The 115,326-nt window shown below is 48.0% G+C and overlaps 5 protein-coding genes across 7 annotated transcripts; 1 reads left to right on the forward strand and 4 right to left on the reverse strand.

Annotated features, from left to right (window-relative positions):
- Positions 1 to 7,878: 7,878 nt before the first annotated feature.
- Positions 7,879 to 13,783, reverse strand: WFDC2 (WAP four-disulfide core domain 2). Its single transcript, XM_026503613.3, has 4 exons — positions 13,671 to 13,783; positions 12,967 to 13,110; positions 10,766 to 10,918; positions 7,879 to 8,065 (listed from the first exon to the last, which is right to left on the reverse strand). Exons 1-3 carry the CDS (start codon positions 13,747 to 13,749, stop codon positions 10,767 to 10,769), a joined length of 375 nt encoding a protein of 124 aa, XP_026359398.1. The 5' UTR covers positions 13,750 to 13,783; the 3' UTR covers positions 7,879 to 8,065; position 10,766.
- Positions 13,784 to 43,002: 29,219 nt separating this feature from the next.
- LOC113258286 (U-actitoxin-Avd3m) lies at positions 43,003 to 45,745 on the forward strand. Its single transcript, XM_026502932.1, has 4 exons — positions 43,003 to 43,078; positions 44,742 to 44,957; positions 45,252 to 45,332; positions 45,735 to 45,745. Exons 1-4 carry the CDS (start codon positions 43,003 to 43,005, stop codon positions 45,743 to 45,745), a joined length of 384 nt encoding a protein of 127 aa, XP_026358717.1.
- A 2,816-nt stretch (positions 45,746 to 48,561) lies between these two features.
- Positions 48,562 to 57,397, reverse strand: PIGT (phosphatidylinositol glycan anchor biosynthesis class T). Its single transcript, XM_026503612.4, has 12 exons — positions 57,160 to 57,397; positions 56,474 to 56,651; positions 54,531 to 54,658; positions 54,145 to 54,245; positions 53,890 to 53,976; positions 53,286 to 53,373; positions 53,079 to 53,176; positions 52,823 to 52,988; positions 51,978 to 52,178; positions 50,123 to 50,288; positions 49,936 to 50,019; positions 48,562 to 49,231 (listed from the first exon to the last, which is right to left on the reverse strand). Exons 1-12 carry the CDS (start codon positions 57,344 to 57,346, stop codon positions 48,979 to 48,981), a joined length of 1,737 nt encoding a protein of 578 aa, XP_026359397.2. The 5' UTR covers positions 57,347 to 57,397; the 3' UTR covers positions 48,562 to 48,978.
- Positions 57,398 to 63,318: 5,921 nt separating this feature from the next.
- DBNDD2 (dysbindin domain containing 2) lies at positions 63,319 to 65,446 on the reverse strand. Its single transcript, XM_026503606.2, has 3 exons — positions 65,308 to 65,446; positions 64,979 to 65,116; positions 63,319 to 64,001 (listed from the first exon to the last, which is right to left on the reverse strand). Exons 1-3 carry the CDS (start codon positions 65,444 to 65,446, stop codon positions 63,796 to 63,798), a joined length of 483 nt encoding a protein of 160 aa, XP_026359391.1. The 3' UTR covers positions 63,319 to 63,795.
- On the reverse strand, positions 65,366 to 102,390 carry SYS1 (SYS1 golgi trafficking protein). Of its 3 annotated transcripts, none has more exons than XM_026503609.3 (3): positions 102,151 to 102,390; positions 100,477 to 100,544; positions 65,366 to 65,454 (listed from the first exon to the last, which is right to left on the reverse strand). In XM_026503609.3, exons 1-3 carry the CDS (start codon positions 102,310 to 102,312, stop codon positions 65,448 to 65,450), a joined length of 237 nt encoding a protein of 78 aa, XP_026359394.2. In that variant the 5' UTR covers positions 102,313 to 102,390; the 3' UTR covers positions 65,366 to 65,447. The 3 variants fall into 3 exon arrangements, with proteins under 3 accessions (XP_026359394.2, XP_026359395.2, XP_026359396.1); XM_026503610.4 differs by lacking the exon at positions 65,366 to 65,454 and adding an exon at positions 96,837 to 97,039; XM_026503611.4 differs by lacking the exon at positions 65,366 to 65,454 and adding an exon at positions 98,033 to 99,272.
- Between the last annotated feature and the right edge of the window lie 12,936 nt (positions 102,391 to 115,326).

The following is a 115,326-nucleotide window of genomic DNA, read 5'->3' on the forward strand; positions in this document are numbered from 1 at the left end:
CCTCTTGGGAGGACCTAGACTGACAGGGGAGGAAACACTGCACTTTTAGAAGGAAAACTAAGAGTCTGGTGAATTGTGATAAAAATGTGGAGAAACAATGCTGAAAAAGACAAGACCACTCACACCTGGGAATTCTCACAACAGTTCCCAAACCAGAGACTATAAAACTGAGAGCTGAGAGTAGACAGCCCAGGAAAAAGTTATGAAAGAACCCTCAAGAGTAAAAGCCCCCACCTGCTCCTGTAGGATCCTAATAGAAATGGCAGAAACAAGCAGGGATAACCATTTGTCCTGCTCAACTGGGAGAAAGACAGAGCAGGATGCAGAATACGACAGCTGGGAGCACGTCACCCCAAGCAATAAACTAAAACTAGCGACAAAGCATTAAATACTTCTAAGATTGGGAGATCAGGTTGGAGGAAAGACAGTTAGTGGAAGTCCTCGAGAAATCTCTTCCCTGCTTGAGCTATTCATAAAGGCACATACAAGGGCACCTTGCTCTTTTCTCTTTTTATGCGCAGGTGAGCACATGGCTACTGTGGAGAGATGTGAGTGGGATGGGATGACGTAGAGCAAGCAGAATCCCAAACTCTGTCCCAACAGGCAGGTAATCCCTACTGGGAGTAGGGTACTCCACTAACTACAAGGAGAAAACCCTGGCATAGAACCAAAAGTTGGAGGAGAGATCCCAAAAATGCCAAAAAGGTGACTCCCCACCCCCAGCCTGTTCCTGGGCTCAGGACAGTAGCTAGAACACAACACCCAACCCTCACACTGCAGAGATGGGAAGCCAGAAGGAGCTCAGTAAAGGACAGAATGAGAAGACCATTGTTTAGCAACCTTTCAATAATCACTGAATCTGGCAAGAATCACCAGTGGATGTTAAAACTAGTGAGTAAAATTTTGAGAAGCAAAAGGATTATTTACAGAGCTACAAAGCATCTTCCCATGGATACTTATTCCTTACAAGGGAGAGAATAGGAACTTTACAGTGGAGAGCCCTGGCAGATCCCACCTTAACTCAAGTAATCAAATTTAACATCATCACTCTTAACAGAACAGATCAACATCACGTGCCTCCTGATGACGCACCGCAAAGAACACCCTACCTCTTCGGTGGTATTACTGCCAAAAATGCACAGCATGGATCTAATCGTGAGGAAATATCAGATAAGCTTGATTGAGGGACATTCTGTAAAATAACTGGCCTGTGATGTTCCAAAATGTCAATGTCACAAAAGATTAAAAAAAAAGATCAAGGAATTTTTCTGGATTAAAGAAGATTAAAGACAATTGAATTCAACGCAGGATCCAGAATTTTCTTTTTCTATAAAGGGCATTATTGAAACAATTGGTGAGATCTGGATTAAGTTCTAGAGACAGACTTCATGGGTGCACAACTAAGCCACACCTGGCCCCGTACGCAGGAGGACCCTGCACCTGAGGTTAATGATCTCTGGCCACCGACTTGATATTCTCTGTAATTTTACTTTTGAATTTGTGCTTTGCAGGTGAAGACTGTTAGGAGATTATAGCATGCTGCGGGGACATGGGGCCTTGGCTCAAAAGCTGTCCCACCTCTTGCTACCTTCCCAGGATGGATTCTTAGCAGCCAACCCTCTACCTTTCACAGCTGGCACTCTGGCTCCGACCAGTGTCCCCCTTTCCACCTTCACCCCCTTGACCCTGCCACCCTATGGCTGGGGTGGCAATTGAGTCACATTAGTGGGGAGGCCCATGATCTGTCATGCCTTCACCTCTCCTGTGGGGGCCTGGGCATGGGTACAAGGGGGTGAGAGTTAAGTGTGCATACCCTGTGGCATTTTGGGGAAGGCTATGGCAGCCACCGTCTCTGTTTGGGGACAGGAGCACCATGGTGCATTCAGGAGACCGTTCAGCAGGGGCTAACCTCTCACCCACTCCAATCCAGGTACCCCGCACATCCAGCACAGAGACTGCAATCCCTTGGAGATCACCCATCCATGGGTTAGAGCAGGGGTAATGTAGAAAGAGAAACTGATTTCCCCACTCATGGCTGGAGCACGGAGCTTCAGTCCAGCAGCAGGTGGAACACTCGAGGATACACTGCCAAGTATCAGGGCAGGGGCCTTGGGCACCTCTGAGAGTCCTCACTGCTCCCATAAGTATCGTCATGCCAAGGGAGAGTGAAATTGAATAGTAGATTAAAAGCGCTATGACAAGTCTAGAGAGAAACTCTAGAAGAAAGGGAAAAGCATTCTATGTGAGGACCTTTAGTGGTACATTTTCTCCAGTTTTTAGAACAGGGGCCCCCACATTTTCATTCAGAGCCAGGCCCCATAAATTCCCCAGCCAGTCTTGTCTGTCGATTAGATAATAATATCATATGAATGTTAATTTCCTGAATTTGATTATTATGGTACTGTGGTTATCTAAGAGAATGCCTTTATTTTAGGAAATTGAAGTATTTCAGAACTCTGCAACTTACTCTTACGTGCTACAGAAAAACATACTATGTTGGGGGGTTGTGGAGGGAGTGAAAGAAATGAAAGAAAATGTGGTAAATCGTAGAAGCATGTGATGAATAAGCACAGAGTACGCAGGGAATCTCGGCACTATTCTTGCAACCGTAAGTCTGAAATTATGTCAAAAGTGAAAGCTGAAACCAGGAATAAAATAAAGCATAAAAAAGAAGACGGAAGTCAAGGAGAAATAACCCCAACCACATCAGAGCTACCAGGAGGGTGGGATATGGTGTCCCGTGAAACCACAGGCCAAAGTGACAGAAACAACAAGGCGACTGTGTTATTTCACAGGGAACGGGAATTCCCCAAGACAGCTGGAGAACTGTCCTGTGATCGCGTTATCCGCACCTCACTGACATATTAATATGTTGAGAGATTTATGCTATTTCAAAGCAGTTTTTTTAAAAGACTTTATTTATTTGAGAGAGAGAGAGAGCACAAGCAGGAGGGGGGGCAGGTGGAGAGGGAGGCGCAGACTCCCCACTGGGGTGGGGTGGGGGGCTCGATCAATCGCAGGCCCTGGAGATCATGACCTGAGCCGAAGGCAGAGGCTTAACCCACTGAGCTGCCCAGGAGCCCCCTCGAAGCAGTTTTGAGTTCTACATCAGAGATCATGAATAAGCCACTGTAGAGGGTTCTGTGCTCCAAATCACTCAGCCAACCCAGGCATCTACCCGTGAGCCCATGTGGATTGCTACCTGGAGCTTGGCTGAAATGGGTCCTGTGGGCACCCGGGCCAGGGGGAGCCCAGCCTACTGACTGGAACAGCAAGCCTCCCGTTCCTGAGCTGTTGTTTCAGACTGACGGCAGCTGCCTTCTATCGCCTCTTCCCCTGTGCCAAGATCCTGCCCATAACCCTAAAACTAACCCTCCCGCACCCATAAGAAACCACAGGCTTCAGATTGTCCCGTGAAAAATTTCCAGAGGGGCGTTTATAGCATGAGGGGCCAAGCACTGGGCACGGAGCAGCCCTGGGGGTCCCATCTTCGTGTGCAATGAGCTCACCCCAACAGGTCTGGTCTGGCTGGACCCTGGCTGCAGGGAGCATACAGAGACTTCTGAGTCTAGGACCTCCTGGCTCTGCAGGCAGGACCTACAGTGCTATGCTGCTCTGTGGCTGAGGGGGTCTCTGCGGCTCCCCCCAAGTACCTTTCACAGCTGAGCAAACCAGACCCTCACCGTCAGGCTGCGGCATCGAGTGGAAGGTTAGCGTTCGGTCAGCCGTCACTCTGTTCCTATGCTTTTCTCACCCTCTCACTTTTGCCATGACCCCGCGGTAGAATTACCAACTGGGGCAGGAGGTGGGGTATTTGTTGTGTTTGCAATATGATAGTTTCTTGAGTTAGTTTCCCAAAGATGCGTCCATGGGAAGGACCGGCAGCCCACACAGCTGGTACAGCTGAGCTGCGGTAGGATCGGGGCGTCATTCCGGGGTGGGGGGTAGGGGGGCTGGCCATGGGTACAAGGGAATGAGAGTTGCCACTAGATGAAAAAGCAAGAACAAAAACGCATTTTTTCCCTGCCCAGTGGCGGTAGTATAACGGCTCTCCTTGCTCCCACACCGCCCCCTAGAGTCTATTCTTAACATAACAACCGGAAGGATCTTTCAAACAAAAGTCCGAGTCTCCGCTCAAACTCCTCTCCTAGCTCCTAAATTCCCTGGAATAAAAGGTAAAGTCTTTGCAGTGACCACAGCGCCCTCCATCATCTGTGCCCACACCTCTCTGAGCTCATCTCCCCTTGTGCCCCTGACCCCTCATTTATTCCAACTACTTGAGCTCCCTGGATGTTCCTCAAATACCCAGGGCACTCTCTTTTTTTTTTTTCTTATAATAATTTTTTTTATTATATTATGTTAGTCACCATACAGTACATCCTTGGTTTTTGATATAAAGTTCAATGATTCATTAGTTGCATATAACACCCAGTGCCAGGGCACACTCTGACCTCAGGTCCTTAGCCCTGGAAGTTTCCTGGGCCTGGACAGCTCTTCCCATGGATTGTCACATGGCTCCTGTCCTCCTTCACTCAACACAGTACTTGAATGATGCTTAATGGATACCCTCTGTGAAATAAACACCCCCCACCTCTACCTCACCCCCTGGACTCCCTGGTCCTCTTACCCATCTTTATGTTACCACCTGCCATGGTATACATGTGTGGGTTCATTCATTTATTGACTGCTCCCCCACTACACACACACAGGCACACACACACATTCCATTTTGTTACCAAATCCCCACCACCTACAGCAGAACACATAGTAGGTGCTCAATAAATATTTACTGAGGGAGTGAATGGCTCTGTTTATGCTGTTCCTCAGGCAGGGCCACCTTCTACTGGTCTGTCTTTAGAACTTCCTTTTTAATGTAAATTCCTATTATCCCTTCAGCCCCGAACTTGCACTTTCCTGCAAAACAGAGACTTGTTTCCATGTGGGTGTTACCATACACAGCCCTCTGGACTGGAGACAGGGTGCAGAGGCATCAGCAAAGCCATCTGCTGTTGGAGATGGGACAGTAAGTGCGGGAAGACATCTGCCCTGGATTCTGGGGTAGTGGCAGGACTGGGGTGGGGGGCGCCGAGAGGTGCCACGAGGGTGAAACTCCCATCTGGAGCCAGCAGTCTCCCAGGATTGCTGGCCCCAGGAGCTGTCCTCCTAGCCCAAACTAAGCATTGCTGTGGCCTGGCTACAAGCACGTAGCCCGTCAAGACCTGGAAATGGGGAGGAAGGGACCAGTGCAGAGCAGCCCCTTCCTTCCTCTTCCCACTCCTCCACCAAAGATCCACAGAGTCCCCAACCTGCAGCGCCACTCGGCGACCAAAGTTGACCAAAGAAATGTCCTTGGCCAGGGTCTCCTCCAAACCCACACATTTTCTCACCTGACCCACTCCACCCCTCAACCCTCCTTTTCCAGATTCTTCCCTTTCATCACTGGGGCCCTCGGTAACCTCCACCCCTGATCCTCCCCACTTCATCTTCCCCAGGACGCCGCTGGGCCAGGGCCCCCTTGAAAAAGTCCCACCCCCTCTCAGGGTCCTGGTGGAGGGCCTGAGGGCCCATCTCCCTTGGACCCCTACTCAGGATGGTCCTGGGCAGCTTCTCATGCAGCAAAACCTCCACTACCATGTCTGCTATTCCACTACTGGCACTTTGTTTCTCGAGTTGAACTGGGAGTAGCAAATTCACCTGCTAGCCCTGATCGGTGGGTAGCTGGTAGCAGCTGCCTGGAGTGGTAGGGAGAGGAGCAGCATGAGTGCTAAAGGTTTGCGGAGTGGGTGATGGAGGAGGAATGATGGTGTCCATACAAAAGGCATACGCTGCCTGAGTTAGAGCTCTGCCCAGGGTTCTCTCCGAGTGCAAACCTGGGGCAGATGAGGAGAGAGTGGTGGGGGTGGCAGCCACACATTTGGTCCCTAGCAGCTCTACCGAGCCCATCAGCCCATCCCTGGATGCCTTTGCTGCTGCCTGCAAGGGCTAGGGGGACCCAAGCATGGGCAGGGACAGAAATCAGAAAAGGGAAAGCAGAGAAAGCTACACTTCCATCTGTCGCCAAGAGGCAGCCTTATGCACTGAACTCGGTCACTTGCTTCCAGGAGACTCATTCACCCTGCATCTTTGGGGGCGGCGGATGGAGAAGCCTTGGGGTCTGGCCTGGCTCGTGGCCTGGAGCAGGGACCCACAAAAGGATGAAAAAGATAAGCCCAGCCAAACACCAAGCCACCAAGGTTTTCTGTCTCCAGACCATCGCCCTCAAGCTGCCCTGATCGCTCACATCCCACGACGGGTGGAGCAGAGAAGGAGGGAGAAGCTGTCCTGGGGTGGGCAGAGGAGCATTGAGAGAAGGGGATAAAGAGAGAGGGGCATGCAGGAGGGCCAGAAAAAGAGGCGATGGGGGAACAGAGAGGGATGGAGGGATAGAAAGAGAACAAGGGGAAGAGAGAGACGAGAGAAAGGAATAACAGGGAAACCGGAGAAGAGGAAGAGAAAGAGCAAGAGAGGAGATGTGAGGACTGAGACCGAGCTAGGTCTCTGAAAGAACACACAAGAAACTGGTAGATTTGGTTTCACCCATAGAAAACAGCTAGGGGCTGGGGGGAGGGGGTCAAGCTTGAAGGACCCTTTCCATTGTCTTTTTTTTTTTTAACCTTTTGAATTTTGGTCCCTGTGAATTTTGTATTTTTTTTTTTTAACATTTTATTTATTTATGAGACAGAGAGACAGCCAGCGAGAGAGGGAACACAGCAGGGGCGTGGGAGAGGAAAAAGCAGGCTCATAGCGGAGAAGCCCGACTTGGGACTCGATCCCAGATCGCCAGGATCACGCCCTGAGCCAAAGGCAGACGCTTAACGACTGCGCTACCCTGGTGCCCCCGATTTTTGTATTTCTACAAAATAACGGTTTGATTTAAAAACCAACAACCAGGGGCCCCTGACTTTTGGTTTCGGCTCAGGTCATGATCTTGGGGGCCATGAGATGGAGCCCCCTGTCGGGCTCTGCACTCAGCAGGGAGTCTGCTTGGGATTCTCTTTCTCCCTCTGCCCCTACCCTACTCACTCTAAATAAATACACAAACAAACAAATAAATAAATAAAATCTTTTAAAAAATAAAGATATGGTGACTAACATAATATAATAAAAAAATCATTATAAAAAATAAAAAAATAAAAATAAATAAAAATAAATAAAAATAAAAAAAATAAAAAATAAAGATAAAACCCAACAACCAGGGGCACCTGGGTGGCTCAGTCAATTAAGCATCTGCCTCCAGCTCAAGTCATGATCTTGGGGTCCTGGGATAGAGCCCTGTGTCAGGCTCTCTGTTCAGTGGGGAGTCTGCTTTCCCTCTCCCTCGGCCCCTCCCCCCCAACTTGTGCTCTCTATCTCTCAAATAAATAAATAAAATCTTTAAAACAAAACAAAACAAAACCAACAACCAATCAAAGGACCCCAGCTTTGCCACTTTCTACCCATGTGGCTGCAAGCAAGTCACCTGGGAGACTCCTAGTCTAGAACTTGGACTGTCATCAGCCACACGAGGGTCGTTGTGGTTTGGGGAGATCTCACAAACAAATCTCCCAGCCCTGCGTCCCACACCCAGACGGGCGGCTGTTACCAAGCCCCTGGCAATGAATGGAAGGGACTTTGGAAGCATTCCATCCTGTCTCTGAGCCTGTTCTATCTTCCACCTCCCTCCTGCGGTTAGGATAACCCCCTACCTCCTGGGAAAAGGGCTACAACACAAGCTGAGCCCTAAATGTATGTTCATTGTTCCAGAGTTGATCCCGCCCTGGACTTCATGCCCGGATGACCTGATTGCCCCCCACGCCCCACCTCAACCCAGAGTCAGGGGAAGCAGGGACAGAATGAGTAAGAATGGAGGCCAGGCCCTGCACCCAGTGCTGGAAGCGGTCACTTTATTGGTTGGAAAGGGAAAAAGTGGTGCTCAGCTCTGGAGGGAGTGCAGAGGCCGGAAAGAGGGGAGGGTAGCTGGGCTGGAGCCAGGCAGGACCGGGCAGAAACTTCTACTCCCCCACTCCTTGGGCTGTGGTGGCTGGAGCTGGAGGAAGAAAATCATAACAATCCATCAAGGACAATATCCAAAATATGAGCCAAGAGGACCTGGAGCTTAAATTCTGGGCCAAAGCTCCCCCTACTCTCCCTTTCTGCTACGCACACACAGCAGAGCCTCGCCTTCCTGAGGCTTGGCGGCTCTGCCTGCACACCTCTGCAGGTCCCAGACTCACCTCTTCTGCGTCAGACCATCCTGGGACATACCTGGGCAAGCACGGCCCAACCGACCTCTGTAGCCTTCCTAAGGGACCATCGTCATTTGTCTCCCTACAAGGAGTCCCTCTACCACCAGGAAGTTCCACTGGGCCTCCTCCATTCCTTAAGGTTAAGCTGGGATTAGCTGGTCAAGGAGATCCTATTGATCCCATTTTATAAGCAAAATAACTGCAACTCAGGGAGGTAAAAGCTAGTCAAGTGTCAGAGCTGAATTCTGAACCTGGGTCTTCCTGGCCACGAAGGCCAGCCACGCCGCCGTGCCTCGGAGGCAAGGGATGGCTGGCATCGCTGGAGAGCTCTGGGCCCTCGGAGACCATGGTTCCTGCTCAGGCACTGAAAGGATCCCTCGAAATAGCAACCACAGGGCCTTGAGCACATCCTCCCCTCTCGGTGGTCTCGAGCTTCCCATCTGTGCTATACTCGGTCCCACCAGTGACCTGTCAGTCCCTGGGCTGAGGGCTTATCAAGCTAGCCCGCGATCAACAATAAGATTTCAACCAGAGGGCGCTTCCAGGTCCCTGCCCCCCCTGTACATCACCCCACTCCTGACCTTCTGGTCGTCCTTGAGGACGGGCCTAGGGTCATCCCTCTGCAAGGCCTGCTCTCTTCCCCCACCGCCCCACCCCCATCCCATGAGGGTTTTCCTCCTCTGCGCCCACGGCAGTCAGCCCTTCCCTCACTGCAGCCCTGAGGACAGGCACTGGGAGTGTCCGTCCCTCCGTCCGCCTCAGCCACGGGGCTGCAAACTCTGTGAGGAAGGGCTGTGGTCACCTTCTGTCCCAGCATCTGACACAGAGACCTTGGCACAGCCCTGGATCTCCCAATGGGCCAAACAAACACGTGCTTTGGGTCTTGTATTTCTTTTCTTACTCACACTTACTCTAGGACTTAGTGCTGGTTTATTTTTAGTTGTAAGTAGGGGAAGAGAGGCCCGTAATCCTTTCCTTGCAGGGCCAGAGCCACCAGAGGTGGCCAAACACGGCCCCAGCCGGCCACCGAGCAAGCACTCATCACACTTCGAATACGCATTTGATGCCTGCCATATGTGTCCTGAAAAGCCAAGCTTTTGGGGACACTAAAGATCAGTCTTCAGCCTCCCACTGGCCACGTGCAAAGAGCTTCCCACCTCCCCACCGCCTCCAGGTACTGTTCACTGTCCCCTCTCTCAGGACACAGCTGCTCGTCCAGCTGTGACTTTTGAAGTGTATGCTAAGGAGACAGAGCAAATCTTCTCTTTCCCTCACAGCCCAATTCATCAGCAAATCCTGTCCCATCTACCTTCACATATGTCCCAAACCCAGCCACTTAGCTCGCCTCGTCTGTCATCCCCCACCCTCTCCCAGGAGCCTCCCAGCTGGTCTCCTGCTTCTGCCACTGCCCCCCAACAGTCTGTTCTCCACCGAGCAGCCAGAGCAATCCTTTTCAAATCTAAGCCAGAGCATGTCCATTTCCACGGAGGCAACGTCTCCGGGTCAGGACCAAAGTCCTATAATTACCTATCAGGCCCCTAAGGAGCCGCTCCACTTACCCCTGACCTTCCTCTTCCTGGGCTCTCCCTGCTCCCTTCCCAGCCTCCTGGCTTTTCCTGAAACACCAGGGACCCTCCTGCTTTTGTACCTGTTGTCCCTCACCTGTAAACCCCCCCCCCCCCAGATATCCTCACGGCCCCCTCCCTCAAGTTCTGGCAAGTCTGTGTTCAAACGCTGCCTTCTGGGCAGGGCCTTCCCTGGTGTCCTTGTTTAAAAAAAAAAAAAAAAAGGCCACCCTCCTTCCTGCCCACCCTGCCCCACCCCCACCCCAGCACTCCCATCCCCCTTCTGCCTCCTTTTTCTCCAGGGCACTTTTCTCCTTTGAACAGTCTACAGACTATCCTTGCTTATGCATTTTTCTTTATGGTCCCTTAGCACGTAGACCCCATCAGAGAGACATTTTTGTCTGATTTGCTCACTCACAGACCACCCTCAGTACGCAGAGCAGAGCACGGCACATGCCAGACGCTCACCAGGGCCGTGTTGAGGGCATGAAGGCAAAGAAAGGGACTGAGAGTGAACAGAGATATGTTCGGCCAGGCCCTCCTTTTCTTTTTTTTTTTTTCTTTTTTCTTTCTTTTTATTTAATAATATTTTTTATTATATTATGTTAGTCACCATAGAGTACATCCCTAGTTTTTAATATAAAGTTCCATGATTCATTATTTGCGTACAACACCCAGTGCACCATGCGATATGTGCCCTCCTTACTACCCATCACCGGCCTATCCCAGTCCCCCACCCCCCTCCCCTCTGAAGCCCTCAGTCTGTAATGTCTACGGCCATACCACCCTGAACGCGCCCGATCTTGTCTGATCTCAGAAGCTAAGCAGGGTCGGGCCTTGTTAGTACTTGGATGGGAGGCCCTCCTTTTCAACCGCCTCTACAGCTAGACATCAGTGCGCTTCCCCCTCCCCCTCCCGCCCCCACCGCCCTCCTACCTCAGAAGACAGGAGTGACACAGGACACCTTCCCGCAACCATTGTAGCAGCATTTCAACAGGCCGGGACACTGGCTGTCCACCAGGCACTGGTCTTGGCAGAGGCCGAGCTGGGGGAAGTCAGTGCTCACCTTGGGGCAGGTACCCTGCTTTTCTGGGGAGAAAAAGGAGCAAGGGGAAGTGGGCAGAGAGGATGCCGGGAGATGAACACTTATCCACAACAGGATGTCCCCCTGCCCTCCCCCTGCGTCACAAACCGGACAGCTGCCTGCCGGCCTTGATCTCGGGGCGCCTAGGAAGACCGCCTGCAAACCCCTGCTCTTCCTGCTCCCTCCATCCTTGATGTTGGAACCACCCAACACCACGCTGCTGGCAGAAGTCAAACCAAGACCTGAGCCCGGTCTGTGACCGTCCATTTGTGTGTGCGCGCACACACACACACACACACACATACACACACCCTATGCTCCACTTCCTGGGTCAAGAAGGGAGCTGGGCTCAAGTCCCAGGAGCCCCAAGAGTAGGCCCAGCCAAAGGTCAAACACAGGCACAGACCTGGCTGATCAGCTGCACAGGACGGGAGCGGCTGACTTCCCAGCATAGAGAAACCCACCCCCTTGAAAAGGGCAGGGGGGGTCTGGATACTGGCTTCCCTAGGACAAAAGGGAACCAAAAACTGGTTCCTGACAAAACACGGCACTGTGCACAGGGGATCCACTCTCTACAGAGACATTTTCCGTGTGTTATTTCATTTAGCCCCCATGTCAGTCCCAAAATGTTTGGGATCATCATTCCCATTTTGATGATGAGAAAGCAGAGGCTCAGAGACGTAAAGCAACTTGCTGAGGGTCACACAGCTGGCAGATGGGCAGAACAAAGATTCTAGTTCAGGAGGCCATCTGGCCCCATCCCTCTTCCTGCCTCAGTCTGTCCATCTGAGACCAAAACAAAAACAAAGACAAACCAGCAAAGATTGCACCTAACAGTAGGCACGCCTTCTGTCCCCCTCCACTTTACTCATCTGTCTCTCTGTCTGCCCCTCTCTCTTTCATTCTCAAGCCTCATCTCTCCTTCGGATCCTCTTCTCTCTGCTCCAGATTAGAAGCCTCCAGACACAGCAGCTGCCCCTGATGGGCCAGTCCTCCATCTACCTCCCAGATCCTAAGTCTGAGATCTCTAATTACAAACCCTCCCAGCATTTTGGGAGAAATAACGGAGAGGGAAAACCACCAGGGCTGTATTCTGGCTAAAGACCAGTAATCACAACAGCTTGGTGCCGCAAGTCACATCCCTGCTTCTAGTCCTCAGTTTTTCCCTGTGGAAAATGAGAAGCTTGGGTTTCATGTCGTCTAAGGCCACTCCCTGCTCTGATGCGCGTCCCCATAGCCTGGGGGAGAGAGGGAGCTCCAGCAGGACCTTTCGTGGACCACCTGCGCTTTCGCATAGTTCTCTCTCTCAATCTTTCGAGTGGAAGAGATTGTTTTAAATACAGGAAGAGCGGAGGGGTGCTCAGAGAGGAGTCCTGATTCCTTCAAACCAGCCTTCAGAAGGGGCAAAAGTTGAACCCGCCCCCCCCCCCCCCCCCCGCTAGGACTCCTGCCGAACCACGGAGCGACGGTGTAACCTTGGGCAAGAGCTTCTCTGTCTGACGCTCACAACCACATCTTTAGGATGGGCTGGGCGCTCTCCTTAATGTGTAAAGTCTCTTTCCGTCCGGACAGAGGAATCCGGGGAGTCTTGCTAGGCCAGGCGCTCCAAGTCCTGCCCCCAGAGCTGGGGGAGGCCCCAGGGGAGGGACTCCGAGAGGGCTGAGCGCCTCAGGTCTCGGGACCCAGCCCTCTCGCCAGCCCCGGGCTTCCCCGCGGCTCCAACCGGCCGGGGAGGAAACTGTGAACCGGGTGCCTTGACCTCCGGGAACACCGTCCCAGCTGGTGCTTGCCCGGAAACCGTCACGCACCAGGGAATGGAATCCAGCCAGGGGTGGGGGACCTCCCCCCGCCCCCAACCCCCGGCTGATTTTCAGCGGCGCCTTTGTCTTCCCGGGGCCCCGCGAGGAAGCACACGACGGATCTGGTTCCATCCGCCTCGACTCTGCAGGGGTCCCTGGGGTGGGGGTGGGGGGGCTGTTCCCGGATCCCGGCGCTCCGCCCCCTCCAGCCCACAGCGCCCTTCCCCGCCCCGCCCGGGGCGCCCCGGGGTTACCGTTGGGCAGGTGGCACCTGGTGGCGCAGCCGGCCTGGCAGCACTTGAGGTTGCCGGCGCATTGGGCATCAGAGAGGCACTCCTGCGTACAGTTCAGATCCGCCTGCAGCTGGGGGCACACGCCGGGCTTCTTCGCGTCTTCACCTGCGAGGCGCACGGTCAGTCCCGCGCGGAGCCCTAGTCCCGTCGGACGCCCTCCTCCTGCTCCCAGGGCCGCGATCTCAAGCTCCAAGGAATTCTCAGTCTCTGGCCCTAGGCATCCCCTTTACGGCCTTCAGAGGGCCCCACCTCCAGGCCTGGGGGTCCTGACACCTGGAAGTACGGGGGTTACCTAACCCTCATCCTCAGAGTCCTCCATCTTTAGGGGACCCCCGCACAGCGGAACACCCAAGAGCTTCCGATGTCTAGGCAGAGGGTCCCCTCACCGGCCACTACGTCTCCACCTTTAGCACAGAGCCTCTGTCCCAAATTTCAGCCTTCAGTGGTCTCCCCCACCTCCAGCACATTGGACCCCACGCCCTAAGCTCCACGGGTCACCACCTTCAGGAACTAGGGAATCCTCCAATTTTAGTCTTCACGGGTCTCCCTACTTCCGCCCCAGGAATCCCCACTTCTTCAGCTCCCAGAGAGGCTACGTGCTCCTCGGCCGGGCCCTGTCCTGGCGCGGCCCCTCTGGGCGCCCGGGGTGTCCCCGCCCTGCTCACCTGGGACCCGGGGGAGGCCGAGCAGCAGCAGGCCGAGGAGGAGGGCGACGGCGAGAGGAGCCGGGCGGCAGGCGGGCATGGTGCTGCGGCGGGGCGGGGTGCGGGTGTGAGCCGCCGCCCGGATGCGGGGATTTAACCACGCGCGCGGGGGGCGTGGGGTAGGGGTGGGGCCGCGCCGCGGAGGGAGGGGGCTCAGCGGCCACTGCGGGCCGGCTGCCACCTCAGGCCATTTCACAATCCCCTGGGATCAGGTGTCACTCTTGGCCCCGGTGGGAACCAGGAACCTGAGCAGATTCCAGGCCTGGCGCAGCTCGACCAGCTGCAGCCGGACCCTTGTCCGCTCCTCCCCGCCCTCCTCCCCGCGGGGGCCTGAGTGCAGGGCTGCGGCGGCCAGGGCTGGGCCCAGGACTCCTGGGTCTCCCTGTAATGCCCGGGGAGGGAAGGACAGGGTCTACGGGGAGGCAAATAGAGCCTGGGGATTAAGTAGTTGGATTTGGGCCAGCCAGATCGGAGCGCAGATCCCTGTTGAAGGATCTGAGACGGAGGCCTAGTGTAGTGATACCGAGCGCATAGTAGGGGCTACAGAAAAAACAGTTGTTGTTAATAAATGTACCTGTCTGACGCAAGAAACACAGGCCCATGAAACTGAAAAGCCTATTAACAATCTCAAGCCATTTTGGATGCGTCCTTCTCTCTTCCTCTCTTTTTGTTTCTTGTCTTGTCTTTTCTTTTCTTCTTTATTGTTTTCCTCCTCTTTTCTACACCTACACTCTATCAGGGCTGCCTGTGTCCCAGGCTCTGTACTCTCGGGCTCATGGAGTCTCACAGATCTTCCCAGAACACTAGGAATAGAGAGTTACTATTATCATCCGCGGCATATGCCAGATGAACCAGACCTTCTAAAGGTTTAGACCCTTCCTCCAAAGTCCCATGTCAAGCTCTAGAGACAAGGTTTTGAACCCACTTCTCCTTCCTCCAAGCCCTTTTTTTCCTCCCCATTCCGTCATAAATATTCACTAGGTGCTTACTGTGTGACCCTTATAGAGCAAAGAATTGGGGTAGAGAAAGTAATTAAAGGAGCCGTGTGGCCCTGACTGTGGGGTGGGGTCTGGTGTGACTCCCATCTTCATTGTTTCTGAGCTGAGGAACCTTGAATGAATCACTTCTCCCTTCTGAGCTTCCCTTCTGCCATCCACAAAGATGATGGTAATATACGAATTCAGGGAGGACATGAATACACTGTTCCCACCGCGGAATAGCTGTGTACTCATCGAGGGCCAGGTCCGCGTGATTGACGCAGGAACTCCAGCCCCGACACGTAGCAGGTAGTAGGTCAATGGCTGTGAGTGCTTGCTGAATGGTGTCTCCTATCAGGAAGGAGCCTGATGAGTATATCCCGAAGCCTTAGAGTCCAGGCTGGCAAATGCCAGAACAGAGTTACCCAGGGTGCTAGACAAGACCCTTCCTGCTCCAACAATCTGAGATTCTGTAAGCCCCAGGAGGTGTTTGCTGCTGGAGGCTAGAGGGCATCTGAGGCACTGCCCATGGGGATGACAGGTGAGTAGGGCTTCGGTGACATGAGTGTATCACGCCACTGTCCCTACAGGTGACTCCTGGTAAAAGAGGCTAAGAATGCCTCCCCCAGGGGCATCTGGGTGGCTCAGTGGGCTAAGCAGCTGCCTTCGGCTCAGGTCATGATCTCAGGGTCCTGGGAGGGAGCCCCACATTGGGATCCCTGCTTAGTGGGGAGTCTGCTTCTTCCTCTCCCTCTGCCCCTCCCCCTTGCTCATGTTCTCTCTCTCTCTCTCAAATAAATAAATAAAATCTTAAAAAAAAAAAAAAAAAAGAATGCCTCCCCCAACTTCTCATGCCCATCCTGGGGAATAGAGGGGTACCATAGTTGGGAGGGGCGAGGGCTGTTTACTCGAGCTCAGAGAACAGTCAACAGCAATGAGGCGGGGGGGGGGGGGGGGGGTGGACAGCACTGGGCACACTCCTGAAACTCAGTGCAGGGCATACAGAGGACACTTTCATGAGCAGCAAGTTTTAGCCTTTGGACCCAATTGGCTGCGGGACATTCAGCCTTGGGCACAGCTTCCAGGACATACCCAACTCCCCCGGGCGGGAAACTGCCCAGCCACACCCCTCCCCAGCATTCCTGGGTTCCCCGCTGGTTGGCCCTCTCTTTTTGCAGGAATGCGGATCAGTCTGAGGCTAAGTGGATGGGGTGCCGCAGAAGATGGAGAGGTTTTCTCTGCCAATGTTTCACTTTTGTGATGCTAGGCTCTGTGCTAGGAACATTCGTGTATTTTCCCTTCTCCATAAAAAGTTAAATGGTCAGAGGCTTTAGAACCAAACACATTCAGGTCTAAGCCGGCGATTGGCTACTTCCTGGTGTTAAATAACAAAAGTTAAACTGAGTACAGTTTAAAGATCTAACTGGCTTTATTAATCGATTCGTGAATCAGGCAGCATCCCACCTAGCGGATAGAGGGGAGCTCCAAAGGGCTACAGAAAAGCCAAGATTTTTAAAGGTAGAGAAGGAGCAGAAAAAAGGAAATTATTAACAAAGAATCTATTGTTTTAGGCAAGTTCACCCTCCCCAGAGGAGCGGAAGGGGTCTATCAATAAATTTCCCAGCACTGAGCAGGGTATTCCCATGTTGACGAGTAAAACGTTACATTTCAAGGGGGTTGAAACTACATACGGTCAGGTTAGCTATTAAGTCTTGGTTTCCTGACTTGAGGCCTGAACCTAAGTGAAGCCATTTTGGGGCCTGTGGTTTTCTTTTTAACGATGACTCCCTTTTGATCAGACTCTCAGCTTAACTGAGAGATGTGCTCAAAATGTAAGATACTGGCATCACTCTCAGCTCTGGGCTGTAGTCCTCACTGCTCCCGTTGACCCTGGCGTGGTGTTCACAGGTCATGATGTTTTTGCTTAACTGCTGTGATATTCAGAGGTTATGACTTCAGGTTCGCATGCTTTAAATCGGTCATGTTCTTTGCTCCTTTTTTGACGTTTCCGTCTTAGGGAGATCTTTTGCATGGTGGTTAGTGGCTATGAACACACATTTAAAGCTTTTGAGAGACTAGAACACAGCAGGAAGATTATTATGATTATTATAAACAGGATAATTCCCAATATTTGGGCTGCGCTTCAAAGCCATGGTCCCCAAGACCCAAAACAATCAAAATTAAATAAGTCAGGACGCCTGGGTGGCTCAGTTGGTTAAGCATCTGCCTTCGGCTCAGGTCATGATCTCAGGGTCCTGGGATGGAGCCCCACATCAGGCTCCCTGCTCAGCAGGGAGTCTGCTTCTTCCTCTCCCTCTGTCCCTCTCCCTGCTCATTCTCTCTCTCTCTCTCTCTCTCAAATAAACAAATAAAATCTTAAAATATATTAAATGAGTAAAAAAAAAAAAAGACCCCACTGAAAGAATCGCTCTTTTAGTCCAGGCGGCTGCTCAGTGCTAATCCAGGGATCACAGGTGGTGTTGGCCACAGCAGACACCTCCTGGTTCAGCTAAAAGATAATCAAGGGCTATTTTATTATCAAGAACAACTTTGGCCAGAGAGTCTAAGGATCTTTGTCGGGCAGCTGTTGCTTTAACAGCACATGTTGCAACAATTTCAAGATTTAAGAAGTTCCCGATCACAGCCTCATTTACATTTACCCTTAATCAGGGAGGTAGGAACCTGCCAAAAGGAGTGAGTCCTGAATCATGAAAGCCTCCTGGCAGATCCTTTTTAACTCCCGATGTAAATTTAGGGAATGTCTTATTTTGCTTGAGAAAAGCTAAGGACACAGATTTTCCCCTAACCTGAAATAAAGAGTTGTTTTAAATTCTAGGCGTTTACCCCCTTCGGAGTGGCCCGGGAGATAGATGAGGGTGTTGTTTTCCAGGCCAACGCCAGAGTAAAGGAAAGAAAAGGAAGGAGGGTGTCCTGTGTAGTTACAGTATGAAGTCGATCGGTCATCTTGGGTGGAAGCCATCTACCTAGAAGTCGGCTACTTCTCTCCTCACCAGCATTTGCACAGGATCAGGTAGCAGGGGGAGGCTCCCTTAGCTGTGTGATGTGTACCCATCACAATACCTTCTAGTTTTGCAGGAACTAGGCAACACTTGGTAGGGTCCTTTCCAACAGGGCTCGAGGGCTTCTTCCTCTGAAGACGTTTCTAGAATACCCAGTCACTGGGCTTTAGACTGTGACTAATAGGTCGCTTTGAACTGGGATGGGAAGGCTTCTTTAACCTGTTGAGGACAGACTTGAGCGTAAGACTTTAGAAGCTTACAGTAGCTGGGCGTACTGGAACAAGACAAAGGATCAGAGGAAGTTTGTACGCTGATGGAATTCCAAGAAGTCTGCAAGATTTTCAGGAAACGTTTTATGATTTGTCCAGTGAAGTGGGAGCTTGATCATTGGAGATTATAGAAGATATATCCCAAGTGCAAAACACATTTTTAACAGTTTTCTCCCCACACTGTGAGGGCATCTGCCTTGCACCAGAGAAAAGTTTCAACCCATCCAGAAAACGTACAAGCAAGAACAAAAACATATTGGTAACCCATACTTGGTGGCAATTAAAAAAATCCAGCTGCAGGTGTTCAAAGAGTCCAGCGGAAGGAGGTCGGAAGGCCCTGGAGACAAAAACAGTTTTTCCAGGATTATGGACCTGACAGGTCAGACATTGCTGATAGACTGGGTTTTTTGTTTTGTTTTGTTTTGTTTTTGCTATATTTGCTATATTCTGTATCCACCAATGTCCATTAATAATTTGAGTCATCTTAAGTGCCCTATGGTGGGTGAAGGAATGCAGACACCAAAAAATGGGGTTTGTCAGGGAGCCAGGAAGAACCAAGCAGTTGTCTTGGTTTTTGCATAGCTCTGTTTGTTTAATTTACAGCCATTGTTGAAGTTACACAGCCATAAAAAAAAAAAAATGGAAATCATGCCATCTGCAATACCATGGATAGAACTAGAGAGTATTATGCTAAGCGAAATAAGTCAATCAGAGAAAGACAATTACATATGATCTCACTGATATGCAGAATTTAAAAAACAAGACAGAGGATCATAGGGGAAGAGAGGAAAAAATAAAACAAGACCAAACCAGAGAGGGAGACAAACCACAAGAGACACTTAATCTTAGGAAACAAACTGAGGGTTGCTGGAGGGGAGGAGGGAGTAGGGATGGGGTGGCTGGGTGATGGACGTCAGGGAGGGTATGTGTTGTGGTGAGCGCTGTGTGTTGTGTAAGACTGATGAATCACAGACCTGTACCCCTGAAACAAATTATATATTATAATGTTAATAAAAAAAATTTACAGCCATTGTTCATCCACCTTAATTTCTCTGCTTGAAGAGCTGACTGTTGCCATGTTACCAGGACATCAGGATGGCAAAGGTCTGGCAATGAGGGGCCATTACTGTAGAAGCAGAATGGACTTTACCCCCATGTGCCACAACCTACAAATACAACATAGAGAAAGCTTAGTATTACTTCTTATTTGACAATGCTTCCCACGCAACTGGACATGTCACGTAAGCCTAATCAGTTTAGCCAATCTTTTGGAATGTTCGGGGTCAAAAAGACTGAAGCAGACCAAAAGTCTAAAAAAACCTTGGTCCTTTTAACAGAGAGAAACCCAAATTCTAATGTTGCGCCAGCTTACTCTTGATATTAAATCCAACTCATTCCAAAAGAAATTGTGCAAAAGATACAAATAAAAATTCACTAGTAAGTAAAGTAAAAGAATAAATAAATCCGACCAAACAAAAAACCAGCAAAACCCCCACCTTATTCATTCCAATCTTAGTCAGTCCTGACCTCGCATAAAATTCCTTCCTAAAGGGGGCGCCCCGGTGGCCCAGTAGTTGAAGTGTCTGACTCTTGATTTCTGCTCAGGTCATGATCTCAGGGTCCTGGGATAGAGCCAGCGGTGGGTTCCATGCTCAGTGGGGAGTCGGCTTGAGGATTCTCTTTGCCCCTCCCCCAGCTTGTGCGCGTTCTCTCTCTCTCTAAAATAAGTAAATCTTTTAAAAAAATTCCTTCCCTAAGATTTTTTTTTTCATGGAACTTCTGCAACTTTCTTTTTTACATTCAATGTTGTCCTCAGTTTTCTCTCTTTAAAAAACCACGCCTGGGGCGCGTGGGTGGCTCAGTCCTTGAGAGTCTGACTCTTGATCGCTGTTCAAGTCATGATCTCACGGTCATGAGATCGAGCTCCTCACTGGGCGTGGAGCCTGCTGAAGATTCTCTCTCTCCCTCTCTCACTGCTCCTCCCCCCCCAAATAAATAAATAACCAACCACCCTCATTTAGGACAAAATACTTTCTTTTCCCTCAATAAAAATGCATTTCTGTTCCTCACAATTTACTGTCTTGCATTGCTGTTTCCTTTATTAGAATCTTTAACTCTTAGAAACCATAATTGCTACTGAAAGCTAATAAGTCAGCAATTGTGTCTTGTTACACCATCATTCTCAAGATTGGCATATTAATAAATGCATTTCATAATTTTTAGAAACGTACTTTTTCATACTACAGTATAGTCTTTTAATGAAACATGTTTACTAACAGACCCAAATTTATCTTTAGTTTCTCTGTAATAAGGAAGCCAAAATTCAGTACGTTCAGTAATTAATGTTGCAGTATTTTACCTTATTTGGAAATGATCTAGATCTTTAATGAATTTAACTTATCACTTAACCAAACAGCAAAACTTTAAGGTGTTGGGTTACCAAAAAGATTTGGGAGACTATTCCAAGTTTACTTAAAAATTGTTTTATTTTATTTACACCTGTTTAATCTTATTAGTAACAATTATGCTTCGATGACCCATAAAAGCTTTGTAAGATATCAAAGTCAGTCATTCTCCCAAGCTATTTAAAAAATTTTTTCTTTTGTAACAGAGATCATATCAACTTATTTAACTGAAGTCAACCCAGGCAGAATAATAAAAGTCTTAATTTTAATACTGATAACTCTGAAGACATGTCTATTTTTTTAAGTTTATTTATTTTTTTAATAATCTCCACACACAGCATGGGGTTCAACCTCAAGACCCCGAGATCAAGAGTCACACACTCCTTGGACTGAGCCATCCAGGTGCCCCAAGGCATGTCTATTTTCCATAAACAAACAATCGAATGTTTTCCCAGATTAGGTGAATTTGAAAAAAAAAGGGGGGGGGGGGCTTAGTTTCTACCTTTCCGAGAGTTTCAGAATGCCCAATCCTTACAAGCGCTTACTTCCAAACCTATTAAATGGGGCTTTTCTACAAATTAATATTAGGGGTACCACCCGGAAGTAGAACAGTAGCTCACGTTTACAACACACCATAAACACACAGATGGAAAGACCTTACCGTTACGAATATGCGTGAAGAAGATTTTTGAAATTTGTATTTGTCCCTGGAATTAATCTTAAAGAAGCTGTAGGAGAGTTGGGGAAAGGGGCCTTTTACCAGTCTGTATTTTAAAAAGCACACCCCCCCTTTCTTTTCCTCAGTCTCAGCTAATTGTGGGCTGTGTTCACATTTCAAAGACATGATAAGATGTATAACCTTAAGGGACAGAGGAAGAATGCAAGTGTTTCTTTTGTGTGTGTGTGTGTGTGTGTGTTTATTTTTTGTATTTTTTTCTCAGCAGTGTGATGGTGTTTCTTATTACATCTAACCTTTCTCAGTGTACATAATATAATAAAAAAATAGTATTAAAAAAAAAGGTAGGCACACTGCGAAAGGTTAGAATGCAAGTGTTTCTGAGGACGACTTTGGTTTTCTAAAGCCGGTAATTTACAAGCCGTTTAACATAAATAGGGAAAGTTTAGGGATTGATGAAGGAAGAGATAAACTTCAAACTAGCCCCCAGAGCTGCAGCTCTGGTTTTGTAAAGATTTGTAAAATGTGGAAAATTGCTTTCAATACCTCAAAGAAGTGCTTTGTCACTTCAATGTCCTCACCGGTTGATTCACCTCTCCAACTCCCTTACCCTCACCTTGCTTCTTCCCATCTGAGTACGTAGTTGTCATTTTAAATATCTCTGGCAATGTCGAATAACTGCCCTTGGTCCCCAAAGACGGTGCAAAGAATATTACCTTTCCAAAATCCAAAGTCACCCCCAGTGAGAGCCCAAAGAAAGAACCAGCCACCTGCATGCCCAGGCAGGCAGAAAGCCCAACCCAGTGGCGAGGATACAAGGCAAGAAGACACTAGCTATCTCTGGGAGAGAAAGGGTCAATAACCAGTGGGTCCGGATTTGGAAAGGAAGGGACAACGTGCACTTTTGTTTTCCTCTCTCAACGGGCTATTACAGAGATGATTCAGAAGAGATGAGTCTTGTAAGAATTTTCACGCTTTGCTGGCTCCTGCCGGTTTTCGCAGGATCCCCTCCACAAGGCTCTGGTATTTACGGGTTTCCCCTTGGCTGTTTAGGGGAATAATGTAGCAATTGCCCAGAGAACCCCTCAGTTCTGACAACTCTACAGGTAGATGGGGGGAGGGGGGAGTTCGTAAGTCCATTAACTTGGTGGACTTTTGTCTAGGGTGAGTAGTCTTTTCAGAGCGGAAAAACCATTGAGAGAGAGGATTGGTAGGATGAGCATTCAGAGGGGGACAGAGGGGAGCAGGGGGTTACGTCAGTCTTACAGCCTTTTGTCTTAGGTCCCTCTTCCATCGTTAAGTCTTAACTAGCCTTTTGCGATGAATCTCTTCATGAAACTACTTTGGAATTTTGAAAGCTTTTGGAGGCTTCTGCTTGCCAGTTAAGATAGGGTTCCTATTTTAATTTGCGAACCCTTGCTTTTGACGGCACTTCTTACATGATCTTACCTAACTGGGACATTCTCCATAACGGCCATGATTGTATTTCTGGGTTGTAATTCCCCGGAGGGCAGGCAGCAGTTTGGTAGGACCCTGGCCCCAGATAGAGCAAACCCACATTTCTGTCCAGCAGCTTCTAGCTGCAAATGGGGTGCAATTCACATTTCTTTCCGGCTTTATTTGGGGGGCCCCAACCGGATGGCTACCAAGCCAAGTTCCTTAGGACACAAACAAGCTTTGTCAGATTGTAAAACATCCGTGTTTGCTGGATGTCTGTAACTTCCAGGGTATAGTTCTCGGACGTAAAACAAGCACGTGTGCTGGAAGGTGGCACGCTTGCCCCTAGAATTTAAGGGTCCCATTCGCTCAGGCTTTGGGTTTCTCGGAGCCGAACTAATAACCAAAAAGGATGTCCCGAGGGGTTAGTGATGGTGTGTAGACGTCTTACAATGTACCTCGTTGCCCAGAAATATTCTTGAGGTTGGCTGGTAACCTGTGTCCATCGAACCCGTTCTGTGACCAGCTTACTCCACTACCACGAAGCCTTCTTGAGGTGGCAAGACCTCTCACAGCCTTTAAATGCTCTACCAGTACCCACCAATTTCTTTTTTCCCCTTTTTTCTTCTTTTGCTTTTTCTTTTCTTTCTTTCTTTTTTTTTTTAGGGCTCTTTGGTTTCTGAGATACCCTGTAACAATAGCCTATCTACACAAAACAAGACAAGCAAAGCCGCGCCTTAATGTGCCGGGGAACCGAGAGCTCATGCTGCATCACGGTCTACAAGAAGGCCACTTGCCATTTCTACCCATCTCACCCTGTCCAAACATTAGCATGACCCCCCTTTCATATATTCCACCCATTCTCCCCCTGCAACTACATACGGGTGCTCCGGTGAACACCCCCCACCAAGCTTTCAGCCAACAGCCAGCTTCAGATGCCAGGGAGCCACTGTGGACGTCTGTCTCCATCAGGCTTTCCCATGACTGCAGCCTCAGCCACCATCTGACCTCATAAAGATCCCAAGCAAGAACCACTCAGCTGATCCAAGTCCACCGACAGGACCATGAGAAATAATACGACATTGTTTAAAGCTGCTGAGTTTTGGGGTGGTTCATGACACATCAATAGAGGACCAGAACAGGGGTAAGCCAGAGGGGTACGATATCTGCTCTCACGGAGCCTACTCTCTAGTGAAAAAAAATAAGCAAATAAATCAGTAAATGGAAAATATCACTGCCGACGTGGATAAATGCTATAAAGAAAATAAAGCAAGGTCGTGTAATTGTAAGTTGGGGTTGGGGGAAACCAGGGGTGGGCTCTCTGAGCAGGTGACATTTGAAGTGACACCTGAATGACGTGGGAGATCTATCCATATGATCACCTGGGGGCTGAGTGTTGAGGAAAAGAAAGAAAAAACAAAAGGTTAAACTCCTGGCACAGTCATCTTTGTGTGGTAGACAGTCCTTTTCCAAGATCTAGATCTTTTCAGAAGTGGTGGAAATAGGCAGCTGGGGTACTTTTGGTCTAGACCGATATTCAACATAGCCCAGATAATATGCAGAATATTAAATAGTTATACTTCGCTAATGACGGTTAAATAGAACAATTCAAGCCATTTTTATAGTGGTGATGCACAATATTCCTTACATAAGGACTCTATCATAGTATTCCTTCAGTAAAATATGTATAATTGACTGTCCGTGATGAGCAAAAACTGAGTTATTTGTCACTGGGCGGATGTGAATGCTTAGGGATGAAATTCAATGCTCCTATCATACCAGCTCACTATCACCAGCGCTGTTTTCACCCTTGTGGAGTGAGTCACACGCCGGGAATGTGAACATCAGAACCGCTCCCCAGTCTGCCTTACCTTTCACCTGTTCACGGATATGTATTTACCAACGATTGTTTAAAAGAGTTGTAGAATAGGAAAATGAAGCATTCGTTCACCATTTACTACGGGATTGTAAACCCGAGGTTTTCAACAAAATAAAATGCCACTGTTAAGAAAAAAAAAAAAAAAGGTTAAAGCAAGTCCAAAGGCTCTAAAGTGGGAACAAGCCTGATGAACGCCAAGAACAGTAAAAAACCAGCATAGCTGGAGCAGGGTGAAAGTCAAAGTCCTAAAAGGCGAAATCTAAGAGCTTTGCAGGGACGAGCTCTTGCGGCGCCCTGCAGTGCGGGAGGACCTTCTCAGCGCCATGGAAGTCACAAGCTACTTTCAGCCAGGAGGTAGGGGCAGGAAACCATCTGATTTATTATTTTGGAAAATCACTCCACTTGCTCTAAAAGAATGGATTGTAAGAGGGCAGCCATAGACACTGGAGATAGAGTGAGGAGACTTTTTTTGCAGTTGACTGAGCAAAGGATCATTGGGAATAGTCCCTTATATGAGGCAAGCAAGCATGAATTACCTGGTGCTGGTCAGTCCATCACATGTGGAAGACAGAGCTAACTTAGGAGACGTGTCCCCCGAAAGAAGATACAGTCACAGAGAGGGGCTGTGGCGTTCCTGATTCATCATGCAGTTTCTAGCTTTTGTACTGGAAGTTTCTACTGGAACACTAGCTCTTGGAGCTCTGAGCTGCCATGGAGGAGATCTGACCGGCCTGCGGCTGCCATGTTATAAGCAACCCTAAGGCACATGGAGAGGCCACAGGGTAGGCACTCTGCGCCACAGTCCCGGGTAACCCAGCCTTTCAGTACTCCCAGCCCAGAGGGTGAGTGAAGAAGCCACTAGATGATTCCAGCCTCAGATGGAGTCACCTTCAACTGTTTGAGTTTTCCCATATGAGGACCAAGGCTTTATGAAACAGAGACAAACCATGCTCCCTGTGCCTGGTCCCAAATCCTGACCCATGGAAACCATGAGCATAGGAAAGCGATGGCCATTTTACACTAGCTTTAGGCTGGTTTACTCCGCCAATAGGTAACTGGAGAGGGGAACAAAGTTGGCAGGGTTTTTATAATCCTATTGGCCTTGTGAGCGAACTTTGTAGAATGAGAATAGGCTGTCTATCAGTTACTGAGGCCAGCCCACAGACACCATTCTGCAGCAGAAGTGAAGAAGAAAGAGCAGCCAATGGTTTCATTATTTGCAAATGACCCCTACTCCCCATCCTACAAGAGCAGCTAAGAGCAGTCATTTGGCCATTCGGAGTCCAGAAGACCGGGTTTGAAGCCCAAATCTCCGCTTCCTAGCTCTGGGGTCTTAGGCAAGTTATTTCACCCCTCTGAGCCGCAATTCCTTCATTTACAGGCTGAAATAGTACTTCTAACCTCGTAAGGTCCACATGGATTAAGAGAGAGTTTTTCACAAAGCCTCCAGGACAGTGCCAAGAAGTGAGCAACAGATGTTGTCAAAATGCCCTGTGGGTGCCCTGAGGCTCCGTGTACCCGGCCCTGCTTCGTCCCAGGGGCTCCAGTGATGTCACCGCCCTTCCTGCTCAGGAAGCCTCAGGTTTGGAGGGAAGATGCTCTGCGCGTGCACTGTGCCCCAGGACAAACACCTAAACACTGTTTGCCTTTTCAACGTCCACGATGTGAAGTAGAAAGACAGGAAGAAGGAAACCCTTCCTCCCTCCCCCAACAGCCTTTCCCGGGGTTTATCTAAGCTTCTCCCCCGTGCGTTCCCGGGAGGTGGGCAGGGCGGATGGATCACTCCCACCGCACAGAGGGAGGACCTACAGATGAACTGATGAATCTTAGATCAGGCAGCCTGACACCGGTCCGGAGGGGCAGCTGCATACACAGCCAGTGCCCCGGGAACTGGTGTGGAAGGCTCCACAGAGTCGTCTCTCCCCCATGAGAAATCTATCAGTAAAGCCTCTACCGCCTCACTATCTCCTCCCCGGGCCATTCTCCTCTGCCACCTAGACAATGGTCAGGCCCCCCCCCGTGCGACAAGCCCCGCCCCTCCTCCCCATCCCGCCTCCATGTTCTAAGATGCCCAGGTCCTTTCTCTGGCCTTCAGATAAAGCCCCAGACTCTTAGCTTGTCTCACAAGCTCCTGGAGTCTGGTCCCTACTTTTGTACCCACGACCGTCTCATCCCATCCTGAGTGTCTTCTCTTCCTTAAGCCGTCTCTCGCTTTCCCATCTACTTGAGAGCTCTTCCCCTTCCCTCTGAGTAACTCTTGCTCACCCCTTGGGTCTCAGCTGTAAATTCACCTCCCCAGGGCCTCCCTCCCATCGACCACCACCACTGCCTCCACCCTTGGCCAGGTCCCCACTTTCCCATCACACCTGGCACTTCCCCTTCCCGTAGGGTCACCACATGCACTGTTAAGCACCTGTTCACTGTCTCATGGGATTTCCTGCTGAAGTGAAGTCCATGAGAGCTGAAATTGGGTCTGTCCTTCGTACAGATACACAGTATTTTATGTTAATTATTTCTATTATTTTATGATTTATGAACTTACTTTCTATAACAAAACAAAACAAAACAAAAAACAAACAAGAAAAAGATTTTTAAAAACAGATACCTAAAGAAGTGAGTCCTCCCTGTCCCCGGGGAGGGGTGTGTGCTGGCCGCGGGAGGTGACACTTCCCCCTGCTACCACCAGGGGGCAGACAGAGCTTTCCTTAAAGGGAGGTTCCACCAGCTGAAGAGGTGTCCTGGATCTCAAAGAAAACCAGCCGTATCACCCACCTGAGCACACTTTTGAGACACCTGAAAGCCGAATAAAGGGCAAGGAGGGGTGGGCGTGGGAATGGGCCAGGGTGAGTCCTATCACGAAAGCAAGAGGACTTAAAGTCACTCCTGGGGTAGATTGGGACCCATTTGGAAGAGAGATTGTGACACTCCTTGGGCAGTGGAGGGACTTTCCAGGGACGGATTTCCGGGACGTGACAACCACACACAAAAATGCTGTTTGTTCCTTTTTTTAATGCATTCGACAGCACATTAAAAAAAAAAAAAAAAGCAGTCAGGAGCCAAGGAAACTAAAAATATATGTGCGTCTAGAAAAGTTGTTTTGGTCTATGGTGTTAAAGCACTTCAGCACCACAAGCCCTGTAGTCCTCAAAACTAACCACACCCGTGAGTTTATTCCTTAAGGCAGGTATCATCTCCCTATTTTACACAAAAAGAAACTGTGGCTCAGAGAGGTAAAGCGACTTGCCCAAGATCACAGAGCAGCACCCAGAGCTAGTTCTCATTATTACCAAATCTGTTTCTTATTACACTGTTCTAAATTAATAATTAAATCATGTGCTACTAATATGTACATGTATTACCATTGCTGTTATCAGAGGGGGTCACTCTGCCAGCCACTTGGACAAAGCATTTTCCAAATGTCATCTCATTTTCATCCTCACCATAATTCCAGGAGGTCACTATGAGACAGAGAAGAGCAGCCCTGAACGGCTGGGAGTTGGACCTGGCACTCACAGTTGGCCTTTGATGCTCTCCTGCCGCACGTAGGCCATTCCACAGAATATCAGTGTCAGACTAAGGCCGTCCTGTGCTTGTGGCGGGTCAAGACAAAAACATGACCCTCTGTGAGCTTGTTTGAACACAGACAAAACATGAGGATTGCACAAGCCACACAATTGAGCCAGCATCCCCTATCCTGGCCAATCAGAGGGACTGCTGCCTCTTTACCCACTACAGCTTTCACCAATACCTGGGGTTCCTTTCTTTAAAGATTTTTTTTTTAATTTATTGTTTGACAGAGAGAGAGGCAGCGAGAGAGGGAACACAAGCAGGGGGAATGGGAGAGAGAGAAGCAGGCTTCCCACTGAGCAGGGAGCCCAATGCAGGGGCTCCATGTGGGGGCTCCACGCGGGGCTCAATGTGGGGCTCAATGTGGGGGCTCAATGTGGGGCTCAATGTGGGGGCTCAATGTGGGGGCTCCACGCGGGGCTCGATCCCAGGACCCTGGCATCATGACCTGAGGCAGATGCTTAACCACTGAGCCACCCAGGCACCCCCTGGGCTTCCTTTCTTATTGTTGAGATTAAGTTACCCAATCAGAGAATTGCCCCACTTCCTGACAGCATCTGGTCCAGAGCAAAGCCAGCTTCCTTGAACCGTCCCCAAATCACCCACTCAAGCCCAAATCCCCTAATTCCCTGCTAACATGTTCTTAAGGAGATGTGCATGGCTCCCGCAGGTGTAGGTCCTCCCTTGCTGCAATGAGTAATAAACCCAGCTCGTTCAAGTAGAGACAAGAGTGTTTCTAGTGGTATTTGGCTGGAGCTATTAACAGGTATTTTCATTACCCGTATTTGTAAATAAAGTGAAACTCGGAAAGGTTGAGAAATCTGCCCAAGACTACAAGGTAATGGGTGAAAGCACCAGCTATGTCCATGTTCTCTGTTGTTTAATGATCCCTGCTATTTGAGTTCTCTGCCTCCATTTCCTCATCCATAGTGAGGCAGTTGGACTGCTCTCCAAAGATCCCTCCAGCTCACATCTTCCCAGAGGCAAGAGTGTGAAAGCCTTGTCAAGGGCATCTGCTTGGGGGAGCTGGGAACTCTGGCTGGGGACCTCCCTTTGGCTGCGGACCCCCTGGCTTCTCAATAAGTCATTCCCACAATGCCTTGTAGCTGGTAAGATTCAATGATGAGCTGAAGAGTGGTACATCCTGGGAAATAGCTCCATGAACCTGGGCTCCTGCCCATCACCTACCTCCTCCCCCGCTTCCTCCAGCGATCTGCTTTCAGTTGTTCATATTTTCACATTATCTGATTGCCGCTCTCTTGCTCAACCAGGGGTAGCAAGTCAGGAGGGTGGTTCGGGAGCTCTCACCTTATGGACCATCCTCCTGCTCTTAAATTAATCTCTCTCCCCCAACACAATAAGGGGGCATCCTAGCAGCACTGCATAAATTGTAGGAAGCTGAAAAAGAGGGATTCCTCTTACTTCGAGTCCGGACAATCTAAAAGCTGATGGAGGGAACTTAGCAAAATGTGGTACAAGAATTTAAAAGACACTTTATGGGAGACAGGAGTACTTCCTTGATGGCCATCTCCCAGTCTCTGTATAATTGTCTCAGGACGAAGACAGCAGACTTGGTTGGTGGGTTTCTTGGGAGTAGACCAGGACCAATGTGGAAGGGCAGGGCAGGGGTGAGGGAGACACTTTTGGGTTCGAAGAGAAAAAGAGAGTGTTGTAGACATGAGTGTCCGAATGGCTCATTTTCCAGCAAAGGACAGTATAATTTAGTCAATACTAATCCTAGCAAAGGTTTCAACTGCACGAATTACATGCCAGGCTCTCTGGTCTAAGAGCTCAGCATGTATTAAGCCATTTAGCCTCACAACGACCCCATGGAGGGAGAAGACAGGTATAGAGAGGTTAAATCACTTGTTCAAAGCCACATACAGAGCATAGCAGAAGATATGTGGCCTACCGGTACCCCTGGGACTTGTCATGTTCAGTGTGGCTGGCTGACTTTCAAGGGCCAGTATCCGCACCTCTTTGCCTAAGGGCTTTCTTGGAAGGCACTCAAAGAAAGCCCTTGCACAGAGCAAGCTGGTAGCCCTCAACCGATGAATACCAGGGAGTTGGTGTGTCAACACCTTTCCCTTTCTTCTTGGGGGAGGTCACTGCAGGGAAAGTATTCTCCCCACGTCCCCAAATCCCCATGGGATTAAGCACCAGTCACAGGCCAAGCCATGGTAGTGGCCTTGATAACTCAGTGTGTGTTGGCTGCCTTTCCTTCCCTTTCTCACACACCTCCACCTTACCCCATAAGCTGCTTGCCCTCTGCTTCTTAGGAGCCCTGAATTAAGACAGACCTAGGTGTTTGGCCCCTTGTAGCCTGGCTGGAGAGGCTGGCCTCTTAACTTCTACACTCTTTCTCCTTCCAAAGGACAAAGGCTTTGGGTCAGGCAGATAGGTCCGCATTCTGCCATTTCTTTGCTATTAATAGGTTGAATTGTCTCCCCCCCCAAAAAAAAAGTTATGTTGACATCTTAACCCCAAGTACCTCAGAATGGGGCTTTATTTGGAAATAGGGTCTTTACAGAGGTCAGCAAGTTCAGATGAGGTCATTAGGTGGGCCCTAATCCACCATGACTGGTGTCCTTATAAAAAGCATAAATCGGGTCGCAGAGAGAATGCTATGTGAAGACTGGATTTATGCTGCTACAAGCCAAGGAACTTTCCGGAACTAGGAGAGAGGCCTGGAACACATCCTTCTCCAATGCCTGGGCGGCACAGTCAGTTGAACATCTGACTCTTGGTTTTGGCTCAGGTCATGATCTCAGGGTTGTGAGATCCAGCTCCAAGTTGGGCTCTCGCTCTACTCGGAGTCTACTTAAGACTCTCTTTCCCTCTCCCCCTGCCTCCCCCACCCTTTCTCTCTCTCGAATAAATAAATCTTTACAAACAAAAACAAAAAAACCCCACAAAGGTGCCAATTCTTGCTCTTGTGGGCCTTCGAGTCTACTGGGTAAGACGGAGTTAAACCATGTAGGCCCATGGGGAGAGAGAGAAAGAGGCAGGGTTCTGCTGAGGAGGGGTAGGGATGAGGAGGCCGGCATGGGGCGTCCTTGGACTTCAACATCTCGGGGAGCTCAGCTGTGAGGCCGTCTGCAAGGAGAAAGGAACAGGCTGGCTGTCATCACCAAAACCCCTGACCTGCCCAGCTCAGGCGCTGACGGGTCCTGGATCAGCCCAGAAATGAGCAACCTCGACCTCACCACGATTGGGATGACCGTCAAGAAGGCAATGAGCTTGGCGCAGGTGGGCCGGCTCAGAGGATCTCGGGGCACCACTAGCAGGGACATTCTGCCGAGTCCCTGGAGGCTGTGTTCAGTCTGTGGTTTCACAGGACACCACTGCCACTTCCTCCTCAGGAAGGAGTGAGGGGCACGGGGCCCCTGAGCCCCACCGCTTCGCTAGCCCTTCCCCTCCCTGCCCTGAGCCCCACCTCACCCATCAGTTTCTGGCTCATTGCCACGACCACAGGTGCGGATGCCATCCAGCTCGTCCAGGAGGCTGTTCCCCTTCCCTCTGCAGCCACCGCATGCCAAGGTCTGGCAGTGGCCGGCGGCGGTGCTGAAGAGACACTGGACCTTCAGGGCCCTGCAGCACCCCGGGTAGGAGGGCTCCAGGAAGAAGGCGGGCCACGGCCTGCTGGGGTGCTGCTCTGGGTCAGCAACGAGGTGTCAGCACAGCTCGGTCTTCACGGTGCACAACTGAGACAGCCTGCATGCCTCCAGATAGAGAGTGGTAGGGGGTGGGGAGGATGAAGTGTGCAACCTCCATTCGATGGCCTGCTTTCTAGGACATTATTATTGATTTTGTTAGATGTCACAATGACATGGTGATCATGAAAAAATTGTATATCTTTAATGAAACATTTATTAATTCATTGGCATGATGCCTGAGATTAGCTTCAAAGAACTCCAGGGAGGGGTGCCTGGGGGGGCTCAGTTGGTTGGGCGACTGCCTTCGGCTCAGGTCACAATCCTGGAGTCCCAGGATCGAGTCCCACATAGGGCTCCCTGCTCAGCGGGAACCTGCTTCTCCCTCTGACCCTTCCGTCTCTCATGCTCTCTCTCTTTCTCATTCTCTCTCTCAAATAAATAAATAAAATCTTAAAAAAAAAAAAAAAAAAACCTCCAGGGGAAAAAAGGACACACACAAGCAATATTCTCCATATGTTGATAATTGCTGAAGCTGGATGGTGGGTATGTGGGGATTTATCATACTATCCTCTGTATTTTTATTTATGTTTGAAAGCTTCACTATTAAAAAAAAAAGTTTTAAAAGAACCATGCTGTAATGAAGAAAAGCATGGAAGAAAGCATATCAGTGTGTTAACTGTGGCTGCCCTAAGAGGATGGGAATAATGGGATATTGGGGGGATTATAATGGGATATTGGGGGGATTATAAATCACATTGTGATTTATAATAAGAAATATGTATTTGATCTTCCTCCCTTTCCTGGCACAAAGCTCCTGGAATTCTGTAAATGATGGAGCGTAAAAGTGTCTTTCACTACCTTAGTGAGGTGACTTTTGGAAAGCCCCTAGCTAACCGAGAGAGAGAGAGAGAGAGAGAGAGAGAGAGAGAGGGATTCCCCTGGCAACAGTGTGAGGGGAACCAACAATGTGAAGGGAACAGTGTGAGAAGAATCAACAGTGTGACTTAGGGTTGGAAATTTCAGCCCCTTCCCCTGCCTTAAAGGAGGGGAAAGGGGCTGGATATTGATTTAATCACCAACGGCCAAGGATTTCATCAATCATGCCATTGTGCTGAGATTTCTATTAAAAAAAACAACAGGGGTGCCTGGGTGGCTCAGTCATTAAGCGTCTGCCTTCGGCTCAGGATGTGATCCCAAGGTCCTGGGATCGAGCCCTGCATCAGGCTCCCTGCTCAGCTGGGAGCCTGCTTCTTCCTCTCCCACTCCCCCAGCTTGTGTTCCCTTTCTTGCTGGCTGTCTTTCTCTCTGTCCAATAAATTAAAAAAATCTTTAAAAACAACAACAACAACAACAACAACAAAGGATGGGGTTCTGAGAGCTTCAGGGCTGGTGAACACATGAAGGTTTGGGAGAGTGGCATCCTTGGAGAAAGCATGGGCGCTTTGCACCCTTTCCATTACCTTGCCCGAAACATCTCTTCCCTCTGGCTGTTCCTGAGTTACATTCTTGTATAATAAACATGGAAGCTAGTAAGTAAAATGTTTCTCTGAGCCTCTAGCAAATTAACTGAACCCAAAGAGGGGGTCCTGGGAACCTCCAATCTGTAACCAGTTGGTAAGAAGCACAGGTAACAATCTGGACTTGCAATTGGCATCTGAAGTGAGGGGAGAAGTGTGCAGTTTTATAGGACTGAGCCTTAACCTGTGGGATCTGCCACTATTTCCAGGCAGATAGTGTCAGATTTGAGCTAAACTGTAGGACAGTATCCACTGAGAAATGCAGAATTATTTGGTGGTGTTGGGAAAAACAAACACCTACCAGTGAAGGGGTTCAGAACAAGTCTTCCCAAGATGTGCCACTTTGGCATGTGGTCTATTTTAAGCTAAAGGCAGCTGAGACCCTGTGGGCTCAACAGAAATTTTTACACCTCCCTTAACTACCTAGAAGAATCTAAATTGGGGATCTTTTACAGAGTAAGAGTTAATACCAGAGATAAATGTTATCTGACTGACTCATCTGTATGGCAGGGCAGACATCTGATTACCAAACATCTGCCCTTCTTCATATTGCCCTGTGACTTGTCCTCCTCCCCCTTGAAGCCCCAGGCCCCTATCCCATTCCTTAGCTCAGGAGGGCCTACAGACCTCATTTTACCTTTCTGTCCTTGAACTGTTCATGGATGTGGGGTTCCTGTAAATACTATTAATCTGTCTCATGTCAATTTAATTCTTAAGCCAGCCAGAAGAACGTTTGAAGGACAAAGGAAAAATTCTCCTCCCCAACACTGGAGACTTTATTTGTAAACTTTATTTACACATCTTTATGTCCTTCCACTAGTTATAGTAAGCATATATTACTTTTGTAATTCAAAAATAAAGAAATATTTAAAATAAATATGCCACAACTTTTTACAACAAATAAGTAATATTGTAGAAGAATATTGACATCCGGAAATGGTTGCAGGATATTGTGGAGTAAGAAAGCACTGCATCCAGTGACATTCTGGCATTGTAAAGAATAGAATGTGCGCTATGAGGATGTGGATGCCAAACCTTTTTCACAGCAGATCCCTTTTTTAAAATGAAATCTTAGAAAGCTGTCTGGTAAGTACCTGGATGTAGGGCCTGGAGTCCCATCCTCAGTCTTCTCACTGTCCCCCGCCATTCTCCCACCGTTTCCTACCTAAGTACCCCCAAGGCTCAAGGACCATCTTACGCAAACTGGACTTCATTTTCTTTAAGCTCTTAGTGATTCCACTCACTGGCTGTGTGATTTTAGGTAGAAAAATTAACCCCTCTGAGGCACAGCTGCCTAGTCAGTGAAGTGAGTACAAACAATAGTCCCAATCTCATAGATTTGTTGAGAGGATTAGAGATGATATCTGTAAAGTAAGTGGCAATTCATTTTCAATAAGTGTTAGTTATTTGAATAGATATTAGATGCACTTGTTAAATTCTAATTTAATGCTCCAGGTTGATATTCAAACTATAAATAACCTGAGACAAAATTGCCCATGAAAAGCCCTTGAACCTCACCCCAACCAACTGAAGCACAATAGACTCATCCCAATGACCTTCCACTCTGGAGACCAACACAGCCAGATTTTCCAATGGTAGGATAATGGTAGGATGCTTCTTTTTTTTCAGCATCAGATTAAGTAAATGGCTTCCTTTTAAGGATTGCAGTATATATTTTTTCTTAAAAAACCCACACACATATTTTATGACGGCTAAAGTTTTAAAATGTATCATCCATCCAGGAATCAGAAAAATAACTATTATATATTTTAGGTCTAAGTTGTCAAAATGTAAAATATCTTGATGAATATTAAGTCTTAAGTGTCTGCATTATTCAATGTGTTTACTCAGCCACAGACTTCCTTACCCCTTCAATAAACTATCAAGTAAATAGGGGGTAAATCCTGTGAAACACAGCCTGAAACCATCACATAGGTGTCCAGAGGGCAGAGGGAAAGCTCTCTTTTATGAGAAAACACGTACATCGATTTGGAAGTTGCTTTCTTGCACATAAGTAACCACAATTCTCTATTTAAAAGAAATATTTTTCTTTTTGAAGCTGGAAATCACATTCTGATAAACATCGGAACTTGAAATCGGGAATGACTCCTTTTCAGGTCTGAATGTAAAGCTCTTGGATATCAGCTGAGCAGGGCCGAACTGAGGGGAGGAAGTCAAGCAAGTGCAGGGTCAGATCCTGTGTTTTTTTTAAATGTTTATATTTTCTTCATAACAGGCTTTTAGCATTAATTGATTTTTTAAACTATTGTATTCAAATACAACTTACCTGGATTATTAAGCTTTTTGGCTTCTCTTAGATTCTGTGTGAGAGGCAAGTGCCTCCCTCATCTCACCTCTGGCCCAGCCCTGCTGCTGAGGTGAAGAGTGTCCTCTCTCATGGTGGGTTTTGTGAGTTGTGTATTCTCCTGAGAGGGACTTGATAGGGACCTAGAGGGAAGGTGGCACCAGGGCTCTGGGGGGGGGGTGCCCTACAGAGGAGAAATGAAAGGGAAGGTCGTGGTTCTAGAGACAGCCTTACCTGCTTGGTGGCTCTGCCTGGCACTGCTACTGTCCCCTCTTCTCCTTTTGATGACTGAATCAATTCAACCATGTACATTAAGAGCTCAAAGTAGAATGGATTATTTATGATCTTTAGGTTGTAGGATTTGGAAATCTTTATTTTTTTCACGCTTTTCTTTATCTTCTGTTTTCTGTAATGAACACATTACTGCATTTATGATCAGAAAACAGAAAAGCAAAGATGTTTAATTACTCACTTGAGGAAGAGAATCATTCCCAACAAAGCAAGGTGTTATTTTACTCAAGAGAACTGGATAGACTGAGGGAACCACATATGTCCACATTCCATCATTGTTCGCCTGGCCTGTTGCAGTACCCTGCCCAGTGGTCCCTCTGTCTCTGCTCATGGCCCCCTAGAAGCCACTCTCCACTACAGTCAGAGGGATCTTGTTATCACTTAAGAACTATTGGATTGCTCCTACATCCAGAGGCTTAGAAGCTCCCTGTCTCTCTCTTAGAACCAAAGTCTGAGTTCTTATAGGGTCCTACAGGGCTCTGCAGGACCTGCCCACAGGGCCTCTCTGGCCTCATTACCTTCCACTCTCCCACCCCACCCACTCAGCTCCAGCCACCCTGGCTTCCTCACTGATGCTCAAACACACCAGGCAAGTTCTTCCTGCCTAGTGTTCTTCCTGCACTGCTCTGCTTTTCCACTAGCTGGTCACCTGGTACACTCTCATTTTTCTCCAAGCTCTGCTCAAACATCTTTTCACAGAAGGTTTCCCTGACCCGTCTGTAGAAATGGCCTAGCCTTCTTTATCCCCATCACTCCCTATCAGCAAAACACTAGTCATGAGCAGGCATATGACCCTCTTTCTCTATTGTCTGTCTCCCTCCTGCAGGGTAGGGTCTTTGTTGTGTTTGGTTTACAGCTGTGTCCCCACACCAAGAACAATGCCTTGTAGGTACTTGACAAATATTTGTCAAATGAATTCATCTCCCATCTCATGTTCACACAGGTACACAGTCACTGGACAGAATGAATATAATGAAATTCCTGTTAATAAAATGTCTGTTTGATCATGGGGCACCTCTGTATAGTTAGGAAGCTAGCTCTAACATTGTGTAACCTGAGAGGATACCCCACAGGTTAAGGGCTCAGTCCCAGAAGACTGCCCCCTATTCAGGTATCAGCCATGAGTCCCTGGGGCCACCCCTCCTTCTGACCAGGCAGCTATAAATTCAGGGGTTCCTTGACCACCACTGCCCCAGGTCCAATAATTCACTAGAATGATTCACAGAGCTCAGGAAAGCACTTTACTTACCATTACCAGTTAATTATAAAGGATAAAACTCAGGAACGGTCAAACAGAGGAAATGTATATGGCAAGGTGGGGGGTGGGAGGACTCAGAGGGTCACCCTCACAGCACCTCCATGTGTCACCAACCCAGAAACTCTCTGAACCCTGATGTGTAGGAGTTTTTGTTGAGGTTTCATTACATAGGCTTAGTTGATTAAATCTTTAGCCATTGGTAATTGAACTCTCTCAGTACCCTCCTCCTCCCCAGAGGTTGGGTGGGGGTAGGGGATGAAAGTTCTAACCCTCTAATGATGTGAGCAGTTTTTCTGGCCACTAGCCCCTCCAGAAGCCATCCAGGGGCTCCTGTCTGTGGTCATTCATTAGCATCCAAAAGACAGTACCTCCCAAGGGTTTCTAGAGTCTTGCCTGGAAGTGGGATAAAGATCTAATAGTTATCTTTTTCATTACACTATAGTGAGTTTCAGGGAAGAGGCATAAACTAGGAATAGAGTTGGGGCCCAGGTTCTGGTAGAGCTGTCTGATGAGCATTGGGCAGGATAATGTTTTAAGAGCTGAAAACATATTTATTTACTTTTTAGAGTCATGAAAAGTCCCTGCATTTAAAACTTCCTAAGTTCCTTGGAGAAATGCAGAGTGGTTTGTCTCCCCTTTCATAGAATTGCCCTCCTTTCCAGGCCCCAGCCTACAGAGGACAGGAGAGCAGGACTTACTTGGGGAAGAGGTACTAGCTTCATCCCCCAGGATACTGGCCAGGAGGAGGAGAAGGACTGCAGAGAAGCAGATGGGGCTCATCTTCAAGGACTTCGGAAGGGTTCCTATGGAAACCTGGGGTCCGACAGAGCTTTTCACATCCCGACAGAGGGGTGGGGTCAGCCAAGGGGGAGGGAGGGGAGTGGGGAAGAGGAGGAGCTAAGGTCAGTCCTGTTCATTGCATAACCTCCCCACCTCCCCAGGCTTCTGCCTGCAGGGGCCAAAACACTCAGTAATAGCCTTCTCACACTTCATTACTCCTGTGAATCACCTGAGGATCTTGTTGAAATGCAGATTCCTTTCAGCAGGTGTGGAGTGAGGCCCAAGGAGAAGCTGCATTTCTCACACGCTCACTGCTACAGGGTGTTCCGAGCTCCAGTTCTCTCCTCTGAAATGGTCCTCAGAATCACACTTTGAATAGCAAGCCTGGAGGAGACCTCATCAGGGTGAGAGTAGAGGAAACACACAGAGAGAAAAGCTGTATTTCCCACACATCTTGGAAAAGTGGCAGAGAAGACAAGATGATGAAGAGGTGAGTCTCAGAGAACCACAAATTCTCTCCCATTAATCTACCCCCTGCCTCAACCTCCACCTCTACCTTCTTTCTTTGGAACAGTCACAATGTTCACCATGTGACCAGTACAAATCACTTGACTTCTTTTGCAAAAACAAATGAGTCCCCTTGATCCTGTCTCCCTCAGAGGATTAAGCAATTGAATAGGTTTCAATGCACTGGCACCATACCACGTTATGTGCACGAGGTAATGAGACTCCTCATTACAATGTTGCCCCCACCCAGATACTACAGAAAGACCCTCTAATCTGATTGTGATTGGATCATAGGGACCCACTAACAAGTTGCAAATACACCTGGGAAAGGAAACACCTTATTTCCTATCTCATGCTGGAAGCAAACTGAACTGGAAGTACAGGGCACCAGCAAGGTGGTATTGGGGAGGAGAAATTTTCCTTTGCCTTTTAAAGACTCTTCTGGCTAGTCTAAGAATTAAATTGACATGAGACAGATTAACAGGAGAAAATCAAATTTAATTCTGTACATATGGGAGCACCACACACATGACAGGTTCAGACAGAAACGTAAAATGAAGTCTGTAGGCCCTCTTGAGCTAAGGAATGGGTAGGGGCCTGGGGCTTTCAAGGGGAGGAGGGGAAGTCACAGGGCAATAAGAAAAAAGGCAGATGTTTGGTAATTAGATGTTTGCCTTGCCATGCAGATGAGTCAGTCAGATAACATTTACCTCTGTTAATAACCCTTACTCTGTAAAAGACCCTTAATTTAGATTCTTCTAGGTAGTTAAGGGAGGTGTTAAAATTTCTCTTGAGCCCACAGGGTCTCAGCTACCTTTAGCTTAAAATAGTCCACATGCCAAAGGGGCACATTTTGGGGAATCTTGTCCTGAGTCATTTCAACTACATGTTTCACAGGCAAGAGGACCTGAGTTTGGCAAATTACTTAGAGTTTCTGGGCCTTGGTGTCCTCATCTGTAAAATGGTGTTGTTTATAAAATCAACCCCCATTTCTAAGGGTTGCTCTGAAGGTATTTGAGATTAGTGAAAGTAGATGCTCAGCTCTGTGCCCTCAGGTAGTAAATGCTCAACAATTCAAGGTACCGATTACGATCGTCATTATCACACCCAACTCCCAGGTGGAAAGTTTGAATCTGATCTCAGGCCTGAGTTGAAATAAATTTCTTGGCCCAAGATGGAGCCACTCCTATCCAAGGTGCCATGTCAGCAAACCAAAACTTAAACCTTCATGTTGCTGCAAATGCTCTGCTTGACCAGAAACACAGTATAGCCAGTCAGCAATCCCCAGAGGCCAACCCAGCTATGGGCTCTGTACTTATTTCCTTGCTCCTTACTCATTTTCTTTCTTTTCCTTGTTCCTCATTCTTCATCCTGTAAAAGCTTCCTGCCTTCTGCCCTACTCTGCAGTTCTCTGGATCCTCGGGAATGGAGACTGCCCACTTCGCAAAGTGTTAAATAAAATTATTTTATGTCACCAACTGTCTTTAGTCATTTTTATCACTTTGGGTATGAGGAAGTGATCAGAAGTTGACTGCTAACAGCCTGTGGTACAACAAGACACCCAGGCAAAACACCCACTGAACACTCGGGCTCACTGTTCCTCTCATGGTTGCTGAGGACCATGGGTATGTCACTCTTGGATTTGAGCTCTACTCCCTCGTGTGCAACTCTCTGGTCCAAACAGTATACACATAGGCACATGTAGGTATTGTTCCCAGAAAGGTGCTTGGATTGTGGAATGGTTACAAGACAGTTATATTGAAAGTCCACAATGGGTAGCAGCCAGTAGGGAACTCACAAAGGCTTGAGGTAAGTCCACAGCATAAACTGCTGGGGGACCTGGGTTAAAAATTAAGATAAGAAACTCTGACTGCTTTGACCAATGGCACATCAAATTCTAAGTAGGCCCAGGTCATTAAAAGCCATTAGGGCATCTTCCACTTTAAAGAAATCTTCTTGTGCAAGGAATAACAGGTCGGTTGCAGATGGGAATCTCTGAAGCCAAAGCTGTAAAACTGGTGGGCACAGGTCAAGCACCTTAGAGCTGTCAGAGCACTCACCACCTAAATCCAAGATTCCTGTGCTAAGCTAAGTTGGTCCTATGCCCATTGACTGACCACAATAAAAACCCAAGACACCCAGTCTTCAGCGAGCTTCCCTGATGGGCAACACTTCAAACGTGTTGGGCTGGGGGAATGAAACACATCCTGCATAACTGGACTAGGGGAGAGAAGCTTGTGCCTGGTTTCCTCCATTCTTCACACCCTGTACTTTTCTCCTTTGTTGATTCTAATCTGTATCCATTCGCTGTAAACTTAAGTATAACAATTTCTGAGTACCATGAGTCCTTCTCATGAGTTGAACCTGAGCATGGTCTTGGGGACTCCAAACACAGGGAGTTTCCATTGTTATCTCCAAATAGAAACTATAGTCCAGAGAGGTTAAAGAGATTGGTAGAGGTAGCACAGAATGTGAGTGGAAAAGCTGATGTTAAAATTTGTCTGTCTCCAGTGGCCGTACTTTTAACAAGTACTAGAGGAGGAGCGAAGATAATCTGACATAATTTATGTCTCTTAAGTAGAAAACTCAACAATTGGGACAGAAAATTTATTCAAAGTATAAGAAAATTTCCCTTAAAAAAAAATCTGTGTGGCACCTGTGTGGCTCAGTCAGTTGAGCGCCCAACTGGCTCAGGTCCTGACCTCAGGCTCCATGCTCAGCGCAGAGCCCCACATTAGGCTCCATGCTCAGTGCAGAGTCTACTAGTCTCTCTCCCTCTGCTCCTCCCCCCACCTCACGCTTTCCCTCTCTTTCTCTCAAATAAATAAATAAAATCTTTTAGAAAATCGGTAGATTTTTAGCACTCCATGTCCCATTAAAAAAAAAAAAGATACAGGGATGCCTGGATGGCTCAGTGGGTTAAGCATCTGCCTTCAGCTCAGGTCATGATCCCAGGGTCCTGGGATCAGGATCAGGTTCCTCATCGGGCTCCTTGCTCAGTGGGGAGCCTGCTTCTCCCTCTGCCTGCCTCTCCCCCTGCTTGTGCTTTCTCTCTCTCTGACAAATAAATAAAAAAAATCTTTTTTAAAAAGATGCAGAATGATACCAAAATAACCTTGTTAAGTTACTGGATATCAAAGAGAAGCAAAGAAGTCTTTAGGCATTCAGGTAGACAAAATGTAACCCTTAAGGGAGAAAAACTTTCAGGCCACTTCTTAGCAATGCTCCATGGCAGAATTCAGTGGAGCCAGGTCTGCCCAGGTCCCAAGTTCTGGGACAAGAAAATATGACCCAGGATTTTTTACCACATCAAATCGTCTTTCAAGTATTAAGGCAATATGCAAAAATTCTCAGAAAATATTACCTGTAAACTCTAATAGTTAATAAGAGTTACTTTATGTGGTGGAAGTCCACTATCCAATATGGTAGTCACTAGCCACAGGTGGCTACTGAGCATGCAATGTATCACTAGTATGAATCAATATGTGCCACAAATGTGAAATACACACCAGATTTCAAAAGCTTGGTACAAAGAAAAGTAAAATATTGCATTAATATTTTTATTACACTTTTTTTTTTAAAGATTTTATTTATTTATTTGACAGAGATAGAGACAGCCAGCGAGAGAGGGAACACAAGCAGGGGGAGTGGGAGAGGAAGAAGCAGGCTCATAACGGAGGAGCCTGATGTGGGGCTCGATCCCAGAACGCCGGGATCACGCCCTGAGCCGAAGGCAGGCGCTTAACCGCTGTGCCACCCAGGCGCCCCATATTTTTATTACACTTTGATCATATGTTGAAATGGTAATATTTGGATATATTGAGTTAAATTAACTTTTATTTAAACTAGTCTTGGGGCGCCTCAGTGGTTCAGTGGGTTGAGTGTCTGACTTTTGATTTCAGCTCAAGTTGTGATCTGAGGGTTGTGAGATCAAGCCACACGTCAGACTCTGTGCTCAGCAAGGGGTCTGCTTGAAATTCTCTCTCTCTCTCCCTCTGCCCCTCCCTCCCCACTCTATCTCTCTCTAAAATAAATAAATCTTAAAAAAAACTGGTATTACCTTTCTTTTTACTTTTTTAAATGCAGGTACTAGAAAATTCTACTGTAATGTATTTCATTATATTTCTGTTGCACAGGACTATAGTAGAATTTGGAGAGGGATTTGCTTCTTTTTACTATTCGGTATAGCTTAATCTTTTAAAATAAGTATGATAATTTATATAAAACAATAAACTCATTGTTCCTAAATTAAATAAATAAAGCAATGAACAAAGAGCTATGTTTTCTCTCCTGGGATGTTGAGACAACTAGCTGGGAGGATCTGGATGGGAACCAGTAATAACAGAATGGAAAACAGCTAAGCTGGTTTCTTAGGGACCATGTTGTCCAGCCCACTGGTTTTATAGATAGGGAAACTGAGGCCCCAAAAAGCCACTTACCAGCCCAAGGTCACAGGAATTTAGGTCTGCAGTAGATGAGGCTGGGGACTGGCACTCCAGGTGCTGCAGAAACACTGACTTAGGGCACTTGCCCAATAGCCTCCAAGAAGCCCTCCAAGGCAAGTGGCAGTGCCTCCAGGTAGACATCGAATTCCTCTAGGCCCACATTCCTTGCCCAGGGTGCTTCCTCTTCCAAGTAATGAAAAGCCAGATACTTCCCTCAGCTCAGAGGAATAGGGCCCTTCTGCTTCAGCTGCAGGAAGAACTTCAGACTCCCAGCCCCAGCCTAGAACACTCGGCTACCAGCACCATGGAGTTCAGCCTGTTCCTTGCCCTCTGCTTCCCCCTCTGCCTGGTGGGCATCGCCAGCTCAGAAAAGGCCTCAGGTGAGCTTCGAGGTTAAAAAAGAGGATCCCTGAGGTCCACAGCCTTTGTTTCGGAGAGGAAGAAGCACAGGGTGGGGGGCTGGCTCCACAGGGCCACCTGGTCACTTCAGGAGGAGACCAGAGCTTAGATATGGGAAGGAGCTTGTCTATCTGTGGCCAGACCTCACAGGTGTCTATTGGATTGGATTCATTTCTCACCAAATGTTTTTATTACAAAGCAATACATGTGTTGGTCTTAAGACAAACAATATGTAAGTGTGTCAAGTTAAAAAGTGGGTTCCCTATTTTACAGAGCCCAAATAATCCTTCTTTCTAGAATCCTACTCCCAGGATTCTTATGAGGGAAAATAAATTTTCATACTGCTTTAAAAAGGAGATCAGGTTCTTGAAACTCGGTTGCACTCTGGAGTCACCTGGGGGCTACCTGGGTCCCACGCTCCCAGATTCTGGTATAATTAGTCTTGGGTAAAGACTGGACATCAGGATTTCCTTCAAGTTCTCCAAGAGGATTCTAATGTTCCACCAAGACTGAGAATTGCTGCCCTAATGAAAGATGTTGAATTCCCTTCCTAGAATGGTTTCTTCCCAGTTCTAGTTTGGGGTTCTCCCAGGATATGCAGCATGCCATATCAATTGAGGATTCCCAAAATGGTACCATGGAGCAGAGTTGACCAATGAGCTCATTGTCTCAGGGATGCTATCTTGACAAGGGAGTGTACATATCAAAGCAGGGTGTATTGCATCCCATGAAAAGATACATTGGGATCCACGGCCAATTAGTGGGTGAGGGGGTGTGTGTGTGTGTCCGTGCGTGTGTGTACACATGCATGTTGGATAAATCACTTGATGTGATAACCAGAGCCATATGTGAAAGGAGTTAAAATAACATGTGATTCAGTAAAATACATCCATTTCTTAATTTTTTCATTATTCATGGATACTGAAGATTATTTAACGTAAATATCTTTTCCTAGTTATAAAAAATAATATTCGTTCATTGCCATTTAAATGACACTAAAAATAATTAGAATATAAAAATCACTTGAAATTTCACCACCCAGGAAAATTACTACACATAGAGTGGTGAGCAACCTTTTAGTCATCACTGCATGGATTTATAAGTATATTTTACATCAACAGGACCATTCTAGATCTCGTCTTTTGAAATTTGATTTTTGTTCTACAGAAGTATGAACCTCTCTCCATGTGGATGCATACAGACCAGCACTATGCTTATCAATGACTGCATATAACCTATCAATTCCCTGTTGGTGAACATTGGTATTTTTTTCCAAATTACGTTTTTTTGCAATGATAAACAAGGCTACCTCAAATATCTTGAGTCAGGTTATGAGGAGCTCTAGCATGCAGAGCCTGGGATTTGAAATTGGAACCGGGTTTAAACCCCAGGCCTCAACTGATAGGTTTTATGATTTTTTGGAGTGACCAAACCCCTCTGAACCTGTTTTTTCATTTGTGGGGGACGGACAGTAATATCTGCTCCATAAGGTCATTTAAATCATGCAAAATACGGCAAGCACCTAGCAGGGTGCTTGGTGTAGAGGCTGTGCTCCTAAAAATAAATAAATAAATAAAAATAAAAAATTATCAGTTCTTTAAAGGACACCTAAGCGACAATACCTGTCCTTCCTCACCCCTGCAGCCCATCTCAAGCACGAGGCTCCTCAGGAGCTGTCCCCAGCTCTGCCTGCCATGTGCCAGCTCCACCCAGTGAAGGGCCCCTGCAGAGGCCTCTTCTACCGGTACTTCTACAACTCTACGTCCAGTGAGTGTGAGCACTTTACCTACGGTGGCTGTCAGGGCAATGCCAACAATTTTGAGACCACAGAGATCTGTTTGAGGATCTGCAAGCCCCCTGGTGAGTCCTCTTATAGAAACAGGAGAAGTGCTGCTGGCGATTGGGTGGTGGTGGTCACGGGAAGGGAGACAGCGTGGTGGAGGATGGTGGTGGTCATGCCGTGATGGTGTTACTATGACAGGTGATGGTGACAGAAATAATCAGATGTGTCACCAAGAGGTGTTGGTGCGTTTGGTGCTGGGGGTGCTGGGGTGGAGGCAGCGAGGCCATGGTTGACGGTGGTTTGGATGGTGAAGATGAAAGCGGTATTGGTGAGTAGTGAGGCTTTTCATGTAAGTGGTGGTGCTGGCCAAGGGGAAGATAGCAGTGTAACCTTCACAGGGGACGATGGTGTTGAGATGATGAAGGTGTTGGTGGCAGTGATCGAGGTGGGAGGTGAGAGAGCTAAGGAGGTCCCCCTGTTGAAGGGGGGGGTAAGGAGTCCAGCTGATGGCTCTGGCTCTAGGCCACCAATATGCCAGCCAAGAAGGAAACTGTCATCTCCATTACAGAGACAAGGTAAAGGGCAGCTGAAGACCAAGCCTGCATTCTCCTAGCCTTGACTGAAAGCTGGCTGGGCCCCCCTTCCTGCGCTTAGCCCCTGCTTGGAACCCATCCTGTAGCTCTCCATGCCTGGGTCAATAAAGAATTCAAAGTCGGTGTGGCCTGAAGACTTCTTACAGGGACCCTGGACCTGTCCTCATGAATTGCTCACAGTCACCTCAGCTCTCAAGGCTGATCAAACTTGCCTCACCCCCACCCCTACCCCCTCAGGCCCTCATTGTCCTGTGCCCTCAGAGGAAGGATAAGGACTGGGACACCTGGGTGGCACAGTCAGTTACGTGTCCAACTCTTGGTCTCGGCTCAGGTCATGTTCTCAGGGTCCTGGGATCGAGCCCTGCATTGGGCTCTGCGCTCAGCATGGAGTCGCCTGGAGATTAACTCTCCCTCTCCCTCTGCTCCTTCCCTGCTCATGCGTGCTGTTTCTCACTAAAATAAATGTAAAAAATATTTTTTAAAAAAAAGAAGAAAAAGAAGAAGTTTGAAAACAAAAGATATAAGTTTCCTATCACCAGGGAGGACTCTTCCTGGAAGCCAGACTGAATGCAAATTTGGGGACCTTGCACGTCTGTCCCCAAATCCCAGCCACCTGCTCTTTGCTGCCTGGGGCTCTACTCCTAGCTCTACTTCTATTCTTCCTGTCCAGCAGGAGCCATGTCCTAGAGTGTGGAAAGAGCTAGAAAGTCAGGGAATCTTGGTCAGCCAGGTGGGAATTTCCCTCCATGCAGAGGAATGTTGAAAAAATGAGGATTTTATATATTCTTTTAATTGTGGTAAAATATATACAACATAAAATGCACCACTTGGCCCATTTCTAAGTGTGCAATGTAATGGCCTTAAGTATACTCACATTGTGCTGCAAGCATCGTGACCATTCACCTCCAGAACGTTTTCATCTTCCTAAACTGAAACTTTGTGCCCTTTAGGACTAACTCCCCACTCCCCTTTGGGACATGGGAAGATGGTCCTGGTGCTGGCCCAGCAAGAATGTCAAGGCTCAGGACCCAGATGGGGTGACCTGGCTTGCTGAGCAGTAAAATTACTGCATGATATTCGTGCATTCACACACTCATTCACTCAGCAATTACTCTGTTCCAGACACTGAAGCCACAAAAGACAAAATCCTTGTCCTTATGAAGCTTAATAATTAATGAACAAGTAAGACATGTTGCATGTGAGAGTCGTCGAGGAAACCACACCGTAAAGGAGGGAACTGGTAGCGGGGCAGCGATTTAAACAGGTGTGGCCGGGAAGACCTCATCCATAGACAGCACAATAGTGGGGGTGCTGAAAAGGGAGCTGGCTTCTGGATTTACCTCAAACGTAGAGCAGAGCTGTTAACGGAGCACACATGACATGTGAGCGAAGCATCAAGGACGGCTCCAAGGTTTTTGGCCTGGGTGTCCGGGAAAATGGGCCGGCCATGGGTGTGCATGTTGGGGGTAGTGGGGGAGAGTATGCGGACGCTTGGTTCTGGAGACATTAAATCTGAGATGCCATTAGAGGCCCAAGTGCAGACGGCAGGTGGGCAGGTGGTAAAGGAATCTGGAATTCAGGGAGGAGCGCGGGCGACACGGTGCTGTCAGTGCAAGGATTACGTGTGACGTGGCAGCAGAGGTGGTTCTGAGCGCTGACCGGGCTGGGGATATACGGCACAGCTGGGCCACCACTGCATTCTCTCCTGACTTGGCAGGCACCCCGCTCCGTGCAGGCCGCCAGGACCACGAGATTCGGCTATCCACCCACCCGCCCGCCCGCTCATCTCATTCACACCCTGCTTATTTACTGCTTGGAAGGAAAACTCCAGTGAAAGCATCTTGACCGAGTTGCTTTTGCCCGTGGTCTAGATGAGCTCATCACCTCCTTCCTACACACACTTCACTTGTACGTTCCGGGAGCTCTTGCAAAACCCTCAGGGGCGACCTAAGTAAGCCCATCTATGTTGGCTGTGCAGACATCACCAGTACTCCGGTGCTCAAGACCCTGCACTCTACTTGGGGCGTTTCTTGGTGCCCCTCGCCCTTCCCATCCCTACCCTTGAGCCCCAGATCCCAGGCCAGAGCAGCCTATAGGCATTCATACGTACTTACTGACGGAGCACTAGCACGTCCTGAGCTGGGTCAGGTCCAGATGGAGACAGCCTCTGTGCCTCCAGGGAGCTTATAGTTTAATGGAAGTTGAGAACAAGAACAATCAGGGTGAAAGGAACCTGTAAAGGTTAAGTCCAGGGAGCTCTGGGAACAGAGGGAAGGGGCATCTACACCACCCTGGTGTATGGTGTATCAGTGAAGACTTCCTGGAGGAAGCAACTCTCTGTTTTGTTTTTTAAGAGTGAACCAGGCAGTAGAGTGTGTGATTGGGGGAACAGGGCATTCTAAGCAAAACTGCTACGATGGGAGAGCTGGGGAAGGGATGGCCAGACGGCAAAGACTTACACAGTTAATGCCAAGTGTGCCAGAGGCAGACACAGAAGATAGGGGTGGGGAGGAGCATCTGCCTAAGGACCTGGTACAGGAATCCAGGGTTATATAACCAGAAGGGGAGGTGGGCAGGGACAGGCCTCAATCCACTGGACCTGGCTTCCAAGCCTGTGGGAGGTCTAAGGACCACCCAGAACACAAGCTCATGAAGAGCCTGACCAAAATTCCAAAGCCGGGCTATACTCACACTGACAATTCATAGGGTCTAGCCCCCTGAAATCTGCATTATTTTCACAAGCATCTCAGGTGATTCCAACGTACCACACAGTTGGAAAACCAACACACGGAGCTCTTCCAGCTCTCCAGGCTGGTTCTCAGGGCTCCTGGAAGGCAGAGGATGGCTCATGGCCATGATCATGGATACACGTCTATAAACACTCCTGGCCAAACCAGGGAGTTCTGGGAATCACCAATGAGCAAGAGAGAAGGAATTTTTAGCAGGAGGCAGAGCAGCTTTGTTTGTTGGGGTCCTGGGGGGCAGTGTAGGAAGTCTTACGCAGGGGCCCAGGAAATGAGCCCTAGCCCGCTCTTCCTGGGCCTCAAGGTCAGAAGGCACAGAACCAAGGAAGCCAAAACAGCCTATACCCGTTCGTACATATTCTGGTTTTTATTCCACAACCATTAAGTTCCAGCTACCACACAGTGAGACAAGTTCTTCAGCATATCTAGGTCAGTGCTGTCCTAGAACTTTCTGGAATGATGGAAACGTTTGTCCACACCGTCCAGGACAGCAGCCACGAGCCACTTTTGATTACTGAGCACTTGAAATGTGGCTGGGACAGTAAAGGAAATGAATTTTTAATTTAAGTTAATTTAAATTCAAATGCCACATCCGGCTCATGGCTACTGAGCTGGACAGCGCATCTAAGCCCTGGCCTCGTCCAGGGGCCGTTTGGTTTAAAAGCCAACCCTGGGGAGAGCAAGCAGCAGAAAGAGCCCTTGAGGTCACCGCCAGCCCTCCCCAGATAGAAAGAGCAGCCCTGCCGTGAAGGAGGGAAATCTCAGAGTGGGGGGACACCACGGGCACGCCGGATAAGGTTGGCCAGCCGCTTGGCCAGGCCGCCCGTGCTGGGCTCCTCGATGTGGAAGGTTCGGGTGAGGAGATTGTAGAAGGAGCCATAGCACACGGCCACCACTGTGCACGTGAGGCAGATGACATTGTAGGGCATGCTGAAGTCCGGCGTGGGCAGATTCACCAGCAGCGGCTCCGTGTAGAGTCGCACGAAATAGCTAGAGCTGTCGGACACTGGGTACCTGGGGTCAGGAAGAAGGGGTGAGCAAGGCAGGCCTGGGATGCTCCTCCCCATCCCACCCCATCCCCACTCCTGGTTGCACTGGGCCAAGGTGCGGCGGGAAGGGTCCGCAAAGCCTTGTTAGCCTCAAAACCCTTTTGACAGAAGCCGTCTGAGGTCGACACAGAGACACGAGACCAGCCGCCTTTGCCGAAGGTGAGGAACGGGGTCCTGCCTTTGCTCGGCCGCTTTTTCCTTAGCCTCTGGTCTCTGCCTCGAGGCCGTCTTCTCAGAGAAGCCCTCCTGGATAACGCCCTAGATTACTCCCCAGCAATCCTGACCCCATTACCCCAGACCAGAATCTCCCCTCCAGTCTCTTAATGAGCAGGACGGGGGCAAGGCTGTTTTGTGTCCCGTTGTACACCCAGTGCTCTCTGAAGGACCTGGAATTTGATAAGCGCTCAAGGAAATATTCGTGAAGAGAAACAATGAGTACACACAGACGCTAAGCACAGCTCTTCTCGCCTATTTCTTCTTCTAGAAGCACTTCAGAGTCACTTCACAGAGTCAGAACAAATATTACAGACCACTAGGATTTTTACTGGGATTGAGTTAACTCAGCACATTGCTTTGGAAGAAGCGACACCCCACCCCGACCTGGCCCGCACGAACCTGGTCGCCCGTGTGGCCGCCCACCCCGGAGCAGGTGGCTGAGGTCACACTTACAGGGACTTGAAGAGGGGGCTCTCCTCCCAGTCCACGGGCTTGGCTGCCACCACGCTGGGCACGAGGGCACTGAGGACAGACGGGCTGGGAGAGGCAGACGGGCATTCGGTATGTGTGGCTCCCCCACCGGGGCGAGCAGCACGGCAGGCGGTCGGGAGGCTGGGGGCAGAATGTGAGGCAAGCCCACCTGACATAGAAGCCATGGTTGGGGTCCGGGGTGTACTCGGTCCACTTGAGCAGTGCCCGCTCAAACTGAATGGAGACCTTGGTGGCCGAGTTGGGCGGCAGCTGAATCAGCATCTCCAGCAGGTGCGGCTGCAGCCGGTCCTGTGCGGGCTGGTAGTGGACGTAACCTGGGGACAGGCAGGGGTCACCCACGCCTCTCCGCTGCAGTCAGACTACCTGCACCCTCATCCCCAGCCCTCGAGGCCCTAGGCTCTGGACCGCAGGAGCCAGGCAGGCTCAGGGAGGGGAGCAGGGTCTTGGAAAAGGTGTTTCCAGGGCAGCTGTCCCAGGGCAAGGTCAATCTAGTTAATCCTCCCATCACTCAAACTGGGGCTCCCGGCATCAGGCAACGGGAAGTTCACAGAACCACCTGGAAGTTTCCTGGCCAGAATGTGGAACCTGAATCCAGTCAAGTTTCTCTATCTAACCACCAACACACAAGAAATGCAGGGGAGGGAGGGGCACGTTAACCACAGGCCCAAGGACAGAGTCAGGGTTTAGAACATTCCGTACAACAAATGACCGAGTTTCTCCAGCAAATAGATTTAAAAAAAAAAAAAAAAGAGTGGGAACTGTTAGAGGTTAAGAGACTTAAGAGCAAACACCCCAATGCAAGATGTTCATGACAGGGAACCTGAGTGGCAGGAGAGAGAAGAGTACACAGAACTCTGTGCTTTCTGCTCAGTTTTTCTCGAAACCTAAAACCGCTCGAAGAAAATGAGGTCTATTAACTAACAAGGGAGAGAGAAACTTAGGAGCTTATCAAACAAACGCAATGTGAGGACGCTGTTTAGATTCTAACTCAAATAAGCCAACTACCAAGTGTCACTTTTCAGACCACGGGGGCAAACGGGCGTGGTAAGGACAGGTGGCATTTTGGGGAAGCCCTCTCCCTGTTAGACACGTAGACTGAAGCACTGAAAGGTGGATCTGATGTCTAGGATTAGTTTTAAGAAACCCCAGCAGAAAAAGACCAAAACCGAGAAACGAAACAAGGGCAGAGATGAAACACAAACAGGGGAGCCTGCCGGCAGGGTGTGTGCTTGACACTTTCCAGAGCAAAAGGTTAAAAAACAAAACAGAAAAGCCTACAAAATACAGGGGTAAATGTTCGAAGAAGAGATTCTGAAGGGGACGCAAACAGTGGTGCTGAAGGGAAGCAGAACAGCCCAGGTCTGAAAGTGCGCGCAACGGCAGGGGTGGTCACAGACGGCAAGTCTGGGTGTTTGGAATGTGCCAGAACCTCTTCCTGAGAAGTCTTCTGTGTTAGGTCTCCCTCCACGCCAAGCCACAAGGGCTTTAGTGCGATGCCTGCCACCTGACAGGAAGCACGCAGTAAATATTAACTCTACGGCAAAAGCATGGCAAGTAAAAATAACTTTCTAAAACGATGCCTCTTTACTCCTCCGAAGGAGGCCAAAACCATCTGCTCTAGCTTTCTCTTTTTTGTTTCCAATACCGTCTTCCTTGCCGCTCACCCATTCTCCACTGCAAGCCTATGAATCCGCACAAAAGGACATGGCCGGGGCACCAAAGAAGGAGCAAAGAAGTAAAAAAGAAATTGCTGCTCTTGTAAAGTCCTCCTAAGAATTCCCAGTCCTGTGTGGTTTAGTTATTTTTGCTTCATGAATTACTTCCACATCTGGCATGGTGAGGCTACCCTTTTCACGTTCCAAACCCTTCCAAACTCTTTGTGCCTGTGTAGTTTTCCCGAGGTACTGGAGGAATTATTCCCCCGAGAAATGAGGGTCTGGGGGACCCGGAGGGAGAGCAAGACGGGGTGGGGGAGGGGCGGGGGCCCGGGACTCAGCTCTCACTCGGTTTGTTCTCCTTGCCCTTGGCGGTGATGGTGAGGGTGTGCACGTAGAGCCGCAGGTACCAGGGCACGGTGTCCAGCACGAGCACGGGGAAGGCCCGGTACGGGTGGGCGTTGTACAGCAGCGTGTTCAGCTCCCCGCTGTGCAGCCCGTAGCCGCTCACGTATCGCTGGGCGTACAGGAAGGGCACCGGAGGGGCCTCTGCAAAGACGAGTCCACGGTTAAGAGCTCCTAAAGGAAAGGGTCCTCCTCACCCCCACCTCCCTGGCCACGTCCCGAGTCTCACAGGCCGGGAGCCGACGGGGAAGGGCCTGGCCATCAGGACGGGGAAGCCTGCATCCCGGAATCATCCATCTTCCCCAGCCCACAGCATGACAGAGTGACTCTTACGTACGGGGTCATCATACAAGCTGACCTCTGTGCCCCTCCCACCCAAACCAGGTGCCCTCAGGACAGTCTGCCCGTGGCCTCGGTAACACTGAATGCAATCACAAGTAATCAATTGTCTCAAGTCTGCTTCAACTGACACACATTATGTCTCCTGAATGCAGGGTATCTTCAGTCTTCAAAAAATATTTGCTAACAATTAAATGAATGCATGAACAAACTCTGTTTTATATTAATTACTTCATCCAATCTGCTGGGTAATTATGTTCCCATTTTCTAGATGAGGCAGTAAGGTTAGGAACCTACCCAAGGTCACAGAGCTTAGAAGATGTGGATTTAGAATCAAGACATCGACTCAGGACCTGGGTCTAACCACAAGCCTCATAGCCCGTGGTATGAGTCTTGGCCGAGAGAGGAAGCTCTGTAGCCCAGTGTCCTGGTGGCCCATCCGCACTCACCATTCGCAGGAGGGCTCTTCCACTTGAGCTGGAGGTTGAGGTTACGGGAGTTGTTGATCACGGCTGTGTCAAGCAAGTCGTAGACGGCGTAGGTCTTCAGGGTACCGAGGGTGACATCCTGGTATGTGGTGGTTGGGGGCGGGTTCACCTCCAACGTCTCATTGTCCTGGGGGCACAAGGGCAGGGCTGAGAAGCGAGCAGAGGGGCAGGCTGGCCTTGGGTGGAGGCGGACGATTGCGACTGGAGACCTGGGTACCTGGTGGTAGCTGGTGATGTCCACATAGACTCGGCTCTCTGAAGCCAGGGGACAGGGCTCTGTAAGTGTTCGGGAGAACATCCGGAAGAGGGACCAGTCTGAGGAGCAGAGAGGAGGGTTGAGCGGGGGTGAGGACTAGGCCTGGTCTGCAGAGACAGGGCGGGACCCGGGATGGTAGGTAGCCAGTGAGTTGCCATGGCAGCCTACCTTTCTTCCCCTGTCCTGTGACGAAGGCATCATATACCACAGAGAGGGTCTGCCTCAGCTCCCAGGAGATGCTGGTACAGCGTGTGTTCTACCACAAGGGCCAGACAGCAGCAATCAGGACGCGTCACTCTCCTCCCACACCTACCTGGGCTCGATCCCTCATCTGTCATGTATCTTCCCACCCATCAATTTGCTTCTGCTCACTACTGAGCATGCGACCCTGTGCCAGCGGTCATGTGTACCAGTCGGAGAAACTGTCACCGACGCCCACAGGAACTGATACTACGGTTAGTCTCACTTGACAGATGAGGAAATCAGGCTCAGGGAAATGAAATGATCCGCTCGAGGTCCTGCCCACGAGGGACTGAGCTGGCAGCTGCACGCACAGCTCCTGTTCTGCACACGATGCCCCAGGACAGATTTACCGAACACTTGCCAGGCAACCACGCCGTTTCCTTGGTATGTGGCCAGTGCCCCAAATAATCAGCATCCCAGCTAACACCTACTAGTGGCTCAGCCCGCAAAACACACCAGGCTACGTGCTTTATCTGCACGTTCCTTCAGAGCCGCCACATGGCACCCGCCCCCGCTCCCCATGACTTACTCTGCACACAGGACGGATATGCACCGCCTGGGAGTGGTAGCTGGTGTGGAATAAGCGATCAGCCTTCAGCAGCACAGACAGGCCTGCCTGGAGGGAGCAGGAAGAGACGAAAGGTCAGTGCCCATCACCATAAGACACCTGCACAGGGGTGGAGGGGAACCGCAAACTTGGCATGGCAGTCAGGCAGGAGGGGACAGGCGCCAATGCCACTCTCCCGGGCTCCCGCACACATTGGGAGCACTCTGGCGTCCTCACCTTGGAACTACAGGGCAAGAGTTTCTTCCACGGGGTAAGGTTCTCCGTGCAGACGACCTCTCGTGGCAGCACAGCGTAGCGCAGGAAAGAATGATCAGTGCCTGAGGAGACACAAGTCTGTCTAGCATGGGCCCTGGGGTGACCCCCTCCCGCTCGCCATGCAACTCTCCAGTACCACCACCCTAACGGTCCCAGCCAGATTGGGACCCCTCCTCTCCCTGGGAGAAGGCAACGCAGAGACAGCATAGTCTCGGGAAGCTTTCATCCGGGGCCTGCACACCCAGGGGATTGAGGGTCCAGCCCAGGTGGAGGAGGAGGAAGCTGAAGAGAAAGGAGGCAAAAGTTCGGGCAAGAGGAAGAAGGAAAGGGCCACGGGGCTATCTCACCATTGGCCAGCCCCAGGGGTTTGAAGGAGGCAGTGGGAGTGACCGTGTTGGTAGAGTCGATGAAGTTCAGAGAGGCGCAGAAGATCCCCGAGAGGACATTACTGAGCTCCTTCCAAGATTTATCCACGCTGGATGGAGACACAAACCCACTCACTGGCACGGCGCTCCCTCCCTCCAAGCCTGCACTTGGCTGCCAAACCGACAGAATGGCTAGCTGATGGAGCTGCCATGGCACCACTGCCCTGCTCAGCTGCCTCTTGGGTCTCGCCCTACCCACCCCTTCATCCTCACTCTCTCCTGGATATCCCAGAATCCCCACAGGTCTCTGCTCAGGCGATTCCTCCTCCTGCCCGGCAATGCCCTACGCACCCCTCTCCGCCCACCTTCAAAGAGGCTTCCTCCTCCAGGAAGCCTTTCCTGGCCTCCACGACCACAGCCTCCTACTGTGCGGCCATGGTTCTGACTATCTGAGCCTCTCACAAGGTCCCTAATGGGACATGGCTAGGAAGCCTCCTGTTCTAAGCGTTTTTTCTCCTCAACCTGGGGACAGGGAACAAGTTTGGGTCACCTATGTATATACCACTGCACTGTGTAAAGTGCCCCCACATCTTCAGAGGCTGAGATCAGCCCGCTGATCCACCCTGAAGTGTGTCCAGCTAGGCAAACGACATACTTCCCAGTGAACACCCTGGGCATGAAAGTAAGTCCTGCCCCCACCCTCAGAGTGGGAAGTCTTACACACATAAAGGCTCACTGAACAAGGGAAAACAACCATTCCAGGACCCTACAAAAAACATCAAATTAAATTAGAAAGAAAAATATCAAAACAGAGTTGCTCTCCGTATTAAGAACAGAAAGCATAAAACCAAAATTCTTAACACCAGCTCCACATTATAGGCAATTCTGAGCTGAGGCGAGACAGTGACAGCAAGGCAGATGGGGGGTGGGGTGGGGGGGATGAAGCAAAGTAGTTAGAGTTCAGGCAAAAAAGAAAGGCTTGGCAAATCTGGAAGTCACTACTTGCACCTCATCTGATATCATCTCAGTGTTGTCCTGGGGTTTTTTGATAATCCTCTGTTCAGAGCTTTTCAATTGCTCCAATCGGTAAGCCTCACGTAAAAACTGCAAAGTTGAAGCCTAAAAGCTCTACCCAACCCATAATCATGTTTCATGTAGTGTGCACAACACTGACCCGCATAGCATTTCTTACACTTTAAAATTACTTACTGATCTTTAAATTTGCCAGTTTTCACACTAAAATCCAGACTTCTGGCCTCTCTTGAAAATAAGAGTATCTGATGACAGTAGGCCGCTATTCGCACAGGGCCACAATCCACTGGGGGTGAGTGGCGGCTGTCCTCTCAAGCTCTCTAGCCTGCCACAGTCCCCACCACTCCCTATTAACCCCCCCCCTTTAAATCATGCTTGTGCTACTGATTTCTCATAGCGGGATTAAGAGGAAATTGTGGTACAACAGCAGTACCTAAACCTGTCCCTCTCCCAAACAAAAGCTATTCCTCCAATATCGAGATCTGGGATCCTGTAGGTCAATTCTGTTTTGTTTGGCCTCATGGTATGATGATCATCATCATTACCATTATTATTATTAATATGTGAGCGAATGTCTTTTAAAAGGTTATCCAGTTTGCCAGAGACTTTTACTGCCTTACATCCAAGTATGCTTCAAATTATTTGTTACCTGTCTCTGTAGATACATGCATGTGCTACCTGAAGTCTGGAAGTATCAGGGGAAGTGAAAAGCACCAAAGTAAAGAATGCCACTCAGTGGTAATACCATTTCTTACTTCCGATGCCACCTTTACCCCCCATGGAATTGCTGTGTGCTGGAACTGCTGCCCTCCAAGAGCAGTGGCAGGATGACAACACCGGCCACTGCCACATTTCCTCCGTGGCATGCAAATGGCCTCAGGGTGGGCACTCACTCAGTGACGGTGTCTTGGAACCAGACCCAGAGCTCTGCACCTGATGGGGCCTGCAGGAAAGGTGGCCCCCAGTATCGAGTCCTCCAGAAGCCTTGCGTGAATGACAAGTGCAGCTCTCGTAGAGAATACTTGGAGATCAATTGCCCCAGGGCTTTGGGAAATAGCCTATAATGAGACACTGGAAAAGGGGAGTAGGTGAGTGATGATCCTGGAGTACGGGTTCTCAGCCACCCCAAAGCAGCAATAGACCCCAAGCTCTGGGGCTGGAGAGATCTGAATGCAGGACCAAACCGCCATTAACTAGCGATGTGATCTTGACAAGTGCCTTTATCTCTCTACATCTCTAACTTCTTCCTCACAATCTCTTACAGAATTTAGCTCTGTGCCTAGCACCCAGAATAAATGACAACAGCCAACAGCATCATCCTCGGTGTTGTCGACAGAGGGCTCTAACTAAAGGATTAGAGTGGCAGCCTGGACCTGCGGAAAGAGCACCTGGTTTAGGAGTCTGGCCCCTCTCCGGGCCTTAGTTTCACCCAGTACAATGGGGTTCTTCAATAATTATCCCATCCTTCATCCAAAGAGCCAGACTCCCTCCCAGGGACAAGGCTCCGCCCCCAGGGCTTGCCTCCACGCCCCTACCCAGCAAGTGGCACAGTTGTCTTTCTCCACTGTGATCCTCTCACCTTCTTCCCGCTGCAGGTCCGAATCCCAGCGCGTGCGGAACTGGAATGTGGCGGCTACGTCCCCAGAAGGCAACGGGGTGATAACGAGCTCCTCCCGCAGGGTGTCGCGTGGAGGCTCTGCATGGCCCCCGCCCACCGGCCCCAGGAGCAGCAGCACTAGCACAGCAAGCGGCAAGACCGCCGCCATGCCTGCGGCTGCTTCCGCCTCCCAGCGCTGCCCGCCCCCACGAAAGCCGGCCCCCAATAGGAAGAGCGTATGAGAAACGACTTCCGGTACCATCCCGGAAACCGTGTGAGGTTACCAGAGCGACAACCCGGCTAGGTCCTTCAAGGCGGTTGGGTTTGAGCGAGCGCGGGAGGGCACAAAGGGAGGTGGACGTCTGGCACGACTGGGGGCTGGACTGCGGACCTCGCCCCCCTACTTTGGGGTATTCCTGGCCATTAGAATGTGCTTAATAATACCGAGCGCCGCCACTGCCGTTGTGCCTGTGTGATCGTTGAGGAAACAGACTGAAAAAGTCCTGCGAGATCACACGGCAGGGCTCGTGCGTGCCTCTTCCTCAGCTTCTGGTGTGTCCATTTGCTCAGTCCCAAGCCTGGTGCAGAGCTTTCCTATAAAACCCCCGAATAACTGGCCCCTTTATTATGTAAATTTGTCAAACATCAGCGAAGTTGAAAGAATGAACACCTGTTACAACGCACACCTATTTCCTCATCACCTAGATTCCTCCATTAACATATTACTATACTTGCTTTATCACACTTTGGTCTGTAAATCCCTCAATTCCTCTTATGTTTTGATACATTTCAAGGTAAATTGCAGACATAAGTACACTTCTCCACTAAATATTTCAGCATGCATGTCATTAAATAAAGCTTAATATTTGTTTACATTTTGGTGTAAAACTTACATACAATAAAATGCACAACTCTGAAGCGCACATTCACCGAGTCTGACAAAAGCATACACCTGTGTAAGCCAAACTCCTATCAGGATATAGAACGTTCCAAAAAAACCCAGAAAGTTGGTTAATGCCCCTTGCCAACAAATCCCTGTCCCCTTCCTACCCTCCAGAGGCAACCACTATTCTGATTTTTCTCCACAAAACAGATTAATCTGTTCTAGAGGTTCATGTAAGTGGAACTATCATATAGTATGTACATTGTCTTGTGTAAGAGTTCTTTCACAGGAAGAATCTTTCTGAGAATCATCCATGTTCTTAAAGGTATCAGCAGTTTCTTTTTATTGCTGTGTGGTTTCACATTGTATAAATATACCTGTATATCCATTCTCTTGATGATCAACACCTGAACTCTTTCAAGTCTTTAGCTATTATGAAGTAGGTTACTATATAAGTTATTTTGTAGACATATGTTTACTGCCTTGGGGTGAATATTTAGGAGTGGTCAAAAGTCATAGGTGATGTTTAATTTTTTAAGTCACTGCCAGATCTCTTCCCAAAATGTATCATTTTATACTTGCGCCAACAATATATGAGAGTTCTGGTTGATCCACATCCTGCTCAACTTTTGTTTTTAATTGGGGGACTTTTTAGGTTTAGCTTTATGGTATACGTAGTGGTATCTTATTGTGGTTTTATTTTGCATTTCCCTGGTACCTAATGATGTTGAGCATCTTTTCATATGCTTATTGGCCATACATATATTTTATCTTGTGAAGAGCTAAAAATCTTTTTGCACCCCCCACCTTTTATATTGGCTTGTTTGCCTTTTTATTATTGAGTTGTAGGAGTTCCGAAGTTAAATTCCTGCTTTGGTTTTTCCAGCTGCCCTATGAGGAACACATTCGTGAAGGATTTTACTCATAGTTTCTTGGTAAAACTCACAACCATACTACAAAGAGCCAAATCTGGTGTTGGACAGGTCTGCCAAGATATACCCCAACCAACTAAAGAGGAAGTGTCAAAAAGATGTCTATCGTTATGCCCTATTCTCCTTCCATCTAGTGTTCATCTCCCACTAGACATGGAATAAGGCCATGAGTTTAGATGTCAGACAAATCCCATCAGCTTTTACTCCAGGAGCACAAGCAACCTGAGGGTCACTTTCCTTCTTCTGTAAAATGGATAAACCTACTTTCAGGGTTGTTGTAAGGACTAGAAATTATGTATATGTAGGATCTAGAATGTATTAAGTGCTTAATACAATACAATATTAGACCATCATTGGCTCAAACAATTCTTTTTTTTTTGTTGTTTGTTTGTTTTTTAAAGATTTTATTTATTTATGTGACAGAGAGACAGCCAGCGAGAGAGGGAACACAGCAGGGGGAGTGGGAGAGGAAGAAGCAGGCTCACAGTGGAAGAGCCTGATGTGGGACTCGATCCCGGATCGCCAGGATCACGCCCTGAGCCGAAGGCAGACGCTTTAACGACTGCGCCACCCAGGCGCCCCTGGCTCAAACAATTCTTGGATGTAGGGTCTATGATCTCCATTTGATAATGAGAAAACAGGTACAGAAACTGAAATACTGCCTAAGATCACAGTGAGTCATGAAGCCAGGACCAGAGTTCACACCATCAACCTCAAAAAAAAAAAAAAAAAAAATGAGGAGCTGCCATCATTATTTTATATTTCTATGCTTTGTCTCCTTTTGAAATTGCCTGTCCCCATCACTGAAGACCAGCCGCCTCCAGGAGACTTACCTTCTCCCTCTCTAGTGTGCTGCCTACAGTCTTCTGTGCACTTCTGCTACAGCCTGGGTTCTCTTTCCATTATCTGTGGCCACGTCTGCTCCTGGAAGAGCTCCTGGTCACCTTAGTGAGGTGAGGAAGCTGAGGAAGACTAGCACAGAAGCAAGGATGCTAGCACATCCTAGGTGCTCGGCAATGTCTGACCAAACAAGTCACAGCACAGTTCATACTATCCTCACACTGCCATGCTGGTCACAGTGTCAGATTCTGTGCATTCTTTAGGGACTGCTACAGTGTGCACTTTCCAGGGAATCTTCTCCCGAGTTCTGGTCCCTCCTCTTTCCTCCACAACGTAGGATTCTACAGGATGAGTCTGTCTTCTTCCCTCCTCCCCAGAGTCCGTGACAAGTCTGCAATAGACGGAAGAAGCCACACTGTGGCTTGGAGACTGAAAGCTGGGCTGCTTGCCTCGGAGCTGGCTCCAAATTATCCTCTCCTCTCCAGGGGCACTGTGTGGCCTCAAGAAATAGTCAGCTGGAGATGCTGGCTCTGAAGGCTAGCCAAGCCCCTGTGGTTTGGCAGAAGAAGAGATCATTGTCCAAGCAGGAAGTGGTCCTGGGGTTCCAGCTGACCCCAGGCTTTTGCAGGCAGGGCTGGGGCTCATAGCAGCTGAACTGGAGGCTCCCCAGAGGCTCACACACAATTCTCCCTCTCCAGAAGACTGGAGATCCCCGTCCCCAGGCAGGCACCCTGCCCCAAACCTCACAGATCTTAGCATCACGTGCCTGGAGTACTAAGAGATTTGTTGACATGTTGACAGCAACCAAACTAGTCTAGCTTCCCATCATTTGCCTAGGAGGGGAGTAGCGTGATCCTGGGAGCTGAGAAGCCCCGTACAGCAGAAGCACGGAGCTCATACGCTGCAGCTCAGGGGAAGGCTCAGCCACAGTCAGACAGGTGGTTGAGTTTTGCTACTCCAAAGGCAGGGAGAGGGCACAAGGACGGAGACCATGTCCTTTGTGTGCAGCAAAGTCATAAGCAACCTAGAAAAACTGCAAAATTTTACAGGAGACTGAGCCCTGGCCCAGTTTAGTAGATGATCTCAACTTGGACACAGAGGCTTTTAGACAAAAGGAGCACAGAACTCCCACAAGTTTCTCACCAGCGCTAGGAAAAGCACTTAAGAGCTGTCACTTACAATGGCTTCCTGCAGGGGTGGAAGCAGGCTGGGACTATGGGAAGACTGCAGGCCTGTCACTCACTCAGCCTGGGTGGCACAAAGAGCTTTGGGATTTAGGCTGAAGGCCATTGATCCCACTGGTGGTGTTTGATGTACAGGGAGGCGGAATGGTTTCTTTTTTCTGATGTGAGAAATGACTTGATGCCCCTTACAGCTGGGTCCTAGAACCCTCCTTTCTCCTTCCACTCCCCCTCCCTCCCTGGGCACACTCACTCACCACCTACACACTGGTAGCTCCGTCTATTTATTTTCCCAGCCTAATCCTCTCTAAATCCAACATGCGTGCGTCCGAGTGCCTACCCAACATGTCCTACTATGGGTCTCGAAAGCACCCAGAGCTCAGGGCAAAACCAAATCTGTGACCTTCCAAACCTGGTTCTCCCCTCCACTCCCCATCTGGGTGAATAACCCTCCACATCATCCTGTTGCACAAGGGAGAAACAATGCTGGCACCCTTGACCCCTTCCTCTCTCTCACCTGCCTGTCAAATCTTTTGGAACCTGTCTCCTAAATTTCTCTTCATTCCTTCCACCTTTCTACATCCCGTCTATCTCCACCCTAGTCCATCACCCCTCTATGTAGCTGGCTGCCATCACCTTCTGGTTCCCAGGCATCCAAGCTGGTGCCCTTCTGTCAGCACCCCCCGCCACACCCCTCACTCCCCCTCACTGACTCCTTCTTATCCTTCAGGGCTCAGCTCAGATGCCACTTCCTCAAGGGAAATGCCCCTGTGACTGCTCTTAATAGGCTATGAACTCCTTCCTCGCACTGGTCATAGTTGCAATTTTGCATTTGGGCCCTCACTAGACTAGACTCCCATAAAAGTAGCACTGTCTCCCCCCCCCCATTCCTTGTTCAGTGTCTTACACATGTTAAATAGTGACATTAATTTAACAAGTATTTATCAAATGAATGTCATTTATTTTTTATACCCTGCCTCAACCCAGTCAAGCTGATCGTTACCATGATCTGTTGCATGAAGTATTGTGTTAGGTGTCTGTCCTGAGCCTGTCCTCCTCCAGTGTATTCCCTACACTGTGGCCAGAATTACCTTTTTAACAAGCAAATGCAACCACTTGTAATCCTTCATTACTCCCCATAAAGTTCAGATTCATTACTCTGGCCTCTAACATGTAAACTGCTAGTTACCTATCCAAAGACTATTGTCCTCTTGTTCTTTAGAAACATAGACCTGATTTTATCAAGACAGCCATGTGCTCTACTAAAGGACCGTCCTGGCCTCTCCAGTGGCCACGGTGCTTCTGAGAGGTTTGAAAGGCAGATGCCTTGGTGGGTTCAGTGGGTTGAAAGGTTATTGTCTTTCCAAAGGCCAGAATTTTCTTTCTTCCAGATAATGTTGTGTCCCTATGTCTATAAAATATCTGTAAGTGAAACATTTCTCATGTTAGCAAGCTCTGGTCAGTGAGATGAAAGGGGATGCCACTGGTTAGAACTTCCAAGAACGCTTCCTGAAGTGGAAATAGACAGCAGGCTGTGCTTTGCCCGACCCGTTTCTTCTCCCACTTTCTGCCAGTTTCAAGGACATGATGGGCGGGGCTTCAACACCGGCTATCTCAGACAGGCGCTATCAATGGGAATTCGACCCATGTGGCGGGGATGGTGGAGCAAAAAGAGCCAAAAAGGGCCCCGGCGCCCAATAACTTCAGAGCGGCCACACAGCCCTGCACTTTGGACTTCTTTTATATGAGGAAATAAATTTGTATCTTTAGTCTCTGACTTTTAGCAGCCGAATTGAAACTTGATACAGGCTTCCAAGAATTTCATGACTAACCTTGGTCTGTCTTACCTCTCTCACCTTCCTCTCGTCCCCAAATTCAACAGTTCAGCCCAGCTGAATGTTTCTCAGCTGCTCACAGCTACTTCTCTCCATTTACAGTCTTCCCAAGCTGCTCTTTCTGCTCGGATTACAGCCCCCACTTGGCAAACTCCTACTCAGCCTCTGGATCTCAGCTTAAAAAGCAGCTCTTCGGTGGCCACACGAGCTATTTTCTGATACCAGAGTCGTTCCTTGTCATGCTACCGATTACACCGTGAACCGCGGTGTTTACTTGGTTTTCTCTTCCAGAGACAGTCAAGTACCGAAGGCAGGGATGCAGCCTATCTTGTTCAGAACTGTATTCCAAATGCCCTGTGCACGTATTCAAGACCTATTTCCTGAAGAGACGGAGCACATGAAAGATGGGGAATGGAGTTGGGTAGACACAGTGGGTCTGAGATCTCTGCAACGTGACACACCAAGGGGAATGGTTGGTAGATTATTGTTTATTATTTATACCGTGCCCTGTTCCCAAACAGGATGTAAGGGAGCAGGATGGCCGGAGTACCGCCGCACAGGGAGTGCTAAGGAGTTCACGTCCACTCAGAGACACTGGTTTGGGAGACTCTATCAGAAGACTCTATCAGAAGACTCTGCAGGAGAGTCTGGGGGAAGGAGGGGTTCTAAGAAAAGCAGTAGCATCTTGTCCCGCCTCATCTCCATCTCCTCGCCTGTAAGCCCTACCTCAGGAGGAAGCCAAAAACTGGTGGGAGGGTTATAGCAGGAAAGGTTAGCAGGAAAGCAGGGGGTTAACTCCCAGAGAGGTACACCATCCCACTATCCTTGCCTCCCCCTGGTGCCTACTGCAAGTAAAGAGTCTGGTCTTCTCTGAAGGGCTCTGGCTGGGCTTAGGGTCTCCTGTGGAGAAGAGCCAGCTCGGTCAGTCTGTAGATGGAGGCCCACCGCTAGCTGCAAGCTCCAGGCTCTGCCCCACCATCAGCTCCATCCTCTTCCTCATCGGACTGTGCCAAGGGCGTGTCTGCTCCGCCGTCACTGGGATTTGGGCTGTGCAGGTTGGTGGAATCGTCAGAAGACGAGGAGGAGGTGCGCGACGCAGTCCTGTCTGGTGTGGGCATTGGCAGGCTCAACTCCTCTGGATGGTCATCCAGCCCTGCCCAGAACAAAGAGTGGGTCAGGGCCACAAACAGGGCTTCAGGGGACTCTCAGAGATGCTCTGGCCAGGAGAGGCTGAAGCCCAGAGAAGGGCAGGGGAGTGACCAGTCACTGACCCAGTCCGCAAAGAGCCAGGTCTCCTGACTCTCCTCTCAGTTCCTTCCACTTCACTACACCATGTCTGGGCCCTAGAGTCAGGTCAATCAATTCAAGAGTTCAAGTTCTACCTACGTCACTTACTTGCTCCTGAGTGGCTTTGGGCAAGTCACTTTCCCCCTCAAGGACTTAATCTTCTCTAAAAATGGGATATGCACCTACATTCCAGATGGGTTTTGAGGATAAAATCGAAGCATGATTATAAAATGTCTGGCATGCCATAGGCCATCAATAAATAGCAGCAGCTTTAAATAAGAGAATATCTATCTTATAAGCTAAGCATATGGGCTTTGGAATGAGACAGCCATGGTTTGAACCCAGCTTTTTTCCACTTTCTGGCTTGTGACCACTTCTGAGTCTAATTTCCTCCTTTATAAAATCGGGATAATACCGCCTGCCCTAATAGGACATTGTAAGGACTGAGCTAATTGAGCACAGTATTAGCAACCTAAAAAAAAAAAGTGCTCAGTAAATATTCATATGAAGATGACTAAAATGGCTTAAGTTATCTAATATAAAAATTTATACTTTACATTATCTTAATTATATGAATTAATTACATTAATTTCACGAATACAAAATTAACAAAGGCTAAGGGGGGATTGGGGCATTCCCAAAATTTTAGACTGGAGATCTGTCACCCAGTTCCCCTCGGGGTCAACTTCCCTAAAATCAGAACAGACAGCTGTTTCATTGGTAGAAACACCCATTTCCAGTCCCTACAAGTTGACTTCCCCAGCCCTGTTGCAGCCTCACTTCAGAGCCTGACACTCGGCTCTGGCTAACTGGTGCCCAAGTCCCCAAAGCCAAGGGCCATACCAGATGTCTGGGAGGCTGGTGGAGGGTCCTCACAAGGCAAGAACACATCTGCTCCATCCTGGTCTCCAAGGTCGATAAGTTCCACCTGCTCCAGCGCATCCACATTCACTTCCATGGACGAGATACTACCTATGGGGGCTGCGCATCAAGAAGGGGCCAAGTGAGGAGGACACAGGCCCCTAAGATGGTCAAAGATACGTGTCAGGTCTAGAGACAGAAGTTTCGAGGGCCAAAAATACAAGGGGAAGAGGGTCCCCTGATTCAGGACCTACAAGACAACCCCCTCCCCCAGCCCACTCCAGTCCCTCTCCCCAGGACTCAGAGCTTACGTCTCTGCGACTCGAGATGCAGGTGGGACAGGGGGAAGACAAACTCTGTCTCTGGCTGTAAAATTTCCTCAAAGAATTTCTGCCGCTCCCGAAGGCGGAGCTGCTGGCGCTCCAGGGCTGCCCGAGGATTTGGGTCCATGTCAGCTCCTGGAAGGTAGAAGAGCAAGCACAGCTATGAAGCTGAGAGGGAATACAGCGGGGGCCTAGGCTTGGGGAACCCCTTTGCAGCCAGCATCCCGGCGCTGCAGCCTGGACACCACTGGCCTTGGTTACCTCCTCCCCTTCCTTGAAACAAAGTCTGTTACTACCAACTTCAAGTCTCATAGAGAGGCACGGCTGAGCCTGGCTCCACAAAGGGGATGCTGGTTCCAGGCACGGCAAAAGAAGCTCCTCTGTATTCAGGGAACGGGGCCAATAGCCAAGTGTCAGTATCATGCCCTTGTGAGAGGGGTTGGAGGGATTGGTCCAGCCCCAAAGAGGGAGGCACTTCTAATGGACCCAGCCACCCCTCAGAAGGCCATGGAAGATGGTCGGATGGGGATCTCAGGGTGCTCAAGCATTGCAACTCTGGTTCATGCCCAGCCTTCAAAACCCAAAGACCAAAGCACCCCTCTCCTCCACACACCCCATCACCACCACCCCCTCCAAACTGTGCTCTGAAGTCACAGACCTGACTTCCAGACTTAGCTCTGCCCCTAAGGAAATCATCCTTCCAGCCTCAGACTTCCCATCCGAAAATGACTTAATAGTCCTATCTGCCTCAAACACAACCCAGCAGCTGCTGGTGCAGGTGCTCTGTAAAATGTAAAGCCCGGATACCGTGCTATTTAGAGGCCCCCCCCCCCATCTCTTTCTTCTCCATACTCCCCAGCTCTTTGAGCACCTCTCCTCTGACACATCGCAGTCTTATATCCCGACTAGTCAGTGAGTAACAATTGGAAGGGCGGGTCCTGGGTCCAATACAGAATAGGCCCCCCGGATCCCCCGAGCTAAGAGCTTTCCAGAACACCAGAGCTCTGGGCCAGCGCAGGCCCTATACATCTACTCTCATTCATTCCATCTCCTTCCCGGCAGCGCGCTCTGAGCCCATCACCGGAGGCAAGGGAGTATCTGGCTTGAGGACCAGCTCGTCATCCTCTGTCGCCTGCCTCCCTTGCTTCATCTGGACTCAGTGGCTGAGACCCCGGCCAGCTCCACAGGCGCTGCTGCGGGCCGCGAGGGGCTCAAACCCAAGTGGGCCAGCCAGGGCCAAAGGCAGTGTGCGGAGACCGAGTGGCCGCCGGCTGGCAGACGGGGGAGGGAGGCGCTGACGCCGATTCCTGGGAAAGGCTCTCCGAGCTGCCGCCCAGGTCACAGCGCTAAAAATACCCGGGGCCCCTGGGGCCGTCTGCTCCAGCGGCCGGGCGGGGGGCGGGGAAGGAGAGGACGAGGGTGGGGGCGCCCACGGGCCGGGGGTACCAGGACGCCCCCTCTCCCCCTCCCCCTAACCCCTTCCATCTCCCGAGACCTGAGGGGCTGTCCCCAGGGGGCAGCGGAGCCGGGGCCGGGGAGAGGAAGGGAGTTGTTTACGCGATGAGAGGTGCTGGGAGAAAGGAGACAAGGTCTGGGGAGCCCGGGGAGCCCGAGAAATGCAGAGCGCCCTGCCGGTCTCCGCCCCACCCGCCCTGGAGTCCGCGGGAGCGAGAAAATTCCCTAAAAAGGGCCGGGGCGCGCCCGCGGGTTGGGGGGAGGCGGCGGCCAAGGTCCCCCGGGCGGCCGGCTACTGCGGCCGGCCCCCGGCCCTGGCCCGCCCGCCGCCTCTGCGCCCCCGCCGCCGAGCCCCTACCTGCAACGCCCCGCGCCCCCGCTGCCTCGGTCGCTCGGCTCCGGCGAGACGGCGGCGGGGGCGTGGGAGCGAGCCGCGCCGGCCGGGGTGGGGCTGCGCCGCCGGGGCTCCCGCGGGACGGCCGGGCCCTGGGAGCCGGGAACGAGGAAGCGGCGGGCGGCGGAAGTGGGGGAGGGGCGGCGGCGGGCACCCGCGCTCGCCTCCCTCCCGGCGGCCTCGGGGAGCCCCCTCGGGCGCGGCCGCTCGCACTTCCAGGCCGGGCGAAAAGTTCCCGGCGCGCATCCTTGCCCCGCAGCTGGCCGCACTGGTCCGCACTCCGCCCGCCGCCGGGGCGCTCGGCTCCGCACGCTCAGATCCACTTGCTGCGTCGCGCTGTGCGGCGCAGCCCCGCAGCGGGGACACGCGCGGGTTCTCGACCCACGCGCACTTGCTGCTCGCGACTCCCGGGCAGCCCCGCCGCAACGCACTCGCACCTTGCGCGAGAAGGGGCAGCGGGGAAGGGGACCCGCTGGAGCCGGGAGGGCACTGACCCGGTGCGGCGCATCAGGGCAGGTGCGCCGCGGCGGAGGGCCCCCTGACCCTGGCACTCACCCGGCAGCCCCGGGTTTTGGCTCCGGGACCGCACCGAGCCGCCACCCAGTCTTCCAGCGCACTGGGCGGGGTGGGCGCCGGGACGGGGCGGGTCAGGGCTGCAGGGGTGGGCCGCTGCGCCGCGCCCGAGACGCCGGCGTGGAGCCAAGTCCTCCAGGGCGCGAACAGGGGCGCTGCGCTTCTAGGCTGGTGGGGGTGGAGGGGCGAGGCGCAAACTGCCGGCGGACAGGAGGAAACGCTTGACCCCCTCTCCGCGCCTCCTGCTCAAACCAGTGCCAGAAGTGTCCAATCTTGCAGCTTCTGGACTGAGATTCTATGCCCATTCTTTCCCTCCTCCCTCCCACCCATCCGCTTGTGCTCACAGCTCCAGAAGCCGCGGGAACAGAACGGGGTCGGGGGTGTCTGTCGGGAATACTTCTTCCGTGGGGTCATTCGTTCATTCACTCAACAAACATCCGGGAGCAAGCCAGGAACTAGGAGTCATCCTTGGCACCTCCCTGTCCTGTGCTAAATACACCTCCATTCTCTGTCGATTTTCTTCCCTAAATAACTTTTCAATCCACCATTCCTCTCGGTTTCCATCTCTTTCTCTCCTCTGGCTCTTCCAGCACCCTTCTACACCTGGTTTTCCTGTATTCGCTTTGGCCTTGCTACTCTCCATCCCCCCCAATCCCCCGCCCTGTAACACACAGCAATCAGCCACCATTTCAAAACGCAAGTCTGCGTTCAAAACGCCACCCCCTGCTTTAATCCCTCCATTGTTAGAACAAAATCTAGGTGCTGATATCTGAGCCGAGTCTTGAAGAAATGAGTTCAACAAGCAGTGAAGACGGGGGATGGGCATGTGCGAAGGGATGGAGTCAGGACATATTCAGGTTTCCCTGTCAGGGGACCAGCACTGTACAAATAGCCAAAGCGCAGCTTCTCCTATTGTTAGTGGGATCTCAACACAACCCTGTGAGAGAAATACAGCAAGCAGCGTTCCCACTATTTTACAAGCAAGGAAACTAGTTTGTGGGAAGCAAGTGGTTAAGAGCACAGGCGTGGTAGTCGGACCCTCCTGGGTTACAAACCTAGCTCTGCATCTAGCCAGCTGTGTAAACACTTAATTTCCCTGTTCCTTGATTTCCTTGCTTATTAGGTAGGACTAATTAATCCCTACCACTCGTGAGATAATTCATATAAAATGTTTAATACAGGATGTGGGCACTTCGAAGATGCTCAATAAACATTAGGTGTTTTGATTGTAATGGGTTCTGAGAAAGGAAGGAAAGTGCTTTCTTAAGTGAATTTCTGAAGTTACAGGAAGTCCACCCTAATAGTTAATACTTCTACAGAGCTTATTATATATCTGTTGTTATTATAAGTACTTTGCATATATTAACTCTTTTAATCTTCTCAACAATCTTGTGAAGTAAATAGTATTATTATTTCCATTTTACAGATCCAGAAACTGAGAGACAGAGAGGTGAAGGGACTTGTCCAAGGCCATACAGCAAATACGTGATGGAATTCAAATCCGCAGAGGCTGCCCCTCGAGACTGTGCTTGTAACCACTGCTCCCAGCCTGTTCCCCTTCTGCCCTGTGGCAGTTTCCAGCTTCCAAGAAATATTTTAGTCAGTTTGATTCTTATTCCTCATTAATGAATAAAGTAGATACTTGGTCCCACGTCCTAGCACAGAGGAATGAGGCCAACTCAGGAGTATGCTGGGTGAGAGCTCAGCTCCCAAAGCCACGCCCCCCCCCCCCCCCCCATTCCAGGCTCATCCCTAGGAACAGAACTCCATGGATTGTTTTGACCTGTCCCCAAGATGGTGACAGATCTGGAACCTCCGTCCCTTCTCTTTGCCAGATAGTTGCCACGTGAGGGGCTAGAGAGGGAAAAGCATCCACGCTAGAGATAATTCAGGAGGCTAAGCTGGAAGGGTGTCAGGCAAGAGAAAGACCCAGGCAGCATCCCCCGGAGCAGATGGCAGAAGGAGGTGGAAGGAGCCATGGACAGGTAGATGGCTGAGATTCCCGGCTTCCATCCAGGATGCATAAAGCTGCGAAGAGCATCATTACCACACTAATCACAATTTTTAAAAATTGTTAGGTAGTCTAAAAAATTACAACTTTTGTCAAACCCATCAGAGAGCTCAGGTTGCAGAGTAACCAATTAACCTGAATTCCAAAGAAAGACAGGAACCTCCAAGAAGAAATGGGACGCGGGCACTGCCACACTTGTGAGGTGGGAGGAAGATGGGGCCTCCGTGCAGATGGGTAAGAAGAGTTCATTTCCTTAGGTAGATTCAGGTTTCTCTCCGGCATCACATTCTTTCTGCCTCCAGAAAGGTCTACGTAAGGAAGTAAAGATCTCCAGAAATGGACAGAATAAAGGTAAATAGAAGAGACATTTTTCTGTTTTTAATCACCTTACAAGACAACTGACTATCTAAAGCAAGAGTGGCAATACACTACTCTTTCGCTTTAGAAGTCATGGGGATGTAAAGTGCAGCATAGGGAATATAGTCAATCACTTCGTGTGGTGACAGATGGTAAGTACACTTACCGTGGTGAGCATTTTGTAGTGTATATAATTGTCGAATGACTGCGTTGTACACCTGAAACTAATGTAAAATTGTATGTCACTACATTTCAATTCTAAAAAGTAGCAATATGTTGTGGATAGATGGCATATATAAAAGTAAAATGTATAACAATAACAATAGTCAAAATGATGGGATGAGTAATTGGAAATACACTGCTGAAGGAGCCTCTGCTATATAAGAAGTTGTATAACATTAGTTGAAGATTGACATTGAGTAATTGAAGGTATATGTTCTAAATGCAGGGGCCACCACTAAAAAAAATTTTTTAAAGAAGTTTACATAACAAGCCAATATGGAGATAAAGTGGGGTAATAAAAATATTGGGAGGCAATCTCCCTGAGCTTTTTTTTGTTCAACATGTCTTGTTGACTATGTCAAGATTGCAAGGATATGACTTCTCTTTCACCTGGGTCCTTGCCCAGGATTGTTGATTGTTAATAGAGCTTGAGAGATCAGATCAGATCTTTGTCAAATCCAGGAGGGCTTGCTTACTGCTTGCTATAACTTGCTATAAAAGTTCTGGGCCTGGCTCCTCAGCCATGGTGTAAACCCACTCTGTATGTGTTGGGCATCTGGGCCACCATGTCAGCTGCTGGACTTGGGGCCAAGGGAAACAACAAACACAACTGTGCTGCTGTTCGTGTTCTTGGGTATGCTATGAGTCATCAACTGTTGCGATCAAATGCAGTAAGTCTTATTGTCTATTTTTGGTACCCAATAGATGGATGTTTTTCGCTGAAAAAATGTAATTAATCCAAAGTAAGGAAGAAAGAGAGAAAAAACGAGGAAAAAAGATGTAAAATATAAAACAAATAGCAAGATATAAGATTTTAATCCGACTGTCAATGGAAGACGACCAGTTAAAAGATGACTAGTGCAGTGAGGAGTAAAACTAAAGGCAGTGATGTATGGTCCGTAAGAAACCCGATTTAACTATAAAGAAATATATGGGTTAAAAGTAAATGAACGGAACGAGATACACCATACAAACAGTAATCAAAGTAAATTGGAGTGCCGCTATTAATACCAGACAGATGTAAGCTTCAAAAAGACTGTTACCAGTGATGAAGAGGGATATTCATAACGATAAAAGGTTCAATTCACCAAGAAGACTCCACTATTATAAATGTGAATACATTTAATAACAGAGTTTCAAAAATGGGTGAAGTAAAAGCCAATAGACCTAAAATAGAAAGAGAAAAATCTATATTTCAGTTAGAGAATTCGATACTGCTCTCTGAGTAATCAGTAAAACAAGTAGACAGACAAAGAAGGGAGGATGTAGAAAACCTGAACGCTATCAACTGACCTGTTCCGGCTGATACTTTTATAACACTTCACCCAAAGCAGCAGAGTAAACGGTCTTTCAAATGCCCATAAAACCGCACCAAGATACACTGTAGTCTGGGCCACAAAACAAACCTCAACAAAAATTTTTAAAAAATTAAATCATACAAAATGTTGATACGACTCTACGAGAACTGAAACATAACTAATAAAGATATCTGGGAAACACCCCCAATACTTGGAAGTAAAACATAACACTTCACAATAACCCATGAGTCAAAAAACGAAGTCCAAAAGGAAATTAGAAAAATATCCTGACTTGACTAAAACTGAAATGCAGCAAGCTGCCCACCAAAATAGCCCCCAGAGCTCGGTGCCTGTCGTTAGTCATACCTTTGTATAGTCCTCGGCTACACTGGATCAAGGTTACTCTCTGTGACCACTAAGAAAGGATGGTGGGTCCCATCCAAAGTTAGGATTAAGAAAACAGAAGACCACAGCTTCCATCTTGGGTGTGTGTCCTCTATTGCTTGGATCACTCACTCTGGGAGAAGCAAGTTGCTATGTTGTCAAAAGCCATGCAGAGAGGCCCACGTGGCAAGCAACAGAAGATTCCAGCCAACAGCCAGGAAGAGCAGAGGCCTGCCAGCAACCACATGAGTGAGCACGTCAACAGATCCACCAGCCCTGGTAGCGCCCTGAGAGGACTGCAGTCCTGGCCAGCAGCCTGCCTGCAACCTCGTGAGAGATTGAGGCAGAACCCTTTCAGCTAGAGCATTCCTGGATTCCTGCTGCCCAAAGCCTCTGAGATACTAAATAGTCGTATCAAACGGCTAAGTTTGTATTGCCATGCAGCAGGAGAAAAGGGGTAGAGACTTTGGTACTGGGGTAGAGTGCTGCCGTGTCAGCTCCGAAGCGTGGCGGTGGCATTAGAACTGGCAACAAACGGAGAAGAGTGTAGTCAAAGTACGTTGGAAAAGCTGCTGATAGAAGCCTCAGGCCTTTGATAAGACAGCAGCCAGGACAGACGGGAGGGAAAGCAGGTAAGCGCTCCTGGAAACTGGGGGAAGAGGAAGCTCGTGATGTCACGACACAGGGGTTAGCAGCCCCATCGCCTGCAGTGAAGAGGAAAGCAGAGAGTATGCCTAATGAACAGGGTGGTCTAGCTAAGGGCATTTCCAAGCAAGGTGGTGAAGGTGCCACCTGGTCTCTTCTCGCTGCTGACGGTAAAATGCCAGCAGGGAGAGAGGAACTAAAGCAGCAGTTCCCAAGTGATGGCGAGGCTGCCTCCCAGGGGGACATTTGGCAATGTCTGGGGACGTTTTTGGTTGTCGAAACTGGAGAGGTTGCTCCTGCATCTAGGTCGTAGAGGCCAGGGACGCTGCTAACTATCCTCTAGGGCACAAGACAGACCCCTCGCCCCACCGCCCCCACACACAGAATCAGCCCGCCCAGGGTGTCAGTAGTGCCAACGTGGAGACACCCTGGGCGAAAAGGAAGCACTGTTAAATATGAAGGAGCCAGGACTTCACGGGAGGAAATTCTCAGCCTCTCCAAATGGCAAATGACGGTAACATTAAGAAGTGGTTTCCTAGCAAACCTCAAATCCACGACATTGAAAACATCCAAAACAATGTGGTCCAAAATGAAACTGAGAGGGGCGCCTCGATGGTTTAGTAGGTTAAGCGTCTGCCTTGGGCTCAGATCATGATCCCAGGGTCCTGGTATCGAGGCCCGTGTCGGGCTCCCTGCGCAGCAGGGGAATCTGCTTCTCCCTCTCCCTCTGCCCCTCCCTTCACTTGTGTTTTCTTTCTCATTCTCCCTCTCAAATAAATAAAATCTTAAAATAAAAAAAAAAAGAAACTGAGACTATGGCTACAAAATCTTGAGTTTACGTCTCAGGAAGATTAAAGGCAATGCCTTAGAGTACTATTCAGTCAGATAAAAGATCTAAAGAAATTATAGGTGTGCCTCACAGATCCTCTGAGTCAAACAACAGGAATTCTAGAAAGCTGAGGGGTGTGGTGTAGTCCCTTAGTCATTTCAGCAGAAGCCTAATGCAGAGAAGGGCTTATCTCAGAGAAATTGTGGGCATGGCTTTTGCCTAATAGAGTGCCCTGAATAAGATTCAGAGTGACCTACAAGTTCTTAAAAGGATACTATATCCAGAAACATCTCCAGCTTGGATGTATAGGGATAAAGAGAGTATAAATTATAAACAGGATTTTTGGTTCTGAACAAAATGGAGTAGATGTATTTCTCTCTATCCCTCCCACTAAGTACAGCTTAAAATGCTGGACATTGTATCTCAAGCAAACATGGGAAGGCAGACCAACCAGGAACCCTAGCAGGTTTTCTTTTTGCTAGGGTCTGGAGAAGCCTGCAACCTGGAAATGCCAAACAGGCACAGATAAAAACTGTCCCCATGAAAAGCCTGAGAAAGGGCCACCCTAGCAAGACAGAAATCTTCTGACATTAAATGTCCCACTCCAGCAATACTAGAGGAAAAACCACTCTCAGCCTCCACTAGCAAAGACAGAGGGGAAAGCCAGACTTCAATGTTTGTCTTGTAACAAAGGTAACAGGTCGCCTCCCCCACTTCACCTCTAGGTACTGTTAGAGGAGACCGGGTGGGAGCCTGGGCTTCATCACTGCCCAGCAGTAACAAGTACCCCTCCCCAAGAATCTCTCCCCATTTCCATGGTGTCAGAGGGAGGCCATGTGGGAAGCCGCACTGCCATCCCCACCCAGCAATAATGAGGCACCACTCCTTTCCCCCAGTGTAAAGGAGGCCAAGTGTAGAGCCTAGATGTCCACCTCTGCCCAGCAGTAATGAGATAACCCTCCCCTTGCCCAACTGGGTGGTATGAGTGGGGTCATGAACCTAGCCTCGATTTTCACTCTCACCTGGTGGTAAAGAGTTGGTGCCCCGTCTCACTGGCCCAGGTCATCCAAGGCCTACTAAAACAGAAGATTTAAATGAGATCCAGTCTCATAACATAATTTCCAAAATGTCCAGGTTATAGCTGAAAATAATCCATCATACTTAGAACCAGGAAAATCTCAATTTGGATAAGAAAAGACAAAGAACAGATGACAACAGACCACGGCGTTGCTGGATTTACCTGACTCCGATTTTAAGACAATCACTATAAAAATGCTTCAATAAATATTCTTGAAATAAATCAAAAAAAAAAATTTCAGGGGAAAAAATAGAAGGCATAAAGAAAATAGAAATCCTAGAACTGAAGAAAAAATTACTGTGCTGGGTTGAATAGTGTTCTCCAAAAATTCATGTCTACCCAGTACTACAGAATGTGACCTTATTTGGAAATAGAATCTTTGCAGAAATAATTAGTTAAAATGAGGTCATACTGGATTAGTGTAGGCACTAAATCCAATAACTAGTAGCCTTTATAAGAAGACTATGTGAAAACACAGATAGATACCCAAGGGAGACCACCATGTGAGATGGAAGCAAATACCAGGATGATAGGTCTCTAAGCCAAGGAACACCAAGGATTGTGGGCAATCACCAGAAGCTAGCTAGGCACGGGGCAGATTCTCCCTTAGAGCCTCCAGAAGGAATTAACACCTTGATTTGTGGACTCTTGGCCTCCAGTACTGTGCGAAAATAAACTTCTATAGTTTTAAGCCATCAAGCCAGTTGTTACAGCAGGCAGGTCTAGGAAATTAATACAGAAACCAAAATTAAACAAACAAAAAAACAAAAACCTTACTGGAGAGGCTCAATAGAAGAATGGAGATAACGTATGAAAGGATCGGTGAATTTGAAGGGAGAACAGTAGAAACGATCCAATCTGAAAAAGAGAGAAAATTATATTAAGAAAGAAACAAAGAAAGTACAGAGCCTCAGGAGCCTGTGAGACAATAACAAAAGATTTAACATTTGTGTCATTGGAGTTCCAGGTGGAGAGGAAAAGGAAGTGAAGCTGAAAAAACATTCAAGAAAATAATAGCTGAAATTTCCCCAAATTCGACAAAGACCTGAACCTACAGGTTCAAGAAGCCGACTGAATCTCCAACATAAAGACAAATAAATCCATGATCACACACACCATAATCAAACTTCTGAAAAGTCAAAGAAAGAATCTTGTAGGCAGTTGGAGAAATGATATCCTATCTATAGGAGAACAACAGTTCAGTTGCAGCAGGTTCTCATGATCCTTGGAGGCCAGAACAAAAGTGGCACAACATTTTTAAGTAGTGAAGGAAAACACAGTCGATCCAGAGTGCTTGACAAAGACTGTCTCCTTGACCCAAACTCTACCTGGGTTCCTCTGAGCCCTCTTTTCGACCAGGCCTTAACCTTGGTCTATAAAGACTTGAACAAACACCAACATAGTTTCTATCAGCTAGGATGACCCCAGACCCCTTAAAGTGCCTGTCTGAGAAACTCAAAGCTGCCCAATGAACTCACTGTTCCAGCCAACCCCTGAAGATATGGCCCCTGTCTCCCAGCAGCAAGATACACGTCTTCTGTGGGAGGGTAGGAGCCTAACATCAGTAGTTGCAGTTAGCAAACCTAGATGGGTTTTACATGTACCAATATCCCCCTTCTGCTTTCTGTAAATTTTCACTTCCTTAACTCTACAGAGCACCCCCCTCACCCCCTCCTATTCCCAAATTCCTTTAAGATGCTGAGTCATCTCTTGTACAAATCAAAGTTGAGTTCAGTTCACACTGGATTCTTTTTCCTATTACAACAGTGTATTACTGATCAAAATCTGTCCTTTCTACTTTAAATAATTTGATTATCTCTGACATGCTGTACCCAGCAAGAAGACTTTTTAGGAATGAGAAATCAAGACATTCTCAAATGAAAGAAATACTAAGAGAATTTGTTGTCTGAAAACCTACCCTAAAAGAATGACCAAAGAGAGCACGTGGCTGGCTCAATCGGTACAGCATGCAACTCTTGATCTCAGGTTGTGAGTTTGAGTCCCACAGTGGGTGTAGAGATGACTTTAAAAAATAAAATCTTTAAAAAAGAAAGAAAGAAAAACACTATAGATTAAATAAAAAATGGAATCCTAAAAAATGTTCAAGTAACACAGGAAGGGTAGAAAAATGGAACAGAGGAATGAAAAACAGAGGAAACAAACAATAAAATGGCAAATGGAAGCACTAAGACACAAATAATTACATGAACAGGCAAGGGCCTAAATATATCATTTAAAAGTGAGAAAGACCTGCAAAATAGAATATGAAAAAATGACCCAAATATAAGCTGTCAACAAGAAATTCACTTCAAGTATAATGACATAGGTAGGTTGAAAGTAAAAGGATTGAAAAAGATATGCCAAACAAACATTAATCAAAAGACAGCAGAATCTGCCATCTTAATATTAGATAAAAGAAAATCACCAGGGAAAAGAGGTTACATTACATAATGATAACAGGGTCAAACCATGAGGAAGACAAAGCAATCCTAAATGTATAGGCACCAAACTGATAGAACTGAAAGGAGAAACAGACAAATCCACTCTCAGAGTTGGAGACTTCAACACATCTCTAAAATGCTGATAGAAGGGCGCCTGGGTGGCTTAGTCGGTTAAGCATCTGCCTTCGGCTCAGGTCATGATCCCTGAGTCCTGGGATCGAGCCCTGCATCAGGCTCTCTGCTCAGCAGAGAGCCTACTTCTCCCTCTTCCTCTGCCGCTCCCCCTGCTTGTGCTTTCTCTCTCTCTGTCAAATAAATAAATAAAATCTTTAAATAAATAAAATAAAATACTGATTGAAATACAAAGCAGAAAAGCAGCAGAATATGTAAGAACTTAACAGAACCATCATCCAAAAGGATCTAATTGACATTTAGAGAACACTCCACCCAACCACAGCAAGATACACATTCTTTTCAAGTGCCCATGGAACACTCACCCCAAAAGACAATATCCTAAGTCCGAAGTCAACCTCAAGAGACTTAAACAATCAAAATCATACAGTGTGTGTTCCCTTGACCACAATGGAATCAAACAGATCCAAATCAGTAACAGAAAGGTGACAGGAAAATCTCCAAACACATGGAAATTAAACAACATACTTCTAAAAAATCTATGGGTCAAAGTGAAGATCTCAACATTTTTTAAAATTTAGCTGAATGCAAAGTATCAAAATATGTGGAGCACAACTAAGGCCATGCTGAAAGGGAAATTTACAGCACTAAATATTTACTTTCAAAGGAAGAAAGACCGCTAACTAATAATCTAAGTTCCTGCCTTAAACTAGAATCAGAAGAGCAAAAATCCCAAAGAACTGAAAATAGAAAAACAATAGAGAAAATCAAAGAAACAAAACGCTGGTTCTTTGGAAAGATCTCTAACGTGGACAAACCTCTAACAAGATTGACAAAGGAAAAAAAGAAAAAAAAGACCTAAACAGTCAATTTCAAGAGTGCCACAGAGGATATCCCTACAGGCTCCAAAAATAAAGAGATAATAAGGGTCTATAAAGAACAATTCTACACACATAAATTTGGCAATTTAGATGAAAAGGACTAAATCCTCAAAAAGTACAAAATGCCAAAACTCACCCAACATGAGATAGATCATAAAAATAGCTCTATAACTATTAAAGAAATTGAATTTGTAGTCAATGCAAAGCACACACACACACACACACACACACACACACACACACCCTCTTGAAAAAGAAATATCCAGCACCAGATAGTTTCACTAGAAGGATTTATTTATTTATTAGAAGGACTAATTAGAAGAATTAATACCAATTCTATACAAACTCTTTCAGAAAATGGAATAGGAAGGAACACTTCTCAATGTAATTTTAAGAGGTTAGTATTACCAAACCCAGACAAAGACAGTACCAAAACAAAACACAACACAATAGACACATTTGATCTAAGTTATCAAATTTGAGGGCATGGAGTTGTTGATGATATTTCTCTGTTATCCTTTTGATGTCCCTAGGATCAGTAGTGGTGGCCTCACTTAAATTTCTGATATTGGTAATTTGTGTCTTCTTTCTTTTTTTCTTGGTTAGGTTGGCTAGAGGTCTGTAGATTTTATTTACTTTTTCAAAAAACAACTTGTGGGGTTCATTGATATTCTCTATTGTGTTCCTGTTTTCAATTTCATTGATTTCTGCTCTAATTTTTATTATTTTTCTTTTGTTTGGTTTAGGCTTTAACTCCCCTTCTTTCTCTAGTTTTATAAGGTGAAAGCTTGCATTGATGTCTGATCTTTCCTCTTTTCCAATATATACACTAGTGGTATAAATTTCCCTCCAAGCATTGTTTTCACTGCACCCTACACTTTAGATAAGTTGTATTTTCACTTGCATTTCGTTCAAAAAAATTTTTTAAGATTTTATTTACTTATTTTCAGAGAGAGTGAGAGAGCATGTGAGGGCCAGGTAGGGGGCAGTAGGAGAGGCAGAGGGAGAGAGAGAATCTCAAGCAGACTCCCTGCTGACAGCAGAGCCCTACATGGGACTCAATCTCATGACCCCGAGATCATGACCTGAGGCAAAATCAAGAGCTGGACACTTAACCAACTGAGTCACCCAGACGCCCCTAGTTCAAAATATATTTAAGTTTCTCTTGAGATTTCTTCTGTGATCCATGTGTTATTTAGTAGTGTATTGTTTAATCTCCAAGTATCTTGGACTTTTCCAGCTATGTGTTATTGGTCTCTAATTTAATTCCACTGTGGTTTGAGAACATACTTCGTATGATTTCTATTCTTTTAAATCTGTTCAGGTGTGTTTTATGGCCCAGAATGTGGTCTATCATGAATGTTCCATATAAGTTTGAGAAGAATGCATATTCTGCTGTTTGGTGGATGAAGTATTCCACAAATGCCAGTTAGATCAAGTTCACTGCTGGTGATGTTCAACTATACCCTTACTGATGTTCTGCATGTTTGATTTATAAATATTGAAATAGACGTGTTGAAGTCTCCAACTATAATAGTGGATTTATCTATTTATCCTTGGAGTTCTACCAGTTTTTGCCTCACATATTTTGATACTCTATTGTTAGGGACACACATATTAAAGATTATTGTGTCTTCTTGGATTACGGACTCCTTTATTATTATTTAATGATCCTCTTTATTCCTGATAATGTTTCTTGCTCTGAAGTCTGCTTTACCTGAAATTAATATAGCTACTTTAGCTTTCCTTTGATTAGTGTTAGGATGGTATGTCTTTCTCTATCCCTTTATTTTTAAACTATCTTTGGCTTTATATTTAAAGTGGGGTTCTTTCAACAACAGATAATTAGGTCTTGGTTTTTTGTCTACTCTGACAGTTTCAGTCTCTTATATAGAATATATTTAGGCCATTCACATTTAAAGTGATTATTGATATAATTGCCATAATATCGATCATGTTTATAACTGTTTTCTATTTGTTGTACTTGTTCTTTATTTCTTTTTCTTTCTTCCCCTCTTTTTCTGCTTTCGTTTTGAGCATTTTATGTGATTCACTTTTCTCTCCTTTCTTAGTCTACCAATTACACTTCTTTAAAAAAAATTTAGTCATTTCCCTAGAATTTATAATATATATTTACAACTATTTTAAGTCTACTCTCAAATAACACTATACCAGTTCAAGGGTAGTGCAGGTCCTATATAAAGGACCCATAGCCCTCACAAAAATAGATAAAAAATCTTCAACAAAATATTAGCAAAAATTCAATCCAAAAATATATAAAAAGAATTAAACACCAAAACCAAGTGGGATTTGGGGCGCCTGAGTGGCTCAGACAGTTAAGCGTCTGCCTTTCACTCTGGTCATAATCCCAGGGTCCTGGGATAGAACCCCGCGTCCTGGGATTGAGCCCTACATCGGGCTCCCTGCTTGGCAGTGAGCCTGCTTCTCTCTCTCCATCTGCCTCTCCCCCTGCTCATGCTCTCTCTCATAAATAAAAATTAAAAAAAAAAAAAAAACCAAGTCAGATTTTTTCAGGCATGCAGGCCTAGTTCAACATTCAAATATCAATTAATAATAATCTACCATAGTAATGAACTAAAGAAGAAAAAATCACATGACCATATCAACTGATGCAGAAAAATCATTAGGCAAAATCCAATGTGTATTATTATAAAAACTCTCAACAAACTAGGAATAGAGGGTAACTTTGAACTTGATAAAGAGCATCTACAGAAAACCTACAGCTAACATCATATTTACTGGTGAAAGATAAGATCAAAAACAAGGCAAGGATGACTGTTCTCATCACCTTTATGCAACATGGTACTGGAAGTTCTAGTCAGCAAAATAAGATCAAAAAGGAAATTAAAGGTATATAGATGGGAAAAAATATTTCAAATCACATATATTATAAAGGATTCAAATCTAAAATACATAAAGAACTCTCAAAACTCAACAGCAAACAAATAGTTCAATTAGAAAATGGGCAAAACAGATATTTCATCAAAGAGGATACAGCAGTGGCAAATAACACACTAAAATATGTTCAACATCAACAGCCATTAGGGAAATGCAAATTAAAACCCTGATGAGATATCCCTATACACTTACCAGAATAGTTTTAAAAAATAGTGACCATACCAAAAGCAGGTCAGGATGCAGAGAAAACAGATCATTCATACATTGCTGGTGGGAATGTAAAATAATATAGTCACTATGGGAAATAGTTTGTGTCTTCTTAGAAAACTAAGCAGACTCCATATGATCTAGTAATCACACTCCTCGGCATTTATTATGGAGAAATGAAAACGATGTCCATACAAAAACCTACACATGAATGTTCACAGCAGCTTTACTTGTAATAGCTAATTTACTTGTTGCTAATTTGCAATAATTCAAATGTTCTTCAATGAGTGAATAGTTAAACTGTGGTATATTCCATACTGTGGAATAAAACTCAGCAAAAAAAAGGGGGGGGAACAAATTATTGATACACGCAACAACTGGGTGGATATTGAGGGCATTATTCTGAGTGAAAAAAAGCCAAACTTGTAATGTTACGTACTGTAAGATTCCATCTATGTAACATCCTTGAAATAACAAAATTATAGAAATGACGAGGGGTTGCCGGGGGTAGGGTGGGAGGAAAGAGGGGTAGGTATAGCTACAAAGAGCTTGAAGAAGCCTTGGATGATACAACAGCTCTGTATCTGGATTTTGGTGGTGGTTACATGAATCAACAAGTGGTTTTGATATTATAATGGAGTTGTGCAAGATGTTACCTTTGGAGGAAAATGAGTGAAAGGTCATAGAACCTCCATGCATATATCTTTTTAGAATTTTCTGTGACTCTATAGTGATTTTTTAAGTCTATAAAAGGAGCTATGGATACAGCAACAACCTGAATGGATCTCAAGAGCATTATGTTGAGTGAAAAAAAGCCCATCTCGAAAGGTCACATACTATATGATTCTATTCACATAACATTCTTGAAATGACAAAATCATAGAGATGGAAAACAAATTGGTGGTTTCTAAGGATTAGGGACGGGATGGCGGGGAGAGGGGAGGATAGCACAAGGGAGATCTTGGTGGTGATGAAACGTACACACACAAGTGAATGCATGTAAAACTGCTAAAATCTGAATTAGGTCTGTGGATTGTACAATATCAATTTCCTGGTTTTCATACTGTATATATTGTAAGTGCCACCCCTGGAGGAAACTGTACTACTTTTGCAACTCCCTACAGATCTATAATTATTTCAAAATTAACAAAAATAATTGAGAAAAATTAAAAGAGGCCTTTGAACCTCAAATTTTTACTGGCAGGAAACATGTTGAGAAAATGACTCAACTGCAAATGTGCCCAAAAAAGAAAGGATAACTCAGAACAAAAAGTCCAAGGGACAGAGTCAAAATCTTAGTAGGCTTTTGTGTAGAAATCAACAAGCTGATCTTAAAATTCATAAGGAAAGACCATTGAAGCATGATAGCCAAAACAATTTTTTTGAAAAGAACAGAAGGGATGCCTGGCTGCCTCAGTCAGAAGAGCATGCCACTCTTGATCTTGGGGTTATGAGTTTGAGCCCCATGTTGGGTGTAGAGATCACTTAAATAAATAAACTTAAAAAAAAAAGAATAGGAAAGTTGGAGAACTCACTATCTAATTTTGAGTATTACTATATAGTGCTATAGTAATCAAGACAGATTATAAGACTTACTATAAAGGAATCCAGACAGTATGCTATTGGCAAAAGGATAGACATATAAGTCAAAGAAACAGAACAGAATCTAGAAATAGATCCATACATGCATGGTCAATTGACTACTGAGAAAAGTGCAAAGGAATTCAAAGGAAAGAGGACAGCCTTATCAAATTGTGTAGGAATAACTGGATATCCATATAGAAGAAACTTGATTCATACTTTACACTATATATAAAAATTAATGCAAAATGAGCCATTGACCTAAATTTAAAAACCTGAAACAATAAAACGTTGAGGAGAAAACATAAGAGTAAGCCTTAGTGATTTGGGGCTAAACAAGTATTTCTTAGATACACCACCAAAACATAATCCATTAAAAAACCTGATAATTAAGAATCTGGTCTTCAAAAGGCAGTTAAGAAAATGAAAAGATAAACAAGAGACTGCAGAAAATACTTGTAAAACATGTCTGACAAAGGGATCCAGAATTTACAAAGAACTCCCAACTTAATAGTATGAAAAACAACCCAATTTTTATTATTTTTTTAAGTAGGCTCTATGCCCAGTATGGAGCCCAACGTAGGGCTCAAACCCACAACTCCAAGATCAACACCCCAGCCAAGATCAGGAGTCAGATGCCCAACTGACTGAGCCCCCCAGGCACCTCAAAAACAACCCAATTTTTTAAAATGGGCAAAAGACCTGAACAGACACTTCATCAGAGGAGATAAATAGATGGCAAATTAGCACATGAAAAGATGCTCAAGATTATTAGTCATTAGGGAAATGTCAACACTACTGTGAGATACCACTACATACCTACTAGAATGGCTTTTTAAAAACACAACCTGGGGTGTCTGGGTGGGGCAGTCAGTTGAGCAGTTGACTCTTGGTTTCGGCTCAGGTCATGATCTCGTAGTCGAGAGATCAAGCCCTGCATTGGGCTCTGCACTCAGTACAGAGTCTGCTTCACATTCTCTCTCTCTCTTTCCCACTCATGCTCTCTTTCTCAAATAAGTTAATTAATTAATTTAAAAAACACAACCTAACAATACCCAGGGCGGCCCAGGATGTGCAGCAAGTAGACCCGTCCCACATTGCCGGCAGGATATAAAACAGAATGACAACTTCGGAAAAACTGTGTGGCAGTTTCTTATTAAGTTAAACATACAATTACCATATGATCCAATAGTCCTACTCCTAGGTATTCACTCAAGTGAAATAAAAACTTATATTCCCACAAAAACCTGCACACAAATGCTTTTGGTAACCTTATTCGTAACTGCCAAAACCCAGCCCAGATGTCCTTCAATGATTATGTAACACACAGTAGTGCACTCATCAGTGAAATACTACTCAGCAATGAAAAGAAACAAATGACCACTACCCCCAGAGATGTGCTCATCTCAGGTGCATTGTTTGAAGTGAAAGAATTCCAGATTCAAAAGGCTCTGTATGATGGTCTGGAAAAGGCAAAGCTGTAGGGCCTGAGAAGACATCAACTGTTGCCACGGCCAGGAAGGGGAGGGGGTTAACTGCAAAGAGATTGTGCGGGGGAACTTGAGGGATTAAAAAACATTCTATACGTTGATTGTGGTGGTTTGCATTTGTCAAACTCATGGAACTGTTCACTAAAAAGGATGAATTTTACTGTATTAAAAGATATCCCAATAAACCTGGCTTCAAAGAATCTAAAGCACAAACTATGAGAGGAAACAAACAAAAGTGGAACCTCATGTTCTATGGATGGCTGCTATCTGAGGAAGAAGGAGGAGGGGAAGAAAGAGGAGGAGGAGAAGAAAGGGAAGAGGAAGTGGAGGAAGAAAATAAGTGTTGGTGAAAATGTGGAGAAACTGGAACCCTTGTGCCCTGTTGGTGGAAATGCACAATGGTGCAGCCGCTATAGAAAACAGCATGGCCGTTCCTCAAAAAATTAAAAATAGAATTACCATATCATCCAGCTATTTGTGGGTATATACCCAAAAGAATTTAAAGCAGGGTCTTAAAGAGATATTTATACACCCATGTTCTAGCAGCGTTATTCATAATAGCCAAAAAAGGTAGAAGCAAACCTAGCATCCACGGATAGATGAATAAATCAAATATGGTATACAAAATAATAATAATAATAATAATAATAATAATAATAATAATAATAATAATAATTCAGCCTTAAAAAAGGAAGAAAGTTCTGACACAGTCTATAACATGGATGGACCTTAAGGACACTGTGCTAAGTGAAATAAGCCAGACACAAAAAGACAACTATTGTATGATTCCACTTACACGAGGTACTTAGAGCAGTCACATTCCTAGAGGCAGAAAGCAGAAGGGTGATTGCCAGGGATGGGGAAGGGGGGAGGGGGAAACGGGAGGTTGATGTTTCATGGGTATTGAGCTTCAGTTTTGCAAGATGAAAAAGAGTTCTGGAGATGGTGGTGATGGTTGCACAACAGTGGGAATGTGCTTAACTCTACTGTACACTTAAAAATGGTTAAGTTGGTAAATTTTATGTTATGTGTATTTTACCACAACTAAGGAGAAAAAGAGTCGTGGTTTTCCACTCAAGAGCCTTGGAGTTGGTCCACGAGGCTGTGTGTCCTCGGATAAGTCTCTCTCCCCACCAATGGGTTTCCTGTGTAAATGGAAGGCCCAAACAAGATGGAACATGGAAAATTGCTGTGGGAGTCTCTGCTGGGGTAGAGTCTGGGCATGGAGAACTCCCTGCCCCCGTGGGGGTGAAATGCTCAGACAGACACCGCTTCCGAGGGACGGGAGTACGTGAGGGGGAAAGCGTGGACTAGTACATAGTGGCAGGGCCAGCCGGGCCAGGCCCCCAGCACCAAATCTCCGGCCCTGGCTGCCGGAGCCCTTCCAGGGGGTCCCCGGACCCTCAGGACAAACTCCAAGCAGCCTGGTGGTAAAGCCCTGAACAGTCAGCCACTGGCACTCTTGGCCCCTCCTTTCTATTCTAGCAACATATAACTGTTCATAATTCTTTTCCACACCTATGTTTTCAAAATTCCCTCCTTTGAGAATGCCCTGCCTACCTCACACCCCTTTGCCTGGCCAACTTCTACTCCTTCATCCCTCATCACCGTGTCTACGAAGACTTGTCTGACCTCCTCGGGCTGGTCCTCTGTAGTCCAACAGCCCTTGGGTTTCCTTTGTCCTTGATAATGCTGCTCACTTCACTTTTTCAAAAAATACTTAGTGTGACCTATGAGGCTCTGGGGGTTTATCAATGAGCAGAACAGACAAAACTCTCTGCCCTTGAAGAGCCCATATTCTAGTGGTATCTCTCCCCCGGGCCTATGAACTTCTTGAGAGGAGGCATGCTCTGCCTATTCACGCTGCTGTCCTGCGTGTGTAGCACATGGTGGGGCCGCAGGCCCTTGGCACCTGGGGGCTGAGTGGCAGCCATCCATGCTCCTGATACAGCCCGCCAGGTTCAGGTGGTAAGGGCTGAAATCGTGCTGGCATGAAGAGTGGTGCCTGGGCAGGCAGAGGAGTCAGGACTAGTGGGTTGGACAGAAGGGAGAGGGGAGAGGGAGTGTCCCCCACAGCTTTCCTCTTTTTTTTTTTTAAGATTTTATTTATTTATTCGACAGAGATAGAGACAGCCAGCGAGAGAGGGAACACAAGCAGGGGGAGTGGGAGAAGAAGAAGCAGGCTCATAGCGGAGGAGCCTGATGTGGGGCTCGATCCCAGAACGCCGGGATCATGCCCTGAGCCAAAGGCAGACGCTTAACCACTGTGCCACCCAGGCGCCCCCACAGCTTTCCTCTTGAGTCACCTCCAGGTTTCTTCCCTAGGTCACAGCATGTTAACCTCCCCCTTCACCCTAACAATAAAGGACACTGACATGACAAAGCTGTTCTGTAGCCTAGGCTTGGTCTGTCACCCCTAAAAGGCAGAGCTAAGCACCCCCTACGCAAGCACAGCCCTCTGCCCTAGAGGCAGTATGGTGGAGAGTGGTTCTTACGCTCGGTTGGGTATCGGACTGGCTGACTGAATGGGGTGGTAGCGGGAAGCTGTTTTTCACAGGCTCTTCCAATTTCTGATGCGGCCAGCTAGGCAGATCCTTCAGAGCAGCCCTCATCTGTCCCAACCCTTCACCACAACCTCCACCCTCCCCTCATCTCCTGCCACCACCAGTCTGCCCTTCCTTCACCTCCTTCAGGTCCCTGCTCAAATCTCATCTGGTTGGCGAGTGCTGCCCATTCCATCCTTTTTAATCATAGCAAACCTTCTACCTTTGCTCTCCCTCGGCCCTCTGCCCTGTTGACTTTTCTCCCCACTTTACTTCCCGCTGACATGACAGTGGTGTGCTGGAACTGACTCATAAGAGCTTGCAAAAGCCTGTTATGCTTCTACGAACTCTGCTGACTGGTTGTTAAGCATAGTGATCATTAAAAATCAAATTATACAAACTTAATTAAATTAATGATGTTAAAAACAAAGGTGAAAAACGCTCAAACTCATCACTTTCCAATTGTTTGCTACCTTTTGCTACTATCCAGTTCTTGAGAGTCTTCGCATTTGTAGAACTGTAGTAGGTATAATGGTATGCTACGGTGCATTTCCATTCAACTCGGCATTCAGTGACATCACACTGGTAGCTTGAAATCCGCCCTGGTAGGAGTTTTTACCCCAGAGACACAGGTACTTGTTATAAATCTGGTTTTGATTTATTATTTTGTTGACTGTCTAGACCAGGGTTTGATCATGGGCCAAATCCAGTACAACTGTTTTTGTAAATAAAGTTTTATTGCAACACAGCCATGCCTACTCATTTGCATAGAATCCGTGGCTGCTTTCACACTACAATAGCAGAGCTGAGCAGTTGCAACAATATGGCCTATAAAGCCTGACACATTTATTATCTTGCCCTTTACAGAAGAAATTTGCTGACCCCTGGTCTAGCCTTAAGAAACTAATGGAGGAGATGTTAATAATGCAATTAAGTGTAAACACATATGTCCCGTCTATAGCTGGTACATTGTAAATAGCACACCATGAAAAAAAATTTGAGAAAACATACTTCCAGTATTGGAAAACTCTGATCCAATACAGCAGATAAGTCGATAGGTCATTGAGGAATGAGCTAAACTCAACCATTTTTATTCTTTCACTTTTGTACTTTCTCCTTCCTCTTTAGTGTAAGTAAAAATGTCAACATTTATGTTGGAGCCACCCTTGTGCACCCGCTGCAACCATAAGTTGGTTATGGATACGAGTTAGGCAGAATCCAAGAGAAGTCACTTGAATGAACTGGCTCTTTGGAATTTACAACAAGGAGTATTGTAGAATTTTATTATGTTAGATTTCTATCAGTAAAATTTATAATAACACACACACACACACACACACACATTTTGTTTCAGAGAGCCGAATGTTCAACATTTACAAGCACTCACGCTGTTTTGTTTACCCTCCACTAGAACGTACATTCCTTGAAGGTAAGAACTGTTTTATTTCAGTGCTTAGAATAACAAATGTAGCAGGTGCGCGGTCCACATATGACACGAATGAACAGATGAGCATAGGTGGGAACACCTGGTTTCATGCGGTCAGACCTTAATTTCCAGCTCCACCATTACCCAGCTGTGTGGCCTCGAGTAAATTATTTAACCTCTTTGAACCTTGGCTTCTTTATTTAAAAAGAGGAGATAATTCTCTTACCTCACAGGCCTCTGTCTGGTACCTACTAGGTTTTTCCACAGATGGGAGTTTCCTCCTCACCCTCCACCCCTGCCACACACATACTTCTTGGAGACCCAGCCCTGCCGCTGTCACAAATTTCAGTGATGTCACAGCTCCCCTCCCTGGAAGCTCCAGCACAGCCATCCTGATGGCCAGCCTGAGTGCTGGCTGAACTGAGAGGGGCAGGGAGCAGGTGGTGCCTGGTACCAGTCTTGCTCCATCTGTCTTTGAGGTCTCACAGCCCCAGTATGAGTCCATCAGCAAAGAAGAGGCCCAAGAATAGAATGGTTTCCAAGGTGGGATGTGGGAGTGGACACAGAGGGGGTCGGACTACACCCAGAGCAGGGTCCATCCAGCCTCGGGGGGGGGAAGGGAGAGGTGAAGGGTGAAGGGAGGTCAGGAGAGTTAGAATGGTCTCCCCATTTCTGCCCCCAAACTAAGGTGACAAAATGCCCAAAGGTTGGTCAAGCCGTGCTCAGCCAAACGGAGAAGCACAGCGGAGGCGTTCAGGGGGATTGCCCCTGTGTTAGCGCACTCTCTCCCTCTGTCTCGCAGATACTAGATGAAGAGCCACAGGACAAGATACCGCAACCTGTCAGCAAAGTGATCGGGCGGAACCGACTTAAGATGGTGAGACGCCCCATTTTGGTCCTTCCTGGTTGCCAGGCTTGTAGTGACCCAGGAGTCACCAGGCCCAGCACTGAATTGAGTTGAGCCAAAGTCTAGGTGGGGTGGGGGAGGCTACCCCAGGAAAGCTGAAGCTTCTGTTTTCCTGGTTTCTCGACCCTGGCAGGTATTAAAAAACTTGTCGCTCTTGAGGCTGCTCAAGAGCTCGAACCCCCGGATCCAAGAACTGCATAACCTGGCCAAAAGGTGTTGGAATTCACTGCTCAGAGTTCCGAAGATCCTTGGGATCTCCACTGGGTGAGCTCGGCACACCCCTGGCCCCCACTACAGACCAGTGACTATCTTCGCTGGGAACAGGCACTGTCTATCTATGCTGACAAATTTAGAAAACCTAATTTTCACACAGCCTCTACGACAAACGTATTTATTAGCCCTATTTTCCTGACGGGGAGCAGAGGCTCAGTAGATGCAGGGACCCGTCCCAGCTAACTCAACTGGTAAGTGGCAGGATTTGAAGCCACTCCTGTGTGATATCAGGGCTGTGGTCCTAACCATGGTCACAATCATCCAATTATGGGACTAACCACCAACTGGGGCACCACCCAAGCAAGAGGGGCCACTCCTCCTCCTCCTCCCCCTCAAATCCACACAACCCAGAGATTCAAGTGCAGACCAGTCATCTTGCTAAGGCTCGGCTTCCTCAAAAATCATGTCAGAATATTAAGAAAGCTGACATTTATTAGGCACCTGCTAAGTACTTCACAAGCATTTCCCATTTCGTTAATTCTTCACAGCAATCCTATTAGGTAGACAAGAGTTATCCCAGTTTTATAGATAAGGAAACTAAAGCTTTGAGAGGTGAAATTTCTTGCCCCAAATCAGGCAGATGGTAAGAGGCACAAGCATATGTGAACCCCGGTTTGTGGGTCTTGACAGCCTGTTCTCACCAAGCCACTCTGCCACTTCACTGCCTCCTTCTTTGTGGGGCTGGTGTGACGGTCCCAGGCCTGATGTACAGCAGACAATCAATGGTGGCAGTTATCACCAGTACTGGCATTATGTTGAGCCTGAGTCCTCGTGCCGCCCCACACACACTCAGCTAGGGCAATGCCGCCACTTTACAGAGGACCCAGTCTATTACACACACCCTTGGGGCCAGTCTCCTTCTAGCACTAGAAGGCTAATGCCCCTCTCGGAGCTCCTCTCTCTGTGCTGGCCTCCTAGATGCCAGCAATCAGTTAACACTGGGCTGGAAGGGCCAGGTCTCTCTCATCCCATAGTTTTCCAACCTGTTTAAAGCAGCAGAACCTCTCTGAGTATCATTCCTCAGGCCCCAATTGTGTTGTTGGGCAGAAAGGTATCCTGCCCTCACCCTGCCCTCCCTAGGGTGGGGAGGGCATTTGAGAGGTCTCCTCAGAAATGTAAGGTTTTTTGCAGCACAATTTGAAAACCCTAGACTAGTTCACCCCATCAACTGAAATCCAGAGAGGCAGAACCCTGGCCAGCAGCCTGTGCAGACAACATCTAGTCCTAGGTGTCCTAACCCCTGGTTACTGACTCTCGCCCCCCCCAACCTCTCTTGGTCCTTCGCCAGTCCTTATCACCTCCCCTGCCTCCAGGCACAAGGTCTCTCGTGGTGAAGTTTCTTTTCCAGGCCTCTCTAGCTTCTTCCCCTGAGCTGGCTGCACAGCAATGGTCTCAGGGCAAGGCTGGAGGACCAGGGCCTTCGTCCTGCTCTGCTGACTGCCTTCCCTTCCTGTGCCAGGAGCAGCAATGTCTGCGATAGAGTGCAACAAGATAACGAAGAGCTCCACGAGGCTGAGTGCCCCACGAAGATACTGGAATCCAAGAAATTAGAGTCCACAAGGGAGCCCAAGGTGGGGTTGGGAGAGAAGAGCAAGGCGCAGCAGTCACCTGCAGGAGCATGCCAGAGCGATGAGCAGGTGGCACCTGAGCTCCCAAGGACATCAAAGGATCATGGTCTGACCACTTGCCTTGGAGCCCAGGGGAGGCAATCACCCACTGGGGAACCCCGCATCATCTTCCTGAAGACCTACCAGCACAGGACTCCCATGGGAGACAAGCAGCAGCCAGAAGCAGCTGACCAGTGGATCTGGTTTGAGGGGTTGCCCACACGAATCCACCTCCCAGGGCCTCGGGTGATGTGTCGATCATCTGCCCTGCGCTGGGTGAAGCGCTGCTGTACCCGCTTCTGCTCGGCATCACTTGAGCTCCCTATGTGCCATCCGTACAGAGTGTGACAACACCACTGCCTGGCCAGGGTGAGACACAGGCCCCAAGCCAGCCTTGGAGCTGGGCCCCAGAATCAGAGGCTCAGGATCCAGATTCTTGGGGGCTGTGGCTAGATAGCAGTGCCCAGAGAGGGGGAAACCATTGATGGAGGCCACACAGCAGGCTGGTGGCTAGGCTGGGGCCTCTCAAGGTCCAAACAGGGGCTCTGGGGAGGGGCACTGGAAGTGGGGGTTCTGAGGTGGGTCCTCTCACTGCCTGGAGGCCTCAGAAGGGTCCACAATTGCTGTGGCTCAGAATCTCAGTCAGGAGTCTAAGTAAGGGAGTTCAGTGTTTCCAAATGTTGGGGGGAGGGGGAGCAGTCAAGTAGAGCTCTGCCATATCCCATCCCCTCTTAGACCAAATCACCACCCCACATTTGTTTCATTTATGCTTCAAATAAGATTTACTCTGAACGAAAATTCCTTAGGAAAAAAAAAGAAAAAGAAAGAAAGAAAACAAAATACTCCACCCTTCCATGAGAGAACTGAAGTTCCAAGAGAGGAAGGGATGAAGGGCTTGGGGGTCCAGCTGAAAGGAAGGCTTCCCCTTCACAAAACCCCGATCCCCAACCTGCAGGACTTCAGCGGGCCCTGGTCCCTGAGCCTTCTTCCCGGGCGGCAGCGCCCCCTGGCGGCCTTCTTAGCTCCTAACACCGAGGTCTCTGCTCACAGGTGGTGTGGCCTTGGACCGGAGCGGGAGGTGTGAGGTGAAGGTGAAGATGGCGCAATCATCTGAGCGGGAGGGATGGGCGGGCATATTCACGAGACTACAAATAAAATCTCCGATTGGGAACTGAAGAATACTACCGCCCGCTCTGCCTGTTTGGGGCTGAAAAGGATGGAGGAAAGAGGCCCTTGACCGAGGTGGGGAGGGAAAGCGTGCCTCGCGATTTTAGGTTTCTTCCACCCCATTCCCAGGTCCCTAAGGTCAGTCTAGAACGTGGCACAGAAACCAGCAAGCTGCACCCCTCCCCACCCCTGCAAGCTGGCCTCCCGAAGAGTGTACTCTGTGAGGTCATAGAAGGGAGACATGTGTCAGGTACTTTGTGGGTGCCCGATGTTCACAATTGCCCTGCAAGCCAAAGAGATGAGACACCGCGGCGCCCAGACAGAAGGTGACTTGGCCAGGCTCACACGTCTAGAAGTGGCGGGGTCAGAAGTCTAATCTAGAACTGCTGGCGGCTCCCCATTCCATTTTCCCAATGAAAGGAAAGAGGCACAAGGGAGCATCCATCCAGCCCGTCGTTCATGTGCACTGAGCCCCGGTTATTGCAGCGTCGGGTGTCAAAAAATGGGTGTCCGCTGGGCCTCGAAATGTGTCCCGCCTGGGTCGAGGAAAGCACCCAGTCAGGCCCAGTGTCACTACAGCTCCTGTGGGACACTACACGCCACCCCCCACCCCCCAATCCCAAGCCCTGCTCGACCCCATCGGGTCAGGGTCACCCTCTGTCGGCAGGAGCCATAGCCCTGTACATCCAGCTGGGGAGAGGAAAACCCAGGGAACCCGGGCTTTCTGGTGATCTTCCCCTGGAGGCAGCGCAGCGATCAAGGGGTGCGGAGCCCTCCCGGGAGGAATCCAGGCGGTGGTGGAGATACCTCGTGCGAGCGGAAGGAAGGTGAGAGGGGTTCCCCGGAACCCGCCCGCCTGCACCCTCCTCCTCCCCGGCACTCTCAGCTCGGAGACGGCGTCTCGCGGGCGGGCGCGGGCACGAAATGCACCGCGTTAGCCCTGGGCGGCGCTGCCAGCCTGATCCCGCCGGCGCGGGGCTGCTCGGTGCTGCCCTGCCCGGCTCCGCTCCCGCGAGCCCACGCGCGCCGCTTCCCGCACCGCCTCCACCCCGCAACCTCCACTCCAAGCTGTCCTCCCGCTAGGCTTGCGCTCCGGCCCACTTCCTGGGTAGTCGCCATTTCGGTTTCCTTGCTGGACATCGTTAATCCCATCAGTCTTCGAAAATCACCCCTACTCGCTCTTTCACCCCCAGGGCCCTCCATTCCATCAACCTTCGCGCGAACGTCTGTCCGTGCGCGCTATCAGCAGGCGATCAGGGCGGCGCGCTCCCAACCAAAACACACGGTGTTGGCGGGCACCGGCACTAGTCCTCGTGGTAGCCCGCCCCAGGAGCCCCAAGTGGGGACCTGAAAGGCGTGGGCCTGGGTAAGATTGGCAGCTTCCACTTTGCCGCAAAGGGAGCCAGAGCTGGGCCCAAGGACAGCAGCTGGATGGGCCGTGCCTGTGTGCTGAGGCTGGGAACCCTGGTGTCTGGGGCACCGCTGAGAGGAGGGGCAAGGCTGCAGCGTGAATGGTTCCCAGCAGTGCACTCTTTCCAGCCTTATCCCCACCTGAGCTGGCACTTGGGGCTCAACCTGCCTCCCACAATCCCACAACTGGGGTCCTCCCATTACCACTTTCCCTGTGCTTGACTACTTCAATCTGAGGCTCGTATTCTGAGCTCAGTTAGATCCTGCTTTGGGCAGGAGGCTGCAACACATCTCAGCGATCAGAGGAGACCACCCCCAGAAACAGCTCCCTACCAGTTAGCTGGGGGAAAAATTAAAGTGTTTGATTCAGAGTGACTTTTAAGAAGTCACATGACCTCTCCGAGCCTATTTCCTCGTTTGTAAAATAGGGATACTAATATCCAGTCCAAAGGGCTTCGAGCAAATCAGCCTTGATGCAGGTGAAGCCAGTTTGTGAGGTGTTGAACAAATGTCTGTCCTTTTTTTCCTGCCTCCTCCCTGGCCCTGTGCCATAATAAAGCCCCTTGTTTCTCACTCATGAGCACCCGCCTAACTGCTCACCTTTTAGGGAATTAGCTGCTTGTTAAAAAGCCAATCTTATGGGGCGCCTGGGTGGCACAGCGGTTAAGCGTCTGCCTTCGGCTCAGGGCGTGATCCCGGTGTTCTGGGATCGAGCCCCACGTCAGGCTCTTCTGCTATGAGCCTGCTTCTTCCTCTCCCACTCCCCCTGCTTGTGTTCCCTCTTTTACTGGCTGTCTCTCTCTGTCGAATAAATAAGTTAAAAAATCTTAAAAAAAAAAAATAATGCTGTATTGTATATTTGCAAGTGGCTAAGAGAATAAACATTTAAAAAAAAAAAAAGCCAATCTTATGTTCACATTCACAACCTTTTGCTGTAATGACATCTGGATTCCAGAGACTGTCCCTCTCCTATTCTGGATCACCTACCACTAAACACGATTGGAACATACAAAGGATGAGGCTGTTGAAGATGACAGCTTCTCATCAGTTTCTCATCAGCTGTGTGATGGTAGAGAAAGTTGTTTACTCCTAATCTTCAGTTTCTCTGTCTGCAAAATGGGAAAATAATGGTGCCTATCTCATTGGATTAAGTAAGAATACACAGAAGTCAGTCTGCACTGCATGGCACCTAGGAGCGCAGTACTTGGTAGCTGCACCCCAATCATGGGCAAACCTGTCCCCCACCTAACAGTTGCAAACACTGAGGGAGGGAAGAAAGGTATCTCCTCTGTAAAAGGAGCAGAGATGGGGCAGTGGCCCAGTAACTCTACCTGTTTAGACTTCTGGATCACTTCCTATGTGCCAGGCACCATGCTAAGTGCTCTACACTAGGTATCTCATTGACTCATCACAACAACACAAGAAGTGCTAGCTTATCCTCATTTTACAAACCAGGAAACCAAGGTAAGGGGGAGTCAAGCAGCTTATCTAAGGCCTCACAGCTAATAATGGGACCCAGGATTTAACCCTGCACTCCATGGCAGCTCTCTCAAGTCCTACAGCCTTGGGTCCTGGCAATTCGTTGGTTTTTTTTTTGTTTTTTTTTTAAGTAGGCACCACACTCAGCATGGAGCCCAACATAGGGCTTGATCTCATGACCCTGAGATCAAGATTTAAGCCAAGATCAAGAGTCAGGCACTTAGGGGCACCTGGGTGGCTCAGTCGTTGGGCGTCTGCCTTCAGCTCATGGCGTGATCCCAGGGTCCTGGGATGAGCCCCACATCGGGCTCCCTGCTGGGACTCTGCTTCTTCCTCTCCCACTCCCTCTGTTTGTGTTCCCTCTCTCCCTGGCTGTCTCTGTGTCAAATAAATAAATAAAATCTTAAAAAAAAAAAAAAAAAGTCAGACACTTAACCAACCAAGTCACCCCGGTGCCCCAGGCCCCTACAATTCTGTCTTGCCCAAACAGTGGCAGGACAGGGATCCCAACCCTCAGCAACCTCTACCCAATCCTGTCTGAATGCTCTTTTCACCACCACTTGTTACTTTCCTACAGAAAAACTCAAGCAAAAAACTTCAATTCCCTCTCCACAGAGCGCCTCTCTTGTGCCCTGAATCTGCCCATACTCCACCCGCCCCTGAAGCTCTGTGCTCCTTGAGCTACAGATACAGGGAGGAGATCCACGTCTGTGCACGGACTGCCCCCCGGGCTGCCAGAGCTGCTACTCTGATCTGGGAAGTCACTGAGCAGCCAAAGTGCTTCCAAGGGAGCCTGTCTGAGCCGTGCACCCCATAGGATTCATGGGGGCCTGGACTTCCCACCCGACCCCCTGGTATCTGCTAGCTGCCATCCTGGCCCCCATGTGGCCCTGATCTGGACAGGGCTGCCTAGAACTGGCAGTTAGGGGCACCCTCTGAGCTAGACATCCCTTTCTCCTTTCCCATCTTCCCTCTGGGTCATGAACTATTCTGAGCACCAGCTATGCACTAGTCTCTTCTCTCTCCAAATGGAAGCTGAGGTAGTGGGGGGTGGGAGGTGGGGGATGAAAGGAGGTCCAGGCTTCAGACCCCCTAGAAAGTCAAAAGATACACCAACTCAGTGGCAGGGTGGAGGTAACTTTCCCTTATCCTTTGGAAATAAAAACATTTCCTACATTCATCCGTTCGCTTGGGAATCTGTGGCTGTATTCAATATACTGGCTACCAGTTCTAAGAAAGCTCGTAATGTTTACAAAGCACTGTATATCCTTTGTACTTAAAACAATACAGTGGAAGGCAGAGGTGACAGATTGTATAACTAATTAAAGAACTTGCATGTCCTTTAACTCTTAATGTCTTCAAAATGAGTTTATTGTCAGAGCCCAAATCCTGGGTCTACCAGTACCTAACACATAACCTCGGGCAAATGCCTTAGTTTCCTTATCCATAAGATAGAGATGATATTTCCTACTTCCAAGCATTGTTGTGAAGATTAGGAAAACAACATGTAAAGCACTTAGCCCACTGCTGGACATCTATTAAGCACAGCTACTTATTACTAAAATGATAAACGGTGCGCCTGGGTGGCACAGCCGGTTGGGCATTGGATTCTTGGTTTCAGCTTGGGTTGTGATCTCAGGGTGTGAGATTGAGCCCCACATCGGGCTCCCCACCCAGCAGAGTCTGCTTGGGATTCTCGCTCCTCCTCTCTCTCCCTAAAATAAATAAATCAATCTTTAAAATATATATATTAAAAAATAAAAATAAATAAAATGACAAATATGTCCATGCCACTGCCCAGTTCTCTCTGGAACTTGCCTCTAGACACTGCTTTTATTGATATTTTAGAAAATCGTAACAATTTCAGGGAGGTTGCGTGGCTCAGTTGGTTAAGCATCTGCCTTCAGCTCAGGTCAGGATCCTGGGGTCCTGGGATCAAGCCCCACATCAGGCTCCCTGCTCAGCGAGGAATCTGCTTTTCCCTCTGCCTTCTCCCTGGCTTGTGCTCTCTCTCAAATAAAAAAAATAAAATAAAATCATAATTTCATTAAGGTCACACATTTTTCACCCCCAACTGTCATATGGCTCTATCACTGTATTGTTGGAGAAAAAAAAATTGGCTCCCCTGACTTCTGGCAGTTTCCAAAAACCAAATTGCCACTCAAAGGGCAAAGCTTTGTCATTACAGAAGACATGCAGAACAGGCACAGGTCTCTGAAGGAAACTCCCAAAGATGTGTGCCAACACAGCTGGAGCCACCAGCGCCCAGCTGACCAAGGGAGGCAGCAGCCACATGACACGTGCTCTGGTGACCTTCCCCAAATAACGTTAGCCACATGCCTTTATGGTTTGTGGTGTCTGGGGGAAATCCACCAACCCAGGGGAAGTCACCTCAGCTGGTCTTATCTCTTGGACCCTGCAGCCGGGATTCAAGTCCCATTAACAAGCTGCTTCCTTTCAGCTTGGCCAGAGCACTGAGTTACTGAAGTGGCTCACCCTAGCACTTTCCCTGTCTCCCCCCAGGCACGTTCACTCTTCAACTTTCATCCTGTCAGCCTCACCTCCCTACTCTGCAGGGCTGGAAGCCAGGAAGCTGGAAAGGCTTTGTGGGCAGAGAGCTAAACTTATCTGTGAGGCCCTAACAGTGCAAGCTGAAAGTGGACCACACTCTTGGGCAGACTCCAGAGAACCCGAAGAGGAACACCAATGGTTTCAATACAGAAGTGGGTCTAGGCCAAGTGTGTTCCACTAGACACATTCAGAAATCACTGGCCAGAAAAAGGAAACTCAGTCATGGCAGTGCACTCAAGGCAGAGCAGAGGTGGCTGCAGATGGAGGGGGCAGAACACAGGAATTCCCCGCACTTAGTATTTTAACAAATGGGAAGAACAGTCTGGGGTGTAGAAGAGGAGAAGATGGCCTAATCATTCTTTATAGCTTCCCTGTCCGGCTGTGCAGGTCTCTCACCAGCCCAACCATGGCAGTACAAAGTAAGCACAGGCAAAACCGTGGAAAATACTGTATTTATGTACATAGGAGGGACAGCTGCAAGCCCCTCACAGAGGACACGCCACCCCAAAGAGAAATCTTAGCAGCAAATTCCTATCTCCCTCAGCACTATCAGCACAACCCAAGTTGGAAGGCTGGGCTTCCTGTCTCTGGGCACCTGTCATACCCTTCCCACTGCAGAATTCTCAGGAAGGCAGGAAAAAGGAACTATTGCCAGAAGTGAGGTCCGGTGGGAGCTGGGGTGCCTAGTCACTCCTAGAGAAGAGACAGTGACTCTATCACGAGGGGTGGACCAGGAGCGACGCTGGGACTCTTCTCTGGGTCCTATGGCCTGCTCTGTTGAAAGCTGGCAGCAGCTGGGGACCCAGTAGAGAATTGGAAGAAAGTTAGTCATGGGTTCACGGGTGTGCACACACATGCGTGTAGCAGGACACAGGCTGTGCATTTTCCTTGTGCTTGATGCCTCCATCTGCCGTCCTCTCCCTGACAGCAGCCTAATACTTTGCACCTCTGCCTCTTTCTGTGGCTACGGATCCAGAAACCGAGTGTTTCTCCAAACGGAATAGCTGCAGTTCAGCAACATGGCAAAGGTAACAGCTGTCCCGGGAAGGTAAGACAGATGACTAGAAGAGTGGTTTGCTCCAATCAGATATCCTTGATTTGGTTCTTTTTTAAAATAACAGGCTGGTGACAGGTATGGTGGCTCAAGAATGACATGGTTCCAATTCTGTTATTACCCTGAAGGAGGTCCCCTTGCTGACCTCCCAGGCAGCAAGGCTTCAGCAGACAGAGGCCATTCTTGCAGCTGTGGTCCTGACTGCTACCTGCCTTCTTGATGGGGCCTCACTATCTCTCCCACACCAACAGACTTCACATTTCCAGGGTTCCTCTCAGACCTGGGCTGGACCTCGTCTGGAGAGTCTGAGCAGCCCAAGGTGCTGGGGAGTGGGGGGGTGGGGCCAAGTGCCCAGCCGGGTGTCCAAAGGACCCGATTCTAGACATTGGATTTAGGGGCTGAGTTGAGGGGGATCTCCTTGAGCTCCGTCCGCATGCACAGGTACTCCCCGATGACAGCCATGAGTGCAATGCACACGGCTTGGACCAGCCACCAGGTCAGCGCCGAGGGGAAACGGGAGCTGTAGAACCAGCAGCCCAGGAGGTGAAAGAAATGGACAGTGACAGTGAAATCCAGACACTGCTTCCCTCGCCGGATGAAGTACAGCAAGCCCAGGGCACTGTGGGGAGAGGACAGCAGTGAGTTGTCACTGGGTTGTCCTGGCCTTAGATCATTTGGGGAGTAGAGACAATTAGGATAACAGCATAGTGGTCAGAAGCAAGCAAGAGAAGTGTGAAGCAGAGGTTACATTAGATGCCTAGGGAGAGCCGGCAGGTAATGCTGGGAGGGAGTCAGGCTGGGTAGAAGAAAAACAAAAGTACAAGCTTGATGAGAAATAGTAACGGTCACTCAGGAATCCTAGGGACTGGTGGGGACTGCGGCACTCTGAAGTATACATGGGCCATTGAAAGTAGGGACAACAAGCTACTTGCAGCTGGGCAAATCCTCATGCTGGAAGGTTGGCCTGGAATCAAATGATCTTCCCATTTTTCAAGAGAAACCAGAAATCTGGATTTTTTATATATATATACACAAAATGTCCTGACTTTCAACTAAGTGGAAAAATGTTTCAAACACACTTGTGGGATGCCAAACAGAACATACCTAGGAGCCAAATTCAGGTGATAGCCCACTCGTTTTCAATCTCCAGTGTAAGGTCAAGAACGGTAATGTGCAAGGTGTTGTCCTAAGTACTTCCCATGAATGAATTCATTTAACCCTTACAACTATGAGATGGGTAATATTATTTGCCTCATTTTACTGATGAGGAAACTGGGGCCTAGGTAGATCAACTTGACCAAAGTCACTAGACTAGTGGGAAAGCTGAGATTCAAGACCAAGTGAGTCTGCCTTCAGAGCCTGAGATCTTGAGCACTACGCTAAGCTGCCTTTCAAGAGGCAGGCGATGGTCACAAGTGGCCTTAAATGTTACCTAGCCAAACCCCTCAGGTGTACCGATGAGGAGCCCGAGGCCTAGAGAGGAGGGAAGTAATTTGGCCAATGGCACACAGACCAAGAACAGAACCGACTTCTCCTGACTACGGGTCCAATCCCTGCCTCACCTCGCTCCACAACAGGGAAGTGATCTGAGATGGAAGCTATCCCACAGGCAGCATGCAGAGTGATGTAAGAGCTTTCCAGCTAGGGCAAAATCGTGATGGAAGGAGCCCTATAATGCAACCAGTCCCAGAACTGGCCTTTGCCACCCACTTTAGTCCACCACTCCCCAGGAACAAGTGCCAGCATGTCTCATGTCCGAATTTAGGAAGTTAGTTCCAGTGCTAGGACCCCAAAAGCTGGAGAGCATAACTGGTGATACTCACCAGGTAAGGGCGTTCAGGATGAAGGACATCATGGAGAGCCGGCCTGGAGGGGTGGAAAAGCCCAGGATCTGAGGGGGAATCACAAATGGAAATATGCTGGAAAAGTGACTTGGCTTGGCAGAGCTCCAGGCTCCAGGACCTCCTAAGGAAAAAGCATTCTCCCCAGGGAACAGAAAACAATAGGGCCCTACATCTATATGACTGCCTATTTCCAACAAGGTGCTTTCACAGACATCCACTATGGTATCTCGTTTGACCCCAAACAGCAGCCAGGAAGAGACTTACAAAGGAAAAGCAAAAGTTCAGAGACTTTAAGTAACTTGCCCAAAGTGATACAGTAAGTAAACAGCAAGAGTAAGGACTATTACAGGGTTGGGCAAACTGAGGCCCCCACCAGTCAGACATCTAGCTTTGTAAACAAAGTCTTATGGAAACGCTACCACACCTATTTGCTTAGTACGGTCTCTGGCTCCTTTTGTACCACAATGGTGGAGCTGAGTAGTTGTGACCTAAAACCTTTACCCTCTTGCCTTTTAAGGAAAGGTCCACCAAGCCCTGATCTAGAATCCAGGTCGTGTGCAGGAGACGGCTCTTCAACAAAGCCCAGGATTCCCACAGGCCCTTCCCAGGAGGACGGAAGCTCCTTTAATTGGCTACTACTGGACACCCAGTGTGTGCAACTTGCACCACTCTTGAGACAATGCTACTGAATACCAAACATCTGCCCAGCACTGTCAGATGACGAAGGCCTCTGACTTTCATCATCTCCTGTTATCCTCACAACAACCTCACAAAGCTATTGTTATCGTTACTGTTACCTCTTTTCAGATAATACCTTGCCCAAGGGCTACACAGAGAATAAGCAGCAGGAACAAAGATTCCATTCCCGATGTCCTGGCTCGGAGAGCTGTGTTCATTACCATACACCACAGCTGCCTCTCCGATGCAACCATCTCATAGCCCTCCGTTACTTGATAAGGCACTTTCATCTTCCTAGGTACCTCTGGGGTCTCTGGGCCTCCTAACATTTTGCTGAGAATTATTCCGTCCAGTTTCCAGAAGAGAAAACAGGCTCAGAAAGGTGAAGCAACTTGCCCAAAGTCCCACGGCTAGTATATTTAGACATAGATCTGGCGCTAAACCTTTCTGAATCCAAAGTACAGGCTCTTTGCATGCAGTCCACAAGCTCTGCTACTGGTCTCATGATTTTGCAGACAAAAATACTGAGGTTTAGAGGGGACTTGCCCCACATCACACAGGTAGTAAGCGAAATTTAAATTAAGGCCCAATTCCAAAGTCTAGGCAGTTTCTATAATACTTCCATGAATGTTCTTCTATCCAACCCCCTCTCCAATTTGGCACATGAGAATCTGGGGCCAGGGAAGTGAAGTCACTTTCTCAGAGCATCAGAGAGGAGATGCATCAGGTTGCCTGGAACACAGGCCTGTTCCTTACGATACCCAGCTCCTTTCCTTTGTACTAATAATCTGCCTCAGTTGTCAGTGGTTTCATTTTATGGATGGGGCACCTGAGGCTCAAAAAGAAGAGGCCCCCTTCCCAGGGTCACAAAGTGAGACGGTGGTCCAGCCACATGTAGATCCCAAGGGGGGGTCGGACCCACAAAGCACACCCCATGAGGCCGAGACTCCGCCCGCGCCGGCCAGGGGACCCTACCTCGGCGTCGAACATCTGGTCCAGCGAGGGGCTGCTGCGCACCAGCCCGTCCACCAGCGCCAGCCACAGGCCCAGCGAGCCGTAATAGACGGTCTGCATGAGGACGATCTGCGACAGGATCAACAACGGGTCCCACACGTAGCTGCGAAACTGGCCCGCCATGCCGGCCCTCGGGGCCCGGCCGCCACCCGGGGCCTGGGTCAGCGCCGCCGCGCCATGGGCCCAGGGCCGCCCTGGCACCTGCGAGGACACACGCCGGACCTCAGCCAGCCGGCCATCACCATGGCAACGCCGCCCCGCCCGGGAGTAGGGACTGGGACGGAGGGGGCGAGCCCATTCCGGGAGTGGGAGTGGGGGTGAGGGCGGGGCGGACAGACCCATTCCCAGAGTGAGGGGAAATCCTGCCCATTCCGGCTGCTCGGGCCCGCCCGTCCGCAGGCTCCTTTGGGGTTCACTCACCAGTGACGGACTCGAGGCTCGAAGCGTCCGAGCGCGTCCCAGCCTCACCCGCTGGCTCCCCAAACAGCGCTGACAGACAGGACCATGGAGGAGAAGCCCTACCGGCCTAGAGAGGCAAAAGTCCAGCGACCGCGGCTGCGGCAGCGGCAGCGGCGACGGCTTAGGAAGGAAGCGTTTCCGGGGACGGCGGTGGAGGGGGCGGGGCCGACAGTGCGCAGGCGTAATGGGTGCAATCTTTGGCCGAGCCACCTAGACCTGGGTATGGGCTGCTGGGAAGCGAAGTATGCTCATGCGCAAGATGAAGATTGAGGGCGAACGGAAGTGAGGCGCGAGAGCTGTAGAGCTTGCGTGCCCTCTACAGGGGAATCTTGAAGAAAAGGGGGGCAGCCTGGAGAGTAGGGAGAGGGGTGGGCAAGAGCCCGGGAAAGGTGTTTAGGAATTAAATAGAATGTAGATTCTATTTTCTTCTAAAGTCTGGGCTAACTTTAAATGAACGTGCCAGCTCTTCCACGCAGGACTTTGCCACTGTTCACGTTTTACAGATGACTAAGGGTCAGAGAAGGAAAGCAACATACGGCCTCAGAGACATAGAGTTAGTGGCAGTCAGGAGTAGAATTCACGGGCCAACATCGCAGCACTAATTTCGTGCTACTGGGTGCCAGGAAGGTTTGGACACGTACGAATGGGACAGTCCCTGTCCTCTGACACAACCTAATTACTAGGAGGCAAAGTAGTGGGTGCTTTATAACGTGGGTATCCATTTATATTTATATATACATATATATTTAAAATAGAAGAAAGGACAGGTTCTGAAGTCATACCTGGAAACAGGTTCTGACCCTGCCTGCCACCATAGCTGCTTTCCTTCCGCCTCCTCTGAGTCCACATAGTGTACACAGTCAGTAAATATTTGCTGAATGAGTCAAAACAGAGAAAGAGTAACAGCAAATTGATGAATCACTTTATTCCTGTCCCAGCTGACCCAAACCCCTCACCTTCATTGAGCCTAGATCCCCCTTCTCCATCATGGAAAAAAGGGAAGTAACGGATTCCAGGAAAAGAAGGTGGGTTTTAGAGCCAGCTCTACCAGCTGCGTGACTAGCAAGCCACTTCCTTCTTTAAACCCCAGCTTCCCTGATTACGAAATGAGGAGTTAGACAAGATTAACGTTTGCCAACATTCAATCTACCCTCCACTAATTAATTCCCCATTAAAAAACTTATCAAAGACACATGTAATTGCCAATCAGAACTCTGAACAGCATGTGGTAATCATATTATCACCTTGAGTTGATACAATTCTAGACAAAAGTAAAGAAATGTGAGACTTATCAAGAGTAAGTATGTGGTTTCCCTTATCATTTAGAAATATTGTAAACAGTTCCCTTGGACTCCAGTTTGGAAGTTATTAAGGCCCAAAGGTTTCTGAGGTGCTTTCCAGCTCAACCATTCTTTTAGGCGCCTCAACTCGGATCAACAAAAATATATTCAAATCCCTCCAGTCCACTGATTACCCATATGATCTACTGTTTCTGAGAAAACGTCTTCTGTTTATCAAATACGTATGTGATCTTGTTTCATCCTCACAATCTGAGAAAGTGGATATTATCCATCTTTTTAAAAATGAGGAAACAGAGGCTGAGAAAGGGAGCGTGACTCTACATAGGTAAGGGAGCTCATAAGAAACTAAGCAGTTTCAAACCCAAAACACCACACTCCAAAACCCAAATAACCATTCCCCAAGGGGAGAAAGAGAGAGCCAAATAAATGGTGGAGTAGTGAGAAGCTCAGGAAAAGTGCTCGAGAGGCTTGACCCAGTTCCCGCAAGCAGCTTGGTCTTCCTTCCAAGTGCCGGAATGTTTGGCTCCTCCTGAGTCAGGCCCCCTCTCATGTCACAGCTGGGCCCTCTCCACCCATCACCTCCCACGGACAGAAGGCCCTCCCTACCCATTCTCCGGCAGTGGAAAACACAGGTAGCCTGAGGCTTTAGGGCACTGAATTGCTGGGGTCTGACGTCATTCTTGGAGCCAGGAGCTCGCCTCTGGGAAAGCCCCAAGGGCCTGCAGGACAGCCTTTTACCTGGAGGATTTCAGCTCTTGAAGTCCCATCTTTCCAAGCTTGGGAAATGGGGCACCATCCTCTGTCTTAATCTGGGTACAAGGAAACCAAGAGCTGGGAAAACCACAGTAACTCCCCTGGCCCATTTTGAGAATCTGACGACAGGAAGCCTGGAGAAGAAGAATGATCACAAAGCCTGAACTACGGCCCCAGGGACCTGCCATGTGACCTTGGGCAAGTCCCATGCTGGGTCTTAGTATGCCAAAGTATAAAATGAAGGAGGAGAATTGGACTCCAACTTCCAAATGCAGTCCCTGGCCTTGTGCCATCTGAATCAGCTGAGGAACATATTATATTGTCAGATTCCCAGGCCTTGTTGCAAACCAAAGTCTGAATCTCCAGAAGCAGACTGCAGAAATCTGGATATTTAAAGAGCTCCCCAAGTGATTCAGAGGTACAGCCAACATTTGGTAATTACAGAACAAGATGATCTGTAATTGACCTCAAACCAAATCCTCCTTCTAACAGAAAATTGCTCTGTGACCTTGCCATGCCCATGGCTCTCATTAGGCCTCAGGGTTTTTTTTTTCCATCTGAAATCTGAGGGGGTTGGACTAGAATAGCTGATCTCCAAGGGCCCTTCCCACGCTGCTGGGTCTGTGGTTCCAAACTTATGAATGAAATTTTAAACTTTAGGTCAGAGAGCGAATGACAAACAGCCACAAGCTGGGACAAATTGTCCTCTGGGTGCAGAGAAGAGGAGGGCCTCTGGTTACTTGGTCGCTTACGTCACTTCCACACTGAACTCCCACTGTGGGTTTGTAAGGTCAACTCTTGTTGGGATCACTTTCCAGATCTCCCCACCCCATAAATCCCTTGAGTGATGTCCTCATACAGGTCTGTGGGCTTTGAGCCCCGCTTATATTTGAATCCTAGCCCTACTATTATCCTGCTGGGAGACCTTCGGGAAACTACTTCATTTCTGATTCTGTTTCCTTCTCTATAAAAATGGCTATGAGAATAGTACCCATGACATGGGCTGTCCTGAGGATCAAATATGTGCTCACCCTACTACTACCTGATAGGCAGTCAGCATTATGTAAACGTTAGCAATATTAATTATTGTTATTTCTTCCCTTGGAATGTGGGAGTGGTAACACCGGATCTCTCCGATTTATGGAAAAGATCTAAGTGGATGTCAGATAGAGTGAGCCCAGTGCCTGGCACACAGTAGGAACTCAGTAAATGCAGTACCTTCTTTTCTTAATCCCACCCCACCTGCAGGGTTCTCCAACACCACTCTTTCTCCCTTCCTCCCTCCCTAGGCTTCCTGCTCACGTGATCCCTTTCAGGGAATGTCTGACGAAAACATTTCAGGAGAGACACGTGTCTCCAGGACAGGTTATGCAACTCTGCGCTCACACTTTTCGGAAACCCCATGTGGGAGGTTGCATTTGGCTGCCTGTCCTTCGCATGGGTTCTGGCCAGTGATTTCCTCTCTCAGAAGAGAAACTGGAGAGAAAGAACTCATCGTTGTCTGTTTTCTCCTTCAGATTGAGAACACTTTGTTACCCAGAGTATTTTTTTTTAGAGAGAGAGAGATAGAGCAGGAGCCGGAGGTGGGGGAGAGGGAGAGAGAGAATCTTAAGCAGGCTTCACGCCCAGTGCAGAGCCTGATGCGGGGCTCGATCTCATGACCTGAGACGATATCAAGAGTTGGACACTTAACTGACTGAGCCATCCAGAGTATTTTAAGGGCTGTGTGTGCCTCTGAGGAACACTTGCTGAGTTACCTACTTTGTGCCAGACACGTACATGATCTCACTTGATTCTTACTTAATTTCTAAAACAAGCTTGTAAATTGTAGATACAAGTAATAGTCCCACTCAATAGATAAAGAACCCAAGGTTCAGAGAAAGGACACCATTTAACCAAGGCCAACTGCCAGCGAGTGGTAGAGCGGGAACTCCACCCAGGCCAACCCGACTCCACATGCTACCTCTTCCCAATGCATAGTAGGAAATGCACTGGACATTACAGTTTACACAAGGCTTTCACCTACATGATCTTCCTATCATTCCGACAGCCCTAAGGAGGTAGGTATGTACATCTTCCCCATCTTACAGATGAGGAGACTGAAGCTCAGAGGAGGAAGCTCAATGGTCAGTGCTTTTCTGCAAATCATCTCTATGAAGAGTAGATGCTGCCAGGGGTTCCAGCAGGCAGCTGGGCCTCTGGGGGTATTGTTTCTCTCTCTCTCTCTCTCTCTCTCTCTCTCTCTCTCTTTTCTTTCTTTTTTTTTTTTTAAGATTTTATTTATTCATGTGACAGAGAGAGAGAAAAACAGAGAGTCCAAGTAGGGGGAGCGGGAGAGGGAGAAGCAGGCAGTGGAGAGCCTGATGCGGGGCTCGATCCAGGGACTCCAGGATCATGACCTGAGCCGAAGGCAGACACTTAACTGACTGAGCCACCCAATCGTCCCTGTATTGTTTCTTTTGAATAAAGAACTCTTTTCCAGGGGTTGGTTACCAGGTCTAAGACACCCCCGGAGAAAGAGAAGTGAAATTTTCTGAAAAGAGTTGCTCCATTCCCCAGGCTTCCTGACCCTGCCGTGTGCTATACTCTCTGCTCCTCCCTAGAAATCATTCTTTGCTCTGACGTGAAGAATTCAAGGATTTATTTTAAAAAGAAAGCTGTTTTCTTCTCCTCCCTTTTCACCAATCATTTGATAAATATTCACTGAGCATTTACTATATGCCAGGAACTGAATAAAGTAAATAAAAAGAAAAACTCTGACTTCAGAGAGTGTATGTTCTCACGGAGGAGACAGAGAATAAATACGTCAACCAATAAGGTAAAACTTACCATCCAGTCATGAGAAGAGCTATGAAGATGGGGGGAGGGGGAGAGAACAATGGATGTGGGAAGCTGAGAGGGATTACTTCAGAAATGGCAGTCAGCAAAGACCTCCCTGAAGAGGCAGCATGTGAGCAGAGATGTGATGGAAGTGAAGGATGAAGCCAACTGGTATCTAGAAAGAACATCTGAGAGAGAGAGGGCACCCAAATGCAAACCCGTGAGGCAGGGATGAGATTGACCTATTCTCCGAATTGCAAGGCCAGTGTGGCAGGAACAGGGAGCAGCGGAGGCCACGGCCATCAGCCCTGGCCCAAGAATTTCCAGCCTACAGTTCATCATCACCTTACCACACCCCCGGGAGCTCTTTGGGGTGGGCAGGTGGGGGTAGGCAGGAGGGATGAGAGGAGGAAAATAGATTCATTCATTCACGCATCCGACAAATACATATTGAGTACTTACGATGTAGCAGGTGCTGTGCTAGAAACCGGACTTAGTCCCTCCCCTTGGGAAGCTTCTACACAACAAAGACAGAAAACAGAATCATGATGGTAGAAATAGAAGTTGTAGTGAATGCTGGGAAGGAAGCGACGTAAAAGAAGTTGGGCAAGAAGACAATTTGGCCTCAGGGGAAGTTCTCTCTGAGGAAGTGGTAAAAGGAGTAGACCCTAAAGATGAGGGGAGGTAGCCGGGGCAAGGATGTACCGGGCAAGGAGACGGTGTCATAGCCCGTCATAGCCCCATCGTCACGGGAGGATTCTCGTTTATTGGAGGAGGAAACAGACCCATGGTGTGGGAGGACTGAGCATGTCATAAGTCAAACGGCTGGGGAGGCTTCAGCTGACGTTCTTGTCCTCACTGCCCCATTTCCGCTGCACCAACAGCTTTTGCTATTTGCAAAGAGCAGATTCTGATTTCTTTTTTTTTTAATTATTATTTTATTTTATGTTTTTTAATCCTGATATGTTAGTCACCATACAGTAAGTACATCCTTAGTTTTTGATGTCATGTTCCATGATTCATTGTTTACGTAGAACACCCAGTGCTCCATGCAATTCCTGCCCTCTTTCATACCCATCACTGGGCTAGCCCATCCCCCCACCCCCTTCCCCTCTAAAACTCTCAGATTTTTGCCCGGAGTCCATAGTCTCTCATGGTTCGTCTCCCCCTCTGATATCCCCCCTTCATTTTTCCCTGATTTCTGTGGCATCTAGAAAATAGTTGCACTATCTCCACCTTGACCAGATGTTGGACGGAGGCTGGGGGAAAGGACCTCGAGGGGGGCAGGAAAAGTTGAGGGGAATGGGAAAACTCAGCTGGATGCTGGTAAAGTGGGGCTCAGAGTGGCCTGCTCTGCTCCTTGCACTCCGGCCCCAGGGCTGCAGCATGTGAATCCCATGGTGCTATGCCTCCCACAGGTAAGCACTCAGATGATGGTCTCTCAAGGACGCAGAGGACATACGGCATATGGAAGGAGCTCAGGGCTAGAAAACAAGGGGTCCAGGTTTAGATGAAACTTTGTAACCTGGACAACTCACTTCACCTCTCTGAGCTTTATTTCCTCAACTATAAACTGGTTGTAATAACATCAGCCCTGGCTACCCTCTGGGATGGTTTGAGGTATGTAAATGCAATAACTTAGACAAAATCCCTTTGAAGAACTGTCTAGCACTCTGTGAATGGTTGGGATTTTTATTACCTGTGCTTTTCTCCAGCTGTCAGTGTAGGGGACTGAAGGGGAAGCACAAGTTTAGTATGTAGGAGATTCTCAGAGAGACAAATCTCTCACCTCTTTTCCAGCATCTTCCTCTCTACTCCTGGGGATGGAACACTTCAAAACGTTCCTGTGGGGACAATGAGATACCACCTCATACCAGTCAGAATGGCTAAAATTAACAAGTCAGGAAATGACAGATGTTGGTGAGGTTGTGGAGAAAGGGGGACCCTCTTACCCTCTTGGTGGGAATGCAAGTTAGTGCAGCCACTTTGGCAAACAGCGTGGAGGTTCCTAAGAAAGCTGAAAATAGAGCTACCCTATGACCCAGCAATTGCACTACTGGGTATTTACCCCAAAGATACAAAGGTAGTCATCAAAAGGGGCACCTGTACCCCAATGTTTATAGCAGCAATGTTCACAATAGCCAAACTATGGAAAGAACCCGATGTCCATCGACAGATGAATGGATAAAGAACACACACACACACACACACACACACACACACACACACACACACAATGGAATACTACTCAGCCCTCAAAAATGAAATCTTGCCATTTGCAACAACATGGATGGAACTAGAGGGTATTATGCTAAGCGAAATAAGTCAATCAGAGAAAGACAATTATCACATGATCTTACTGATATGTGGAATTTGAGAAAAAAGGCATAGAATCGTAGGGGAAGAGAGAAACGAATGAAACAAAATGAAACCAGAGAGGGAGACAAACCATAAGAGACTGTTAAACTTAGGAAGCAAAATAAGGGTTGTGGAGGGGGGGTGGGGGAAATGGGTTAACTGGGTGGTGGACATTGGGGAGGGTATGTTTTGTAATAAGCACTGTGTATTATATGACTGATGATCACAGACCTGTACCCCTGAAATGAATAATATATGTTAATTAATTGAATTTAAATTAAAAAATAAATTTAAAAAATTGTTTTTGTGGGGAGAACAGGAATCAGAGCTATCAATTCAGTGGGACAATATAGTGAGACTGAATCAGAGAAACCTGATTTAATCCTGTATTAGTCAGCTGTTGCTGCATAACAAACAGCCCCTCCAGATCACAGTGGCAAAGAGCAACGGCATGTATTTCTCAGTCATAGGTTTGCAGGTCAGCTGGGGCAGCTTTGTTACAACTTTGTTGTCAGTCACCCCCTCCCCCAGCCTGTTCTCCCATCTATAAAACAGAAGTAACACTACCAACTTCATGGGGTCAGAGTGAGGATGATGTTCAACACTCCCTTCTAACTAAAGATACCCTCTTTCAGGGTATGTTATAAGGCAGGTGATGTTTACCCTCAAGGCCGACTAGTAATTCAAGAAGCAGTTTGACCTAAAAATCCTCACTCTGGGAGACAATGAAGGCCATTGGCAGTGCCAATCAGATGGACCGCCCCCCAAACTCAAACTAGAAAGAAAGTTAATAAGTCAGTCAAAGAGAGAGGGGCACACATCCAGGAAGAAGAGACACCCTCAAATAAAGACCATCCAGGCTTTAAGAGCTGGAGATAAGGTGGCCGGCCCCTGGAGTCATCTCAGTTCTGGATGTCCTCCTTTCTGTTTTAGTCTTTAGCTCTCCTGTATCCTTCTAATAAGACCCAAGCCCTTTTTTCTTAAGGAGTGTGGAGTGAGACATGGTCCTTTGATATTGTAGTGGCTGCACATACAGAGAGGATGCACATAAAATTGCCAGCCCAGAGCTTGGCATATAATAGGTCCTTAGCCACTGGAGGCTACTGTTCCCTAATCAGGGAGCTGCTTGAGAGCAAGGGCAGTGTCTCATTCACCAGGATTTTTCAATAAACCTCTCACATAGAAGATGTTCATCAAATGTTTGTTGGATAGATGAGCAAATGAGTGAATGGCTTGTGTCTGAATCTCTAAGGACAAACATCCAAATGACATTCATTCATTTATCTGCACAACAAACATTTACAGGACACTGAGTTATGCCAGATCTTGGGCGAGATGTCAGGGACCCATCCACACGCAAGACAACATCCCTGCTCTCATGGAGCCTTCATCTGGTGGGGAAACAGACGATAAACAAGGAAAAGGGTAAAGACATGATGTCAGGTGAGGAAAGTGTTATGACAAAAAAAATTAAGCAAAGCAAGGAGAAAGTGATTAGAGAGGGTGGGGCTACTTTTAGAATTCTTTACCATCCTTCCAGTGGGTGCTGACTCACTGTGTGGGCCTTGGTTTGCCTGTCTTACAATGGGGGTGCTGTTGGGGTGAACGGTCTGGGAGGGCCCTTCCTTGTCCAGTGTTCCCAGGTTCTGTGGTTATGCAAGGCAGTGGCTGGACATTCCATGGCCTCTGGAAACTCCAGGCTGTCATTATCTGGAGCTGGAGAGAGATTTGCATGGAGTGAGGAAGACCAAAGAGGGTTGGCACCATTCTGGGAGAGAGAGCCCCACGCCCACTCTCTCAGCTGTTCTGAAAATAGTGACATGATTACCTGTTATTTACTTCGTGTGAGGAGCTTTTGGCAAGAAAGCTCCCCAACTCAAGACTCTAGAGGGAGACCTCTGTGATCATAAAGACGGGTGCTAAGCACCATACTCTCAACACGCATGGCTCCCAAGTTACTAAAGGGAAACTGAGGCACAGAGCGAGGTAAAGTGTCTTGTCTCGGGTCACACGGCAAGGATGATAGCCCAGGTCTCTCTGACCCTGAAGCCTGTGCCCTTAATCTCCAATATAAGAGAGAAAAGGATGTTTGCCCAAGAAGAGGGACAGATGGAGTGACAGGGGCCTCAGGGGAAGGAAAGAGGAGCGCTAGAAGGAAAAGGCGAGAAGGTTTTGAGAAGCCTTCCAAGAAAGGAGGCACTTGAGCTGAGCCATTAAGGACAGGATTAGTTGTAGTTTCTTGGGCTGGACATCTCTGGATGCTCCAGGTTTGTAATTAGCCTCGGTTACCTCTGGCCTAGGAGGCCTCAGAAAAGGGAGAGGGGCAGCTTTACCCCAGTTAATAGGCCAGATCTCAGCTGCCTGCTGCCTGTTGACTCCCTGAATCACTTCTCTTTGCTTGAAAGGAAGATGGCAGGAGGATCTGTGTGTGGCCCATGCCTTCCCCCAGACTCCCTCCACCGCAGGGGTAGAAAATAAGGAAGTGCCATAATGTAGGGGGCAGGGGCTCATCACCGTAGTTCATCCTCCTAATTTTCCCAAGAGGTAGGCCTTTTATCCTCCATGTCACCGAGGAGCAAAGGGACTTTCAAACTCTCCTCTAACTGGCAAGTGTCAGAAACAGGATTTTAATCAAGAACCTCCGGCCCTAATACCCAGGTGGGTTTTGTTTGCTTGCTTGGCTTTTTGTTGTGTTGTGTTTTACTTCAGTCGCATGTAGGGAATTGGGGACTTCAACTCAGTTCACTAAACCTTTGAAGAACCCATTAAGATGTCTTAAAAGGCCTCAGGTCTGTTCAGATTGTTTTGAACCTCTTGGGGATCAGGAAGGGAGAATCTGAAGTTTCTTGCCCCAGAAATTTACCTAGAGACACATACCCTATGGAAGTAGTGACCATCCATGTTCCCCCTTGTCCCCAATCCAAGAGGCACAGGTTAAAATCCCACAAATCTACAAATAACCACATTCAAACGTGTTTCATGCCTTCAGAGAGATTCTCAGAACTCGGAGAAGGGGAAATGAATTCCTTCATTTCAGGAGGTCGGGATGGTTTTATAGAAGAGCTTCTGCTGTCTAAACTGGCAGAATTCAATCTTTTTTGTTAGTGCGCTTTCCAAATGATTATTGAACAACTATGTACTTCCTGGCACATTTTTTAGTTGACAGCTAACCTTTTATCATCAAGAGTTTAAATAGTTGCAAAGGCTGCCATTTCTGACATATTATAAGTTCATACACTCAAAAATAAGTGTTTAAAAAAAATAAGTGTTTATGTCATTCTTTTAAACATATCCGGTTGAATTAAATATCCTAGCAATTCGATACCTACAGCCATCCTTTTGAAAAATACATGAACAGAGGTGCTTGAATGGCTTAGTGGGTAGAGCATGTGACTTTTGATTTCTGGGTCATGAGTTTGAGCCCTATGTTGGGTGTAGAGTTTACTAAAATCAATCAACCAATCAATCATGAATAGGTTCTTCTCTAATAGAAATTTCACATCATTCTTTTTTCTATTCAAACTCAAATGTCCACCCCATGTTTCACCACATTAAAAATTTACCATGATGTATTTTTTTTTAATTTTAAGTAGGCTCGACGCCCAACATGGGGGGACTTGAACTCATGACCTTAGATTAAAAGTCGCATGCTCTACCGACTGAGCCAGCCAGGCAGCCCACCAATAATGTATTTTTTAATGCTTAAATAGCTTATTGATAGCACTATCATATTTCTCTGCCTAAAAATATATATACGTAAATGGAATCATTATTTTACCTTCTATGACCATAAGATTAGCTTTAAAATTTTCAATCATTACAATTATCATAAAAATGCAATTGATCAAACAGTGTAAATATATTATAATTTTTTGAAGTCCTAAAAGCATTTTTAATGGTTTTGGAGATATAACTGAAATAAAATAAACTACACATATTTAAAGTGTGCAATTTGACATATGTATATACACTGGTGAAACCAGTTCTACAAATTTTGATAAATAATTATTAAACAAAAAAAAAAGTAAAACTGGATAATGTTTCCTTCCCCATTAGTCCACATGTCCCTGGAGGGCTATTGTTTGTGCAAGAATGAGACAAGCTTTAGCAATAATATTATTCCTACTTTTGTTTATAGCTGTCAAGCAGTGGTGTGCTGGAATGAGATTGTACTGGTTCAAGTTTTAGGAAATTGTGGGTGGTTTAGGCACCCACAGAGGCTAGGCACCCTAGGGAACGTGACCATTACTAAAACTTAAATTATATCAACTTACAATTAAATAAACTATATTAAAAACAAAGGGAATACTTTGTTCTCAAGACTCATTACTTCCTAATTATTTCACTGTATCTTGTTATCTATGCTCTTGATATTATTTGCACCTATAATTTTGCACTCTGTGTGGTAGAAACACTGCTCATCTCTAACCAATTCCACGTTCAATGCACACTCACAGCTTAAAATCAGCTGGGTGGGAGAAATTGGCAAATGGTACAAATTAGCACTTCCTGCTTCCCCCAACCTATTGTTAAACGTTTACCAGTACAGGGCTGGCTGTAAGAAGTTGGTGGGAGTAAAAGGAGTTCTGTTATAGCGAGTGTTGACAGAGAACCAAAATCGCATAATGATCTATCATCAAAAATTATTTTAGGGGCGCCTGGGTGGCACAGCGGTTAAGCGTTTGCCTTCGGCTCAGGGCGTGATCCTGGCGTTGTGGGATGGAGCCCCACGTCAGGCTCCTCTGCTATGAGCCTGCTTCTTCCTCTCTCACTCCCCCTGCTTGTGTTCCCTCTCTCACTGGCTGTCTCTATCTCTGTCGAGTAAATTAAAAAAAAAAATTATTTTAATGATCTATGTACTGACAACTAGATTAGGCCCTCCTTCAATTGTGTGGAAAGCAAAGATTGCAAAAACCATCTGACTTGCGAAAGGATTTTTTTATTCTGACATGAAATTCACTCATTTTCTCAGTTTATTTCTCAATCCTAGGGGAGTAGCTGGAAAAAATTGCTTACCTTTAAATCCGTAGGGAAAAATATGATCGGCATTTGAAGCTTGCTTTACTGTCAAGGATTTCTGCAGCATGAAATTTCCAACCTTTGATAATAATTAAGGGAGGGAAGAGGAGAGATCACTCCCAACTCTCTACTCCACAAAGTATATGAATTGCGTTTGCCAACTGAGGCCAAAAATACCCTGGTTATGAAGCCATGCCTCTGCCTTAGAAAGATACATATGGAAATCAATCAGGGTGAGAGAAGTCTAGGCATCTTTGGTACTTTGACTGATTATCATAGGATGCTTCCCCCTAATAATTCCAGCAGTATCTGTACCTGGGAGCCCCAGAGGATTCCCACCTCCAACCCTTCCCTACTGCTTGGGATGATGCAGGAGTAAGGAAGACACACAACTTCTTTTACAAGGGTGGAAGCAGCTCTGAGATAG

The sequence above is a fragment of the Ursus arctos genome, unplaced genomic scaffold (genome assembly GCF_023065955.2).
Source record: "Ursus arctos isolate Adak ecotype North America unplaced genomic scaffold, UrsArc2.0 scaffold_16, whole genome shotgun sequence".
Classification (NCBI taxonomy): domain Eukaryota; kingdom Metazoa; phylum Chordata; class Mammalia; order Carnivora; family Ursidae; genus Ursus; species Ursus arctos.

Coding starts and splice junctions, on each gene's coding strand:
- DBNDD2 (XM_026503606.2), bottom strand. CDS start 65,446: ATGGACCCAAATCCTCGGGCAGCCCTGGAGCGCCAGCAGCTCCGCCTT. Junction 65,117..65,307: donor GCATCTCGAGTCGCAGAGAC/GTAAGCTCTGAG, acceptor CTTGATGCGCAG/CCCCCATAGGTAGTATCTCG. Junction 64,002..64,978: donor ACCAGCCTCCCAGACATCTG/GTATGGCCCTTG, acceptor TGTTCTGGGCAG/GGCTGGATGACCATCCAGAG.
- PIGT (XM_026503612.4), bottom strand. CDS start 57,346: ATGGCGGCGGTCTTGCCGCTTGCTGTGCTAGTGCTGCTGCTCCTGGGG. Junction 56,652..57,159: donor GGACCTGCAGCGGGAAGAAG/GTGAGAGGATCA, acceptor CCCCTTTTCCAG/TGTCTCATTATAGGCTATTT. Junction 53,977..54,144: donor TCTTGCCCTGTAGTTCCAAG/GTGAGGACGCCA, acceptor TGCTCCCTCCAG/GCAGGCCTGTCTGTGCTGCT.
- WFDC2 (XM_026503613.3), bottom strand. CDS start 13,749: ATGCCCGCCTGCCGCCCGGCTCCTCTCGCCGTCGCCCTCCTCCTCGGC. Junction 13,111..13,670: donor CGGCCTCCCCCGGGTCCCAG/GTGAGCAGGGCG, acceptor TGCGCCTCGCAG/GTGAAGACGCGAAGAAGCCC. Junction 10,919..12,966: donor CAGGTGCCACCTGCCCAACG/GTAACCCCGGGG, acceptor TTTTCTCCCCAG/AAAAGCAGGGTACCTGCCCC.
- LOC113258286 (XM_026502932.1), top strand. CDS start 43,003: ATGGAGTTCAGCCTGTTCCTTGCCCTCTGCTTCCCCCTCTGCCTGGTG. Junction 43,079..44,741: donor CAGCTCAGAAAAGGCCTCAG/GTGAGCTTCGAG, acceptor TCACCCCTGCAG/CCCATCTCAAGCACGAGGCT. Junction 44,958..45,251: donor GAGGATCTGCAAGCCCCCTG/GTGAGTCCTCTT, acceptor GTGCTGGCCAAG/GGGAAGATAGCAGTGTAACC.
- SYS1 (XM_026503611.4), bottom strand. CDS start 102,312: ATGGCGGGCCAGTTTCGCAGCTACGTGTGGGACCCGTTGTTGATCCTG. Junction 100,545..102,150: donor ACCAGATGTTCGACGCCGAG/GTAGGGTCCCCT, acceptor ATTCCCCCTCAG/ATCCTGGGCTTTTCCACCCC. Junction 99,273..100,476: donor ATCCTGAACGCCCTTACCTG/GTGAGTATCACC, acceptor CTCTCCCCACAG/TGCCCTGGGCTTGCTGTACT.